Source organism: Peromyscus leucopus, chromosome 14 (assembly GCF_004664715.2).
Source record: "Peromyscus leucopus breed LL Stock chromosome 14, UCI_PerLeu_2.1, whole genome shotgun sequence".
NCBI lineage: Eukaryota > Metazoa > Chordata > Mammalia > Rodentia > Cricetidae > Peromyscus > Peromyscus leucopus.
In genome coordinates, this window is record NC_051075.1 from 87555952 (window position 1) to 87700130 (window position 144179).

The 144179-nt window shown below is 38.3% G+C and overlaps 1 protein-coding gene across 1 annotated transcript; it reads left to right on the forward strand.

Annotated features, from left to right (window-relative positions):
* The first annotated feature begins 30569 nt into the window (after nucleotides 1-30569).
* Fam83b (family with sequence similarity 83 member B) lies at nucleotides 30570-84530 on the forward strand. The gene is given in 5 exon segments (XM_028867459.2): nucleotides 30570-31069; nucleotides 70400-70564; nucleotides 71381-71505; nucleotides 81994-82799; nucleotides 82802-84530. Coding segments are annotated over 5 exon segments (3033 nt in total). The 5' UTR covers nucleotides 30570-30625; the 3' UTR covers nucleotides 84295-84530.
* Nucleotides 84531-144179: the final 59649 nt, after the last annotated feature.

Consider the following 144179-nt stretch of genomic DNA (forward strand, 5'->3'; position numbering starts at 1 on the left):
ATTGGTAATCAGTCAGCCTAAGCCTCAAAATCCAGCAGCAGGTTCATCAAGTACTTGTTTATATGGTTGCAGAACTACCATTTTCCCTCCCTGCAGTGGGTGGGAAAGCTCTGTCTAGACTTGGTCCTCACCTGGTTAGCTAGCCCCTCATTCACTGAGGTTCTCTTACTTTCTGCCCATTCATCACTTGGTACTAAAATAGGTTATAAGTTAATGTTTTTGTTTGAATCTGAGGCATTCCCCCTCTTGAATGACTTTTTCTGAGTACACAAAGTTTTAGCAGGAACAAAAAAGACTATATTGGGAACTGGACTACAGTTCAGTCAGGTTATATTTTGGCAAAGAATCTGGCAAAGGTTTAACTCATGTCCTGATAACTTGGGTAAGGCTGAATTCAAAAGTAACCAACTAATTCTTTTAAAAGAGGAAATGTCAAGGCAGGACAATACTGATGTTATATCATGGTTCTTTTTGAGTGTTCTTATTCACCTCTACAGTGATAGGAAGAGAAAGCAACAAGTGAAACAAGAATTAACTTTTTAAAAGGAAAGGTGTGTGAGCAAGCTTAAAGCTGTGAACAAGTACATAGATGAAACATCTGTTCTTACAAAGGAGATTAGCACCATTAAAAAGATTCTTCCTACTGTCTACTAGGACAATAAGAAAGGTGTCCTGAAGGCAAGATCCATATTTGTTTCCCCAGTTAGGGTTCTCTAGAGGAGCAGCTCTGATAGAATGAATACATACTAAAGATAGGATTATTGGATTAGTTTACACAATACAGTGTAGGTATGTAACAATGGCTGGCTCACATTGGTGATGAGAGCCTAGTAGCTGCTCACTCCTCAAGGATGAAGGCCTTAGAGGTCCCAATCTGGTGGGGAAGGCCTCGAGGGTTCTTGGAGAGCCACTGGTGTTCAGTCCATGTTAGAAGACTGAAGAATGTGCCTTCTGCAATCAGCGAAGGAATGTAGCAGCAGTAACAGCAGAATAGATAAATTCGCAAACAGGGCAGATGAACTTGCCAGTGACAGGTGTAGGAAAGCACACAGAAAAGCAAGGATTTTCCTTCACTGTTGGCTTTATCCGGGCAATCACTCAGAAGCTGCTGTCCACATTTATCCTACTTACATCCAATCAAGATCATCCCTCACACATATGCACAATGCATTTTCAGAACCAGTCAAGTAAACAGCCAAGATTAACCATTAATTACACGTATATTGCAATTTTGCAAATAGTAGAACAATGGTCTCAATACAAAATTCTCATCCACAGAGGAATGTCACACATAAAGCATTAAACACAGCAAAAGAATCAATCATGCCTTTCCACTGATGTGCAGGGTTTTCTGTGAGATAATGTTGAGTGGGGAGGCCATATATTTAGGAAAACATAGGAATAATCCAAAAAGAGAGATTTGATCAAGAGAAAGAGGTGAAATGGGGAAAAGAAAGACTTATATGTATGATTACCTTAAGGAAGGGGGCCTAGAGAAGTAGCTGAACCAAGAAGGCGTTGGTGGGCCTGGATCTCAGAAGTGAAGGAACAAGGTGTAGGACTGGGCCAGACGAGGATGGAAGAGCCGAGGTAAAGCATCACACTGGCAAAATACTGCAATGGATGACAACCCTAACCACAGAGCTATGCTTTACACCCTTCAACTATTTCTTCTTTCATAAGTAAATGCCTGCATGCTATCACTGGGCTAGTCCTGCAAAGCACACAACTTATATTAGGATCTAAGATACTGTGCCTGCCATAAAGGGCAATTCTCAGTCAATTCCAATTTTCTACTTTACTTTCTCTTCTCTTGTCTTGGCTCCTGTACATGCATATAGTTTGGTTTTGTAGTTCCCAACTTCCAGATTTAATGTCTCATTTTGGTTTTAATGTAAATATATTGTAACCTGAATTTACAAAACAATGAAATCTATTGATGACATATTTAACCTATACCTATAATTTTGAAAAGTGCTACATTTTACATGCAATGTCAATAACAGCAATGTATAAAATATTACTTTCGTAACATAAACATTTACATACAGCCATCCCAGAAGACATGATAAGACTATAGATCAGTGGTTCTCAGCTTCCTTCCTAATGTTGTGACTCTTTAATACAGTTGCTTATGTTGTGGTGACCACCAACCATAAAATTATTTTCACTACTACTTCATAACTGCAATTTTGCTACTATTATGAATCATAGTGAAAATATCTGTGCTTTCTGATGGTCTTAGGCAACCCCTCAGAAAGAGTCTTTCAACTGTCTCCAAAGGGGTTGTGACCCACAGGTTGAGAACCACTGTTGTAGATGTTTCATCTGCAAGTGCAGAGGAACTTGATCAGCTTTATTGACTCTGAAGCACGTTTGTTAAGACTGTGATTTACTACAAAATATTGAAAAAATTCTTCACAAATGTCATAAATATGTACAGTGTGATGGAATTGGATTCCTAGAACTCAAAGCACATAAAACTATACTAAAATGTTTAGTATTTTTAGGTAATCCAGGAGCCTGTCATGTAGATAATTATAGATTTGGTTCACTTTCATCATGTCTGACTGTACGACAGAAGACATTAAATAAGTTTCAGCTGTGAAGGGCACATTATAGGGCTTGTAGTTCGCTATCCTCCAAACACCAGAAAATTCTTTAATCATTGGAACATTTTGTAAATACTGTGAGGTGGTATACTGAAGGGCACTAATCAGACTGGAACTGAAAACCTGGGCAGGTTTAAACACACCAGAGAACTTCAGTAATAGTCCCAGTAAACAATGAAATAACTATCAACCTTCACACATTGTTGGCAGAGAGGTCAGAAAAGCAGGAAGTCTTACTCATTTTAAACAGAGTATGGTAGTCAAGCCTGAAACTTAACAATATAGCAACACCTTCCTTCTTAAAGAAAGTAACTGTTGACAGGAGACAGAAAAGGAAAGAGGGCAGGGTGGCATCTTGGACTGAAGACCCACTGAGCAGAAGTGGCAAAAACTCATCTGCTTGGGAGCTGCTCCTCTGCAGACATTCCTAGAGGACACCTTTCCAGAAAAAGCAGTTGCCACTGGTAGCTTGCTACTGCTCTTTATTTTCTTTGTATGTTGCAGTTTCTTTGTATTCTCTTTTAATTATCAGAGGTTTTTAAGACTTTAGCAAGTATTGAGTGACTCTAAGGACAACAGATATGAGCATTGCTGATGCATTTCTGCATAATCAACACAACAGAAGATATTACTGGATGCCTGTTGCTCTGTTACTCTTGTTGGCTGTCATGATTTTTACATAGTGCTGTGTTAAAATACCCTTATGATGACTATTCAAACTTACAACAATGCTAAAAAGCTACTAACTTCCTGGAAGTTACATTTAATATTTTAATGCATATTTAAAGTGGGAATTTTTCAGGTCATTTTAACATAAGAATAATTGATATTCTTAAAAAATCAAATAATTAAAAGAATAAATACTTTATATTAAATGTCTTCCTATGCTCACTCTAAGTACTGTCACTCCATATAATTATGTTATGATGTATTATACCAACAAACTGTGACAAGATTCTGAAAGGGGTTTATCCATATTATGAAAAATGTATGCAACATAATATTTTTTGTGTGTTTGGTCTATCCCAGAGAAAGTAGAAACCATTCACCATTCACAGGAGCTAATGATTTTAGCTATTAAAAATAAATTATCATTGTTTTTTTCTGGTTTTAATTAAGTCATTTTATCCTTTGCCTCTTCTCTAAATTAATTTGTTAATATTACTTAACCTTTTACAGATGCTTGAAGATCAAAAAAAAAAAAAAATTCTCCAGTGCTGCATTATACATCTGAAGATTGGCCAGAGCCCAAACTAAAAAGTGTTTCTCGTTTTTCCTAAAGGAATTTAGTGATGGGGGTGGGGGAAATTAAGAAAGGAAGAAATCCTTAGTCTTTGTATCTATTTAATCCTACTTAATTACATTTTATTCTACACCTCTTTTCAGAAATATTTTGTACCAGTTTTTGGATTTTAAGTGGTAAAGTTGCTCAGACATAAATCAAGAAATCAGACAGGGATTAAATTCCTAGAGGTATCATCTCCTGTTATCTCTACTGTTTTGTTAATCTTTCATCCTTACCACAACCAGAGCCTGGTGTGATGCCTTGCCTATAGAAAATTCTCAATAAATTTGCTGAATCAATAACGCGTAATAACTTTATGAAATGATTTAAATGTAAGAGGTACATGACATGACTGTGACATTGATTTAAATAATTTTCCCAGAAGCCTCCCATGAAGTGTAGTAACACTGTTAAACTGATGTGATGATTCATCCAGCAGTGGATTTTGCCAACACTGGTAGGAACTGTGCTTGCTAATCCCCCCCATTCCTATTGTTAAAGGTGACTTCTTTTTTTACTAATGGCTTTATCTGCCTGCCTACAAGGCCTTGTCAGCATTTGTGTGCAAATAATGATGGATCCCTGGTAAACACATGGAATAGCAATTTATTACACGTGGGAGAAATTCTTAAGGGATTCATGTTTGTTGAAAGCAATATAATTAAAGCAGAAAATGTTATTCAAAACATAATCTCCTTTCTTCGTAGTAAGCTTCTGCTTCCCTCCTCTAGGACACCTCTTTCTTTTATTCTGTCTGTGTTCTGTATGTGTATCTACTACCCCCTGGATTCTTATACTTCGTGCATCTATAATTTCCTCAATTAAAGAATAAGCACTTTAAAGACAGAAAAATCTCAAACACTGCTGTTCATCCTCCCTGTGTGCTTAGTTCAATATAAGAAATCCATGAAGACTTGCTGAATATGATAGTTTCGCTGATTTGTTACTAGACTTCAGACTGAGCTTTATAGATGAGGTAAAACTACATGAAGACTGCCTTGCTTTTATTAGAGGCCTTATCCTGGAAACCCTTTAACCTGGAGCTCAGAGTTCCATGTCATCCTTTGACTTTCTGAGTATAACTTGTAAAACTCTAATTTCAGTTATCTTTGGTGAAAATGGATTAGGAAAGAAAAGAAGGAGAATTCTTTATGTATAGTGTTTACATGCAAAGACATTTAAGGTGGGTCCCGTTCACTTCCTTCTGTTTCTGGTACTTCCTTCCCAGGACATTTTTCTGATTCACTGATTACAGACAGTCCTGACACCTTGAAAACAATATGACACAGGACCGTGCTCGCATCTTATCCTTCTCCTTCCATTCCTGTGCACTTCCGGCCAGGATTTTTGTCTTCACTGAGCACTTAGGGCAGCCTGAAAAGCCATAGCTTCTTTTCCTTCTCCTTTGCTCTTACACCAAATCTGACTCAGTCATTGCGGTTTTCAGCCTCACTGGCTGAACATTGGTCTGTCCCTTTCCCCTTTTACTGTTCCTGTGCTTGGCATGCCTTCCTTACTATAGATGGATATCAATTTTGGTCTCATTTTTTAGAATTTTTCAGGAAGGGAATTAAATGTTAGAATATGCAGATCACCATCAGTAGACACTAGTCCATATTTTTCAGCTTGCAACGGGGAGCCCTCACTACAGGACTCCAAGTTTAACAGTAGTTGCTGCTTATTATGTACTTACCACATACATGAGACCAGGATGTTTTACATATGTGATTGTTAATTCATAATTCTCATCACAGTCTTAGGGAATAGATGGTATTGAGTGTGAAGAAACCATATTTCTAAACTTACCTTCTACATGGCCAAATTTGGTAATGGATTGATATGTTTCAGAAGTTGTTCTTGCTTTCCTGTGTTAACCTTAATTCTGCTTTTTCAGGACCTGGCCATGTGTCTCCTGCATTCTCCAAGGAAGTCTGTTTTACAGCAACTACTCAGTTTAAAAAAGTTATGTCAAGGTCCATCAGTATTCCTTGCCTGCTGTGGTTATTTGAATAAGGATGTCCCCCAGAGGCTTATATATTTGAATGCTTGGTTCCCAGTTAGGGAAGGATTAGGAGATAGGGACTTGTTGGAGGAGATATGTCATACCCATGCCAGGACCTCTCCCTATTCCTTTGCTTACTGCCTGAAGATCAGACATAAGCTCTCAGCTACTGCTCTAGGGCCATGCCTGCCTGCTTTGTTTCCTGCCAAGATGGTCATGAACTCTAACTCTCTGGAATTGTAAGGCCTCAAATTAAATGCTGCCTTTTATAAGTTACCTTGGTCATGTTGTTATGTCATGGCAATAGGAAAGTAGCCAAAACACCTACTTGTAATTTCCGCAGTAGGTGAGGCCAATTTTATACATCCCCTAACCAACTAAGGATGGAAAACACTTGAAATGGAGTCATTAATGGATTCTTTCTACTTGTATTTCCCCGGCTTTTATTTTCTTTTAAGAATTATCACTCTAGCAGGTTTCCTTTGTCCTTGTGATCCTCTTGATCTATGCATGCATGCTTATTTAGCAAAATTAGACTCTGCATTGGCTGATGGCCCCATTTTAATTTCTTTACTCTGCATATTCTTGTATTGAAAATAGGCTGTTCTAGTTATGTTTTCTATTATGTGGTAAACAACTTGACGAAATGAATGTTGGGCAGGATAGGGTTTATTTGGCTTATAGGTTACAGTCCATTATCAGGGGAAGCCAAGGCAGGAACCTGGAAGCAGGAATGAAAGCAGAGACTACAGAAGAATACTACTTATTGGCTTCCTCCTCATATGTTAATCGACTTGTTTGCTCATACAATCCAAGTCCACTTGCCCAGACATGACATCACCCACATGGGGCTGGGCTTTCCTACATCAATCATTAATCAAGAAAATACTCAAAGACATGCCTACTAACAATCTGATGGAGGTACTTTCTCAGTTAAGTTTCCTTTTCCCAGATGAAACTAGCTTATTGTTGACAAAAACAACAACAACAAACAAACCAAGATGTAAGTTATCTGTATCTCTACTAAGATAGTCTCAATGTGTTTCTTCCATACACATATAGCCTTCTCCCCAAACAAATGTAAAAGAAAATTACATCTTAAGGAGTATCTTGGAGCTGGGCATGGGGGCACAGGCTTATAAAAAGCCAATCATTCTTATTCTAGAGCACAGAGGGTAAAAATCAGTATTTCAAGGTCAACCTTGAGAGTTCCATAAGGCTAGTTTGAACTATATGAACCCCTGTCTCAAAACAAACAACAAAGAGTTGGGGAAGGAAAAGAGGAAGAGGAGGAAGGGAAGGAAGAAGGAGGAGGAGGAGAAGGAGAAGAAGGAGAAGAAGAAACCTTGGGGTTGGGAAGTCGCTAAGACCTTGGGTTCAATCCCCACATGAGAATAAAAACTCTGGAGTTATATTTGAAGGCAGTGGATGCATACTTGTCAGTGCAGACGTGACTTGAGTCAAAAGGGGGTGCTATGTCAATAAAGGTCAGACTGCAAAAACACATAATTATATATAAAAAAGAGATTGGCAGGAACAGAAGAAAAACTTCAATCTGTAAAGCAGGATAATTCTCTACATTCTCTTGAAGCAAGGAGGCCGTAGTGGTCAGATGCCACAAACCCTGATCTGTGCTAGAATTCACTCTGACTTTTGGCCTAGGTTGTAATGTCTCATCATTCTAGACTATGTAAGTTTCATCTTCCTGCCTAAACCAGTTCATTAGTCCTGGCCTAACTCAATTACTAACAGTTTAGTATTTTCCATAAGTCATTTAAAGGTTCATTCCATTTTTGTGATAATGCCAGAAGATAAAAGTGTGCCTGTCTTGACCCATTGATCTAGGCTGCATTAGAATATCTCTCTCTCTCTCTCTCTCTCTATATATATATATATATATATATATATATATATAGAGAGAGAGAGAGAGAGAGAGAGAGAATTCTGCCTGCATGTGTGTGTATATGTGTACCACATGCATGCATGCATGCATGGTACATGCAGAAGCCAGAAGAGGGCGCTGGACTCCTTGTACTGGAGTTATAGACGGTTGTGAGTTGTCATGTCGATGCTGGGAATCGAACCTAGGTCTTCTAGAAGAGCAGCCAATGAATGCTTTTATGGACTGAACCACCTCTCCAGCTCCATAGGCTGCAATTTTAACGTTGCCTGTGATGGTTGTATCTTGACGGCTTTGTGATTATACAGGTTACTCTTAATATTCATGGCATTAAATGAGAGGTAAGGGAATAAAAACTGTTTGGGAGGCCACCAGGCAGTGGGACCAGGAACTGTCCCTAGTGCATGAGCTGGCTTTTTGGAGCCTGGGGCCTATGCAGGGACACTTTGCTCAGCCTAGGGGAAGGGAGGAGGGGACTGGACCAGCTTACCAGGCAAAGCTAAATCCCCAGGGGAGTCCTTGCCCTGGAGGAGATGGCATGGGGGGTGGGTTGGGGGGAAGGCGGAGGGGGGAGGAGGGAGGACAGGAGAATCCGTGGCTGATATGTAAAATTAAATTAAATTATAAAACAAAAAATTAAAAAAAAATTGTTTCCTGTTGTTTCAGTTAAAGTCAAAATGCAGTCTTTGCGTCCCCCATTGCTACCTGGAGCGAGCTGCTTGTATAGCTTACCTGCTTGTTTTAAACCCTGTCCTTTCATCTCAAGTAATCAGGACAGTCGAAAACCCATATCCAAATGTTGTTTTTTTTTTTTTTTTTAAATCCTTTCTTTCAACCACAATTTCACCTCTGTGTCTTTTTCAAACCGGCTAGGGGTTTGAACTGCGGGCTGCAGGCTGCGGGCTGTGGGCCAGAGGGGCCCAAGCCTTGTTCCAAGCCTGGGGCTCCAGGGTGCATTCCAGTGTCCAAGAGCCAGGCGGAAAGCACCCTTGTCCGGCTCAAAGGTCCACCTTCTTCCCAGGTGAGCTTGGCTTTTTCCGGGTCCTTGCTCGCAGCGCACAGGTGTCCGGACTTGCTCGAGCGTCCCAGCCCGGCGGGCGAGGAGGGAAAGAAAGGCTGCTGTGTGCAGGGCTGGGATTTTGAGTTCAGACAGGGCGCTCGGGCCGCGCGGGCTGCGTTGTGTGGCGAATCGGGACCTGTTGCAACTCGCCGCCCCCTGGTGACACGCTCGGCACCGCCCGGGAGGTGCGGCCAGCTCCCGCCCGCGCAGGTGCGCCTCCCTCCTCCCGGCTTCCTGGGCGCCACCTTCGCAGCGGCGGCGGTGGCGGTGGCGGCGGCGGCGGCGGCGGCAGCGGTGAGTGGAGTGCGGGGTCCCGACTGGCCTGAAGAGCGCGGGCATGCTCTCCGGGCCTCTTCCTTCTTTATGGACTTGGGCAGAAAGAGTTGGAAAGTTTGGAAAGTGAAGTCTCTGACTTAGTCTGTGCCGCCTAGAGGACAGGCACCGCCCACTGGGATCGCTTGGTGTATTTCCTGCTGGAGAGATGGACCCTTGGAGAGGACTGGGAAGGAAGAGGGTCTGGGGAGAACCTGGCAGGAGGGTGGAAATGGTAGGGCCAGGGGTACCAGGAAACCCAGAGCTAGGCTGCAGAGAGCTCAAGGTCCAAGCAGAAGTTGAAGAGGAAGAGAGTTTTCTAGGATCCACTTTCTGCTGGATGGTAGACCAGTTCTTTTACGATTCCTGTTGGCATGCCTTGGGTCTGTGACCTCACTGAGCTCTCCAGATGATCCTGATACACTGGGAATCTGCTCCTGTAGGTTGTGACCTTAAGAAGAAAGTGTGACTGCAGGAGATGGCTCCTGGAAGGGGTCTCAGAGACTTCAGGCCTGTTCTGTCTGATGGGTTTCCAGTGGTTGAGAGGGGCGGAGAGGGTGTGTTAGTTGCTGGAAGCAAGAGTATGTAAAAAGACAATTAGCGCTTTTTAGGACAGAGACAGGAGGTTATGAGAATGCTGGTGGCATGTTGGCTATGCTTAGTGTGATAAGGTTATAGATTACAAGGTCTCTGATCTAGAAGAGGTGGAGACTAAATAAATACATATCAAGAGACCAGAACACTGACAAGAAGACACGCCGGTTGCAAGCAGTTGAAGCGGGACTATAATTTCCCACATCACATTTTCAGACTCAACCAACTAAAATCATTTCAGGCTACTGGCAGGCACCTCCCTTCTTGCCCTTTCTCATCCCGACAAGCCAAAGAGCCCAAGGACATCTGACTGATGCTGAATCAGTGCTGACAAGCAACAGGGAAAGGAGACAGGTGATGAGAGGCGCTTAGCAGAGAAAGCAGCTTGTAGTTTTCCAGAGTAAAGAAGGAGGGTGATTGCAAGGTGGGGCGGAGATCGTCTGTCTTCTCCTGGCTTCCACTGTTAGTTCCAAGCATGGTAGCTGTCCCCACACCTTCAGATTGCTAATTCCACCCCTTTGCTTTTGGGGCTGGGACATCAAGGGTGTAGACTTCTATTAAGGGTGCTTGGTGCACCCTGCAGAGCCTGCCTGAAGGGATGGGTGGATCTCTTTTTTTTTAAGCCAGGCAGGTGGAGACTGCAGCTGCTCAGAATTTACTGTGGGAAGTAGCTCAGTTGAACAGTTGGTGAAAGGGATTGTATAGATGTGGAGACAGACCACACCCCTGGTGCTGACTCAGTGATGTCTTTTGCGATTATGCTCGAGTTTATTTCATAATTTGCAGAATTCTTGGGGTGGAATAATTAGTTTATATTATTTTTCCTCTTTGTCCCGCTGTTGTATCCCTTACAGTTTATGGTGAGGCTTGTTCTTTGAGAATATTTCTTTTAAAAGACATTGGATAGTGTGTGTGTGTGTGTGTGTGTGTGTGTGTGTGTGTGAGAAGGCATCTCTGGGGAGGTGATTCCTGAATGAACCCAGGTAGTCCAGGCTTGTACCACAAAACTTTTGCTAGCTAAGACATCTCATGGCCCTTGTGAGTATTTTTCCAAGCTGACACTCACCCTGTAGCCTTCTCCTGCTTACACTCCATTCAATTATACTAAATCATAACAAGTTTATAACACGGAGCATTATTTTACATTGACCTACAGAATACTGTGGAGAACCTTTGGTGTCAGTGAAGCAGAGGTGTCCCCAAGTGTCAATCTGGTCATCAGACACCTTTCAAAAAGGGCCTGCTTAGTTTAATTTGACTAATTATTTGCAAAGTGACAAGTTAGCCTTGTCTAGCTGGTTAGGTAAGTGCTTGTTTGCCCCTTTGCAGCTCATAAGATGTTGGTGTCTACAAATGATATCTGTTAAATACAACACCATTGTTAGATGAGAAATGTACTTCTGTTCACCTAAGTTCCACTCTGTGTGAGCTGTGTTTTTGAGCTTGGTTGGTGAATTTATCATTTGCAGATCAAAATCTATCCCTCCTCATCATCAAACATTTGGAAACAGAAAACAAGGCTTAAGGATGCTGTAGATAAAGTTTTGTACAAATATTACTGAAATCCAATGAGAATCAAAGTCAACATTTTTTCCTGAGAAAATACAAGATAACCTTCTTTATGAGATTGGCAGTCTCTGTCTTGAAGTATCCCAGCCCTCATATGTAGGGTACAGTCCCCAGGGAAGAGGGTACTGCCATCCATTGCCAGGCTCATGGCTGTGGTCACCTGAGACAGTAGCTGGGTCTATGGAAGCTCCAGTGGCAGGTGTTATGTGTGGAAGCAGCATGGAGGGAGAAGCTGGGAAGAGGTTGCATTAAGAAATCAGGAAGGTGAACATATATAGAGGGAGACAAAATGGGGTCGAGAAGGAAAAGGATTTTTCAGTGGCTGTGATGCTATGGAAGGTGTATGGGGGCGAAAAATCTTGTGTGTGCATGATCGTATGCTGCATTTTATCTTGCATGTTTCATGTGGAGGATGGGAAAAAGTCAGATATCCCTCCCCCCCTTTTTGTTTTTTGAGACAGTTTCTTTATGTAGTTTTTGTGCCTGTCCTGAATCTCACTCTGTAGACCAGGCTGGGCTTGAACTCACAGAGATCTGCCTGGCTCTGTCTTCCGAGTGCTGGGATTAAAGGCGTGTACCACCACCGCCCAGTGGTATCTTCTCTCTTGATTCCCACCTTAGTTTTTCAGACAAGGTTTCTCACTTAACCTGAAGATCACAAATTGTGCTAGACTGTCTGGCCAGAAAGTTCTAAGGATCCCATCCCCCAGCATGGGGGTTTCAGGCATGCCCCTACACCTGGCTATTACTTTGGTGCTGGGAATCCCAACCCAAGTCCTCTTGCTTGCTTGGTGGCAGGTACTTGACTCTAACCACTGAACAATTTTCCTATCACCAGGTGAAAAGACACTAACAGACAGGATATTCACTGGACATGTCTATGCTGGGGAATTGGTTCATTACATGATCATGGATGATTTGAAGAATATTTTCCTCTGGGGACATCTAATTATTGTGTGATTTTTATTATGTTATATTGTCTCATCGCCCTTAGAAGAGTGGTAAGGTACTCCCTGGGGCACATGATATTTATCATTTGAGCTGCATAGCCTATAATTTTTAGACTGCTCATCCCTGGTGAAAGTGAAGTAGAAATTAATGATCAGCTTCCTTGAACACTGGTGTAGTGTCAAGGGTAGTCTCCAATCCTGGCAGAGATCTATTCTAAAGAGTTTATACAAACATGTTACAGTGATGATGATATCAAGTGTTCTTGTGTGTTCTTCACACTGTCCATTCATAAAAAAAAAATCCATTGTATTCCAAGCAGTCCATTCCCGCTGAGAAAAGGAAGCAAGACACCATTCTTGGGATCAGGACACACCCAGTTGATAGAGCTGAATGTAATGGTAAATACACACAGATGAATGTTTCAGGTCCTGTGGATAGTGTATGGGTTCATTAATCACTCGTTAAACTGAACATTAGCAGATTTGGGTTAGTTATAATTTGGATAGAGTACTTAGTTCTACTGACTTTCAGGTTTCCCATGGTTGTGTAATATTTGTACCATGAGATCACCTTCCTCCCACTGCGCTCTGAAATTCTCTGTGATCCTTTCTCACCGTGAGCACACTAAACCATTGTGAACAGTCTTCGCAAAGTGTCACCAGGAAGCTCATGGTTTCCTCTTTTCCTGTCATATTTTTATTTCAAAAGGTGTTAGCTCTAATTACTGTCTGCTAGTTTCTGTGGTGGTATAACTAGTATTCACTGGGGAAGGAAAGGGAATTTTTGGAGCACCGAAGAGTGGCATCTTCCACCCCAGAGGTTGTGATAGACTCATTCAACCTGGGTTTTTTGTCTGGGCTGTCATCGATGTGCACACTGGAGTAATGATGACTTCAATGTTTAACACCACAGTGCTCTGCATAGTGACTATGCATAGTCTCATCTGACCCCTTTAGCAGCTGCTTCTTGATGTTTTGAAAGAAGTGTGTTTTCCTCAAATAAATAGAATTTCTGAATTGTTTGCTGGGGAAATGTGTAGCGTGGCTCTGTTGCTGTGTTACCTGTGGTTTGTTCTCAGTTGCCACCTTCCCCTTCCCTTCCTCTCCTTCCCTTCCTCCCCTTCCCTTCCCACCCCTCCTCTTCTCACCCCTCTCTTTCCCATCCCTCCCCTTCCCATTTTCCCCTTCTACTGCTCATTAAAAAAAGTCTCTTGTCTTTCTCACTCCTTTTTTCTTGTTCTGTCTCCTCTCCCATGCTTTCCCTATTTCTCCCATTTCTTTTTTCTACCCCATCTGTTATTCTCTCCCCTTGCTCCCTCTGATCTCCTATCTATCTATACATTTCCCTTTTTGTGCCTGCCTGTCTTCTCTATCAGGAAAGTTTCACCTTAATAAACTATAGGTTTCCAAAAATCCATAACAGTGTACAGAAGTCAAACACAGAGCAAATTTTAGAAAGGGGACTTCAGTCCACAGTACCTATAATTTATTATATAAAAAAGACAGCCTCACCTTGAATGTTAAGTAAAATATTAAACAATGTATTTCTAGCATTTTACATATTTACAATGATGATTCCTTTCTTTCACAATAGAAAGTATGCACAATGACCTTCTGACTAGAATTAAGGCTGTGCTTCATTTGGCATAGACAGTCTAAATTGTTTTTAGCTTATGAGGTGAACATCACTAAAATATGGACTTTGGTTTTTCCATTCCCCCCAAACTTAGAAGTTCACCTTATGTTATAATACTCAATTGTGGAAGTAAGACAATGAAAGCAAATGATAGTATAGAAACAACATGAAATGCCGACGGCTCCGTGTGTAGTGAGTTCAAATATTTGGCAATTATATGAAAGACAAAGTATTTGACGTGTCAGTGTTTATGTGAAAAAGTTCAAGCTGTTCAGAGGTCATTTGCTTAGGAGCTATTAGCTGTTGATAGCTGCTGTGGGAGGGAGATTCATTCTTTTTTGAATATGTAACCACTGGTAGATTTTCCATGTTCCAGTGTATGGCTCTGCACCTGTGTACTTATGGACACCACTAACTGGACTTAGTGGATTGTCAAAAACAAAACAAAACAAAAACAAATGAAAGAAAAGAAAAGAAAGGGAGAGGTTGACAGGGTCCGTTTTGAAGAAGATTGGGGGGATTGGAAATGGTGGTGAGGATCAGATCATGTTTCATTTATGAAATTCTCAAGAATGAAGAAAAATTAATGTCTATGTACATTTTATAAGTCTGACAAAGGGCAGTCCATTTGTATCTATCATTCAGCCTTCTTAAAAAAATCACAGTAGTAAGACAATAATGAAGTAAATTCAAGATTTGAATATGTATGTGCAATTTCTATGTCAAGCAGAAAGACAAGTGAGCCATCAGTCCATCCATGGGAAGTGTCATAAGAAGGGCTCTGGTGGAAAGCTCTGTTCTTGCCCCAGTGGGCCAGTTCTTACCCTCTGGGAAATCAGTCACCTTGATTTAAATCCAAAGCCATGACTCAGTTCTACAGTTAATATTGGATCTTCCAACAGCTTGACACTGCATACTTTGTGGAGTAGAGTCACTCTCATTCAGCATGTTAAATCTTGTGTGTCAATGAGCTGCGATTTGCAATGCAAGAGAAAAAAAAAAATGAATGAAACCTTTCCAAGGTCAAGTGGTATAAAATGAAATTCCAAAATGTATGACCAGAGCCTTTGAGCATCCAGATTACCTATGCCACACACACGACATTGTTGTGAAAACAGAACACTTTGAGTGGCCAAAAAAGTAAACATAAAAAGCAAGACTTTAAATATTTCCATAAAGATGCATGCACCTAGGCAAGTTGTACAAAGCAGGCAACAAGGATCCAGAACTAGAGAACGGTGTGGCCATGCTCTCCCCTCCATCACTGTCGGTCTGACCTGGGTCATAAGAATGGATGAAAGTGAAACAGAAGCATCCAGATATATTTTCGAAGTGTGGATGGTTTAAGACCTATGACCTGAGTCTATGAGCACGGGCTTTGTTTCAGCTCTACTTCTTAGTCTCTGGGGTAGCTCTCTTCTTAGTAACTCACAGGCCTTGACATCCAAACCCAACACCAGTTTACATACTTAAAGACAATGGTTTACTGACTGACACCTCTATGTGTGAGTAGACTATAAACAAATGGAAGAAACCAATAAAGTATTGTGAAAACAAGAGGAGGCTGTTTTTCAGATTTCTGCTGAGAGTTTCTTGGGGGTAAAACATAAAATAAAAAACCACTTTGATTCAATTATGGCATAGATGCCTCAGGAAGCTTGATTAGAAGTGAGTCCTGAGGTCAGTGACGAGTAGGGACAGTAGATCCTGGGTGATGTCCCTGTGACAAGCAGGATCATTCTCTCATGTTAAAGTCTTACTGTGGGAGGTTTAATATTAACATTTACACCATTCCTAGCTTCTTAGTTGGACAAAGGTATCCTTGCTGACATAATTTCTACAAAATTATACCTGTCTCAAGCTTCTTTTTAAGAGCCTGAGGTTGAGCTAGGAAAATAGCTCAACAGCAAAGACCTGGCTGATCTTCCAGAGGATGGGGGTTCAGTTTCTAGCATCCACATAACCAGTTCCAGGAGATCCAGTTCCCTCTTCTGTACTCTGCAGGCAACAAACACACATGCTGCACAGACCTACATGCATATGAAACACTCAAGCATGTACATATGAAATTTTAAAATAAGTCGGCAATTGCTTTGTCTGCCCCTGCACATTTTGACATGTAATTTACAGGCTTTCATTTTTTTTCATAGATGAGGTGCACTGCTCTTGCTAAAATTATCTGAAGCATCATTTTGAGAGTTCATGGTAGAGCACATATTTGCTATGCCTCCCTGCTGTGGGATGTTCTGTATGCTAAATGTGTTGCTCTGATTGGTTAATAAATAAAACACTGATTGGCCAGCAGCCAGGCAGGAAGTATAGTGCAGCTGACAGCCTAGACAGTCACCTAATGTTCCTCTGTAAAGTTGGGGCATCTGTCTTCAGCCCACAAGCTTGGAGTCTCTCAGTTACTTCTCTCTGTGTCCTGCAGAACATCTGGCAGTTTCCTCTGCAAAACAGGAACCTGAAGGACCATTTTGCCAAGCAAAGTTCAGTGGTCACCTTCCTATAGGCCCTGCTTGTCCAGTCAATCAAGCAGTCCAGGCAAGAACAATTTCTTGTCCAAATGGCTATTTTTGTCAAGAAAAAGATAAACTCCATATAGAGTGTCTTCAATGCCCATCTTCCTCTCTTAAGTAAATCGGTGCTGCCAGGAGCAGACATGTTTCACTGTCCAGAAAGTCGAAATTTTTTAAAACATTTAAAATGCCATATTCTGTAGGTCTTTGAAGTATTTGAGGATTACCTATCTATCTGAAATATATCTATGTATACATAGAAAAATTAACATGACTATAATAAGTTTACAACCAATGAGAAGACAGAACAGAAAGTCAATAAAAAGACAGATACAGAGGAAGTGGGTTTCTCTCTGACGGGAAGGACGACAGCGGCAGCGAAGGGTAAGAAAGACTGAAAACTCTAGCTATACCTCCCTATATCATGTGTCTCTAAGTGCCAACATGTTCCCCAAACAACCTTTTATTTTAAGTAGACTCAAAAAGTGGGACCTAAGTGCTTACCACACATGTCAGATATTTTAACTTCTTGCCTGTGAGGTTTTGTCTAAATATGTTGTAGGTTTTGTTAAGGTTCTGACATTTGAGGAATGGTAGAGGGTGTTGTGAAGTGAGGATGACAGCCAAGGCGAAACAAGGTGGGAGGCGTGAGGTAGCCTCCCAATTTCTGCTGGACAGCTGCACGGTGAACAGAATTGAAAGTTGTTATGCAAGAGAACAGTCCTTATCTATCTCTGACAGTGTTGCCAGCTCACCTGTAAGTTAGCACACACCCCTCAGAGGCTCTTAGAGAGCTCCTGTACTGGGGAGCCAATGCACATGACAACTGTCTCACACAGCACGTGCTACCTATGAAGTAAAGTGAGGTGATGAGAGTAAGCATGGGACGAAGATGGGTCCCCTTTAGAACAAGTGGTCTAGGAGATCCCTCTAAGCAGATTAGTAGTGGTCACTAAGAAAGCAGTGTAAACCTAAACATTTTAAGCACAGGGAAGAACTGGTGCAAAAAGAGTGATTAACTGGAGTGATAAATAGAAGGACTCTTCATTGGATGTCCAGGAAAGTGCCCACAAGCCAGTAGACATGTGGATGAGGAGTTTAGCAGAACAGACAGCAGCAAAGATTCTCCAGTGGTCCATGGATCTAACAGTGGGTGAGGCTGTTCTGGGGTGAGCAATGAGGTGAGGGGAAAAACAGGTAAGCAGAACTCCTTCATCCAAACATTGGCAACTAGGAGACAGGTACATTTGATGAGCTTTGAGGGAATTCTTAACCTTTTCCAGAACCCAGCATTAGGATATGAGTCAGTGGCTTTCAGAGATCTTCCACACTTGTGGTTATCACTATTTTAAAATCATTTCCCCACACCTCCAATGTCTCAGGGAAAAAGTGTCTTCCCTCCTGTTCTCACCTTTGCCTATTTTCACTTTAGAGAAAGAGACGTGCTTCACAACCCCCAAGCTAGGTTCATAACTGGAGGATTGATTTATTTGACAACTTAAAACATCACTGCACTATTTCCTCAAGTTGCACCATAGTCTTTTTATCCCTTTTTGATAGTGTCAGTGTATTGTGATTGTGTTCAATACCCATGACCCTCTAGTATCAGCCTTGCACCCTGAACACACTCCTTCATACCTAGTACCCCAGTGGCTGCACCATTAGAGACAATAACGATCCCTCCTCTGTCAATTGTCATTTGCTCCTCAGGAAAGGATGGGGCTTAGTGGGCAGCTTCTCTGTCGGTAGTGGAAGACTCATGGGCCCAATCCTATGCAGATATTCATAGCTGCTATGTGTTCACGGTTGACACAGCAATGTCATATCTGGATGATGGCTTTTCATGTCACTCTACCCCATCCTCTGGCTCTTAAATTCTGTCTTCCTTTTGTGCTGTTCACTGGGCCTTAGCATGGGGTGGTGGAGGGGTGAGTATCGATAGAGATAGAATGCTTAACACTGAGCACTCATCAATCTCTGCTTCTTAGCACGTTAACCAGGTTTGAGTTTCTGCATTGACCATCCTCTGCAGAAAGGACTGCTTCAGGCTGAGAGTTGTGTTGTTCTGTGAGTGTAAACATACATATTTAGAAGGTAGCGTAACAGCAAAGCAGCTGGTTCTCTCTGAAAGGATCGTGCCACTGCTGCACCAATAGCATACTTTGCCCAGTGAGAGCACTTGTTTTCTTCAGCTAGGCAAGATCTTGGATGAGTTTTCTGCTCCCCCAGCAGTCTGCATGACATCTTTGGCACCAGGAAAGCTAGCCAGTAGAGGGTTTCCAGCTCTGTTCATCTTCATTTCTCTGTGTCCTCTAACCAGTATGTGGTGTCAAAATAGAGTCTGAACTCCGATACAGTTTCCTCTAGTTTATGATACACCAAACTACGTAATTGTAATTAATTTTAATACTCACTCTTCCTTGTGAAATAAGTTTACACAGAAACAAAACCCATACAAGAAACAAAAAAAAAAAAAAAAAAAATGAGTCATGCTGGCACCTCATTGGAATCACTACTTGTATTGAAAACACAGTTTAGAACCTTCATTATGATTAACTTAAATGTACAACAGCTGCCTACAGAATGACTAATGTAATTAAGAAATGAAAATACAAGACGTCAGGAGAATGCCCCCAAATATGCAATATCTCTATTTTTTTTCTGGCAAGGTTCAGTTGAAACTATTACTTGCCTTTTGAGAGCACCTTATTGATTGCTTTCGAGTGCTCAGTATGTTTTTGTTGTTCTTTTGGAAGCCCTGTGTTTTGTATTGGCACAACACCTCCATGTAATAGAAACAGCCGTGTGCTTGAATCTTGCGAAGTTCTGCATCAATGACTCAATTTTTCAACTAGGCTGCATTATTCTCTAAGGTGTCACACTTGAGTCGCTAAGGTAGTATATCATTATTATAGTATATATATATATCGTTAGCCTAGCATTGAACAGGTATATAGTGAGCATTAAGAATTTGGCTAGACAGACACAATTGTTGCCCTCATAAAGCACAGTGAGGAGGATAGTTGATGTATTGCTGATGTGTGATCTGGGTAGGGAGTGCTGTAGCAACTCTGCCCAGGTCATTTCTTGTTAAGTTCCAATAAAGTGCAGCCTATAGCCTATTCTGTTCTGTTCCTTCTCTCCCTCCCTCCTTCCCTTCCTTCCTTTTATTCCTTGGGGTTGGTATATCCCAACGATACCTTTAGCTTGTGGATCGTCTGTAGTGTTTGCATTTCTGTGTAAGGATTATTAAACAGCTTTATATGGAGAGTTCTGAATCAGAGATTGCCATCAGTGAGATGCATGGGTTAGCAGGGTGGCAAAAATTAAAAATAACTTTTTCAGTGGTGGCGCACGCCTTTAATGCCAGCACTTGGGAGGCAGAGCAGGCGGATCTCTGTGAGTTCGACGCCAGCCTGGGCTACCAAGTGAGTTCCAGGAAAGGCGCAAAGCTACATAGAGAAACCCTGTCTCGAAAAACCAAAATAAATAAATAAATAAATAAATAAATAAATAAATAAATAAATAACTTTTTTAAAATTTATTTTTCTCCATTGCAAATAGTGTATATTCATTAATAAACTTTTTAAATTATAAAAAAAAAATGTGGAAAGAAGTTAAAAAAAAATCTCCGGTACCACTTACAGAAAACCTCCTTTGTTGAGTTCAGTGTGTTGTTGCAAGTCTGTAGTTTTACAACATGGGAGGTAGAAACTGGAGAACCCAGAGTTCAAAGCCAGCCTCTGCTCAATAGCAGACTCTAGATCAGAAGGTTAGCCTCGACTACTTGATATTAACTTTGAGCTAGGAACTCAACAGAGCACATCTCTGTCAGCTTTACAGATAGAAGCAGGCGCCTCGCCAGGAAGATATCTTCTAGTCTGTGGCAGGCTCCCAGGACAAAGGTCCTTCAGGGAAGGAATGCTACTCCCACAGGCCAGGTAGCTTATCTCCTTATCTCCAGCAGCTGGTCCATACTGTTGATTCTGGGATGGGATCTCTGCTGTCACTTGGAGAGGGGTAAACAGTCTACCTGAGTTTCTAAAGCAAACTCCTAATTCTTGGAGAATGACAGGCACTTAGGAACTTAGAGGCCTCGGATATTAAAGGACTAAGGCTCATCCTTGGACTGTCCAGTGAGCACACCTAAGGTGCCTTTCCACCATACCTCCCCCTCATAATATATTCCTTCCCCACAGGGCAAGACACTCCCCACCCACTTCTCCAAATGCCATAGTGTATACTTCCTCCTTTTTCAGAGTGGTCCCAGAAATTCTCCTTCTCCTTCCACATCCTGCCACACTCTCTGGCATGAACTCATCCTTGTTGTCCTAAGGAGCCATCTGGCTCTGTCCTCTATCGTATCTGAGACCTTTCACATAAGACCCTTCCAAACAAACCAAAAACAAAATGAAAATCCACCTTCATTTTGAGAATTATTCATTAGGTTTTTAGAAAACTTACCTTCAATTATAATTATGCTTTTTTTTTTCATACTATTCAGCTCACTTGTTACCTGTGATAGTACCATAGCAAGCTTTTCTGAGTGTTATTTGAAAGGACTTCACACAGCTTCTGGCCTTCCTGCTTTGATTTTGCATTCTGATGCTATAATGTTTAGTTAACATCCATAAACAACCAGGCCGGAAGTGAAACTACACTTCCTCTTTGGGAGGTAGTGACTTGCTAGGGATAGAACTGGGATGAGACATTACCCCAGGGTCTGGGAGCTTCTTTTCCCATTTTCCCTTATCTTGCCCTGTGTATCTCTTCCATTTGGCTGTTCATAAGTTGCATCTTTTGCGATAATCCAGTGTGAAAATTTTCAAGTTGATTTTAAAATACTTATGAAAATGTGAAAGGCCCAGAATGTACTAAACCATCTTGAAGGAGAAAAAAAGTGGAAAGCTTGTATTATTTGACTTGAAGCGATAGCATCCAAAAACTCTGAAACTGACATATAGATCAACAAAGACATCCATGAATGAGAAACAAACAAACTCAGAAATAGATGGTCTTTTATGCAGTATGGGATTTCAACGGGCAGATAAGCATTCCATGCTTTGAAGAGTATAATGGGAAACATGTCTTTTCAATAGTCTTGGAACAAATGAATCCGCATAAGAAAAACAAATGCACTCTTACACTATACACAAAAGTTAACTCAAGATGAAGCATAGACCTAAAATGCGGAAGCTAAGGCCATCGTCTGCTTAGAGGAAGTGTTCCACCCAGACATAAAACCCCATTCTGTGGAGTGCTTCAGAATCCTTTGCCCTTTGATCCACTTTCCTTGTCCTTGATGCCCTTCAGCTCATAAGGATGCCAGACTGGCTTGTGTCATGGACAAAATTATTACATAAGCAACTATTATTTCATTCTCTAACTTGTACTGAAGTATATTGAACAGGTCTTATAAAAAAATCCAATATTTATAAAATTCAAGAGAGTAAAAATCTGAAAAGTGATCATTTGGATTCTTCTGGCTGTAAATATTCTGTGCATTTGTAAAATTTTGGAGGAAGTGATGCCTGCTGGAGGAATGTTTAAGGTCTAGAAGCAAGCAGATGGCTCGGAATCTTATCTGAGGTCATGGGGTTAAGAGGCTGTTGGTCTAGATTACAGGAGTGTTGGAGCAGGACACAGGAGAAGGGATCAGTTGGAGGAGGTATAGCCTGGCCATGGAGCTTCACTGCACAGCACACCCAGACAACAGGGAGGATCCAACTCCCACCGTGAAGCTGGGATTGTGGGAGACATCTAACTGGTCCCTAACAGACCTGAGTTCTCACCCAGCATGAGTGATGGAGGTACTTTGATTCAGTGGCACCTACCAGGTCCCATAGAAAAAAAAAAAGGCCTTAGTAAAGAAGAAAAGTGGAGGGTGCCCATTAAAGTTTTATATAGATTAATTTTCATTTTACAAATATTCACTGTACAAGATGATGAGTTTTGTTATGACATTTTACTTTTTCTGTGTGTGTCTGAGTGTGCATGTGTGATTTGTATATCTTTCTTCACCCACCACCACCACCACCACCACTGCCATCATCATCATCATCATCATCATCATCATCATCATTATCATCACTATTATTATTGACAAGATCTCTTATTTGAAACTCTCCACAGCAGCTAGAAGGGCTTACTGTGAGTCCCAGTGACCTCCTTGCCTTTGTCTTCCCAGGGCTGAGACCACAAGCCAGGCTATCCTGCCCAGCATTTTTTAGCATTGTTTTTAAGACTGAGCTCTGACTGAGCTATCTCCCCAGCCCTGACATTTTGCTTTCTTATTACATGAAATTATTTCTTAGGTTATCACCTAACAGCTTTAAGCAGTATTTCATGGCAGGTAAAAAGGTGAGGAGTTGCGTCTCATTTGATCTTTATCGAAACTCTTTGAGGTTAAAACTGTTAAATTTACCCATTTTTTTCCAGAGGGCCCCTTGAGCCTTCGAGCCTTTGCAACACTGACCTAGGGTCTTAGCAGAAGTCAGACCTAAGCCACTCTATTCACTGTGCCGCCTGTATTTTCTCATCTGGTCCTTAAAATAATTCTGATTCTTTATTTCATATAATTGAGCACTTTCTGCATTAAACATTTTTATTTTTCAACTAGTTCACATTAAATAATGAGCTACACAGCTAGTACAGACCTGTATTTGTGTATCTTCTGAATGTTAATTCGCACCTCTGAATTTACTATACTTGACCTTAAGACTGTTTTATTGGGGCAAATGGGGACTTATATATGTTATGCAAATGTTCTATTACTGAATTGAACTCCACCCCAACTCAGTACTCTTAATGTTTATTATTTTTCCATGTTAGCACCATTTTTTTTAAAAAAAATTTTGAATGTTATTCTGGCACCTAGTTCCAAAGTTGTGTCACTATGTTTATATTTATCCATCCAAATGTTTCCTGCACTTCCTGAAGACAGACAGAGAATGGCGTACTTCAGCATAGCACAATGTATGATGGCATCAGGACAGCCATGTTCCATTCATTGTAGCTGGTAGTACTCAGAGGTTGGTAGATAGACACTCAAGAATAGGCTGGAAATTGGTAAAAGGCTGATTTACCTTACTTCTATTCTAAACTTTGTGTAGAGAAATCCTGTATTCTCTTTACCCAACTGGTTTGTTCATTTATTTATTATTTTATTTGTTTATTTATTTGTTATTATTATTTTATTTTATTTATTTATTTTTGGTTTTTCGAGACAGGGTTTCTCTGTGTACCTTTGGAGACTGTTCTGGCAACTGGTTTATTGCTCTTTCTTTTTGTTTTTTGCTTTTCTAATTTTCAAGACAGGGTTTCTCTGTGTAGCCCTAGCTGTCCTGGAACTTGCTCTGTAGACCAGGCTGGCCTCGAACTCACAGAGATCCACCTGCCTCTGCCTCCTGAGTGCTGGGATTAATGTTGTGCGCCACCACCGCCTGCCTGTTTTATTGTTAATCTTATAAATTACTTTGTGGGAATTCCTCAGTATGGACTTCCAAATAATGTTTATGCTTTAAAGGTATCACTGCTTACTAAAGACTTTCCCCCTAATATCCAAAAATGCTATATTAGACCAGGCATGAAAAATGTATTGAATAACAGCCAATATTAATAAACCCAGAAATGATATTGATGTGAAAGCGATATTGCTATCCCATCTCCCAATTTAAAAAGTGAAGGAAATTAAAAAAAAAAAAAACCAATTAGATGTTGAGTAGCTGGGGTTTGCTTTGGGATTAATAAAGTGAGTCTGAGATGTCCTGGCTTAGCCTTCCCAGGACCTCAAGAAGATAAGGAATCCATTCTATTCATGGGATGTATGCACCCAGCACCTGTGGCAGAGCGGTCCCCTGTCCTGACTAACCTGTGCTTTTGAGCCATTTCATCGTCAGCATAATTAGGAAGCTGCTTTAAAATCATAATAACACTGGATACCAGAAGTACCTATTAACTTACACTTGACAGCTTATTTTAATAAGTTTGAGATTTAATTGCAGCATCTTGAATGTTTTGCCATTCTAAATTTCTAGAATCAAATTTGAAAAGAAACACGATCCTTATAAATAAAACTTTATAGGTAGAAGGGATCTAAGATTTTCTTTTTATTTTCTGTTTTAATATATAATTTATTGAATAACAGACTATTGCTGGTTTTGACCTGACAGAAAGATTGACCCATATGAAATTTCATTCAAACAAAATTTGTACATGGAATTATACAATTATACAATACCAGGAATACCAATATCATATTTTATCTATTACTATAAACTTTCTCTAACTGTAATATGAAAATATTATTCAATATTACACTTAGAAGATGTTCTGTCTTATAAAGTTTTCAAAACTACTCAAGATAACCATTAGTATTAAGTTGTCAGGGACATAAATACTGATGGATTTACATGTATTAGTGGCTTTATATATTGATTCTAAATAAACTTTAACATAAATGATTCTAAATAAAGCTAAATTGTCTTGAGATTGGTTTATGGTTAGAATTTATTCAATAATATGAATGTATGATTTCATCCAACATTTTTAGTCCATACAGATATTTCAATTGCTTAGAATAAACTTGCAGGAGTTAAGACGAAGTCTGTCATTGGTTTTAAATCTACTTCTGTACCAGGGACAGGTTAGTGTGTTCTTGGTTAAAAAGCACATGTGTTCCTGGTTTTTCCCTTTCAGTGACACATCTCACTTGAATTCTCCTTCATGAGAGCTGCACAGTAGAGAGGGGGTAGACCACACTGGCTTCTTTCTTCCTGTGTTTTCTCACACTGTCTTGCTTGTTTAACTGTACAGCGTGTACCCAAGTGCTCCCTTCTAACTCTGAGCTCACACTTTATCGCACTCTTCCTAAACTTGCATTTCCATGAATTGTTTTACTTTTTTCGTCCTATAGATCTTCAAATATTTTACAGCATCTCAGAGCTATAAGATGGAAGTGCACGAATAGCTGCTATTTCTTCCCTTTCTGTCCATGTGCCTCTACAGAATCTTACTAGCATGTGCCTGGTCATTTAGATATCTGTGCTTTTCCTTACCCCAATTTTCTTCATCAGGACTCCCTCCCCACTTGGAAACCCCCACCAGACTGTATACATTTCTTCCCTCAGTCTTCATCAAAGTGCTTCATACACCACAGAAAAAAATAAAGCCTTGAAACATTGAGACATAAAGTCCAATTTCAACATTCGTGTTTTCTGTATTTTTTAATTGAAAATTCATGCATTGTATTCAGATTGTGATTTTCCCTCCCTCATCCTCGCAGATCCTTTCACCTAACCACCCACCCAACTCCAAGCCTTTTGTCTTTTTCTCTTTAGAAAAAAATAAAATAAAATGGGGAGGAACATCATGAAAAAGCACAAGAAACACACACACACACACACACACACACACACACCATAAAAACGCAAAATCAGAAATCATAAAATGCAAGCAAAAGACCAGGAAGATTTTAAAAAAATCCAAAACAAAGTAACATGAGACAAAATGTCTACAAAAAACACTACTGAGTTCATTTTATCTTGGCCTTCTACAACGGGGCATGGGGACTAACCTTAAGTTTGTTTCATATAACTACTAAGATTCCATTGGACAAAACTAAGTTGTTAGCTGGAGATAACATCTTGGTTAGGGATGTAGGATGATGGTCATTTCTACCTCTCAGTGCTGGTACCCTGTCTGTCTTGAACATGTGCAGGCCTTGTGTGTACTGCTACAGTCTCTGTGAGTTCATATGTGTATCAGTCCTCATGTGTCTGGAACACACTGTTTCTTGGTATCTTCCACCCTCTTTAGCTCTTAAAATCTTTCTGCCCCTCTTCTACAAAGTACCCTGAGCCCAGAGAAGGGATTAGATGGAGACATCCATTTCTGGACTGGGTGTTCCAAGGTCTCTCATTCTCTGCATGTAATCCAGCTGTGGGTCTCTGTATTACTACCTATATATTGCAGGAGGAAGCTTCTCTGATGATGGATGAGTGAAGTTTTCTAGAACAACTTATGAAATCTATTTCTATAGCCTTTGTAACAACAGAGTTTATGTTTTGAATTTCTATTTGCTTGCCGTAAATGACTCTTTAAACTTGATATCAAGAGTATTTCTATTTTTGATGCATATACTTTATGGGTATGTTTTCCTAGAATGTATCACTTCACTAGCAGTGAATCTTAATAGTTAGTTCATCTTTTATACCACTTTAAGACTTATTTTTACCACCTCATTATTTCTATGTTAAAAGAATACATGCTTCCTAGCTGTTTTAATCATTATAATAAAGTACTCTTTAGTTTTGTGTTTAGAGTCACACCTAATTAATTTTGTACTCTAATGAAGCTTTCTAAATGTTCAACAAAGCTCTTCAGAATGGAATCCTAAGTCTGTAACTAAACACAGTCTCTCTTTCGTTTCAGCATGCATTTATGGGAGTGATATTACTTTGTTATTCTAAGTTAAAATTTGTTTGTACCTGTTCCCTTCAAAATTATTCCTTGTAAATAGCTCTTCTGATAAACCAGTATTGTTAAAGCCTGTCTGGAGTATAGCTATTCCCAAAGAAGGATATCAAGCATGTTATTATCCCAAGTCTTGTCTGTAATATCAAAACTCATTGTTGGATATTCCACGTGGCTTTTGCACTTTCCCACAGTGGCCTCCCACTTGGCATTTCACATTTAGCTTATTAGATTAACCCCCTAGCATTTCTCTTTCCAGATTAGTTCATAGTGTGGTTTTGTTCCTTTATGACTATCCTTCAATGTGAAGGCTAAAATTATAGTTTTCCTTTGTGGTCATCATCTTTTTAACCTCTGTTGCTTCTCAGTGTACATATAGTCCAGCAATTAATTTTGAACAATTGCCCAATTTTCATATGCATAATAAAAATGAGACATGAATGATGTTTGTAAAGGACTTTATGTAATTTACTTTGCAAATAGGTAATAGGCATCTATAATCTCTAGAGATTCAAAAGTTAAATTTTAAGAGTTAATTAAGACTGCACCTCAAACTGGATTTTTAAAAACATGAACAAGTAGTTATCTACCACTTCGTATAACTAAATGATTGATGGGACTTCTCATTCAATCACCAGATACTTCTTTCTACATGGAGGGGTCAAATTCGAAGACTGCAATGCAGAAACCTTAGGAAACTGTAGTTTAAACATGCATTTATTGTGAAAACAATACTGTATTTCTTTGTTGAGTGCTATTTACCAAAAAGAATGTTAATGAATATTGAAAAAGTAATGAGTTATTGGCATGTTTTGTTGATTTTGTTGTTGCTGTCACAAAATATCTGAATTAGAGCAATGCATAAAGACATGTGTTTAGCTCTCTTTCAGAAGGACAGAGAGTTTGGTGTCAGCTCTCAGGGCAAATGTAAAAAGGGTTAGGGAATGTGTGGAGGGAGCAGGTATGACCAGAGTAGGCTAAACTGCTTTACAGCAACCCATTCTTATGGTAAAGAACTATCCCCATCCCATCCACACCCTCTCATGATCAACTCAGTCTCTAGAGAAAGGCTACTCATTTTTTTCTTGCTTTAATTTGTTTGGTGTTTCTCTATGTAGCCCTAGGTATCCTGGAACTCATTCTGTAGACCAGACTGGCCTTGAACTTAGAGCTCTGACCACCTCTCCCTACTGATTGCTGGAATTAAAGATATTTGATGACACCACCACATGAGAAGTTTACTCATGGTAGTGTTCCTTAGACCTAATCAACCCCGACAAGCCCATCTCTTCAAGGTCCTAACACATTTCATTACTGTCATATTAAATACCAAACTTTCAACACTTGAAACTTTGAAGGGGGCAGGGAACATGTTCAAACTACAGAGAATGTATGAAGAGAAAATGTGGCAACTTTTCAACTTCATACCATTGGCATTTTGTACCATGTACTTTTTATTGTGAGTGCTCATTCTGTGCCTTGCAGCATATGTAGAGGAATCCTTGATCTCTCTTCCCACCAGATGCCAATAGCATCCCTTCCTGCAAATAGTTTAAAAACTCTTCTAGATACTGTTTTCTGGTGCAATTCTCCATTAAATACTTAACTTGAAAGAAATGTGATCAGGAAAAAACAGATACCAACAATAATTGATAAATTTATTAACATTTGCCATGTGTTTCTGGACCATGGCAATAGATGAAACCGATTTTAATGAAGGTGTAAAAGAAACAAATTTTATTTCTCCATGCTATAGCCTTCTTTTTGATGGTTGGAACGAGTTGGTTTCAAGTTATACCCCTGTAGAAGGAATATCTGGACAGTGATCCATCATAATAGCATCTGAGGCAGAGACTCCTTCTATAGAGTAAGGGTCCAGGGATAGTTCTGGTGGGCTAGCCTTGGGTTAAGGCATTACTCAAGCCAAAGGGTCTCCAGGAAGCAGTGAAGAGCATGCCTTATTTTATCCTCACTCCTGCCCACAAGCTGAAGGCTGAGGATTGGATCCAGACCTTGAACATATTATTGGATTGTGTCTCCAGCACCTGCTTCTTTGAAACAGGGCCTCACTGGGGCACCTCACTTGACTTTCGATTCATGATCCTCCTGCTATCCCCTCTTGAGCTCTAGAAATACAGACCTACATAAGCATGGCTAGTCTGTTGTTTAATTTATGATTAACATGTACACTTGTAGGCAGAGTTTCTCTGAACAATTCTGAGCCCAGGTTTAGGGACAGTTTCAGCTCCAGTAAAATGAAGAAGTGAGGCATCCCCCCGCCCCTCTCTCTCAATAGCTAGCTAGCTTTGTAGCTATCTCCTCACAGTGAAAGCCTCTGCAGATGATGGACCTTCTGAGCCTTGCTCATCAACAGACCCTATTGCCTGTTCCCTCACATCTCCTCAGTGTTTGGCAGAGTGGATCTTGAGTGAGTATTGTGAGGAAGGGTAATGACTTCCAGGTTTGCCCCTCACAGATTGGATTTGAACTGGAGTGGGAGGAAGATTGAAAGAGATGAGTTAAGTGTAGAATGTTAAAGTAGGTCAGAACCACTGCCAAAGCTGCTTTGGTCAAATCAGCTTTGTAGTTCTTGTAACCCAGGATGCAGCTGTGTTGTGAGCCCCACAATGGGTATCAGGACTTCAAACAGCTGAGAAGCCCCAAATCTGACTGAGATGCAGCCTGGTGTCTCTTTCCATGAAGCAGGAAACAAGGAGTCAGATGTGGAGCCTCCAGTTACAGCAGGACTGTTTTTACCATTAGTTTGGTGGAACTGCAGAAGTCTCCAGATTTCCACACCTGGCTCCATCAGTCCATCTTATCTGCTCAGCTCAGTCTCACACTCCTAAAAGAAACCTGTTTTCCCACATACCGAGTTTTCCTCTCTGCATCCTGAATACACTCTCATTTCTGCTCTGTTCTTTTGACTGTGTTTTGGCCTTGCCTGGAATGAAAGGATCTTCTGCTGGAGGGTCAGCTTCTTTCTTGTAGTCCTAGCTTCAGCTGCAGCATGCCTCCTGCTCAGGGCTGCACATAGCTCATTTATTATGTACCGATTTCTACTTGCTTTTATTCTTAAACTAGTGAACATGGCATGATTAATTGATGAGCATGAATACTGACTCATTTGACTTTTTGTAATGCATGGCTTATGGCTTCATTTAGAATAATAACTAATAGTTTTATATGTATGTCTCTCTATGTACTTCAACTAAATAGTAAATTCCTGGAAGACACATATTCTGGGCTTTTTATATTTCATCCAGTATATTAATGTATTTGTGTTAATGGCTAGCCAGGCATTAATCCTATTCAAGTACTATTTTTAATGTCAAAACCAGAGTGGCTCACCAAGCCCACTCTGCTCTCAGATTTAAGTTGAGTAGATATTCTGTATCACCAGAGAAGACAGATCCATTATGTCACACGAGACACTGTAATTTGGAATGCCTTGAATTTGTAAGGGAGATCCATTTAACTGACTGTGATAGATGTTGAATTGTGGCTCTATTAATGTCATTTTGGATATAAAGTGTATTAGCTTGCCTCAAACGGTACTTAATGTAAATGTTATCAAAGTGACATATGACATAGATGATCAATATCTATGCATAGAATTCTAACTGACCTTAATTTTCTTATCACACACTTAGGTACCTCTTGCCTCTGCACAGATGAACATTTGAAAGTACCATCGTCAAACATCGGCAACCATGGAAACCTCATCAATGCTTTCCTCACTAAATGATGAGTATAGATCTGACAACTACATTGAGCCACACTACAAGGAGTGGTACCGTGTGGCTGTGGATGCTCTGATTGAACATGGGTTAGAAGCCTACCAAGAATTCCTCGTTAAGGAGCGAGTTTCAGACTTTCTAGCTGAGGAAGAAATTAATTATATTTTGAAAAATGTCCAGAAGTTTGCACAAAATACAGAACGTGGCTCTGATAATTCTTGTGATGGTGGCTCGTCTTCGGGGACTTATTGGCCCAACGTGTCTGATGTGGAGGCTCCAAATCTTGATTTAGGCTGGCCATATGTGATGCCCGGACTCTTAGGGAGTACCCATATAGACCTCCTCTTTCATCCCCCGAGAGCACATCTACTTACAATAAAGGAAACTGTTCGGAAGATGATAAAAGAAGCAAGAAAGGTAGTAGTACATCTATTTTGAAATGAGAAATATGAAATGTGGACAAGTGCAGTGTTGTATATGATGGACATACATGTTAATTTAAAAATCTGTGGGTGTGACTCATGCCTGTTATTTTCAGAAAATGTACCTATAGACATATAGAAAGCTCACACACTCCTCATCTTTTTTAAGGTTCATGTGTGTATGGTGTGTGTGCCTGTGTATGTGCACACCTGTGCCCATGTATGTGGGTGCTCATAAAGACCAAAGAAGGCATCATATGCCCTGGAGCTATAGTTACAGGCTGTTGTGAGCTTCTCAGCATAGGTACTCAGAACTGAACTTGGGTCCTCTGGAAGAGCAACAAATGTTTTTAACTATTCAGCCATCTTCCTAGCCAGTACATTCCTCATATCTGGTGTATATCTGAGAGAGTAGCAGTAGGTCCCCACTAAAGGACCTATTATGAGAAATTACTTTCTCTCATAATAGACCTATGAAGCCTTTTGCCCTTTGAGATGAATGTACATGGCCTGGAATAAGATGATTTTTGACATATTCATGTGTTTAAAGCAATTCAAGTTTTCTTACTCTTTGAAAAATATATATATTGGTGAATCTTTGCTATAGAACTAAAATCAAATTCTTGTTCTCAGAATGATTCATTCTATTATTATATAAACCAGAGTTATACTTAACGGTTTTCTGAATTTTACATTAATGTATAATGTAAAATCAATATTATAACAATTTTTTTCAGCCAAAGTTCTGAAGCACTTAGCAGTTTGGGGCCTTGTACTCTTTATCAAGTACTTATATTGCCTTATAAATCTTATAAAACTTATTTTAGAATTCAGATAAAACTGCAGAAATATCCTTTCAATCAATGAAAATTATTACTAGTTTCTGTGTCTTTCCTGTGTTTGTTCAAATGTGATGATCACCATGGAAGATATTTTTAAGAGTATGACAACATTTCTCAAGTTTAAAAGATCTGGGCTAACCGGGGCATATGTCCATATTCTCAGTAATTAAGAGATAGACTCAGCAGGACCTCAAGGCCATCTTTGGGGCCATCCTGATCTCTATAGTGAATTCTGGACCAGACAGACTTAGCAAAACACTGACTCAAGGTTTTAAAAAAAGTAAAAAAAAAAAAGTGGATAAGAATATGATTTCTCAATTTATAAAGTATCTATTGGGTCCATCCTTGTATAATAGAGAAATTGAGGACAGTAAACAGGCTGAGGAAACTCACAAACATGTCCTAATTTTTTTCTATGTTGACATGACACAAAAGTACTTGAAAAATACAGTTTTATGAAGTGTAAAAAATAAGGACCTCAGAATTCTCAATGGCATTACAGTTCGCAAGACACATAACTAAATACACAAGGGAGACCATCATTCGTAAGCTACTGTTGGATGTTGGCTTTGTGAAAGCAAGGCAACCCCCGAAGCTTTGAATTCAGATAACCTCCCTTGTTAGGAGCGCTGACTCTATTAGCAGTGTTATGTTGACAAAAATGCTTATCCATTTTAATGACTAAGCATTAGCTATCAAGTGAGGACATAGAAGTGGACCAAGCTTTTAGTGAATGAATTAACCCGCTAGTCACGTTTTCTGAACTGATATTACTAGTTTCTTGTGTCTTTCTTGTGTGTGTTTAAATGTGATGATCACCATGGAAGATGTTTTTAAGAGTAGGATGACATTTCTCAAGTTTAAAAGATCTGGGCTACCCTGGGCATGGTGGCACATGTTAAAAACTATCCTTTCTTTTGTGTTGGGAACAAATGATACAGTTACATTTCATAAATCAAGTGAGAATAAAAAAAAATCATAAGAAGAAGTGCCACTTACTAATTTTTGCTAATTTCTATCAGAGGGCATAATATAGCTTGAGTCAAAGTATTAAAAGAAAACTGGTGAGTACATCAGAATGGTTGCATGCACATTGATTGGCCTCCCGTGAGCTGTGAGACTGTAAACATAATGTAGGTAGTAACGTATGTTCTTTGGCTTTAATATATTCTTCTTCTTAATGTAGCACTGTGTATTTAATGAGCCCCTGAAATAATATCTTTATCTGGAAACTCCCACTTGAATTGGGGCTTCCAGAGGAATTAAAAGTCTATACTATAAAACAAGGTTATATTCTGCTTCCTTTCCAAACAATCAAAATGACATTAAACTAAAAAGCATTTCATCATATTATATACATGCTGAGCTAAAGAGAATTATCTGATATTATAGATTATTATATATATTATATAAAATATATCATAAATATTTTTCAGTTGAGTATAAATTACAGAAGATAATATTTATTACTTCAGGAGATCAGATATTCTCATCTCTTCAGATGCAGTGATTATCAAGGTCTAGTTGGCTCCATGCATAAAGGAGACTGTATCAGAGATACTGTATCTCAAGGACTTCAGATGTCCTTTCAGAAGTCACTCCACTTACTTACAGATTTTGAAAGGATTCAATAGTTGGGAAATTTTGTATTATTTCTATTTTTTTAACTCATGGCTAACCCATAACTGGTCAAGGTCTTGTTAAAAATTTCAATATAAGAGCAAATAATCAGCCAGATATAGCATCAGACACACATAACACCCAGATTCCAGATACTGAGGCAGGAGTATTATGAGCTTGAGATCAGCATGGGTTCTGTAGTGTGATGCTGTCTCAAAAGGCCAAGTTAACTAACTATAAAATGAGAGAAAACTACTCTGAAAGTTGGCACATGGATGTTTAAGTATGAATTGTGGTCTTCATGCCTGTCATCTCTACAACAGGAAGTCATGCCCTATTCTTATCCTTTAAAAGTCATGGGAACCTGCTAACCAGTAATAAACTTTGTTTTGGATTTCTTTCAGAGGATTAATTTTCTTTATTAGTAACTCAGTATATTGTCATAATACTGTGTTGGGATGACCTTTTATCTTAATGTTTTTGAATAAGATAGATTTAAGTGGTAGAAACAAATTTCTTGCTTTAGCACTTCTCAGGACAGTCTTGAGCCTTGTAAAATTTTATAGAAATGCAATATTAAATAAATAAGGCTAGGACAAGGGACAGTAGAGCCAGGATGTGATACTGAAGTAAGTTAAATCCATTAGTAACTAAGCTAAGACACTTGGGCAAACAAGTGTAGTTGTTTTGTTTGTTTGTCTGTTTTTACTCTTTGGGGGCCTGCCACCAAGCTCCCAAATAAACACACACATGGAGACTTATTCTTACTTAAGAATGCCAAACCTTAGCTTGGCTTGTTTCTAGCCAGCTTTGCTAACTTAACTTAAATTATCCTGTTTCTTTTCTACCTTTTGCCTCTGGGCTTTTTACCTTTCTTTATTCTATATGCGTTTCTTTCTTATTTCATGGCTGGCTGAGTGGCTGGGTGGCTGGCCCCTAGAGTCCTCCTCTTCTTCTCCTCCTCTGGCTCCTCTCTCTTCCCAGCCTAGATTTCTCCTCCTATTTATTCTCTCTGCCTGGCAGCCTTGCCTATCCCTCTCTCCTGCCTAGCAATTGGTTGTTCAGCTCTTTAGTAGACCAATCAGGTTTTTAGACAGGCAAAAGTAACACAGCTTCACAGAGTTAAACAAATGCAACATAGATGAGTGCAACCCACCTTTGCATCATTAAACAAATATCCCACAGCATAAATGAATGTAACACATGTTAAACTGATATTCCACAACAAATAAGTGCCTGCCTCATTATGAAAAAATCAGACATTCAGGGAAAGAGTGTAAATTCTGTGTGCTGCAGTGTCCAGCAGGTGAGGTCTTTATTGGACACCAAGCTCACCTTCCCATTCTTGGACAAAGAGATGATACTTCCACTGTATCTTATCTTGTCTGTCTTTACTCAGAAGAATGTCTGTGTCTGTGTGTGACTGGGTGTGTGACTCTGTGTATGTGTGTGGAATATATATTTACACTCGTCATTTATGTTGACTTAATTTTTCCGTTTGTTTTGTGCTTGGGATTGAAGCCGATGCCTCACAGGAAACTGAGCATGCACCTTCTGCCATTGAACTATTGACTCCAGCTCCTCAATGTTTTTGAATGTTACTATTGAACTTTTCTTTCTAGCTTGTGATACAGTCTATGAATCACTTTGTTTTTCTAACTAGAATATTACTTTATAGCATTTAATTATCTAGGTTTTAAAAATTTATAAATATCATTTTTTACCAGTTATTGCTTAGTGGTTGTTTTATGGTCCCTCCACTTTATTTTATGTGCTTGCTTATTTTGTCCTCTTCTGAATTTTCACCTTGGAAAAGCCAGCTGTAGCTATTCACATGCATGTTCTCTAAAGTAATGTATTTCAGTTTCCTAAGCTCCTCTTTGTGCTGTTGGCATAGTTACATGTGTATTGTCTTCATATATTCTGATAGTGTCTAGCATGACTTTTCCCAGGCAATTATTAAGATCTCAAGAAGTACTCCCCAAATTATATATGTATATACGCTAATTACTGTGAACTCCTCTTATGCAGCGCTCCTACTGATTACTTCAAGAAGTTCTCTTTGCCTGGAGTATATTTCTTAGTAATTCTGAGGTACACATTCCGAGAGCTGTTACTTTTGATCAAACTGCATCTCAGTGTGTTCAGAATGCTGTTTGCATTTCTGCTCCCTGCTGCATCCTCATGCTAACAGCTTATTTTGTGAGATAAAAAAAATCTTACACCTAGGCATATGGGATCCGGAAGGCTCGTGAGCAGAAGTGTAGTTTGGGTTAGGGTGGAGTCATTCCTGCAGCACCACATCACCGAGGTTCAGGTCTCAGCTCCACCCTGAGTCACTGTTTCTGGGAGTGTTTGTTTGGCCTTGTTAGTTGTTAGCAGTACAGAAGAACATTGCTCATCACTGGGCCCCACAAATGCAGAGGTCAAGGTGAGCAGATGATGGCTGCTTTTCTTGGGAATCAGCTGTTTGTATAAAATTAGTGCTCCATTAGGTAGTTGGTCACCAGGGCTCTGCACTAATTGTGACACCTTTTTAGAATCAATATCTTCACTTACTTTGTAAAAGATATAAAGCAAAATCTTTCTGGTGTATTTTTAAAGTCCACTATCCCTTTCTAAGCCTCTGACAGTTCTCAGCAACTCAAGGTTATTATAATGTATCATTCTCCTGGCTGAGTTAGCGTACGATGTGAGTGTCATTGTGTCACAGAGTTACTCCCCTTTGCATCACTTTGCAAGCATGTCCTGTCTAGCTAAGAGACACTTATGTATTTATCCGCACCTTCATTACACTAGGATCATCTCTCTTTCAATGATCTCAGTCTTTGTTAAGAGTTTCCTTTCTGCCTCATCTCTGTTCCCACTCTCACTGTGAATCCTTTCATTGAGTTTGACTCAAAATTAGTTCCTTCCTGGAAGTTTATTTTCTTCGTCAGATTTAATGACATCATTATTCAGTGGCATTGAACTGAGTATCTTTTACTTGAATGAAGTGTATTCTTTGGTGGCACATATTTATGTTTGAGAATATAAGTGAAAGAAAAATAGGAAAGGAAAAGAGATGTATTTTTTTTTAAGCAGGGTTTCTCCATATATCCCTGACTGTCCTGGAACTTGCTCTGTAGAAGGCTGCCCTTGAACTCAGAGATCCACTTTCATCTGCCTTTAGAATACTGGGATTAAAGGTGTGTGCTAGTACTCCTGCTTGCCACTACATTTTACAGGAACAAATTTTAATCACTTTGCAAAGTTAGATGCTTTCATGATGACAATGATGATGATGATGAGAATCAATAAGGACAAAGTGGAAGGAGCAGGTGGCATTGCACTAGGAAATGAAAGAACATTGACAAAGAAGAGATAACATGTCCTGATTATGGGTATTCCCCTTTAAAACACTATAGATTTGATAAGCTAAAGACCTTTGTGTTCACTGAGGCTTCATACCAAAGGTTACTTTTCAGGCTGGGTGTGGTAGAACCATATGTCTAATGGTAAGTAGAGGCAAAATATTAGCCCCATCTATGTTGTGAGTTCCAGACCAGCAAAGGCTGCACAACTAGACACTAATGCCCAAAACCACAAGAGCAGCAGCAACAAACAAAATGAGCAACAACAGAAATAACTTTGTTGGCTTTCTTCATACTACAGGGGCATGGCTTCCTTTGCCTGCCAGTCTTCTCAGTGAGACAGAGCGGTGCAAGTGTGCAAGGGAGTCTTGGTGGGATGATAAATGTGCAACGTGACCTTCTGTATTATAGGACTCCGCTATTCAGTTTCATCATTCAGCATATACTTTTGTATCAATTATTGGGATCTTTTAAGGAGTCACCCCAAGTGATCTAGAAACATGAGCCTGATTTACCATCAGGCTTGGAAATGACATTTTTCTAAAAATTCAAAGTAGGAAAATTGTGGTACAGCTATGTGTGACAACTCACATTTTTATTCCTAGCACTCAGGATACCGAGGCAAAAATACTGACAGGAACTCAAAGACAGCTTGGTGTACATAGTGAATACCAGGCCATCCAGTGCTATGTAATAAGACCTTTGTTTCAAAGATAAAAAAGTAAAGAAAATAATTTAAAAAATAGAATAAAATGCCATGAAAATAGATATTGGCAAGCTTATTAGTTCTATAAATGTATATATTTAAGATTCATATTTTCTCTTCACTATTCTCAGAATACTTATATCCTCTATGGAAAACACTGAAAATATTAGTAAATGGGATAAGAAAATAAAATTTAGCCAGTTTCCAGGTGAAAAAATTTCTTCCTTGCTAGTTAAATAAGCTAATGTAAAAGCATCAGTATCCCCAAGTATGTGCTTGTGTGTGTGTGTGTGTGTATTTTAATGCCTTTCACATATCTTTAAAGAGAGTGTTCATTTGTTAAGTACTGGATCCATATACATATTGTGAATAATATTAAACAACCACCTCTGCCTCTTTCCGCTTCTGATTTTGCCATTATAAAGTGATAGAACCTCTGTGTAGTGATGCAATAATTTAACAGTATGGAGCACCCTGGGTACGAGTGATAAGGGCTTCCCTGTTGTGTGGAAACTTGAAAATTGCCAGTAATAAGGCTGCTTAGAAGGCCTCTGGCTTTTTATTACAGTGTAGCACTGGCAATTGAGAACAGCATTAGTGATAAGGAGGCCTACTTCATCACTGTTCCCCCACTCATCTCTTACTTATTAGTATCCCTCGCAATAATAGTTCTCAGATGAAAGTCCCCCGGCAGGATTCCTTTAGGAATGAGTTAAGTCTCCTAACTGTGCATAAATGTTTGCTACTAAATCATTACTTGCCTTTTGAATTTTAAAAAGCAGAAAATGTGGTCTCCTTATCTTCTTTCACAAGGCAGGACTTTCCTTTAAGTTTTACTAATTTCCTACTAGTAATCGTTTTGATTTTTGCCTCTTGGATTGGAATGCAAGGAATCTCTTAAACAAGCCAATAACTGTGAAAGAAAAAAGCATTGCCATTTGGCTAAATATCAATCCAATATTCACTACTGAAAAATCCATAATGGAAACCATCAGCGACACAGGAGTCATATTTCAGCTGACAGAAACTCTAAAGCAATTGATAGTAAAATACATGATGCTTCTGTTCTCACAAACAGGCAGAGAGAGGTAGAGAAAGTCCAAAGTCTGAAGTCACCCAGCTGATCAATAATTATAAGTACTCACAGTAGCCAGGCTCTGGACTATTATGCATCACTGTGCTCTGCCTACAGAGCTCATGTATGGCATGTTTATTCCTTTAAAAATGGGAAAAGGCAGCCTTGATCATGGAGTCCTTCGAGAAGACTCACACATGTGGATCTTTTTACTTTTAAATTTTCTATTATTACTGTTATTATTGTTATTATTATTATCATTATTAGATTTGTTTGATTCTGTCTGTATGAGTGTTTTATTTGCATGCACATGTATGCATCAATGCATGCCTAAGAGCAACCATGTGGGTGCTGGGAACTGAACCCAGATCTTTTGCAAGAATTGCACCCTCTCTCCTGCCCTGTCCTCTGGACTTCTGATGGCCATGGTATGGACCATTTTAGGATGGTGCCCAAGACACCATCTGGTGATGGGATCTACCAGAAGACTACAACTTACATGGTTTCATCACTAGCCACTAGTTGTTCATATGGAAGCTTTCGTCTGTGTGTATTTTCCATGCATTTTTTTCCTCTTAGCTGTTGGTGATTTGGCTCAGTCTTCTCACATGCCTGGAATATTATAGTGCCTTTAGGAATTTAGTGTGGAAAACACGAGGGATTTAAGAACTTGACAGTTAAAGTTAAGATAGATCACCCTGTAGATGTAACCAACCGTCTTATTAAATAAGAAACACAGAACCAATGTAAAGAAGAAAGCCAAGAGGTCAGAGCTCAGAGCTAAAACCTTACCCTTCCTCCTGCGGTGGTCCTACCTCTCCGAAAGAGACCTACTTCCTGTGTGTGTCTTTACATAGTCTTTCTGTTCTGCCTTCTCATTGGTTGCAAACCCAAACACATGACTGCCTCGTCACTGCCTGTAAGTACAACCCTCCAGGTCTTAAAGGCGTGTGTTTCCAATGCTGGCTGTATCCTTGAACACACAGAGATCCACCTAGCTCTGTCTACCAAGTGCTGGGATTAAAGGCATGTGCCACCACCGCCACGCTCTTTCTATGGCTCTAATAGCTCTGACCCCTGGGCAACTTCATTAACATACAATTAAAATCACATTTCAGTACAAATAAAATAACACCATATGTCCCCTTTTCTATTTTAATAAAAAGAAAAAAAGCAAAAGGTTATAACTAACAAAAGAAAAACTATATACAAAAGTACAATAACTATATACAATATATACAAGTAATAAATACCTAAACAATGTCTAGTCCATTTGTATTTGCCAAATCAGAGAAAATAATTCCATTATCTATCCTATTTTGGTAAGTCCAAAATGTATCTAATTCACTTTCTATCCTAATTAATCTTCAACTATAACTAACTAACGTTCAACTATAATTAACTAATCTTCAACTCTTTCAGAGACCCAAGAAGGAAATAATGTTAGCTAACAAAAATAAAAACAGGAAGTGCATGCAAGCAACTTCAAAAAAATTTGTGAGTTGACAGAAACAGCCAGCTGCCTGGACAGTCACCTGAGGTTTCTCTGCAGTGTTGGGCATCATCTTCAGCCTATAGGTTTAGCGTATTTGACAGACTCATTTGTGAAGTAGGATGTACACAAGGTCAACAGTTCAACCTCACATTGAGTGAGAGCAGTCCATGTACCAGAAACACCTGAATTCCACTAGTGTCATGTCATGATTCAAAATTTTAAATTTTGGAAATTGTTGACGGTTTTTGAATTCAGCTGTCCATTCTTCTTGGCTGTGTATATATGGCTTCATCTCAGCATCCCCTTCTTCTCCACATCCCTCTATTAAATGCCAGTCTACTATTGAGAGCCGTGAGCTTAGTTACTCTTCAAGAATAACTGTTTCAGCTGCTGTTCCATTGCACATCAGAAGCCATCAGCCCACTGCCTGTTCAGCTGCCTTCGAAGAAAGGGGCACTGTACCTTTTCCAGATTGCGAAGGCCACTTCAGGGATGGTGCCATATTGTCCTGGCCTCAGAAGATGCCTTTTGATAAAGCCATGTCCACACTTGTTTTGGCAAGATTCAGTAGTCCTTTGTTTCGTGTTCTGTCTGTCCATTTTGTCCTGTTGATTTGAGGATGCATTGTTGTCTAGTGGCTAACCTTTCCCACAATGAAAGTTAACTCCATATGCAGTTTCTTCAATGCCCATATTTTCTCTGAAGTAGATTGGTACTGCCAGGAGCCGACATGTCTCAAAAAAGAAAAATTTCTAAGTTATTAAAACATTTTAAATGCAATATTCTGTAGATCTTCAAAGGGTTTGAAGATGACCTGTCTATCTAAAATATATCTGCTCAATTTTTAAAATATATCTAATATGACTACAAGTTCTATTGTAATGTCTAACTACTAACTTTCATTTCTTTATATCCTAATAGTTGGTAGTAATAACATTCAAGGATCAGAAAATTGCATTACATTGTTAAATGAATGGTATAAATACAATTAGAAATATACATATAGCATTTTCTAACAATATCAATTTCAAATTTGTATACAATATAAAACAATCTAATCCAATGTAAAGTATTTAAAACTAGTAATTGTCTTTTTCTTTTCTTTCTTTCTTTCTTTCTTTCTTTCTTTCTTTCTTCTTTTCTTTTTTTTAAAACAAGAACCTTAAATCTAATCTCCTTTGCTTAGCCTTTTTCCTAACCCTTGACAACAACTTGTAAACAACCCCCCTAAACAATTAAACTTATCCCAGACCCAAAACCCATTAAAAAGACCAAAAAACCACCCGCCCCCACCACTTCTTTGGGAATGTGGGCGTCATATTCTTAAAATTGCTTCCTGCTGGGTATGGGCAAAGTTATCTTTATCCTGAAAGAAAAATTTTAGGTTAATTGTCAAATTCTAGGAAAGGTAACTATATCCTTCATTATCCAGCCTGTGTATAATGCCAAAGTTCAGGGTTTATCTCAAGTCCTTATTCAAGTAGTCTTTGAGACTGGATCATCTCAGCTGGTCATCTCAAAATTGCTCTGAGCACCTTGTAGTTCAAAGTTGATCTGTAGATGATGTTTGTCAGCTTAGTGATATTATTATTGTCCACTTGGAATTGTTGTTGTTGTGGGGCTAGTCCTCTGATAAGGACTGGGGTTTTATGATGCTGTCATCAGATAGTGGGCTACATCTATTTTTCCCTATACCACATAAATGTAACCCTTCTGGGCTCTCACTAAAAGCCTAAATGTTTGCCAGGGTCTCCTTTTCCTTAGTATAATCATGACTGCAACTTTCAGCTCCCTAGTGAGTGTCAAAAGTGCTTTTAGGATTTTCACTTTCTCTGTTAGGTCTGGTAGATTTCCTTCTTGCTCACTGCGCTGTGTGGAATCTGATGCAAGCTTTAACTGCCTAGACACTGATTTCATGTGGATTCCCTTTTCTGTGTGGTCAGTACTCTTCAGGCTTTTTTACTTTGGTAATTATGAGCTGATTTTTTTTTTTCCCTGAGACTGAAGGACAGCTCTTGACCACATTAACTGTTAGGCCTCAGTGTCTTGCCCTGAACTAGCAAATGAGAGCTGTGGGAGATGAGACGGGGGCAGAATCTGCCCTTATCCGGATCTTGGTTCCACAACCCTTGGCTTTGACCTTATTTATTTTAAAAGTTGTTTTTTTCTGCCCAGATCAGTTTTTCTATAAGACAGTTGGTCTAATGCAAACCATTGTAGTCTGAACCACATGTGAATTTAATAAAAATGCTTCTATCTTAGGAGTTATTAAAAGGACTTAAAACATGAAAGTAAATTTTCACTAGAAAAATTCACCAGACAATTGTCTAAACTTATGTTAGTACAAAAATGCACATATTGTTCATCTAGGGAATCTTGAAGTTTGAGTTTATTTTACTCTCATGTTGAGTATTTTCAACATTTGTGTAGATGGGAGCTGTTCTGCATTTTGTATTTTCTTTTTATGTTTTTTTTTTTTTTTTTTTTTTTTTTTTTCTGTAAAGACAAGGTCTTGCTGTGTAGCCCTGACTTTCCTGGAATGCGCTCTTAGACCAGGCTGGCCTCGAACTCACAGAGATCTGCCTGCCTCTCTTTGCTGAGTGCTGGGATTAAAGGTGTGTGCTGCTACCACCTAGTTTGCATATACTTTTCTAAATTTTTTTTTAATGTAGGACACATGAGGAAACATATTATTTCAAATGTCTTAATGAAGCTCTGTGAATCAGAATTGCATATGTTATGCTTCTGTGGTTAAGATGGCACTGCTAAGAAGGGGTATTTGGACTTCTGACCTTCAATTTTAGTATCTTAGAAAGCCCACCAAGTCCTTGAAATGCACTGCGAAAGTTTAAGTCTGAGAAACTTAACAGAGTTTGTGCACTTCTGAATCTAAAGATTTATTTATTTATGTTATTTATTTATTAAGTTTTGGCATATGTATGTGTGTGTGGCTGGGTGTATGTATATGTATCATATGTGTGCAGGAGACTGTGGAGGCCAGAAGAGAGTATTGGGCCCCATGGAACTGGGGTGACAGGTGGCTGTTAGCTGCCCTGTGGGTGCGGGTGCTAGGAACCAAACAAACCAAACAGGAGCCATGAGTTCAGTTAACCACCTGGCCATCTCTCCAGCCCCAGGCTTCTGTAGCTAAAGGCTAAATCGTGTTTTCAAGTAACACTATAAAATTAAACAACCATGTGAAATTTAGTACCAGACTGTTCTGATATATATATATATATATTTCACATTAAATCTATTTATGTTAAACATGTTTGCTAAAATGTATATAAACCCATAATTTAAGTAAATGTAAAGATCAAAATGTATATCCATAAATGAAACAAAATACAAGAATCTTATAACGGCATATTAATTATAGTTGTTTTTCAAAATATTTTACTTTTGAAAAATATGTTTGAGGAAGTGCCATGTTAACCTTCTTGGACTATATGTGGATTAATATTTTTCCATTCACGTGTCACATTGAAATTAAAAGTTGTCCATTAGAAGCTAATCTCAATTTCCTCTTTCCAGTCACATTTTAAATATTTATTTCAGCTGCCAACAACCTGATTTTAAAAACTCTGCAGCTCATTCCCAGAATTAAATATTACTTTGTCTGCTGCCTTTCCATAGTTTTGTAAAAGTAGAGCAATTTTGATTCAGTCAGAAGAAGGGTTTTGGGATTTATTTACATAGTTTCTGAGGCATAATCCCTGGAGGTCAAAGCCATAGGTTTCCCTGTGCTTAGTTTCACATTCATGCATATCTCTATAGAATTTTATTTTTTTAGGGTGATATCAAGAAATTAAGGGTCTTAACAATGTAACCTGGTAGGAAATGGCACCCAAGGAGAGCACTCACTAATGACGGTTTTCAGCAATCTTTAAAAGGTGGAGCCCCGCTCTTCCCGCTTCCTGTGGGCTAGGCTTGGTGACTCCTTTCCACTGAGTAGAGCAGGGAGCAGATGAGGTGAGCTTGGGACATAAGGCAGTCTCGTCTACTTCTCTCTTGCATTTCACTCTGGAGGAATCCAGCCGCTACCTCATGAGGTCACCTAGCAGCTTACATAGTGTTCTTGGAATGAGGCGCTGAGGTCACCTACAAACTGCCATGCCAATGAACCATTTTGGAAACTGCACCTCCAACCAACTGCAGAGGACTTGGCCTGGAGCCAGAAGAGCCTCCTAGCACCTACCAGCTTTCCCTTACATTCCTCATCCTCTTTAGCTATGAGATAAAGATGTTACTATTTTAAGTTTTGAGGATAATTTGTTGTGCAATAACAGATAGAAAATACAGTATATTTTCCAAGAAGTCTGGACTTTCCTGGTGAGATAATATAACTCCTGAGAATGATTATTTTTAATCATTGATTTTTCTTAGAATCATAGTCTTTTCATATTGTAGTATTTTGTTAATATACTGAATAATATGCTATATCAATACAATTTTACAACTGTAAACTACCTAATAAATCATGTAAGTACACAAAATTTTAAAAGATTAGCAAAATTTTAGTTATCAACTTGGTATTTTAATGCTTTATATTTTAAGGTATTTACTGATATAAAGGTTTACCATCACATCACACCTAAATTTCTTATTTCTCATTCCAATATGTGTACAACATATACAGATACACTAAAGTACTAATAGTCTTTTAAATTAAACCTACAGTCACAGAAAGTACATTCCTCCACTAGTATTCCACTAAGTACAGTATGATCTGTCTTACATTGTCATTTATATTCATTGCTAAAGGGTTATTTTTTCAATAGGGAAGATTCTTTCAGGACTTCTATTTAACATTGTGTATGATGCTTCAATCATGCATTAATTTGAGTCCTGTAAACACTATTTGTGGCATGGTCTCCACAGTCTTACATGGCTTTCCCAACTGTTCAATATCCGACGTAAGAATAGATGTGTCATGAATTTGTAAGTGTAGCCCCCTCCTCTTTGGACTGTGATCATCTGTTGATTTTATGTAGACTGACAGTCTCAAAGGTAAATTAGGGGAAGAAAATCAGCTTTGTGTAATTTTAACATATGTGCATGGTGTCTGCCAAGAAGTGTATGCACACACATGCCATGCAAGATGTAAAACTAGTCTGTTCAGGTGTCATATTTGAGAGGATTCACTTGAAGTGATTTTAATTAAGAATCTAAGAAATACAACTCTACAGGGGTTTGTCCTCGGCCATCTGGTGTTTAGCTTAATATTTTTGTGGGTTATTTTTCTGGAGTACAATATGAAGCCTGTTCCTTAGGTGTTTTTATTTAATAAATGGCTCAGGAAAGAGGAGCAAGTCCCTAGAAATCAGGATTAAAATAAAATAAATGATTTGTTTGGTCAAAAAGTATTAGAAATGAGCAAGTGCAAACTTGTTATTATACTTTTTAGAAAGAACTTTTAGCTCATACACAGGCATAACACCTAGATTCTGGGTAAGTTTACCTGATTTTGTGTCTTAGCTCTGCTCCTTAGCTTTATCATATATTGGGGGTGATGCTGTAAGCCTCAAAGAGTATTTAAGTTGACTGTTAAAATGTTGTGGGATAGGTGTGTTGCCTGAGAATGGAAAGTAAATCTCCAGTTCCGAAGGTTAGGATTTAATTCAGCTATGGCTGGTGCCTTTGAAAATGCTTCATTGTGGAGACTGTGATGGAGAAGGAAAGTGAGGAAACACAAACAACATCTGTGCTGGGTAGTTTTATGCCAACTTAACACAAGCTAAATTCATCAAAAAGGAGGGAACCTCAATTAACAAAATATCTCCGTAAAATCAGGCTGTGGGCAAGCCTGTAGAGCATTTTCTTAGTTAGTGATTGATAAGGGAGGGCCCAGCCCATGATGGGTGGAGCTACCCCTTGGCTTCTGGTCCTGCGTTCTATAAAAAAGCAGGATGGCAAGCCATGAGGAGCAACCCAGTAAGCAGCACCCCTCGATGACCTGCTTCTCGGTTCCTGCCTTGTTTGAATTCCTGTCCTGACTTTCTTCCATGACGAACTGTGTTGTGGAAGGGTAAACCAAATAAACCCTTTCCTCCCCAAGTTGCTTTGGTCATGGTGTTTCATCAGAGCAATAGAAACCCTACCTAAGATAGCATCTAAACCCTGATAAATCAGAAGGGACATTATAAAGAGGTATTGAAAAAAATTATTACTCCTCAGCCTAGAGAGAATGAAATTGATTAAGCTGAAACAGTTGTGAGCTGAGGACCACAGAGGGATATTCCCGTGATATCTCCAGGTCTCTTCATTTTTACCAAAGTTACATTATTTTCCCTGTGCTTCCTTGAAACATGTACATCTATGTTTATATATGAGTTTTTATACCCTTGGATAGCTGTGCCAGTTTGGCTCTTCCTGTGTTCTACTTTGATGTGTGTAAGTAGTGTGTGCTCAAACAAATCACTCCCTTTTGAAGCCTGAACAGTTACTTATTCTGAAAATAATCACCTGATGTTCATATTTTTACCTTCTGTTTAGTGTGTGTGTGTGTGTGTGTGTGTGTGTGTGTGTGTGTGTGTGTATAATGGCTGTTTCTCTAAGGAAGGCCTTAGAACAATGGTTCTCAACCTGTTGGTTGTGACTCTTTTAGCAAACCTGTATCTCCAAAAATATTTACATTATGATTCACTAATAGTAGCAAAATTACAGTTATGAAATAGTAACGAAAATAATTTATGGTTGGGAGTCACCACATGCGGAATGATATTAAGTGTTGCAGCACTTGGAAGGTTGAGATCCACTGCCCTAGAATATACTGACAGTCCATGCTGAACATCTTACCACTGTCATCTCATTCTAGTACATTTTAATGACTCCTTGGTAGTAGCTTCTAGAAGTTGTGGAAGAGTAGTACACATTTACAAGCACTTTACATTAAATCAGAATGGAAATGGCAAAATATTGTGATACTTGAAATCTCATTTTTATTGTTGTCAGGGAAACTCATGAGGTTTGAGATTACACGTCAATCAAAGTCTTTGGAACTTGTCTAATGAAAATTAGTTTGCTGATTAAACACAACAGAATCATAGCATTTCTAAGTTTTAGAAGTCATAGTGAAATAATAGGAACTCGGAGCAGTATGAAACACATTTGACACAATTCTGACTGTGTTCATCAGGAAGCCACTGTACTATTCCTTATCTGGATCCTTTGTTTTGGGGCTGTTACCACTGCCAGGTCTTTTTATCTGAGACCCATTAGGCAAATCAGTACTTCTCAGCAGAGCTGGGATACTTTCCTGGCTAATCTTCTGTTATACTGGTGTTGCAATAGTCAATGGCCTAACTTAATAGGGGACATACAGATATAACAGATGTATACCCATATACATACTATCTGGATAGTGGTGAATTCACAGATGGAATACAATCTTGGATATCATGATTAGCCACAAGTATTATAATCTCCTTGCTGATTATGAACATCATTATTTCTGTGGTTGTGTGTTCTGGGTACTTTAAATGTTACAAGCAGTGAAGTCCAGGACAGTTATCATATCACTACCTCTGTGTAGATGCAACATACCACTGGTTAGTTTTTATATTTCAGAGGAGTCAGAGAAGGGAATGGCTGGCCTTTGTAGTCATTTAGCATGTGTTTAGAATTGGGACAATGGCCAGGAAGAATCAGGCATTGTCCACTATCTCTGTTCATGTCCAGTAGCTTTTATACATTCGCACTGGAGTGTCCCAGACACCTTAAACTTAATGTATTCTCAACTGAGCTACTTATCTTTACTTTCTAACTAGAGACTGAATTCCTTTTCTCTGTAGGATAATGTTAATACACACAATCAAATTACAAACCTTGAAGTCATTTGTTTAATCTGTTTTCTCCCCTTTATCTTCCCATAACCTCATGTGAAGTTTTCTCAGGACTAATTAATTCTATTACTCACATATGTATAATTGGTTCTGTATTCACTGTCCTTGTCACTGGAGTCGTTAGGGTCCAATCCTGGATCCTAGTACCAAAAAGTAGGCTCAGCTCACTGTCCTCAGTATGCCAATTAAAGAGACACTTTATAGTAAAAATCAGATAAAGGGGATTTATTCAATGTGGCCACACTAGGGAGAGGAATAAATACAGATGCTAATTTTCATCTGTGAAAACTGAGCTCCTTGTTTGTTGGATTTCTTCTACAGAACAATTTCAGGTGTTTTTGATAAGACCTGGTACCAGGGAATGCTCGAGGTGTCATGCTTTGAGCCTTATGTCATCCAAGCACAAAGTGTGGGGACTGTGTCACCAGCTAGCAAAGTGTATCCCACACACACACCTCCAACAGCACCACCAGCACCTACGACTCCAGAGAAATGCATCTTGAATTACCCCACATCTTCAGAATCTAAAACCTGGGGGTAGATCACCAAGGTTGGCACTCAGAGTCCCCATCACAATTTTCTGAGAATCTAATTGATGTTGCTTCAAAGTATTGTCAGCAGAGCTGACAACCCCCCACCCCACCCCCAGGAACAATGGTCTTGAACTCCTGATCTCTATGCTTCTACTTGAATGCTGTATTTTACCTGCTGGCCAGTATTTTAAAGTGTGTTTTTGATTAGATAAAATTTGGAAATAGCCATGGGTCCCATTGTAGCTGCACAGCACAATCATCTGGGGGCTTTTAAAGAATTACTAATGCCCGTACTCATGGCCATGAACATGAGGGGCCTCTTACAAAGTTCTCACGAGAATTTGACGTGGAGCTCAGACTGGGAACCAGGCGTCTCATGCTACTGAACTTCAGTAAGAAAGTGTTGGAGGGAAGGGGTAACTGAAATCCAGGATCCAGGAGGCTCCAGCTGTACTCCTACTACCCTTGAGACAAGAGTTCAGTGGGGTGAACAATAAAGATGCCCCACAGTGAGCACAGGATTGGACAAGGATAGGAGACACACTGTCACATTTTCATATGTCAGATGTAATGCCAGGCATGGCTTGATGCTAGCCATCTTCTTACTGTGTCACTTGTGGTAGAAGGAGCCAATGAACTGCCTGGTGCCAAAATTTCAAATTAATTGTGTACAAAGTAATGATATTTATAATTTCAAAAGCACAGTTCCAACTGCAAAGGGAATAACAGATCATTAATTCTAACACCAAATATGAGAGGTCATGGCCTAGCAAAGCCAATTCAGGTTGCCCCAAATAAAATGTTCCAATATGGTAACAGTTTTGTCAGCTTTGTATAGTAATAGGACAATGAAAGTCATAAAGCAAGGCATTTAAAAATACCTTAATGAGTAGACCAGATAGGCAGGTTATAGAAAAGCAGAAGAGCTCCCATATAGGCCTCAGGTATTATTTGATGACATTCTTAGCTTTTGGATGGTGAAAGCTAGGGATCTATTTGCACATTCCAAATGGGATTTTACCCAATAGAATGAGAATGTCTACACAAGAGGTAGATAACAAATGGGTATTTAGTGAGTTAAATATGGCACAACATAATATTTGTTGCTCACTAGCTGTGAATCTGTAACATTCCAGTTCTCCATAGCTGAAGTTCTAACTAGTCTATCAATCTTCTAAAGCCTTTAACACACATAGATATGCAGCTTTTACAACATATATGAAGACATGAATGTGAAATTACTGCCACAGCACATTTAAATTTACTGAGGGGACTTTCCTTCAGTTATCTTTATCTAAAAAGCACACAGTGGAGCAAGTGAGATAGCTCAGTGATTAACAGCACTTGCTCTTCTTTCAGAGTACCAAGGTTTGGTTCCCAGCCCCCATATCAAGTGTCTCACAACCACCTGTAAATCCAGCTCCAAGGGATTTAATGTCTCTGCCTCTCTGGACACCTGCATGCACATGGTGAACATAAACTCATGCAGACACGTACATATACACACATTAAAAGTGAATAAATCTTTCTTTAAAACAAGAACAAAGAGAATGGAATAGACTGATGAGAGAAGGGGGCACTCCCAGCCTCATCTGACCCTATGCCAGCACATCAGAGTCTCCAGGGGCTCCCTATCAAATTGCTCCATCTCTTTAGCCTCAGCACAAAGATCAGTTGTAATGTGAGCTTTCCCTAATGGGACTTTGCTCTCTCTGAAGATTATGGGGGCAGGGCATAAAAAGATGTTGGTGAAGGACAGTCATTAGTTTATCTTTTATTTTATATTTATCAAGTATAAAATTGCTTTTATACTCAAAATGGAGTTCTTAAAACATAATGTCAGTGCTGATTATTCCATGGATCCTGTTAATCATTGGTGACCAAAGAGTTATAAAGCCCTGCTACAGATTCAAGTATGTCATTGACAAAACATGGGAATACACACTTATACACACACACACACACACACACACACACACACACACACACACATACACACACACACACACACACACACACACACACACATGCACCGATTGCTATTGCTTGCTTTAGGAAGACTTAATAAATTCTTAACAGACTCTGCAGGTCACAGCCAAATATGAGAAACTTTAACTGTTCCCTTAAAGAGGGAAGTGAGTGATGCCGTAACTAAAGGATATGATAGGCATTCCCTTCTCCCAGCCCTGTGCTACTAGTAAGAAAGTTTGTGAGTGTTGAACTGCAAGAACTGTAGCCACATGTGCAGCAAAGTACTTGCTAAGGGTGGTATGCTGAAAATTGAAGGCAATATAGTTGTGTATTCAGACATTAAAAGGCAATCATAGGTCAATATTTGCATTTTTCAATAGAACGTGACAGTTCTTCCACACTGGAAATCTTTGTTGACTTAATGGCAATCTCAGGTATTCTTCACTTGAGGAAGACTTGAGTATCTTTCTATCCTAGCTCAAGTAGGGTTCTTGAATAGTCTGAAAAGACCCTGAGGCTAAAGGTAATAAGTATTTTGAAATATACTTCTATTGGTCCTACTTTCAGGCTATCACCCTTAAATACTGTTACCTTCTTGGAATTTGTGCTCCGTGTGTAGCTTCACTAAAACTAAATCAATGCAGAGAGAAATCTAGTAAACACACCATGTCCATGTAAAAAGTAAGGAAAGTGGTTCTCACTTAACAGTGGTTTTCATGTTTACAAATTTGCCTCTCTACGCACAATTCTCTTTTGCAACAACTTTTTGTCTAATATAATATGGTAAGTAGCATTTAGTCTTATCCCTTCTTATATTAAAGAATTTCCTAATATGTGAATAAAATGTATCATGAATCACATGTTGACAGAAGAAAGCATTTTAAAATGCTGTGGTAACTCAGCATTGTATGATATAGAAATGTAATAGAAAGTAATATGGGGGCTCTTCTTAAAAATAGCCTTGCTTTCTTTATTCGTTCCTGAAAAACTAGAACAGAAAGAAAACAAAGGCAGTTGCTAATTAAAAGTAAACCATTGATATACTAAGCCTTTCCTTGACATGACCTGAGAGACAATGCATATTGAGCATAACAGATGGTTTTTATTAAACCATTTCTATATAGAGAAATAATGCAGGTAATTTTGTACTTTGACAGTTTGATATGTAATGACAGGAATGTTGTTTTATGACTAGTAGACAACTCGAATACATTTCTTTCCTCTAAGTCATTCTTTCCATCTTTTCAAATCTTTAGAAGTCAATTGTCTTCCCATCCTGAATCTCTTTATTTGTGGATAAAACCTACTTTTGATTGTAATCAGTTTGGTTTTATATACCTGAATCACTTTCAGTAGTTGCTTTTAATTTAATCATTAGCAAAGAGATTAAATTTTGGGGGGCTAAATACATTTCCTGTACTTTAGTGACATTGATAATGACATCGGGATCCATGTTGTGAGATTTACCACATGAGATGCTTTCTTATCTGAAGATCCATCAATACAGATTGTCTAGGCGCCACAATAGTCTTCAACTCTGTATTGATTAAAATATTTATGACAGTTCTGCTCAGTGTCTCCTTTCTTTTGGAAGGTGACAGGCATGTCTCTTTGTTTTTAATTTGAGTGTTTTGAGAATTTCATATATAACTATTTACATCATTTCTAACTCTCCCTGACTCCAGCTGCCCTGTCCCTCCCGACTCCGTGTCAAACTCATTTCTTCTCCTATAACTTATCTATATCTACATCATCTATACCTATATCTATAACTGTAAATAGTCCATTTAGTGTTGCTCATCTGTATATGTGTTTGGCCCTGAACACCTGGGGTTGGAGAAGCTATCAGGGAATTTGACCCTGGAGAAGACTGAATCTCCTTCTCTCAGCAGCCTTGATCTCTTCATTTAGGGCTGGGGCATTATGATATTTCCTCATCCATGCTGGCATGTTGACATTGTGCAGGTCTCAGTAGACCATGCTGCTGAGATTTCATGAGTGCAACCCCCTGTCAGTTCTAGATGAGTCTATTTTTTCCCAGGTGTCCTCATCCTCTGGCTCTTACAGTCTGTTTGTCCCCTACCCACCCCCCTCTCTCTCTGGTGTTCCCTGAGCTTTACTTCTGAGATTTCATGTGAGTCTGTATGTTTCATACCAATTTCTAAAAGGTAATGGATAGCTTGGTATTCAGTCTTTTGCTGTTGAGGTGTTATACTCCTTTTTATAGGTTTAATAGCCACATGTATTATTCTTAATCAGTTTTCTCTGGGAGAACTAGTCTTTATTTTATTATTCTGTTAGTGTAAAATATTTTATCATAAGCAATCTAAAATCATTCTAATCAAAAAGTATCAGGAGATTTCTGATCTCAATAGTTCAGAGGCTGGTTCAGAAGAATTGCTGTGAGTCGTCCAAATATCCTTACTGCAGTATAGGGCCAGATCTCAAAAACCAAAAATCAGCAACAAAACAAGAAGACTCACACTAATTTTTTTATTCTTCTTTACTTTTCTACATTACTTTCTACTCTTTTACTTTTTTAATTCCTGTGCCATACTATTTTATTTAACATAATACTTTTCAATAGGATTTTCTCTGAAATTTTCTGTATAGTCACACATACTATTTTCCATGTAGACATTAGAATCATTGCTCCATGTGTCTATACACCAGATATGTCCACATGGGTAGGCTCTACTATCACTCTCAACAATCTCAGAGCCTTCACACCATGAATGCTTCGCACTTATGTGTCATAACTAGAGGAGGGCTCTTTATTATCCTGGGTACTCAGATTGTTTTTGTTTCAATCTGACAAGTCAAGACAGTTTTCTACACACTTTAAGAGACTTTTGACCAACCCTAGTAGTTTAAACTCTGTTTAGATTTTGTTCAATGCCTGATTAAACAATGGGTCAGTTTTTGTTGTTCTTGGGGTTTGTTTGTTTGTTTGTTTGTTCTTAATTTACAACAAAAGGTTATCTCTTCTAAAACACTCTACAAAATATTTTATCTTCACAGGTATTTAGTGACTTAGGAAGCAGTAACTAACCAAGGACATAGGCTAGCATGCAGCCATTTATCCAAAAGTTTACCTTAAAAAAAGGAGGAGTGGATTCGGAGAGGGGGCAGAGGGGAGATGGGGGGAAGGAGTGGGAGGAGAGGAGGGAGGGTAAGCTGCAGCCAGGATGTAAAATAAACAAATTAATTAAATTTTTAAAAAGTCTATCTTAGGAAAAAACCTGTTTAAAACTAGTAAGGACCATCATCTTCCAAGAGTCCTAGGGTACCCTGTAAACTGAATCCATGGGTACTGCCTTCCATTTAGAAGTACTGTTGTCCAAATATTGAGCACTAGTCTAAGATAGATCATTGCTACCCCCAATAATAACGCTGAAGATAAAACACTCCTCTTCATACCTTTCCTGTATCCAGCCTTGAAATGATACACTGTTTGGCAAACTCAGTACATACTTGATCATTTAGCATCCGTTTGACCCGCTCGTGCCTAGGCTGCTCATCACTCTTGTTCTGTGCATCAGTCAAGTCATCTTGATTGTTATAACATTAGACTATGAAAGACTGGGCTCTGTACTGTTACCACTAGAACAAAAAAGCCAAGAATTTTTAAGAACCAGAGTCTGGCTGTAGCTGCACAGCTCTTGTGAAAAACCAAGTTGGCAAAACTAGGATTTGGGGGCAAACAGTAAGAAACATATGGACATGCAAATCAGTGAAGAAATGCAAAGTAAACTATATCCAAAGGATTCCCAGATGCAAAAACAATGGGGTGAAGTTGGGAACCAGCTAGGCAGATATGAAAAGTGGCTGAAAGCACCTGGTAATGACATGCTGTCTCCTCAAGAGTAAAGCCCTTTCTACTCTTCAAAGAGGGAGAGTCAGAGAAAGGGGTGCTGAGGAACCAGGGACTATTTACCTGCTGCAAGGAAAAGTATAACTATTGAGCTGATTAGAACCACTCTTAACTCTTACGATACCTCTCAATAGCTTTCATATCAGCGAGATGCCAGGAACACTCTAATGGAAGCCAATTTGCCTTGCCCATGAAGTCCTCAGTGTGTTTCTGATTGTGCTATACAGACATAAACAGAAACCTAAAACATTTTCAAGATGATATGTATTATGTATGTATACTTAAGGTATACAATGTGAGTTTTTTTAAAGTTGGAAAACATTTTATTACATTTATTCATTTAGTTCGTGCTGATGCATGTGCATGTGTGTAGTGTTTGTGTGTGTGTGTGTGTGTGTGTGTGTGTGTGTGTGTGTGTGTGTATACTCATATATGCATGTCCTAAAGTGTGAGTGTGGAAGCCAACGGGTAACTTGCAGGAGTCAGTTTTCTCCTTCTACCAGGTATATCCTGGGGATTGGATCAGATGGTCAGACTTGGCAGGAAGTACCTTAACCAGCTGAGACATCTTGCCAGCTTCCTGTGTAATATCTTAACACACGTATTGTACAATTATTAAACAAAGTTCGTGTATATATTAGTTGCCTCCTATCCTTATAACATTTTGCACTGAGACTTTTAAACTCTTCTTCATAATTTATAGTATTGTTATAATACATTATGTTAATACAATATATTATATAATGATATAATTAAAATTATTAAAGACTATTGATAAATTAATAAAAATTAAATACTGGTTAAAATTTTTAAAAATATGTTCTAATAATAATACACAATATTATTATTAAGTATAATCACTGTACTGTACAGTCGATCTCAAAAATGTATTGGTCCTATATAATAAGAACTTTAGAGAAGCTCTGTAATGAGTTAAAGGCCAAAACTTACAAGAATGTAAGTAAGCAAGATAGATTTCAGATTACAGTAAAGCTAAAGCAATATCAAGATTTGATATAAGATCACAATCTGTCATCACAAATTATTCTTGCTGTATTATGAACCTTGCTTACTTTATTTATTTGCCTATTTTTTTAAATAATGTCTTATTATGTAGCCTTTCCCTGTCCTTGAACTCAGTATGTAGACCAGGATGGCCTGCGACTCACAGAGATCCACCTTCTTCTGCCCCCTGAATGCTGGCAGTAAAGGTATGTGCCACCACACCTGGCCACTTCTTTTATTTGCACATATAAACATATCATTCATGTATGTAGAGAAACAAATGCCTCTTACTCACTCTGTTTATGTTAGCCATGATCTTTACACTTTCATTTCATAATTAAGTTTTCTAAAAGGTAGCTTTTATATATTCCCATTCCTCTATTGTTTCCCATTTATCCCAATATACCTATATATTCTATATCTCTCTGTATATGTGTGTGTTGTATATATATACTTATTGAAAGCACAGATGACATTCCAGTGAAGAAAATGTTTTGTTTCAACTTGTCATACTACTCTATCTCTATAAAGAATCAAAATTTTATGTAATTGAGATTTAAAAAATTACAACATATACAATGTCTAGTTTACTTAGAAATAGACTAAATATTTATAGTACTAAGAAAATATAAAAGTATCCAAACCTATAGCAGTGACCCCATATGGATAGAATATATGTAGTCAGTTGGGTTGGTGTTTGGGTATTTATTTCATTCTAATTTTATCATCAAAATAAGAAAAATTATTTTTCTTAATTAAAAATATAATTAGTATAGTATAATTTAGTATAGTATGCTCTATAGTTAAATAAGTCAAGCTATTAAGTATTTCTTCAGTTAATAGTGATCTTAAAATATGATGATTTTATAAATAGAGGATATTGATCACAATTATATATAAATACTGCTACTACATTATAACTAAATGACAGCATACAGAAATAGACACTCATGGGAAAAGCTGGATAGTATACAGTCTCTTTTATCTAATGTATATTTGTGAACATTTTTTGCTTAGACCTTCTTTTATGGTTCCTCTGAAATTCATTGGTTTATATTCTAATAGTGCAGTATGTTTAGAAAGATGTAAATCTCAGCAAGTAATATGGAGAGAGTATCCTCTTACTGTGTACTATGGACATCTTTTCTCTGTTGCCCACACTAAATGACAGTTCAGTCTAAAACTCAGCCCCAGAAAAGCAAAATGCAAAAGAAGGTGTATGCTAGAAATATAATCCAGCTTTTAAAAACTGTTACTTTAAAAGAAAGGCATTGGATTTATCTTATATTTTTAATTGAACCAAGTTATTACTATCACTGTGTTATTTAATCAAATGGTATGTAAATTATATTTTAATAGATGACAAGATCTCAATGGTTTGTATATGTTACCATTGGCAAGTAGCGAAATAACCAGAAAGCATTATTAATAATTGGTAAAGTAGAAATGTGTAATGTAAATTATAATGTAAACATATGTTTATCAAAGGGATCTAGACGTATAGGTTGAGAACCACTATCTAGACCCAGCATCTTAGATCCTCTGATATTAAGAGACCTAGGATAATGATAATATTTTCAAAGACAATGTCTTATAAAGATTCTTAAGACATAGAATCATAGAATCAGTTTGATAGCATGTCTGTGGTCAAAGTTGATCTAGTTTATGTATTTGTTCAGTGTGTGATTTTCTTCTATTCCATGCAGGGTTCTAGGCAAACACTATAACTTTTATAACATTTCAGAGAATATATTTTAATTTCCAGAACTCTCAATTTCTAATGCTAATGCTTTTAAATTGGCTTGATTTAAAAAAAAAACAAAGTAAATACTATACTCAATGATTAACATGTTTAGCTTGAATAAATCATTATATGGTATGATTTTTATCAAATGAATGACACAAAATATGACATATAAACCTATGAAAAATTACATGAGCCTAAGACACACAAAGCTAACAGTACTTATTTAAAGCCCTTTTTAGGGAGCTGGGAAGATGGCTTAGTTGGTCAAGTGCTTGCCACACAAACAAGAAGTTATTGAGTTTGGATCTTCAGAGTTGGGAAGCACAGCAAACAGGAAGTGGAGCCGAAGTATAAAACATCAAGCGCCCCCCACCCCTCAGTGACCTACCTCTTCTAGTGAAGTTCCACCCCTAGCTGGGGAATAATTGTCCAAATATAGGAGTTCTTGAGGGAGAGTTCATATTCAAACCACAACAGTGTTAAACCAAGAAGAAAGGCATTCAGATTTTAGCAGATTACAAATGACATTGTAAGAATCCACATATTATTCTGTATATTTATATTACTTAATAATTGATATGTAGGTGAGAAACTGGAGATCTAAAATTCAGAGAGTACATACTGTGTGTTTTCTTTCTAATGAAGGGGGCCAGAGAGATGGCTCTGTGGTTCAGACCACTTGGTAATCTTGAAAAGGCTGAGTTTAGTTCCCAGCAACACATCAGATGGTTCATAATATCATGTAAGTCTAGCACCAGGGGATCTGACACATACATGCAGACACACAGACACAGACACAGCATAGACACACACACACACACAGAGAGAGAGAGAGAGAGAGAGAGAGAGAGAGAGAGAGAGAGAGAGAGAGAGAGAGAGAGATTGCTCTATATAAATAAAACACTGATGGCCAGTGACCAGGCAGGAAGTAGGTTGCCAGGCAGGAAGTAGGTGGGACAAGGAGAGAGGAGAAGTCGGGGAAGCGGAAGGCTGAGGGGGGAGACACTGCAGCCACTGCCAGGACAAGAGCATGTAAAGACTCTGGTAAGCCACCAGCCACGTGGCAAGGTATAGATTTATAAAAATGGGTTAATTTAAGATAAAAGAACAGTTAGCAAGAAGCCTGCCACGGCCATACAGTTTATAAGTGATATGAGCATCTGAGTGATTATTTTATAAGTGGATTGTGGGACTGTGGGGCTTGGGGAACCTGGAGAGAAGCCCTCCAGCAACGAGAGAGAGAGAGAGAGAGAGAGAGAGAGAGAGAGAGAGAGAGAGAGAGAGAGAGAGAGAGAGAGAGAGAGAGAGAACAATTTTATAAATGGAAGGCCTATGTGCCATGAGGACAGCAGTGGGAAGCTGAAGGACAGGGAAGACTGAAGGAGTCAATATTATTGAAGTGCACTGTACACGTGTGTGAAAAATACCATGATGAAACCTACTATTTTATGTGATACATGGTAATAATAAAACTAGTTTTAAAAACCAAGGCTAAGAGCTTTCTCCCTAATCCCAAGTAACTATGAGAACCCCCACCCATCAGGATCATAGGTGGTTGAACCTTAACAGACTCATTTTTCCCAACATTTAATTTCTGTCACTGATGGTACCACTCATCATTTGATTACTCATTCCAGAAATCTGAAAGTGGTCTGAGAGTACATTCACCTCTGAACCCTTGCTGTCCCATAGACTGTCAAGGTTTTAACCATCTAGTTCCTAAATATCACTGCTGCCTATTATGTGCTCACAAGCCCTAGGGAGGTTTCTCTACGCCCATGCCCAGCCTCAGGGTGGGATCTGTATTTCCTACCCACCTTTCTCTGCCTTCTTTGAGATTTTGAAGCCCAGACATCGCTTTCCCTGGGGCTTGTCTTCCTACTGTGGAGAAGTTGTCACATAGGAGTCACCAGCCAGAGAGGAGTCATTTATTTGTTTTTCTTTGCTCTCTTCCTGATAAAGCACTAGAGTTCTCTCTTGCTGCCTCCCTTAATAATACACACGCTTCTGTAGATAGGTTTCTTTTTTTTTTTTTCATAAATGTCTCAACTATGAAAGCTGCCAGGAAAATTTGGATTCCTTCCAGAACTCTGAACAGCACTCTCCTGAACCAATTAGGTTTTTAATGCTCTGTTCTGCGTAATTGTAACAGATTTTGACTCGTCTTCATCTTCATGCTGCAGTCTTTACACTGCTTTGTGGGAAAGTCTTTTCCACACGAGATCATTCCAACAGTTTTTAACGAGAAGAAAATACCCTATAGTGACAAATACATAACATACAGTATTATATAAAATGGTTTTAACCATATGAAAATGAACGCATACCAAAATGAAAGGGAAAAACATCATTCTTTGAGAAATTAGGGTTTTGTTTCTTTCTCTATATATTTTGCTCTTAATAGAATCTACATGCTCAGGAAGGGAGGGAGAGGGAAGGACAGCCTGTATGGTGAATATTAGAAGTATTTTTAATAATATTTTTCATGTCTTAAAAATGTTGCTAAGCACGTGCTGGGCTTCCTAGCATTGAAAGACTTGCCCTATATTGACATATGAGGTTTGCTGTCCATGTTAAAAATAAACAGAAGGCAATCTGACACAGCATGAGGTCAGTAGCAGCAGTGAGATTCTCTCTGAACCTTACAGCCACTTTATGAATGGAGATGGGATCTTTTGCATGCTCATTAATTGTAATTTAGGTTAAAACCAAATTATTGAAAATGATACAGGCCATCAGGTATTTAATTCACCAGAGTTTCCAGGCTCACTATTGCGTTTAATCAGCTCAATAATCCAAGTTAAAGGGTAGATCTCTTACTGCAGTGCCTCGCACTTTAATAATTTGAATCATTTTCCCTCTTCCTTGACTTCTTAACGCTTTCAAGAATATCTGTATATTTTTGTTACACCCTTTGATTTATTTGCCAACACGTCTCAAATAACCCAAATTTCAGGCATATTATAATTGCCTCAAAAATATTCTGCTTGACCAAATCGAGACTCCAATTTGAATTTTGCTAGCTAGAATAGAGAGAGCTTTTAAAGTGCTAGCTGTGCATATGTATGAAAATTGAAATTATTCACCCTTTGGAAATTCACTTAGAGAACAAGTAAGTTCTAAACTTGTACTTTATATGGCTCAAGCAACCAAATTTGACGATTACTGCAAGATGATTTTTATAGGGATTTTCTTCCCCATTATGTCCTCATCATTTGCTCTCTCTTCTTCTTTAATAATCCGCCTCCACTATGCTTATGGCTTAACTGTGAGCTTTTGGTTGTTTATATGGATCGTTTGTTTTCCAATAACATGAATGTAGAATACCAATGAAGGGCAATGCATATAGGCATACAATTTCTGTAATTGCTTTTAATAAAACGATATGATCTAATCTAATGAGAACATTTGGAATGCATGTTCTTATTTCAGTTTTTATTGGTGCAATTTCTACATGTAGAATAACAAGCAAAAACAAAAAAGCCTTTTTAACCACAAACATATTTTATGAACCAGCTGAAGGAAAATAGTTATAGTTTATAATTTTCTCAGTGTGAAAAAATTTAAGAATTGGACAGTGAGATTTTTGGTCTTTTATAATCTTGATGACCTGAGAGTAGAAGCTGTAACAGAGGACAAAATCTGCAACTTTCAGCTCAGAGCATGAGCTGTGCTCTGTGCCTGTGTGCTGTTTGTCTAGAGTGCCTCTCATTAAATATTCAAAATACTGGAGATACTTGAAGTGGTGGTGGTGGGTCAACATTCTAAGTAGCGTGGGTAAACTTGTCCACTCTAGTTTGACGATCTCCTGAAAAATATTCCCCAGACTTCCTAGCTTTGAAGATAGCCTTCCCTCACCACAAGAGCCACACTCTCAAGTTCCAGCTACACATAATTTAAGAAAGCTGATGTTGTGAAAAAATAGTACAAGAGATAATAGAGGAGCCAAGCAAAATACAGAGAAAATTAATTACATGTAAATTGCAATAGTTTGATTGTAATTTTATTATAAAAATGACATGTTCTTTTATAGTTCTATGAATTAATGCCTCACATAACTGTATTCCTAGAGAAGACATGATATGTATTCCCTGCATCTCAACAAAGTTATCAACATTTGGTATTTGCCAAGTATACTTATGTCAAAAGCTAGATATATCTGAGGAAATACAGTTTTATAAATGAATTATTATTTGACCCAATGTAAAGATTTTACACAGAAAGATTTCACAAACTCTAAAATGATTTTTAAACTTTCTGCTTTTAAATATTTTTATCAAAATAACTTATTATCATATTTAAATTAATTCTAATTGTTTCTCATTTTAGTGCCATGTTTATACACATGATTAATGAAATTTTAAATGTTTGTTGTATTCTCCCCTCATTAATCATAATTTAAATAGATTTTTTGGTTCAAATTAAGGGTTTAAAATGATATTCATTACAATATATTCATTTTCTCCATAATAAGTTTCATTTTAAAATATCACTGATGCAATTAACTAACAAGCAATTAAGTAAAGAAATGTTTTTTAATTTTAAAATGAATGGTTTCTAGTCTATAAAAGATATGGTCTGTTTTAGCACATTACCTTATAGACTCTATGCATTCTCTTCAAGTATCATTGAAAAATATAGTTGATGACATTGTTTATCTATTTTTATTCTAAATTTTGATCCCAGATCATGCTATTTATCTATAAAATTAAATAAATTACAATATTATAAAATATTGATGGTAGAGTATATAGATTTGTTCTTTTATTTTTTCTGTAGGTTTGACAAATTTAATAATAAAATTAAAAGCAAAGTTTACAAAGCAATATGTAAATTATATACTGGGGTTCTTAAACTCTGTAGTGGGGTGTTGCTATAGAACATCTATTACCTCAGCCATCTGTATATCTTGAGATATTAAAATATAGTAATGGGCACTGGCTTTGAAGAGCCATTAGTGTGTCATGATTTCCTGGTGATATTGGTGATTCCTTTGGAGTGTGCAAACAAACTCAGCTTTCCCATTATCTTTTATACACTGCTAGGATTTGACAAAATGTGGCCCTCATTCTTTAGTGCAGTACCACTGAAGAGACAGTTTTAGTTCTGTAGTTATTTAGCAACAATCCTTACATTTTAATTCTTAAAATTATTCATCTGTTATAGATAGACACAAACCTGTACATCTTAATGGAGTATTATGTCATGTATACATTGCAATATCAAATCAATTTACTGAACATTTATTACTTCACTAGTCTGAAAGCATTAAAAGTCCCTTCCTCTTGAGAAAGTAAAGCACATAATAATATCTGTAGTCACCCTACCATGCAATAGCGTATCAGCAATCCCAGGCTAAACACAGTTTAGTACCCACTACTGGCTTTCTCTATCCCTTCCTTCCTCTGCATTCTCTAGGCTATGACACCTCCATAACTACCCATTTCTGTGATGCTAACTGTTTTAGATTCTGCATATATTAGCTGCTTTGTTGTAGTTGTTGTTGTGGTTGCTGTTATAAAACACCATGTCCCAAAGCAATTTGTAGAAGGAAGACTTTGTCTTTCTAACTGTTTCCAAAGGAAAGTCTCCAATGACAGTGCAGGCATGGGAGTTGGCACCTAGAACAGTGAGCTAAGACATCACGCTTTGGTCCACACATAGGAAGCAGAGAGCCAGCTATCAGTGGGTTGAGGATCTGGATTTTTAAGGTCCATCCCTAGTGACATACTTCCTCTCGCCAGGCTAACCCCATAACCTCCCCCAACTTGTGCCACCAACTGGGGACCAAGCATCCGAGCATATGGTGGGCATTTCTCAATTAAACCACCACAATGCATATGGGTGAAGCCCTGCAGTGTTTATCACATCCAACCTATCCATGTTTTACAAGTAGTCGGACTTCATCGTTTTTGTGGCTGAATAGTATTCCACTGTATGGATGTACCACATTTTCTTTCTCCATTTATCAATTAGGGAACACTTAATTTGTTCCCATTTCTTGGCTGTTGTAAATAGTGCTGCAATAAACATGGAGGTATAGATTCCTAAGAAACTGATTTAATTTCTTATGGCTATATACTTGGTAGGGGGATTGTTAGATAATGTGGTAGTTCTACTTTTTCACAACCTTTACTAATTTAATATAAGACAATTTTATACACATTCTGGTCACACTCATTCCTTTAACCTCTCTTATCCTTTTCCAACTCAACCCCTAACCCTCAAGTGTCCACCACATCATTCTGTATTTGTTTTAAAAAGATTTGTTTATTTGTTTGTTTGTTTAGTGTGTGTGTGTGTGTGTGTGTGTGTGTGTGTGTGTGTGTGTGTGTAGCCATGCATGTACCACATTGCATATGCGGGCATCAGAGGACAGCTTTCAGAAATTAGTTCTGTGAGTTCTGGGGATTGGACTCGGGCCACTGAGCCATCTCACAATCTCTACTTTCGTGTCTTTGGTTCTGGTTATAGTTTCACTTTGTGAATCACTGAGTCCCATCAGTTGATGAGGTGGAATCTTCTGTGAAGAATATCTATGAATTTTTAAACCTGAATGACCTTGCCTTTGGGAAATATTCTAAAATTTTATTGAAAATCCCATGCATTTGACTGCCAATTTTAATTCAGTTCCCATAATTCAAAGACTTGGTCCTTTCACATAGGGTCTAATTTCTCCTACATTTCCACTCACATATTTTAAACTTTTCACATTGATTAAATGACCCAGTTATTCTCTCTTCTCTTCAAACTCTGATATTTTGTTCTCCACATGATGTGATCTGTTGGTGACACTTTTCATGGAGGTTTTTGTTTCCATATCATTTCAGCGTGGCTTTTCTTCTGAAGTTTCCTTGAGTGAAATCTACTTTCATTGACAATTTTGCATTGACTTCCTTATTTCATTCAGCTGTTGGTTTTTTATTCTCTTGGAGTCCTCCATGAAGTCTTTGTGTTGATTGAACATATTTGCTATGGTTCTTTTGTACTCCTTGAGGGTTCTTTTACGTCACGTCATTTGAGTCCACTCCTATGAGACTGGTGCATTTTGGAGGCTAGGTTTGGTCTTGCTTTTTGTGTTATCTTTGTTTCTTTGCTTCTGCACGAGGACTTTTGTGTCTGGAGTCAGTGTTGCCTGAGTCTTTTTTTTCCCCCTTCCTTCTCTTTCTCACTTCCATCTTCTTTTTAATTCAAGTTTCCCATTTTATTTTTTATATAGGGGTTTGAAGTGTTCAGGCAACATCTAAGGTATGTTGGCCTGAAATGTTGATTTCCTCTGTGGAACTGGTATTTAGGCTTTTAAGGTCCATCATTAGTCTTCCCCCGCCACCCAAGAATCAGCAAGTATCTGCAGTAGCCATGAGTCACATCCATGGATCAACACACCTTGGCCTGAACCTTGCTTTTGCCACCTTGGCTCTCCACACCTAGATGCCCTACCCCAAAGCAACTCCAATTTGACCCACATTCCCACTGCCCCCAGCTAATATTGTGGGTCTTACATACCTGGGTGCATCATCATTACTTAGATAATAGTTTGCTCCCTGCTTCCTCAGCTTCTGCCACTTATGAGTTCCTGTTCAGGTGGGCAATCCAACTTGGATCAAGACTCATCTACTCTTAGCTTCTCTATCTTCTACCAAGTGTTCTAGGTCCCCTGTAGTGGGAATCTTAAAAATTCTTCTTAATAAAAACAAACCTGGAGCCAGGTATTGGGGTGAACGCTGAATGATCAGAAAAACAGAACAAGCCACAGCCAACTTTACCTTGCCAGTTCCTCAGCTGATCCTGTTTCCTCAGACTGGAAGCCTTGGAGTCCTCATGTCTGAATGGATATCAGCTGAACTGCTGCTATAACCCTAAAAGTTTAACCTGCCAAATGCTTCTAGTTTCTGGTCCTCATGCCTTATATACCTTTCTGCTTTCTGCCATCACTCCCTGGGATTAAAGGCTCACTTTCTGGGATTAAAGGTGTGGGTCACCATGCCTGGCTGTTTTCAATGTGGACTCACAGAGATCCAGAGGGTTTTCTGCCTCTGGAATGCTATGATTAAAGGAGTGAGTGTCACCATTTTCTAGCCTCTGTTTCTAGTGGTTGTTCTGTTCTCTGACCCCAGAAAAGTTTATTAGGTGCACAATATTTTGGGGAACACAATACCACCACAGTCCCCACTCACCTGGAAGTGCTTGATAGTTCTATAATTTAGTCCTCTTTAATAAGAAATGCCACACTGTTTTTCATAACAACTATTCTGATTTACCTTCCCACTAAGAGTGTATAGTATGTCGAGGTTTCCTTTCCTCCATATTCTTACTACCACTTGTTATGGTTAATATTTTGGTAGTAGTGATTTTTACTACTATGAGGAAATATCTCATAGTTTTAATATACATTTTTTGATCATTAATAATGTTGAGCAATTTTATACCTATTAGTTATTGATATTTATACCTATTAACTATTTTGTACATATTAATTATTTGTATTAATTTCTGGTAAATAATAGTTCATTCTGTTGCCTACTTTCAGATCAGATTATTTGTATTTCTGCTTTTGAATTTTGGAGTTTCCTACATGTTCTAGATGCCATCCCCTTCTTAGGCATGTAGTTAGAAATATATTCTCCCATATTTTTGTATTATTTCTCCATTTTGACTTCATTTGTTGTACAAAAGTTTTGTGGAGTTCTTTTTATTTTTGATATTGTTTTAATAATACAGTGCCCTTTGCCCATATTTGAAGAGCTTCATTTTAACACATTAAAATAGGAGAGCCAAGTCATATTTAGTATCTTAAAAACTTACTATTCAAAGTTGATTTGAAATTTGGGGTGTTGTCCAAAATCTCTTGCTCATTCTGTGGTTCTGACTTATTTCTGGTGTGCTTTCTTCTGCAAGTACTATATTTTGTGGCTTAATGTTTAAGGATTCTATTCAATTTGACTTGGATTTTGTGACTGGTAAGAGAAGTCTATTTATAGACCACCCCTTTGATGCTCCTAGAACTGGCTTGCACACAGTTGGAGGCATTTTAATTGATTTTTGGTAGGGCAGAATCTGCTTTGGTGTTTCCTCCTCTCCACTTCTGCCCCCTCTAGCCCTTGCCTTTTGACAGAGTTCCCTGTGAGCTTTTGTAAGGCAGACTGTATGATCACATAGTTAGATTATCTTGGTAGAAAATAGAGGTGGATGATATTGAGGTCAGTCCACCCACCCACCCCCCTTCCCACTTTGTCTAAGACTTCTGCTGACACAATTGGTTTGAGATCCCATGCTAAATCTACTTGCCACAAGTTTCAGAAAAAGCCAATTTGGAAGAAGTATGAAGAAATTAGAACATGTGAAATGAGTGAACTTTTGAAATCAAAGAAAGGACTATGGGTCCTTTGCTGTTTCATTTATTCTCTTTCCTCATAATTCATTTTCAAATCCCCCATTAAAGTTATTTTCAAAAGCAAGGATGCTTATTTGTATAGAGCTGGTATAAAAGTTTGCTTAAGTAAAATAAAGGTAAAAGCAAAAATCTCATGTGTATATTAAGTACTTTTGATCCTGTATTATGCAAATAATGTAGGAATTCCTTACTCAGTTTCTCCCGAGTTGCCATACATATGTATCACTTTTGTAAACCACAGCTGTTGCCATGGTGCTTCCTTTCCCTTTACTTCTTCTGTTGACTTTTATTATATATTTTATATCTAGAGTTTTCTCACTTTTTCCAGTTTGTGACAGTTTATCCTTTTGTAAACAATGTACAGTGCATCATGTTACGTTATTAAAGAAAAACAAAGTATGTTTCTTTACATACTCTAGATCATTTGGACTATATACATGAAGTTTGGTTTGCAGTATGTAAACCAATTTTGAATAGTAAGCTCCTGGAATCTCTAGGATAATTTAATTGTCATGTTCAGTATGTGAGAGTGAAGCTACCTGATATATATATATCCTGTTTACATTATTTCAGTCATCATTATCAAGTATAGAAAAGAGTTGCTGCAGCATAGAATTTTAGAATTTAATGCATTTAAGATCTTCTCTAATTTAGTTAATTTATTATAGAGAGAGTCATTTCAGTGACTTTTCCATTTAATTTATGACAAATCTAAGTAGTTGATATACAGTTACAAGCTATTAGTTCTTACTTAAGCTGTTCAAGAATAAGGGCCAGAGACATTTGTTCACCATAGCAGCTTCATTTTCTTTTTTGAAACCCATTAGCTCATAATTTTTGACAGGTCTTTACAGACTTAGAAATATATATCCCTTAAGTCATCATTTTCCTTGATCTCTGTTACTCAGTTCTAAAAAGTTTTCAGTTGTGGTCAATTTTATTCTAAATACTTTTTTTTATAAAATCACAATTAATCTTTTTACCATTACAAATTATTTTATTTCTTCTGCCAGAAAAAAATACACCCCACTGTCTCACTTCAGATGATTACCAGGGAAGTCAGAATCCCTTTAAATGAAGCATCTGGAGAGTGGTGGCGGCCACTAAGTGGCTGCAGAATATTAACCCAAGCTACAGCTGTGTGTTATTAAGTGAATAGGTCCTATGAAAGTGTGTTGCCAGCAGGTTGTACAAGGGAAACCAAATAAGACTCAAAAGAAAATCCTGGCAATCATGGATCATTTTTCTGAAAAAAAAAAAAAAAAAATCAGGCATTTGCCTTCAGCATCATAGTGGACACTTTTCTTTCCAACATACTACCAAGTTTTCATTTCTTAAAAGTTATCACTGATTTGCACTATGTGTATGTAAAGGTTTGAATGAAAAAGGCCCCCATAGCTGAAATGTTTGAATGCTTGCTCCCCAGTTAGTGAAACTGTCTGAGAAGGATTGGGAAGTATAGCCTTGTAAGAGTGGGCATGTCCTTGTTGGAGGAGGTGAGTCACTGAGAGTGGGTTGAATCTTCAAAAAGCAGACAGGACCAGTCTGGCTTTCTCGATGCCTGCTTTCTGTGGATCAGGATGGAAAACTCTCAGATATTGTTCCAGTGCTATGCCTGTCTGCATCCCACCATGATAATCAACCTTCTAAAACATTAAGCATGCCCCCAATTAAACGCTTTCTTTCATAAGAGTCGCCTTGTTCATGATGTCTCTTCATAGTAATAGAACAGTAACTGAGACAGCAGGCTTAGTCTTGGTACACTTATAAAGATGAACATTGTGATATCATTCATGAAGAAAATCTTACAATCTTCCTTGCACATGAATCTGTAGAATAGATATTTTCAGTATGTGTATCACTAGTAAGGCTGCAATTACCACTATTCTCTTTTCAGAATTTGTATTGTATTTCATATCAAATCTAGATATAATATTTCTATACTTCTTTTTGATTAAATGTAGTCATTGTGATAATTTTCTAGAGCACAGTGAGCATGCAGTACGTTCAGGTCAAGTTGAGCATCTATCACTTGTGGTCAATGTTCCATATACCAAGACTAATCCCCATACAGGTCAGTTCATGTTGTGTTGCCTTCTGCAGCACAGTGGAAGCTTTGTAGAGCTCGTGTAACTTCCAAACACTGAGTGACGGGACAGAAAGCAGATGTCTGGGAAGCTGCCAGAGTTGGCTGGCTGCAGATAAGCTTGTTGAAGATGTATAATCTAGTATCTAGATCTTGCCTTCGTCTCTTCTCTGTCACACAAGAAGGACTGGCATTTGTTCTGCTTTTGGTGTGATCGAATCATTCAGCGGCTGAGTGATTTCAATTACCTTTGCAAACAAAACCCTGTGAAATGAGCTTTTGATCATTTTCAAAGTCGAAGATAACTTGTTACATGAGAGGTGCTGGTAAATTAAAATGGCTTCATACATACTGATTAAAAATATTATTTGGGATAGTAATGTTTTTTTTTTATTTCATTTGTTTTCTAGCCAAAGAGTACTGCTACACTATGTCAGAAATATATTTTAGAATTTGTTTTAACATGAATTAAAAAAAAAAAACTTTCTATCATTAATATTCATCAAATCACTTATTAAAGAACAGTAAATTCACACCCATGGATGTGATTTGAAGACATCACATACTTGAGAGTGTGAGAAATACCCTCAAGACAAGTAAGATGATTTTCTCTTGCTTGCTTTCCTCTTCTTCTGGCCCCTCATGGCAGTCCATATAAAGGAAAGCAATGGGAGAAGCCGGAGCAAGAGAGTCTGCTTCCCACAAGCCTGATTGCAGTGTATTTTACAAGGGGTCTCAAGAAGGTCACCATCTCATATAACTTAAGGATGATCCAATGTTCTGCCTAAATGCTGTATAGGGTAAATAAAAATGCTTTCATTCTGCCATGGCTCTTCCTCAAGCTATCCACATGGAGAGCTGCACTTCCTTGAAAGCAAGCACTGTCTCTGCAGTTCCTGCCCTGAGCTGTCACACCACTCCTCAGTGTCAGGAAACCCTGATCCCTTATACCTACTGCTGCATGTCCTTTAAAAATGTCTTTCTACAGGTTAATGCAAGGTTTACAAGGTTAGGGAATTTTACCTTACTGCCTATCACATGATACGTTGTCAGTAAGTATGTTTGGCACTGTAAGTGCTAAGTCAACTAAGCCATTTTCTCTTTCTTAAACATGCTTTCACTCTCAGCACTTCTGGACATCTGCCCTCCACCAGTGAGTAGTCCAGATGCACTCCAGTTTAGAGGCCTGTTTTTTAAGGGTGTTTCTTTCTTAGTCATATTGACCTTGACTGTTGGGTTTATTGTTGTTGATTTTGTTGTTTTTGTTAATTTTTGATGATTCTGTCTGGTAAGCTAATTCCAGGTGCTTAAATATTCTTCACACCTGTTCTTCACACCTCTTTATCTCCTTCATTTCTGCCATCCATCCTTTCCTAGATATTCTTCTGTTCTAGTCTTTTAACATCTTCATTCTTCAACAATGTCTACAATCCCAACTTTGCCTGGATGCCTTCCAAGAAAAATTTAAAAACTCCCTTACAATCTTGGGTTTATAAACAGCTCTGGAGACCATGTTTGGATTTGCCTTTAATTGCAGAAATGACTGAGATGTAGATTTCCATTATCCTAGACTGATTGACTATTTCCAAGTCATAGAACTGCACATATTTTATTTTTATTTGTATTCATTATCATGTACTTTATAAATGACACACATGTTTATACATTTCTAAATGACGTGTTTAATTGCCTTCTATTTTCTTTGATTTCTGCTTAAACTTAGCAGTTTCATAACCTTTACCATGTTTCTAAAACTGTCTCATATTTTTGTCTTTAACAGGTCATTGCTATAGTGATGGACATATTTACTGATGTGGATATTTTCAAAGAAATAGTGGAGGCATCAACTCGAGGGATATCTGTATATATTTTACTTGATGAGTCCAATTTTAATCATTTTCTAACTATGACTGAAAAACAAGGTTGTCAAATTCAACGTCTCAGGGTAAGATTCAATATTTCCTCAAGTACTTTTGCTTACCATTTTCATTTCTATTCAAATTTGAGTCATGGTAAGATAAATTAGCCAGGAAAAAATAAAAGAAGAAGACAAAACAATGAAGAGAGAGTGATGATTAGAAGATTGGAAGACTTGTTTTTTCCTGGAATGTGCTTCTTGACGGAGGATGCCTGGGCACTCTTTGGAGTTAGCTGTCACCAGGAATAGTTAGTGATTCTGTTTCACATATACAGCTTTGAAACCTCTGGCAACGGTCCTGCAATTTGATATGTGTTGCTTTGTCAAAGCATTTGAATTAGTGTTTTCAGTTATATTTGACTTATGAAAAGATTTTCATGCTATTATAATCAGAAAGTATCTCTCACAGTGAAATCTAATATCATTTGTGAAACAATTCTGTGTAAACAGAAAACATGTCCTTTTAAGCTATGTTAAAAGTATTTTGAAATGGTTCTTTTCTTGAGTATTTAATTTTAGAGAAATGCTTGCAAATGCTTGCAATTTTCTTTAATGAATTTTTATGTGTTTTCAAAGTTTGTTTCAAACAAGTGTTTTGGGGCCGGACAATGGTGGCACATGCCTTTAATCCTAGCACTTGGGGAACAGGGGCAAGTGGAGCTCTGAGAATTCAAGGCCAGCTTCGTCTACAAAATGAATTCCAGAACAGCCAGAACTGTTACACAGAGAAACACTGTCTTGAAAAAAAAAATATTTTTGATGTGTTTACATTGCTATTTATTTACTTTTCAAAACACCTCACTTCTAGATATAATTTTACTTTATATTTACATATAATTGTAGAACATTCGAGTACGGACAGTAAAAGGCCAAGATTATCTTTCGAAAACAGGAGCAAAATTCCATGGGAAAATGGAACAGAAATTTTTGTTAGTTGACTGCCAGAAAGTGATGTACGGTTCTTACAGGTAAGAATATTGCATTTATCTTATGCATTTCCATCCATTCAAATAAGTTATTACTTTGAGATTTTAGCAGAATCAACTTAGCTGTATCTTAAAAATAAGAAGAAAAGAGGCCGGAGGGGTGCTCAGCACTTATTACTCCTACAGAGGACCTGAGTTTGGTTCCAAGCACCTGCCTTGTAAAGGCTCACAATCACCATTAACTCCAGCCCTAGAGGTGATCTAAGCCCTCTTCTGGCCTTTTCTAGAACTGCACTCAAAATTATAAACCCACATACAGATGCATACACATAATTAGAATTATTTTTAATTTTTATTTAAAAGTTTTCTTTTCTATTTTACATACCAACCACAGTTCCCCTTCCCTCCCTTCCTCCTGCTCACTCCCCACCTTCTCCCTACCCCACCCCCATCCACTCCTCAGAGAGGTTAAGACCTCCCATGGAGAGTCCACAAAGTCTGGCATATCAAGTTGAGGCAGGACCAACCCCTTCCCCCCTGTATCAAGGCTGAGCAAGGTATCCCTCCATAGGGAATGGGCTCCAAAAAGTCAGTTCATGCACTAGGGATAAATCCTTGTCCCACTGCCAGTGACCCAACATGCTGTCACCCACATTAAGAAGGCCTAGTTCTGTCCCATGCAGGTTCCCCAGCTGTCAGTCCAGAGTCAGTGAGCTCAAACTAGCTCGGGTTAGCTGTCTCTGTGGGTTTCCCCATCATGATCTTGACCCCTTCGCTCATATAATCCCTCCTCTGTCTCTTTGACTAGACTCCAGGAACTCCACCCAGTGCTTGGCTATGGATCTCTGCATCTTCTTACATCAGTTACTGCATGAAAGTTCTATGATGACAATTAGGGTAGTCATCGATCTGATTACAGGGGAAGGCCAGTTCAGGGACCCTCTCCACTATTGCTATGAGTCTTAGCCAGGGTCATCCTTGTGGGTTCCTGGGAATTTCTCTAGCACCAGGTTTTCTCCTAACCCCATAATGGCCCACTCTGTCAAGATATCTTTTTCCCTGCTCTCCCTCTCTGTCCCTCCCCTACTTCGACCATCCTGTTCCCTCAAGTTCTCTTGCCACCTCCCCTTATCTATCCCCCCATGCCCCCAGTATACTCAGGAGATCTTACCTATTTTTTAAAAAATCCTTTTTAAAATTTGAAAAATGATTCAGAATCTATAGCATGGAGATTTGGAGACTTGGGCTTTGCTAACTTCCCTATGGTCCTCAGGCTACTCACATGACTATGGGTGATCCTGTAACCTGGCTTCCTATTCATCAAAACAGTAAGGGAGTTCCCCAAGATTTAAGGTGCTTCGCAACCCTAAAAAAAACAAAAGTGGATTAAGTCCTACAAAGGCAATGTGTAATGTGAATCGAGAAACAATCACTTCAGCCAGTTTGGGTAGCATATGCCTGTAATCTCAGCATGCAGGAGGATTGCCACAAGTTCAGTGCCAGCCTGGTCTATGTGGTGAGTTTGAGTTTAGCTAGGGCTATAGCCAGATCCTGTCTCAAAGACCAAAACAAGGGCTGGAGTGATTACTTAGCCCATAGAGGTGTTTATTTCCAATCCTAATGCTTTGAGTTTGATCCGTAATACTCCCATGATAGAACCAATGCTAACAAGTTATCCACTGACATCCACATACACACTGTGGCACATGCACACACACACACACACACACACACACACACACACACACACACACGCATGCACACATACACATGCACAAAATAATCAATGAATAAAATATAAATATCAGACACCCATAGAAACAAAACAATGTAAAAAACAAGTTATTCAAAAGAAAAAAAAAAATAGAAGTTGTTTAGCACTTTGAAGAGTCCACCAGGAAATGTACCTGTATACTGATGGTCAGTATCTGAGAAAACCAGAACTGCAATCATATCTAGGTCAGGCTGATCTGGAGTGTAGACATTGCCTTGTAATTGCTCAGTAATGTCCAGTAAGGCATTATTCCTGAATGTGACACATAGTGTATTGATATAAACGGGCAAATAAAAACACCAACAAATACTTCTAAGCCCAGGTCACCGAGTTACTGTAGACCTACCATAGAAGACATTGGCATGACTCCAGTGAGCTGTGGCAGTGAACAGGTCAGAATAGCAGAGGCTTCACCCTTTGACAAATTTAAACATCCATGAAGAAATAACATCTTGAAGTCTTGAGCAAGTGGCTTTGTTTATGTAAAATTAGAATGATCGTGGAACACACTACATGGCATTTCTGTGCAATTTCACCTCCCAAACAATAATATTAGCTATTATTTCAGGACTTTCTGCTTGTGTCTGCTGTAGGCTCAGGGAGGTCCCCCTCCTTTAAAGCCATTTGGCATTCCAAATGAAAACTTGTAAAGACCAGAAATTACAACTAGTACTTGAAATTAATGAGTCATTTTAAGGTCTCATTATATATGTATATATTTGTTCGGACACCCTTAGTTTTAACGAGTTTTTAATTAAGCTTTTAATTAAGATTGAGTTTACTTTACTTATACATGGTGTCTCTTACTTGAGTGCATCCCAGTTGCTCTTTCTGTTTTCACCCTTTGACTTGAGGTTTAACAATATTTTCAATTCTGGATTTACCTCTCTGCTTCTGCCACTAGGATTTGATAGTTAAATGTCATGACGACTGGAGCTGAGCTACTTAGGTTGATACGTGTTGGTTTTTAACAGAGTTCTTACTCTGGGAGGAAAAGTCATGAAACACGACAGAATCCACTAACAAGAGTTTCTTTAAGATGAGGAGAGAGGGATAGATGTCCACAGGCCTGTAGAAAAACACATGTGTGAAGGGAGCCAAGGAATCATGGTGCCGGCTTATAAAGGCTGAGCTGTGCCTGTGTACACAGGCCCACGTGGCTAGTCCATGCATGTGCATAGATCACATGGTCATGCTGCACACTTTGCACAATCACGTAGGACATTTGACCCGGAAATGACCAGGTGGAAATGACTAAGTGTCCTGCTGGGCATGCACGACAGGCAATGAAGAAAGAAAGAAAGAAAGAAAGAAAGAAAGAAAGAAAGAAAGAAAGAAAGAAAGAAAGAAAGAAAGAAAGAAAGAAAGAAAGAAAGAAAGAAAGCAGGGAGGGAGGGAGGGAGGGAGGGAAGAAAATTAATTTAACAAAAAAAAAAGAAAAGAATAACCAAAACCAAATAAATAAATAAGCTAAGCCAGATCTAGAAAGTCTCTCTAACCCCAGGCCATGGGGAGGAGTGGAGGAGAATATTCTAAGAGCAGAGAATATTATGGTTTATCTGACCTTCTTTCTAGTAACTCCATTCTCTGTGTTATTTCAAGATCATTTTAAATACACGTCTTTTAAAAATCGTTAGTTGTAAGCCATTGTCACTTTTTTTTTTTTTTACTTTCCTGTGTCATTTGTTGTCCAGGGAACTGTTACACAGTGCACTCAAGTGTATGTTGTGCATGGAATGTTTCCTGTCTGTACCCTCACCTTGCCTTAAATCATTCCTCACCTTCCAGTTCATTTCCTTAAGTGATTTTTTTAATTTCTTTTACTTGTTGAGATTATAACAAAATTACATCATTTTCCCCTTCCCTTTCCTCCCTCCAAACCTGCCAATATACCCTTTCTTGGTCCCTTTCAAATTCATGGGCTCTTTAAAAAAAATCAGTTGTTATTGCATACACACATATGCGCACACACACACACACACACACACACACACACACACACACACACATTCCTAACTACATAAATACAACCTGCTCAGTCAGTCTATGTAATGTTATTTGTATATGTGTTTTCTGAGCTGAAATTGAACAACCAAATGCTGTGCTCTTCCCTGGGGAAGGATGTTCTCCTGCTCTCTCTCAGCATTCCTTAGTTTCCTGTAATACTTTGTATAGGGTTGAAGCCTCATGGTTTTCCCTTATCCACTTCAGCATGTCTATTGATGACCTTGTTCTCCTCCTGCTGAACCAAGCTCAGGTACCCCAGGTGAGCAGTAAGGGTGTTTAACTGTTAAGCCATCACTCCTGTCATCCTTGGCTGAGTTTCATATTGTAAAAAATATTTCAAAAGTTCTTGTATAATAGTTATAAACCACTTTTGTCAAAATCTGTTTCCTTCTTCAGTCGGGAGGTGGTGGTGCACGCCTTTAATTCCAGCACTTGGGAGGCAGAGACAGGCGGATCTCTGTGAGTTTGAGGCCAGCCTGGTCAAAAGAGTGAGTTCCAGGAAAGGCTCCAAAGTCACAGAGAAACCCTGTCTCAACAAAAAGGAGCTTGAGTTCTGTATACTATAGCATCTCATTTCCCCATTTTCCTTGTGGACACCCTTGTATTTGTTTTCCTGTTTTCTTCCGTCTGCTTCTATTTCCTCTTCTCCTTTCCTTTTCTTTCCTTAGTTCTTTTTAGACAAAGTATTCCTTGATTGCCCAGGCTGCCTATGAACTAGCTATGTAGTCTGGTTGTTCTTAAATTCCCAAATTTCTAGCTCTTGCCAGGCCAATATTGAGATTACAGGTGTATACCACCACACTCAGCTGAAAATGTGTTCTTTAATTAATACCCACACCATAGAAGGCGTTGGGTTATAAAGTCCCATTATTTGTAGAGATGCCTAGAATCTGCAGTCTTCACAGCCACATGTCTATAACAGCTCACACAAAGATGGCTTGTCAGGAAAACACAAGCATTTAATATATAAAACACACGTATTTTACAGTCAATGAGTATAAATAATACTTTGAATTTGGTATCCCCACATGAAATTGTAAGGGACATTTTCGGAGATATTTATAAGTTATTTTAAATAAGTTCGACTCAAAGAACTTCTTGTTTGTTATAGACAGGGCCCCTAAATTGAGACCCTACTGCCTTTGTCTGCTGATTGCTGGGGTTACAGATGTGAGCCTCTAAGTCGCACTGAAAAAGAATTATTGTAATATCCTGCTTTTTAAATATTAGGACCTCTAAAAAATTTGCAAGACTTTCCCTAAAGTTGGTGTCTCCACGGTGCCATTTTTAATCAGGCTTGAGGATGGTCACATTTGAGATGCATGCTGCAACCAACATACTCTCACTTCTTGACCCAGTGACCTTTACTGCCTTTCCTTCTTAACCCCTGGCCAGGAACCCAGCTGCTCAAGTCAGTTTTGGTATGTGAATTAATAGCTCCACTCAAAGGTTCATGACTGATGCATGATGTCCTGTTAGGAGTAGAGAAAGTGTTTTTAACCCAAGTAAATCTAGTTGTGTGTTTTTAAAATGTAAATGATATTAAAGACACACATTCTGAAGTGTACTTGCTATTTTCCCCCTTTAGTTGCCCTTGGTCTTGGCCTTCAGATATACTTTTCATGACTAGCTCTTCTGATACTGATTCCAATATCTTTAATAATCTTATTAGGCTGATTTTTCCAATTCATGAATTTGTCACCATCTCTTCTTGTTTTATTGTGACTTAGGTATATTTCCCGCCCACCTGTGTCCACTTTCCTTTCTTATCCGGATTCTTCCAGTAGAGTACTATCACAAATTTCTGCTTCACAAGAAATCCAAGTTTACGTTATAGAAACTGGGTCAAAACTGCACATTGCTGAAGTATTTCCTTTTCCGTCACAAAATTAATAGGCATTTTATTTTGCTTCATGTGTGTGCACATGTGTTAGCAAGTTAAGTGCAGCTGCATTTGTAAGTCCAAGGAGGACTACCTCAGATATCTTTCTTCTAGTGCCTTCCATTTGTGTGGTTTTTGTGTGTGTGTGTGTGTGTGTGTGTGTGTGATTTATGCACACATCTATGTGGAGAACAAAGATCAATCTCAGATTCCATTCCATTGGGCTGGGAGTCAGCCTGTTTCTCACCTCCCCAGGACTTTCCAAAAGGCTTGGGTTGTTTGTTTGCTTGTATTTTTTTCTTGCTTCCTTGTTTTTCCCATTCATCGCCTTCTCTCCTACTTACTGCTCTTGCTTTACAGCTGACTGCACGGTTTTCAGCACGTGAGTGACTTTTCCTAATGCTCAGTTACTGACGACAATGTGTTATGTGCAATCTAGGCTGGCAGGGCCTACGTCAGGAGCACAAGCTCGGGTCCCAGGACGGTCCACATTCCTGGTGCTCTGACCCATGTTTGCCTAACTCCCATTTTCCCTTGTTTTTCTTTCTCAACACTGAGAAGAATGTACGTTCTGTTTTGCTAGACATTCTAAATGTTTCTGTTATGTCCTGTTGTTCTCTAATGTTTTTCAACTCTCTGTTTATAAATCCATTATTGAAAGCAGCTACTGTTTATTATATTTTGATTGTTCTCTTTCATAATTTACTTAATATACTTCAAAGATCTGATGCATAAATAAAATTTTATTATGAATGGTATTTACTCATTAATTATGAATGAGTATTATTGTGATTTTAAACACCATCTTCTCTCTAAAGTAAATTGACCCTTTTATCATCGTATGATGTCTGTCTTTCATAACATCTCAGACTTCAAAGTCTGTTGTCTCTGATATCATGATGCCTCTTGTCCTTATCTTAGTCATCCTCTTCAAGACACTGCTTTTCTTGGTCCTCCGTTTTCAACTCCTGTCTGTCCTTAGATCTGAAGGGAGTCTTGAAGACAGCCAGTGTTTGGGGCTGGAATTTTTATCCATTCATTTGATTTATGTCTTTTGGTTGGAGAGTCAGAAATGATTCTTAACAAGAAAGTTACCTTTGCCGTTGCTGTGTTCAGAACAAGCTGGAACTCTTTCCCCTGACTGTTTTTTTTCTTTTTGTTGACATCTTTGTACGGATGTGTCTTGATTCTCTTCTTTCTTTTCTCATGTCCTACAGCTTTTTTTTTTTTTTTTAACTTTGTTTCATTTTGAGACAGGATTTCAATGTGTAATCTAGCCTAACCTGGAGTTCATGGAACTCCTGCCCCAGCCTCCCAAGTACTAAGATCTTAAGCATGACCTACCACCTGAAATTGAGTGTGTATCATAAGATTCAAGGCTTAAATTCTATTAGTTCATTATTATTGCCATTCAACTTATACAAACATCCTCTGATACAGTTCCTACTTCACCATTAGTTTGGATCTTTTTTTTTAAATGTGTTGGGGTATTTTTCCCAGTCTGTGGCCTTTCTTGTTATAATTGATATCTTTTAAACAGCGTATAAAGAAGAAAAAGAAACCAATGTGTACAATAACAGATTTAATGAAACTTATATTCTTTCTGACAATATAAACATTTCTGACTCTTAATTTTTTTACTTTGATAATAATACATTTAATTTATCACTTCTTATTAAATTTTTAATGTATCTTCAGTGTACCATACCCAAAGATATAGATCTCAACAAGCTATATGGGGTCCCTGTGATAAATTTTATGATTGGGGACAAAAAGAAAAAAATGTGATTGAACATCTTAAGCAAAGGGTAAGCTATGCAGAAGGAACCAGAGAAACAAGCTGGGTGTTGTGGCCCTTGCTCTTAACCCTAGTGTTCTAGAGGATGAGTCGAGAATATCCCCTAGGCCAGCCTGGGATAAAAGCGTATGAGAGCTTTCTTTTAGACCAGGTGAGGATTTGCATGTTATTTTAAGTAAATTAGAAAATCCTATATTGGAATGTGATATCTATATCAGTTAACAAATAAGGAAATGAAGAAGCAAAGATTGAGATTAGCTTATGACACTTTGACTTGGGTGATGTAGAATTGTGAGGGTTTTTGGAATTCACTGATTCCAAAAACATCAGAATCTGTTTATTTCTATTAGTTCTGGGAGCCAGAATATTTAGAGGTGATTCCTTGCTTTGTGTGGACCACTGAAAGGATGCTTGAAAGAGTGATTTAAGTAAGATTGAGGTAGAAAGTGCCTTGTATGGGTGGAATGCCTAAAGCTGTAGTTGAAACGCTGTCTCAAGTAAGAATGAAATGATGGCAGGTCTGGGAAGGATGGGATGGGATGAAGATTCACCAACTGGACACAGTAGTCTGGCAAGGCTGGTTAATGTTGCAAGCAGACACTGGACATAGAGTCTTCACATGCAGAGGAGCTTAGTACTAACAGTACAGATCTGTAGCTTTTGCCTTGTAGATGACACAAGTTACCTAAAGTGACAGAGAAGCATAGGAATCCCTCCCAAATCCTGCAGATGCCATATAGGTCATTCAGATTCACCTTTGAAAAACTCAACTGAATATCTTACTGTAACCTGCAATTCATTACAGCATTCCAAAGGAAACTTTTTCCAGTTGTCTTACATTATCAATTTCCTAAACTCAGTTCTTGGGGGTTATTTTATTTTATAACCTATAGGGTTGTACTTTATTCTCATGTTCTCCTCTTTATAGTAAATTCGATCCCTGATCTGTCAAGTGTGTGCTATAAGCAACCACTAGGAAAATGATCCCCAAACATTTCTTTCTCTTATAATTTATCTGAATTTGGGGACAAATCCTAAACAACAAACTTTCTGCTTAGCTTTCAACTTACCTACACACCTCACAAGTCCCTCATATCACTTCTTTATACCAGATAAGTATAATCTGGGGCGTGTGTGTGTGTGTGTGTGTGTGTGTGTGTGTGTGTGTGTGTCTATGACTAAACAGTGGCAGTTCCTGCTTTTCACTATGTTTCTTCCAAACAAACTGCCTGCTCCTATCTTTTTACTCCCACTTTTTCTGGGGAACTCAGCATACCTGCTATTTTAACATTTATTCATTGCTTACTGTTCCCAACATTGCTTTATTCACAGCTTCAGTTTCACTGAAAAAGAAAAATTTATTTTTAGTTTTCTACTTCTGATTTCGAGTTAAGAAAATTTCTCTTTCTTTCCTTTTTTCTTTCTTTCTTTCCTTCCTTCTTTCTTTCTTTCTTTCTTTCTTTCTTTCTTTCTTCCTTCTTTCTTTCCTTCCTTCCTTCCTTTCTTTCTTTTTTTCTGAGACAAGGTTTCTCTGTGTAGCCCTTGGATGTCCTGGAACTTACTCTATAGACTACGTTGGCCTCAAACTCAGACATGTGCCTGCCTCTCCCTCCTGAGTGCTGAGATGAAGGGTGTGCACCACCCCTGCTTGGCTTCCCCAGAAAGTTTCTTTAACTCTTGATTTCCATTTCATTTCTCTTTAAGTCATCCTGCTGGCTCACACATTCACATGAAGAGTACCTAGTAAATATTATTCTCATACCATGAGTTCATGGGCAGTAGCATGCAAATTCAAGCATACAGAATGACAAATCTCCAAAGTATAAAGTATCATTTGTGATATTTTATTAATTTTTAATTTATTTTAATAATTTTATAAACATTCAAGAAATGTTTGTTTGTGTTTGTTTTCCCTATATAAATATTGCATATATAATATTACATTTGTTCAGTATAGAGCATTTGTCTCACTTTGTTTTTCAATGAACTCCAGTATGTCATATATAGACTTTGATATAGAGAATATCAACAATTTATTTTTCAATTGTTAAATTGTGACTCTTTCTATTTAATTTAGGTGTTCAAAGGCCAAATTCAAAAATTGATATGAAATTTCAAGATTTTCCTCACTTCAAAAACTATGTAGGATTGAAAGTTGTATAAAATACGTGAAATCATTATAAACCTTAATTTTTTAGAAGTGTATGCTATATTCAGAAATCCTGATTGGCATTTTTTTTTTTTTTTTTTTTTTTTTTTTTTTTTGGTTTTTCGAGACAGGGTTTCTCTGTGTAGCTTTGCCTTTCTAATCATTGGTAGAGGCTGTCGAACTCACAGAGATACTGCTCTGCTCGATGTGGATTAAAGGGTGCGCAATGGCGATTGCATTTTAAATGGCATGTTTTATGAGGGACATTGTAATCCTGTGTGGATTGAGTACGGTGAAGTCTGCCCATCAATAGCCGAGGCAATTTCTCTGTTTATACCTCTCTACATCCCAGATTGCATAGAATAACTCACAGAGTAAGAGTTGAAAGGAACTGAGGCTCAAACTCCATGCATTAGCGCAGACATTTTGCACATTATGACATGTTAGGGCATTGCCACGGTGATGCCATCCATGTCTTCAATGTAAACAAGAGGGAAGTAGAGCCGGCATCATGTGGACACGGCTGTGCAGAGGCCACTCAAGTCTCTAGTGTTTCACTCTAATCCTGGCTTTTCCCACACCCTGTTGGTTTGGAATTTGCGAATTATAATGGTCTTTAACTCCATAACATCTTGGTAGATGTAGATACAAAATATACAACCACTTTTCTTTCAGCTTTTGGAAAATAGTATAAAAATTTTTGAATGGACTTAAAACCAGAAGTCAAGTTGCCTTGTTACTTAAGAAGATGTACATGTATTTATTATTGGTATGTAATAAAAAATATTTTAAGTTATGCTTACTAAGAAAAACAAGAACAAGTATTTTCTGTCATTTTTAAAATGACATTTACAGTAGAACTGTATGGCACCATTAATCTTTGACCAAAATTAAGTTTCTTGTTTTTCTTCTGTTTTCAGCTACATGTGGTTATTTGAAAAAGCTCATCTCAGCATGGTTCAGATAATCACAGGACACCTTGTAGAGTTATTTGACGAAGAATTCCGAACGCTCTATGCCAGGTCCTGTGTCCCAAGTTCTTTTGCTCAGGAAGAATCAGCCAGGGTGAAGCCCGGCAAACCTCTGTGGGAGAATGGCGTTTACCAGCGCTCCATTTCTTCATTAGCTTCTGTTTCCAGCCAAAGAAACCTTTTCAGTAGACAAGACCAAATGCACACACTAGACTCTAGTTACTTCAAAGGCAGAGGGATGTATACCCTAAACGAACATGACAAACATAGCATGAGAAATCACGGGTACAAGCCCCATTTTGTTCCAAACTTCAATGGTCCAAATGCAATCCGTCAGTTTCAACCCGGGCAGATCAATGAAAACTGGAAAAGGCATAGTTACGCTGGTGAACAGCCGGAAACAACTCCATACCTGCTGCTCAACAGAGCTCTGAATCGAACTCATAATGCTCCTGGACACTGGAGAAGACCTTCAGACAGTCTCAGTGTGGCCTCCTCATTACGGGGAGGCCAGGCGAGCCAGAAAAACATCCCTGCTCAGAGTTTTGCCGATCGGCTCGCCCAGAGAAAAACAACAAATCTTGCCGAAAGGAATTCAAATGTGCGGAGGTCATTTAATGGAACAGATAATCACATCCGCTCTTTACAGCAGCGGATGCCAACCCTGGAGAATACCACAAAGTCTTTCCTACGAAGCTGGAGAATTGACTCCTACTTAAGTGATAATTCAGACGCCCCACCTGACTCAAATGGGTCCACCTGGGTGACAGATTTGAGGGCTATGATAATCCCGAGAACGTGAAAGCCAATGCACTCTACGCTCATTCGAGGCTTCGTTCCTCATTTGTGTTTAAACCAACTTTACCTGAACAAAAAGAAGTCAACAGCTGTACAACTGGCTCCTCAAATTCCACCATCATCGGCTCTCAAGGAAGCGATACACCTAGGGAGGTCCCAGATAACTCCACAAATGCACAGCCCTTGACAGAAAAACCCTTGCCTGACTCAATTCCCAAGCTCCCAGCACAGTCAGAGGTACCAAAAATACACAGCTTGCAGATTCCCGAAAAACAACCAGCAATCATGAACCAAATAACCAATGGCCGAGCAGAATTAAACAACTGTATATATACAAATCTGTGTGTAAATAAGCAGACAGAGAACATAAAAAACCAGCAAAGCGAGAATCTGCTCAAAAGGCGAAGTTTCCCATCCTTTGACCACTCAAAAGTCAATTTGGATCATGGAAATAGCAAGAATTATGTGTATAGTACCCTTACCAGAAATCGAATTAGACAACCAGAAAAACCCAAAGAGGATGTGCTGAAGAGTTCTAAAAGCATGCACAATGTGACCCACAGTTCAGATGAGGAAGAGGAGGCCATCAAGAGAGCCCCTCCAAGTAGCTCAGCCACCAAATCTATTTCCATTGCTGCTTTGCTTGAGGTGAACAAAGAGGAACCTAGCAAAGACCTCTCTTCCAAGAAGGAAGTTAAAGGCTCCCCAAGTTTTTTGAAAAAGGGGTCTCAGAAGTTAAGGTCCTTACTTAGCCTCACTCCAGAAAAGAGAGAAAACCTATCTAAGAACAAGGCACCTGCGTTTTACAGAATGTGTAGTAGTTCTGATACTTTGGTTTCTGAGGGTGAAGAGAATCAGAAGCCCAAAAAATCCGAGCCCAGGGTTGATTCATCTCCTAGAAGAAAACGTTCCTCCTCATCAAATTCTCAAGGCAGCATCCACAAGAGCAAGGAGAACATAGCAGTTAGCTCATCTCCAGGGATAAATTCCCAAGCAGAGGAATGTAGGAGAATAGCTCCTTCTCCTACTCCTGTTGAAAGGAGGCTTTCAGAGAGAGCGGGAGATGCCTCTGCCCCAAGATTTAACACCGAGCAGATCCAATACCGTGATTCGAAAGAGATCAACGCGGTCCTTGCCCCTCAAAGACGGCCAACCTCTTCTCCAGTGCTAAAGTCCAATGAGCTCCTGAGATCTCATTCAACCAACCAGCGAGTTTACAGTCGATTTGAGCCATTTTGTAAGATTGAGAGCTCTATTCAGCCAGCGAGCAGCATGACAAATACACATGTCAATCGCCCAGAAGTCAAATCCACAACTATGGGCAGTAGTTACGGCAGGTCCAGCCCGATGCTGAATTACAAGACTGGTGCTTACAATTCATACGCCACCAATGAAAACAAGTTCCGAGGATTCATGCAAAAGTTTGGAAACTTCATACACAAAAACAAGTGACATTACATTCATTTCAAATTGCAATTGAAATATAAAATGAATGTGACTGTAAATATTTATCCAAAGGACACTGCCCGGATTTTTGTGCCATGCCAAGAGCATTCTGCATTGGAACTGGGGAAATGTGTAGTAGTGTACAGAACAGTTCATCTTTTGTGGTAAAAATTAGTTGTACTTGGTTAGCCTACAAAGGACTATCCCAGTAAACACATTAAAAGGTTGTTTTTAAATGACAATAGCTTTAAAAAAGGAAGATGGGATTATTGTTTTCTATCTCCTAAAAATTATAAGTGTTTAATTAGAAGAAACTTCAGGGAAAAGACTACATTTTGATTTTTGATTTTTCATTCCAAGTCTTCATTTAAAAAGACTTCCTATTACTTACCACTGGTGCTGTGTGATATACTTTTACTTTTTTTTTTTTTCATATTTTCAGAAATATAAGAAAACAGAACAAAGCTTCTTGTTGATAAATCCTGTAGAATAATGGTGTACTTTATTGTTTTACTATCTTTCCTATGCAGCATTGCACACAAAAACATGTCCTTTGTATTATGGAGGCCAGCATGTTTTATTGAACCCGAAGTGTCTTTGCACTGACATACATCAGCCTTAAGCATCAGCCTTGTGTAGTACACACACACACACACACACACACACACACACACACACACACACACAGGCTTTATTTTCTGACTTTTAGGAACTAAACATTGTTCTGCTTTGCACTTTTTTTTCCATCGGCTGTCTATTTTTTATAGTCATGCCTTAATTAAAATTTAAAGTAAGTGAACACAGTAGGGAATGTCCCCCCCTCTAACTATAAAACCTTCTCAAACTGTAAGATTCCGCTGAATCTAATGCTAGATTGACAAGCCAAATGCAGAAATGCTTTGAAAATTGTGGACTTGATTTTATTTTACTTCTTTTTACATTTTATTTTATTTAAAAATTCTCTTTCATTTTACACACCAACCACAGTTCCCCACCTTCCCCTTCTCCTGCTCTCCTCCACCTCCCCCCACCCTACCCCATCCACTCCTCATAGTGGGTAATTGTTCACTTTTTTAAAGTTTTGGTTAATATGGTGTGGTGACACACTCTTCCATGAGGATTAGATGTGGCAGTGAGAACCAGGGCTAGTCTTTCATTACCTTATAGCCAGGCTGGATGGAAAATTTTCCATAACTTAGCTTGAGGGCTATATTTAGGTCATAAGATACCATTTGCCATTCTTAAAAGAGCAAAAAGCTCTCTGATTATTGCAGAAACATTAACATGGATTTGTTTTATGCACAACATGTAGAATTCAAGAATCAAAAGATAGTGTGGGAGGAATGTTTTAATTTTTTGAGACAGTTTCTCTGTGAAACAATCCTGACAGTCCTAGAACTTGCTTTGTAGGCAAAGCTGGCCTCAAACTCACAGAGATCTGTCTATCTACTTCTGCCTCCCAGGTCCTAGGATTAAAGGCATGTGCCACCACCTCCCGGCTTCAAATATCTCATTTTATATTTTCAAGATTGCTACACAGAACACTGTATTATTATCTTTTTAAATACAATATTCAGTTGATACTATCAAATATCAATGTCTATGTTGTTGAAATAATTTGCCTTAGAAGAATCCTGACAGGAGAGACTATGGAATAGAACACCTAGGATTTCCTGAGCATATAACTATAACCAGGCCTTAAAAACATGTTCCATCACATGGTTATGATAACATTGCCACTGTTATTTATAAATTATTGAGATTTCAGTTGAGATATGAGACTTAGAGATAATGTTCCTAGTCACATAACTAATGGCTGTAATTAGAACATTTCTGTATGACATTCTATCCCAATTGGTTCAATACCTGCCCTATCGGAATTGAAGAAAGCATTTACTTCCTAACTAGGAATCAAACCAGGAAAAGTTTAATTGAATTTCACCAGACCACAGGGCACCCTGGGATTAAAAGCTTATAGTAGGTAAAGTTAGGAGAGGAAGAGGAGAATCAGTTCTGAAGGACTTTGGCAGGGCCAGTTTTAATTGCTTTGTGCCATTTTGTTCTCCTGGTTGGCCTCTGACAGTGAGAGCAAAGGAGAGGAACCAGAGTGAATTGTAACATTTGGGCTTTGGGGAAGAAAAGACTGCAGGGGAGGGAGGGAGGGGGAGGAGCCTGATATTAGATATTTACAATAATCTTAGGAAGAACATCCATTTAAATAAAACTACAGTTCATGAAGTTAATGTACTTTACAAGGTGTGTAGGGCACTGCAGCCTGTAGACTGGATGTCAACACAGAGCTCATGTTCCAGTGCAGCATCCTGTGCCTGGTCAGCATCCTGTGCCTGGCCGCTCCTTGTCTGCTTGGGTTTGAGAGCCTGCTTTGGAAGTGTTAATAATCATCTCACTCTTTTGCTCCTTCTCTCACTGTAAACTGTGCAAATATGCCAGGGTCTAAAGAGGAATGATAGTTTATGAATAAGAATTCAGAATAGATGCTCAGTTTCACACCATTGCAAAAGTAGCTCTATAACCTCCCATCATAATTGAGGAAATTACCAAGTTTTGCGATTCTAGTCTGATTCTGTCAGAAATGGAAGTGTGATGACCTTGAAACTATCCATACTAATAATAATATAAAAATAGAATGTTGAGAACAACCTTTTTCTCGTTATGAGAAAGAAGCCAATTCATAGAAACTGTCTTCAAAACAAGCTTTTAGAATACATATTTCCTTATAATCAGACCAGAGTTTCACATGCAAGAGTTCAGTGACACCTAATACTGCAGCTCCCATAATTTCTGAAAATACAGTTAGATTGTAGAAACATCTTTTTAAATTGTCACTGAGCTCTTTCCTCTATGGGAATAGGGAGTGGGGGTGTGTGTGTGCTTTATTCCATCTGCCTAATGGGTAATTTAGGCTTTTGCATGGCAGATTTATTCTCCTTAGTCTTTTTTCTTTGATTATCTCCCATCTAATATCTTCCTCTGAAAGTACCCTTATGTCTAAAGTTTCCCAAATTGTTTTCACTGATAAACTCCCCACAATTAAGACTGAGAAAACACGTAATACATTAAAAAAAAAAAATTAGCCATTGTTACAGCTTTCACTAAATATTGCCCACATTTGGTAGATATAATTTCAAACAATGTATTTTTCTCTTTTACTTCCCATATTAATATTGATGGAAAGATGTTACTTAAATGTATTTTGCTATTGAACTTTGGCAATACACTTCTCTCTCTACATAAGGATTTAGTTTCTAAGCAGAAACACAAGGAACTGAGTATATTCCTAAGGGATTCTAGGCAGGTGGTATGATAGCGCAGGAGATGTATATCCTAATATGCTTATATCCTTCTGCTCTGATGGCATAGCCAGGCCCTGCCATGGTGTGTTAAGCATGGGTACATGCTGTCAGTCTTCGCTTGTGAATAAATACAGACAAGGGCTGAATTTTGGTTGTGTTCGGTTTCACTTTACTCAAGAACTATCTTTGTGCCACTATTTCTCAGATATTTTTGGTTTACAGATACCTGTTGGCTCTTAATGTGCCTTTAGCTAAGGGGTTTAAAGTAGAATCATTGCTTTATATTAACTAGACTCATGATTAATGTGGGATTATGTTAAAAATTTACAATTTCAGTTTGGTTCTGGTACATCTGTAAAAAGTGATGAAATTATAAACAAATCAACTTATTAAATTTTATATACAAAGACTATTACAAAGAAATATTATTCCAAATTAAATTTTTGATTAATAAATGAATATTAAATAATTTTGTACAAATAATATATTGTTGAGTTTTTTATCATTATACTCTAGATTTCTTTATTCAAGTGTTCTCTTTAGACATTATAGTCAGGGATTTAGATAATATATTAAAAATATTTCTTAGTGGACAAGGAGATGGATCAGTAGATAAAGCACTTACTGCACAAAAAAGTGAGGGGCAGTTTAGGTCCCCATTACCCACATGAGTCAGAAAGGTGTAGTGGCATGCCTGTAATCCCAATACAGGAAGAAAGAAAACCTAGGAGGGTTCCTTGGGCAAGCTGGCTAGCTAGACTTGTGAGATTGATGAGCTCTAGACTCAAAGAAAGGCTCAAAGAAAGGTAAATGAAGCTGAGAGTGATCTACGAGACACGGTGTCAACTTCTGACCTCTACAGGCACATGCATACATCATTCCATGTGCATAATACACATCTACAGACATGAACTCACTCGTACACATGCAAAACAACAATATTTACCTCGACTTTAAAATCTCTAAAATGCATGATAAATACATCTCTCATATAACACTTTATCCATAATGGGTACACAGTAACAGTACTCTTCACTTTACATGTTCAGTTGGTCAGCAATGGACCCTGTACATGTGCACTATTGAACATGCAGCTAAAAGTCCTATTGTCTAATATTTACAATATACTTTTTCTATAGATAGATGTTTCTGTACACCAAAGCGAGTGTGTACAGTTACCCACTCAGTACTGCAAGATGCTGTACAGATTTATATCCTGGGTGCTATAGGCCATGCCAGGAGTCTAAGTTCACTAAGACAATCTCACAGTAATGAAATACCCTAAATGCATTGCTAGCATGTATCTCCATGACTACGAGATGCATGATTCATCCTCTCTATTTCCATTTCTACTGGAAGAGTTACTTTAAGTAATTTTTACTGTAAATTCATAGAATTTTTAAAAGCAATTTTTGTAATTTACGTACATTGTTAACATTTGGCTTTGGATAAAATATTCTACCGCTGTATTTGTATTATAGCATTAAACAGCCTAAAATCTGAAAAACTGCTTAAAACTCAAAATTCCATAGGTGGAAAAAATGACACATCAGATTACAAAACACTTGAAGTCTATGTATTATAAGTAAAAGTTGTGCCCTGTTAAAGGCAAATGTTATTTGTAGTTACTAAAGTACAATTATAAAGACAAATTACTAATAAATGCTAAGATCTGAACAATTCCCATTCACTTAGGAGCACAAACACACTGGCTTTAGCTTGGGATCCACGTCAAGGATATTTCAAACAGTCTGAATTGCTTTGAAGAGTCTAACCAAGGCCGTCTGAAAGCATCTGTAGATCAAAGGTTTTGTGGTTGGGTTGGTGTTCATTTTTCTTTTTTGGTAGCATGCTAAGTACCTTCCCATACAAAAGACATTAGAACATAAGGGGGAAGGATCTGTGCTGGCACTAGCTCATCCTTTCCATGTTCAATGAGTTTTGTGGGTGTTGTCTTCAGCAATGGGGACTTGCTGTCAGTTCATGGAGAGCAACCTATTGTCTTGCCAACAGCCTGGGTTGTTTGGAGATTTCCATGGGGCCTCTTTGGCAAACAACTCAATTGGATGTAACCCAGTCCTGGTACTGGAAGCTTCATGTGGTAACTAGATGGTCAGTTGGAACTCCATCTCCTTCATTATTTGGAGACTTCATTAGGATCACTTTCATATATTTTAGGAAGTTTTCATTGCACTAGGTTTCCACACCACCCTTCAATGCCCCTCCACTCTAGCAGCTTCTCCCTGCATTTCCTTCCTCAACCCCATCTCCTCTCCCTCCCCCACCTGATTCTTCCTTTCCCATCCTTTTCACCCCAGTCCACCCATTAACTCTATTCTATTTTCTCCCCCCAAGGAGATCCATGTGTTCCCAACACCACCACCAAGTCCTTCCTCTATACCTAACCTCTCTGGATCTACAGGTTGTAGCTTGATTATCATTTATTCTACTGTACTCAAAGATCAGTGCCTTGTTCAGCCATCATCAGAGAAGCTTCCTGCTGTAGCAGATGGGAACAAATAGAGACCCACATCTAGACATTACAACACACACACACACACACACACACACACACACACACACACACACACACGGGGAGACCTTAGAATGACTCTAAATGAGATGTCTCCATCAAATCTCTTCCTTCATAGCTCAGGGGATATCATGGAAGAAGAGTCAGAATGAGTGTAGGCACCAGAGGGCATGGAGGACACCAGGAGAAGAAGGCCCTCTAAATCAACTGAGCAAAGCTCATATGAACTCACAGAGACTGGAGAATCTAGCACAAGGCCAACATGGGTCTGCTCCAGGCCCTCTGTGTACATATCGTAGCCTTCAACTTAGTATTTTTATGAGACTCCTAAGTGTGTAAACAAGTGGGTCTCTGATTCTTGTGCCTTTTCTTGTGGCTCTTTTCCTTCCATTAGTTTGCCTTGTCTGACTTTATTGTGATGGTTTTGTCTTATATTTCATTTTGTTAAAAAATAAATATTTGTTTAAATTTTTTTCTTATGAAAAATTTTTATTCATTTTACAAACCAATCAAAGATCCCCCTCTTCCCTCCTGCCCCTCCAACTTCCCCTTTCCAAACCACACCCCATTCCCTCCTACAAGAAGGTAAGGCCTCCCATGGGGAGGTACATTTAGTTGAGGCAGGTCCAAGCACCTCCCCCTGCACCAAGGCTATGCAAGGTGTCCCATCATAGGTAGTGGGCTCCAAAAAGCCAGCTCATGCACCAGGGATGGCTTCTGATCCTACGCCAGGGGGCCCCCCAAGCAGATCAAGCTACACAACCGTCTCACTATGCAGAGGGCCTAATCCAGTCCCATGCAAGTTCCACAGCTGTTGATCAGAATGCTCAATTACACTGCAAGGACACATGCTCAACTATGTTCAAAGCATCATTATTTGTAATAGCCATAACCAGGAAACAGGCTAGTTGCCCCTTAAATGAAGAATGGATTTTTAAAAAATGTGGTACATATACGCAATGGAGTACTACTCAGCAATGAAAAACAGTGGCATTATGAATTTGCAGACAAATGAATGAAACCAGAAAACATCATCTTGAGTGAGGTCACTCAGATTCAGGACAAACATGGTATGTACTCACTAGTAAGTAAATACTAGGTGTAAAGCAAAGGAAAATCAGACTGCAACCCACATATTCAGAAAAGCTAGCTAGCAAGGAGGACCCTAAGATGGATGCATGGGAGAGGAAATAGATGAGATCTACTTGTTTAAATTTTTAAAAATGTTTTTGTTTGAGATACAAGTCATATGAAAGCAGAAGACTGACACTGGCTGGAATATAGTAACCCACAGGCAGATCTGTCTGTATTCTTTGAGGCACGGATAGGAATCAATCTATCAGGCACAGAGACACAGTTCATTTCCTCTTATTGAAATTCTAAACATTAGTTTGAGATTGGTAAGTTTTATTAATTTTTAAAGAATCTGCTAAGTTATTTTTAAATTACCTCTATTTCATGTCATGGACTTATAAAAATGTTTGGGAATCTGATGGAACACCAACTTCAAAATGTCATACTTCTGTTAAGTTAATGCAATACCTCTTTTTTTTTTTTTTTTTTTTTTTTGGTTTTTCGAGACAGGGTTTCTCTGTGTAGCTTTGCGCCTTTCCTGGAACTCGCTTTGGAGACCAGGCTGGCCTCGAACTCACAGAGATCCGCCTGCCTCTGCCTCCCGAGTGCTGGGATTAAAGGCGTGCAATACCTCTTTTTAAAGCATGACAGCTATTATAGTATGCAATACTATTAGTTACAAATACTTACACATTTGGCTTCATATTGACTCTTTCAAATCATTGTAAGGCATCCTCTAAAATTAACCAATCTCTAATCATACAGAGTCACTTATAAGTCAGGTTTTGCAAGCTTGCCCAGTAAATCTCTTTTCTGACCTAGACATTATCTTGCTTATGTGTTCCTATGTCAGTGTAATAAACTGAGGATTTAATTCAATATTCACATTATTAAATTTTCACTTGGCTGGGTGGCGGTGGCTCACACCTTTAATTCCATCACTTGGGAGGCAGAGACAGGTGGATTTCTGTGAGTTCAAGGCCAGCCAGGTCTACAGAGCGAGATCCAGGACAGGCACCAAAACTACACAGAGAAACCCTGTCTCGAAAAACAAAAACAAAAATTTTTTTTTTACTCATGTATTAAACAGTATTTTCCACATTATAGAATTTAGTATTCAAGAATCTTACAACATTTTAGTGGAAATAGTGCAAACACATAGGAATGATACAAAAAGGGAGAAATTATAACAATGCACATGCTTACATATTTAATTTTCATACCTCTTGATTATTAAATGAAATAATGTATATGAATACCTATTGCATCACTCTAAATCTATAAAGTTTGTCTCTATCAGGAACTTAACAGAATGTGTTTTTTTCAATATTTTATTCTTTGACTCATTCAGTTAATTTAGGTTTGAGGTTCCCACTGAATTGAAAGCAAATGACAATGAGTGGCTGATGATGAGTGCATGGTATTCAACATTATTATTAATCTGAATATCAAAAAATATTGTTTGCAGTTGACACTCTTCCAGAGGGCCTAATTTGTGCCATAGAAAATAAGATATTGTTGGTAAATAAAACTACTTAGAAATGCAGTATATCATTCAATTAAAAGTTAAGAAAAGTCTGCACAATAAAATCCAAGGAATGAATTTGGATATCCAGAGAACCCACAGAAGCCAAAGTTTCTCTTTAGTCACAAAGTTACATACTAAGAATGTGAAAATAGGATGACCATCAAAATAAGCACAACTGTAGATGAATGTACCCAGGACAGAGGATACACTCATATTTATGGTAAGGTAAAAATTTATTTAAATTATACAACTTATTTATTTGAGCCACATTTTTTCAAAAATAGTGTTCTGTTCAAATATATAAACTTGGGAAAAATATAATGTTATGTATTGTCCTTCATAGGTCATACCTTGTTTTTTGTCTCTTTAGACCAATTTCAGAAAACTTATCTCAGGTTACTTTATGACAAGGGCCATATAGCCACTTTAGAGCAACACCAAAGTGATTTTTTAAAGACTAGGAGCTTTTGAAACCATTAGTATTTAATATAGATTATAGACAATTGATTTTGTAGGCATTTGACAGGTCAGAGACTAATATATGAATTATCCTATTGTATAAAAATAATGTTTGAAAATAAACCTGAAACAATGTACACTTTTCATTGTTAGCAGGCTTTGAAAAAAAAGGAGAGAATGGAATGAAAAAATCTGAGCCCTCACAAATTAACTACCTTTTAACCCATTGATGAAACTGTCTTGCTGGAGAGTCTTTTGTACTCTAAAATTTCATGTTCCCTGGAAACAATTTTAGGGGTAACATCTGTTTTTATTATGTGTCTCTAAACTCTAAGGACTTTCTCCCAATGAATATATCTTTGTGTTATCAAAATTAAAAAAAATGTTTATTTTGTTAGTTTATGATCACTATCCACAGTGTGCGTAAAAGAGATGTTTCTAAAATTACATGCAGGAATTGACTTGACTTAAGCTAGGAGAAATTTCTAAATAGTTTTTGACTGAGAATATAGAATAACAATACTGTCAGCTTTGAGACTAAAATCAATTTTTCTTCCCACAGCAAAAGAGTACATAGAAACAAATGTATCTTTCAAATGTCTTTAAATGTTATTTATTTACTTTTTGTATATGGGTGTTTTACCTGTATGTCTGCCTGTGCATCACATGCATGCCTGGTAACTACAGAGGTTAGATGAGGGTTTGGATCCCCTGGGGCTGAAGTCACAGATGGTTGTGAGCTTCTGTGTGTATGTACTAGAATTGAACCTAAGTCTTCTGGAGAAGCAGCCAGTGCTCTTAACCACTGAGCCATCTCTCCAGCCCTCTTCCAGATCTTTAGGTCTTTGCACAACTGTGTGTGTCTTTGGCACATTGCTGCTCAAGGATTTCTCACCTTTGCTGCAGCATCATGATGCCAGTTTCCAGGAATAATTGTTTCCCACAGTGCATAGAATTCACTCATTTGTTCACAGGCATTAAATGTCTGTTATTGGGTAGACAGAAAGTATACTCAGCTCCTTCCCTCCAGGAGTCAAACAACTAGTAGGCCATGTGAACAGTCACAGTGAAGGTACCATGTTTAGGGAAGACACAAGAGAGTAGGCACTCAAGTATGGAATATAAGAATAAGTATATTCTTATACAATGAAGATTGGGGTTTGCTTTTAGCATTTACAGGAGTGCAAAAAAGAAGGAAGAAATTGTTAGAAAAGAGGTTTCAGGGCAAATAATGAAGGACATTTTGGCAGAAGCCAGAGTTTACACTCATCTTGAAAGCCCCCAGGAGTCTTTGACAGATTTTATGAATGGAATGATCTTCAAAATTGGGGAGGTAAACTAAATCTCAGGAAGTGATACTTAATGACAAATGAGAAAGAATTGCAGAGATTTAGGATCTACTAGGAAGCTGGTGTGGTATTGCAGTTTACCAAGGCCTTTTTAATGGGTAATGAAACAGTATATTTACATTATAACGTGACTGTGAATGAGAGCCATAACTATTGCAGAATTGGGATAAAATTGATATGGATAACTATATTTGTCTATCATTTTACATATATTGACACATAATAATTGTGAATATTTATTGTGATGTTTTAATTTGTATCAATATCGCATAATGACCAGAGTGAATATAGTTGACAGCAATGATCATGTATTGTACATCATCTTGTTGAAGAAGAGGTTAATGTCAGCTAATTCAAAGACTATCAGCTTTGAAAACTGCATAATGTTTCAATTCATATAGGGCACATAGAGAGTGAGGTGAGGTGTGTGCCTTTGAAGGTGACAAAGGTATCAATATATCTTGGAGTTTCAGTAACCAGGTGGGGGTCCGAAGCTTGGGTGAAAAGTAAGACAGGCATGGAAGTAATCCGTACTGAAGCGTGTGAATGAAGTAGGTAATTACACCCACCAAGTGTCCATGGAGAAAAAGAAGGTGAAAAGAAAAGAAGTGAAAAGTTGAGAACAAAGAGAAGAGCAAACGGCAGATTTTCCAGTCTTGTGTTTTCCACTTGCATACGTATGAGAAATGAATCTTCTCTGGTTGCTTTGCATGGTGAAAGCTTATACTCAAAGGTGCAATGATTTCAAAGACGATCTTCCTGCCTAGCATTGTTCTCTGATGATGTTACATATTTCACATCAGAGTCGGGCTTGCAAAAGGTACCTGTAGCAGAATTAGGTAGAATGATCTAGAATGTAGACCTAGAACAAAAATGGCTCCTGATATATTCTGGATATAGTATAGTTACTCAGCTTGAGATAATAGGGAGACAGAACTTAGAGCAGTGGAAGTATATCAGGAGGCCATAAGAAATGATCCAAGTCAGAATTCAACATTTGAAAGTTCCAACAACAACAAAAAAATGAGTCCGCAAAACTGACAAGTGGCTCCATGTGAGTGACCTGCTGAGTTTAATCACAACAGTAGGCTCAGAGGTGTGCCTTAGAACAGGAGCCACTCTGTGCCTCCTGCGATCCCCTGATTAGAATGTGTATGACACACTGGCACCCATTCCCTTGCTCCTATCAAAGGTAGAATGGAGAAACTAAGAATCAGAAGCAAGTGATTCTTCCTTCCTGCCCTTCTTTGCTTCACTGTCCTCTCCACTCCAACCCTTACAAACCTCTTGCTTTCTTGGCCTACCCGGTTACTCAGTCTCTGACTTGACTCACTTGCTTAATAATTATTCCACTCTTATAAAGTGTAGGAAGTAGCCAGAGGCACATGCTTGAGTGGACATTTGATCCATTGTGGAAATTAAAAGAAATATGAGAAAAAAAAATCTTTTCCAGAAACAAACTTACTCTCACAACTTGATAAAGTATATCAAGCCCAGACAGTGGATGTGACCTACAGGGTAGAACACAATATGGCGCTCTGCACTGTGGACTTGAGATTGCCTTGGGCGTATCTTACTATGATCAAGATCACTTTCAGACAGACACCAAAATAAGACTGAAACAGAATTTACTGAAGTGTAGATGTAGGACAAACATGATACTGTGTAAATTACTCTCTAACTTAGCTGAAGGAACAAAATTAACTCAGAGAAACCAGTATTATTTGGAAAATGTATCTCTCTTCATCTCGATAACTGTCTGCTCTCTGGTTGCCTGGCAGATTTGCCAAATTTCTCCATTAGTGTGGAGGGCTTGGTGAGTCCAGAGGCTCTAGAGCTTAGGCATACATCTAAAATTGCTTGGAGGCATATTAAAGCATAGATTTCCACATCTCAGATCCCATTCTCAGCCAGGAAGTCTGTTGGGAAGTCCAACAATTTGTGTTTCTAGTAAGTCGCTGAATGGTGCTCTCAGGTAGCCTCGACATTTCAGTTTGAGAGCTACTAAGTACCAAATCATTTAGTGATGCTAAGAAAATTAGCCTTAATAATTCCAGGAAAGGATGCATTACTATAGTAAATGTTGAAATCATAGCATTTAACTGGAATAGATTTCACAAAGACAAAATAAAATGTGCTTCTTTGAAGTAAATCACTCCTTTTTCAATATCCTATATTGTCTGTGCTTACATGCACTTACTACGTATGATATAAGCTTTCTTTGACTTAATAAGAGGTGATGTTCTCATCACCTCTCTCTTTCTGATCTCTCTCTTCTTGACTTCCTCCCTCACTTCTAACAATGTCTAATTAAGTAGTTCATACTCCTGCCAAAATACTTTTAAAGTTGAATCATCATTCACTAGATCAATTGACTGTGGTTCTAAACATGGTTATTAACCACCAGCTCTGTTCAGGCCTGATTTATCACCATAAATTAGAATAGAGAATCATATTTACCTATCTATATCACCAAAATTAATTTGACACACTTAAGATATAAAATATAGATATGACTCCCAGCACAATGTCCTGGATATAATAAATGTTTAATAAATATTAGAAATGAAGAAAAATAATAGTGTGCTCATATGCCACAGATCCATCTGGACAGATGGGTTCAGACTGGGCATCCCTCATGTTCCTTTGTTCTTTACAGGCCTATCCATTCTACCTTTCTCTAAAGTCCCCTTTTTCTTATATATTTTCCTCAAATCAATATATAAGTGATCAAACAAGATTTCCTTCCTATTTCATATTTATCTTCTCTTTGTTTTCATGAAGGATAGATGCAAATCAGAGATAAAAATGGAATGAGTTTGAATTTAACACTCATGCAAACACAAATTCATTTATTCTGTCAGAGAAAAAATTGCATTGTCCTCTGTATTATATATTTCTACCATTAGATGTTTCATTAGATTCAAATAAATCCATTTTCATTTATCACATATATAAATGAATGAAGTTTTATTTGTTATGATTCGGTACCTGCCTTAAAAAGTTTAGAGGAACACAAATATGGATAGATAACTGATATCATAGAAGAAGCATATGTTATAAAACACAAAGAACACTGAGATGAGAAGACATAATCAGATGAGCATCCTACTTTAATTATGTTTAGAGGATTGCTTAGTTTTGAAGTGAATTTTTTCCAGATAGTAAGTTGAAAATACTCAAAAGCAAAAAACTATTTAGGAATATCTGGTTTACTTCCAATTTTAAGGAAATAATTTACCTTATAAATTTACTTTCTTCACTGGAGATGAATATTAGTTAAATTAAGCAAGTTCTCCCAGGGTGAGTTATTTGCCCACACCATCATGCCACAAAAATAGAAATGTTGTAACCCATTGTAATAGTAATTGCAAATGAAGTCTTTGAAGTGGATAGCAATGAAGTAAATGAATATGATCCATTTTTTTAGTCTTGTGATCCTAACATCAATGACAATTTATTGCATATGTTAATAAGTTATGAGTTTGCTAGTTCATAAGTCAACATAAAATCACAATACTAATTCGTAGCTTGCTCCTATACCCTAGTCTATGTATCTTGACATAAATGTAAAAGCATATCCTGGGACAACAGCACTCTCACACTAGAGAGGGAAAAAAAGACTGTACAGCTGTACAGCTGTTTTAAACTATTATATTTGAATTTAAAAGTCAGCAAAGGGAAATAAAAAACACATTACATAGCCATTTAATAGTAAACCTGAAAATGAATATCAGGTGTAAAAATTATTGCTCTGAAAGCTTGATTCTGACAATGTAATAATTTCAGTCATTTAATGGACCAAATTTTTCTGCCACAATTTCTGGCTGCAGAAACTAGGAATAATTTTTTTTCTTACTAGCGATTAACTGAATGTATAATTTTGAATAATCATTTGTAATTATTTCTTGGACATAGTCCCTATACCTTTCATCCAATTCTAGCATATGGTCTGTGCTTTTGAAGTTAGATTAGAAATGGACGTTCATAATACGGGAGTTGGCAACTGTTCCACTTGGAACAGGATCAGAATTCCCCTGTGCCACACAGATGTCAGCTAAACAAAACACTGTCCTAAAGTCAACAACACACCATTCTACAGAAGTGCTAGGCGTCACCTTTCCCAAATCTTTCTGCAGTAGTCAAGACAGAAAACATGACCTGCAAACCACTGAAACGATTTACTTTCCAGTTTTTATCTGCATAGATTTCATAACAAAATTGTAAAATCAATTCACAATTGTTAAAATATGATCATAATACATGATAATTTGACTTGGATGTTATATTTTTCCAACTATTTGGGTGTAGCCTTGGGTAGGTTTAAGAAATAGCTGAACTATGACATCATCTATAATGCCAGTCAATGTTTTCAGATTCAAAATCTCTTCAGTTTGTAGTTCAGAGTCTGCAGAAGCTATTCAAGTTTCACAGAAAAAAAATCAACCATCAATAATATATGAACAAACTTGGCTATGTCCTAAGAAATTCTATTTATCCTACAATTCGACATTCATATAACTTTTACTTCTTTCTGGTCTTGTAACCTCTTAACCTATCAATACAGTGAAGTCTTTTAATCATCGAAAACCTTCCCTGATGTGTTTCTCTCTAGCTTTTATCCTTTCTGTGATTTGCTCATTCAAATTTGCCCAAGTAACATCTATATTAGCTAAGTTTCACAATGGCAATCACTCCAGAAGGTAGGAAATCTGCTGCTGTAAAGACCAGCTTTCCACAGCTCAGGAACAGAAGGGGAGGTGCAGAGTTGGCCAACTAATCACTCAATTGACTTTTTTATCTGAGGGAGTAAAACTAAATTTTCTGGGGCTGGTGAAAAAGGGAAAAGCATACGTGTGTGTGTGTGTGTGTGTGTGTGTGTGTGTGTGTGTGTGTGTGTTTGCAGCAATACTAGGAAAAAGTCAATCACTATTATTGTAACAATAACAAGTAACAACAACACTGCCCAGTAAGGGGCTAGAAGCCCTCTTAGAGTTTTCATACAACTCATAGATTAAGAGGGACATGGTGATTGTGAGGGCAGTAAGCAGAGCTATGCTCAATAACAGCATGAGGTCCTCAGGACACCGAGTACTGGGCTCTGCCTCTCCAAAGTTCACTTGGGGGGGAGGGGTTGCTGACCCCCAGCCATGTGTAATCAGTTCCAGTGCTGCCTGTTGGTCCCCTTGCATGGCTCCCATTAGAAGTCTCCCTTCAAGGACTAAACAGAGGCCCAGAGTCAACATCCAAGGGCTAAGCAGCAAGCTTTTAAAATTCTACCGCATTTCTCTGTAGGATTTGATATTTGAGTCACACTATATATGTCTCTTCAATAAAGCTCCAAAATAGAAAAGAGTAATGTGAATTTCAAATAAACAGGTTGGCATGTGTATTCTAAGGGTTTTAGTTGTGTGAAACACAATTTTCTGCTTAACTAAAGAGGGAAGAAATTACCACTCCTGTGTATGAGTATATATTTCAGATTTAAATAACTCTTAACCATTTTTTTCTAAATTCCTAGATTTCTGATATGCATGACTCTATTTCATTAACATGCCTCACTGCCTCTCCTCACTGACAGTAGGATTAGAATTTCTGGGATCATTCTGGAAAGCATTCCCAGTGATTCAATTCAGAGAGCCAAACAGAGCTCCAGCCCTCCCCAAGCAGAGTTCTCTGCCCACCCGACTGATGGACCTCTCAGCTCTCTGACACCTCAGGCTGAGATAAGGAGGATCATAAATTTGAAACGTCCTGGCATTTGGGCTTCTCCCATAATAATGTTCTTTAAATATTGTAAATCAAGCACTAACTATGAAATGATTGTTAATTAAAGTTATAAGGATGAATGAACTGCCTTGGTAAGGAAGAAGTGCAGAAAATAGGCTTCTGCCCAGTAGATGGAGAAGTAGATATGAACTAGTGCACAATATTAAAGAAAATGGCTAGATATTCTGAAAGGGCAAGGCAGAGGGAGCTAAAATCCTTATACATACTATTTCATAAACCATGTTTGAAATACATCACCTTCTGCCGGTGGCATATGGTTAGAGATTGATTTCTCAGTGTGTCAGTGACTGTGTGGTGTAGCCTGCAGAACATCAAAGTCAATGGAATTCTCATATGTTATCTAACTGGATTATTTAGTTTTCTCTGTCTCTCTCTACATACAGGGAGAAAAGAACAAAACATAACAACAAAGAGAGAAATGATAAGACCCAGTTTGAAAGTTCTCCCCCTAAAATGTATTGAAACAGATATACCAGGGAAATTTACAGTATAAACTTTTTTTGAATCAAGAAAAACAATTTATTCATGTCTTATTCTTGACTTATTTTATAAGAAGGTACTTTTACCAAGTCTCTGTGCTGTTATTATTATTTTGGGGGTGTTTTTGTTTTGTTTTGTTATGAGACCACTACTTCTTTTCAAGATTTGTTGGTTTTCATATATCCAAGTTGACTGGATTCCTAAAACTGCCATTTTAGAGTAAAAACATGGAGAAATGAAACATGGCACCCAAACAAGGTCTTAGTTGTACATTTTTATTAAATATATTAGTGTCATTCTAATTCACTAGCCTTAGTTTACCAAATGCTGTTAAAAAATAAAAATAAAAAAAAACTGTAACAGTCCCAGCATTCAAGCTCTTCTGAGGTCTACTAAAGGGCCAGAAAGTGCAACCAGAGATCTTGTCCAGGTAATTCATCTTGTCATTTTCATTCCTCTGATAGCTGTAACTAAGAGGGAATGCTTTTGACTCAGGGCTTTAGGGGTTTGGATTCATGGTCATCTTGTTTCATCTCTGTGGGCCTATGACAAGGCAGAAGACCAAGGATACACATCTCTTGGTGGATAGGAGGCAGTGAGCAAAAGAAAGTAAGGACAAGCTGTCTAGGACATTCCCTAATGGCTGACTGTCACCTAGGCCCACCTTCTATAGTCAAAACACCTCCAAGTAGTCTGCTACCTAATAAACTCATCAATAGGTTATCAACATTGAAAATTGTGCCCTTGTATCCAATCATTACTTAATAACAGCATTTGCTGATAAATAGCGTGCTAAATATAAGCCTTGGGGGGGGGCATTTTATATATAAAACAAAGCCAACATATACTTTCAAATCATTCTGTGCTTCATAATGGTTCTGTGCTCCCTAATACAGCTTGAGGCTGTATTAGACCCTCCTTTTTGCTGTGAACAAGGAAACTCCACCCAAAGCAAAGCATTTACAAGAAACGACTTAGCTGTATAGCCAGTCCCTTTGTGTCTCAGGATTTGGGTTTCAGAATTCCAGCAATCACACTTAAAGATACCCAACTTAGTGTGTTGTGCATGCAGAGTGTCAAGGGTTACTCACATCTAGACACTCAAGTGCAAGAACCATCCGAGCATCTTTGTGACAAATGCATTCGGAATTAGTTCTGAGCAGAAACTTTCACAAGGATTTAATTTACCAGGGATCAAATATGTTAACCTTGAAAATGGAGTATAAAATGTACAGAATGGGAATTGACTCTGACTGGGGCTTGGCACAGACTTGGATTTCCAGTGTTTAACAAGACATCCTGCTTGCCAGGTTTGTAGCAGAAAATCTGCACTGGTGGGAAATACAGGTCTTGATGAGTGCAGGAGAGGAGGAGTACCATGGTGTGCCATGATCCTGACACTTCATACACTGTGAAAAGGGCTTCCAGCCATGCTCTCTTAGCACCTTCTCAGAGCAGTTGCTTGTCCTAACACATTTCATAGTTACTGTGAATGAGGAGATGATAACATCTTCAGACACACAATAATGGAACGTCCCTAGCCAGGGAAATGGCTCCTTTGAAGTTGTGAAAGTCTAGGTGACTCTGAATACTAGCACTGTCCTTTGCCTTCAGGACTTGGATTCCTCCATGGCGTCCTATTGGCTAACCTTCTCCCAGGTTACCAAAACAGAGAAAATGACAATGGCAACACAAAGGAGCAGCAATGTTCTGTCCTATCTTATGAAAAAGAACGGGGCTTGACTCCAAATAGACTCGGTCTGATCCTAGCACTTGCTATTATTATGAAATTGGAATAAAACATACTGTGCCCTATCGAGTAGAGACTAAATGAACTATTGTATGTGTGAAAGACAGCACAGTGCTCAGCTACATGCTCTCCATCTCCTCGGGTTGTAGTCCTAGAGAAAATGGTCAAGCTGAGCTGGTGACGAGCACTGCAGTTCTCTCATGGCTTCTCTTTGGCAAGAACACAGTTGGAGCAGATTTGACATTACCACTAAAGAAATTTGGCACATGCACCAGAGATAGATCTTTTTCCCACTGTTGGGGCCCCCTCAAACAGACCAAGCTACACAACTGTCTCACCCATGCAGAGGGCCCAGTCCAGTCCCATGCAGGCTCCACAGCTGTTGGTCTAAAGTGTGTGAGTACCCACTACCTTGGGTCCGTTGTCTCTGTAAGTTTCCCCATCATAGTCTTGTTGTCCCTTGCTCATAGAATCCCTCTTCCCTCTCTTTGACTGGACTTCCTGAGCTTGGCCTGGTACTTGGCCATGGCTCTCTGCATCTGTTTCTATCAGTTACTGGATGAAGGCTCTATGATGACAGGGCATTCATGCCCCTTGCCTATGGTGGGACACCTTGCACAGCCTGGGTGCACAAGGAGGGGCTTGGACCTGCCTCAGCTGAATGCGACTCCATTCTTATAGCTAGAGCCTAAGACATTTACTAGATATGGCCAGATATGCCATCTCTTGATGTCTCATCTAAGATTGTATAGGGATAATAATCATTCCCATTTTGTAGATTCGCACAGGTCATTAAAATAAACCCAATTAAAAAGGCTTGGAATAGTTTCTGGCTTAAATGAAAAGATCAATAAATGGCAGCTAACATTTCAGCCGAATCTCATTTTGTGGCTTTTGTCCAACAACCTATGAAAGCAGGAGCTGATTTCTCATTCTTTGAATGTTGACAATGCTGGTAAATTTTCCATTATAGGATTCTAAGTATTAAATATGAGAGGGAAAGAGAAACAGTAGGATTAAGTTAGAGCTGTGTGGAAAGAAAGGGGAAGATGCTCAGTAACAAGCAGCCTGAAGGCAGCTCCACCATTATCCAAGAAAGCGCCCACTGAAGTCTGCACAGTAGGACTTCATGAGGTGAGGCCCCTTTCTAGGTGGTTACTTTCCCAAGGCCCCACAGATACAAGCCCACACTCGGATGTCTATGGGTCATTGTGTCAATAAGTTAGTCAGAACCATAACTCACACCGCCCTGTTCGCTTACTCCCTGGGTGAGAAGGAAGGAGGGGGTGGGTGGTACTCAGTCTGCCAGGCACCTCTTGTCTGTAAAGAGCATAATAAGGATTGGAAGCCTTGCAAGCACCTTGTAAGGAGAAAAGAATGTAATTTTGTGTTCCTGGGACAAAAACTATTTTGTAAATTCAAGGCAGCCTTGTATCTCACTTCCTTCCCGACTCTTTGTGAAAACTGAAATTGAAATAGGGAAAGAACAAGGAGTTCCCTGCCTCACGCTCCATTTAGAGGAAGTCATAGTTAATAATTTACATTTTGTTGAAAATTGTCTGTCTGAATGCGTAGTTAATGGTAAAAAGAAAGACAAATTGTTTTGACATTATTGCATGAAATACACATAGTGGCACTACTAAAGAAAAAGCAAATATCTTATGTCTGAGGATGAGGTCCATATTGTTTGTTTGGATGCCTTTTTACTATATCATGTAACCAGCAATTAAATGCATTTTATTATAACAACTATCAAAGCTATGCTTTTAACAGGTATATATCTTCTAACAAATATACACTGGCTATCTATTTTCTCTAGTAAATTAAAAATTACAGAAAGACATAAATTTTATATTTTAATAGTACAAATATACAGTCAACCGCACATTATTCTATTGGGGAAGCATACTTAAACCATTTTACTCACTGGGCATTTTTCTATTCCAAAAAGCAATTCAATTTCCAAAGACAGAGATAATTGTTTCCTTGGAATACAGAAAAATTTTTAAATTATCTTTTATTATTTTTTTTTGGTAATTTCTTCCTGTACCTAGTTTGTTTTTGATTGTTATAACTAAGTACCTAAATATCAATCAGGGAAACTATATTGCACAAGGATACTTTCTAAATTAAATAAATTTATGATTCTCAAAACTGTGGTATGACTTCACAGAGAGAGAGAGAAAGACATTGACAGACAGGCAGACAGACAGACAGGGCAAGCACGTCTCATACAAAACGTTCAAGAGAAGCTTTCTCATCTCCTGCCCAGTGCGATCTCTTAGCAAACACATTTTTTTCTTTCCTTTTATAATTTGTTTGGCAGTGAAGCATTATCTGCCTTTCTTGCATAGAAAATCAGTTTGATGACAAAGTTGGTCATATCTTTACTTTGTTTCTTACTGAGATCCCTGCAGACTTTGCATTGTTTTATGAAGTTTTTCAAGAGTTGAGATAGAATTATAAATCAGGCCAAATTTTCCAAGAGGCAAATCAGTTGTTTCCACAAATAATGGCAAAACCTTTCACATAAAACAATTGTTCTATTGCATGTGAATCTTTAAAATTAAATTTACTATTTATGAAATCTTCTCTTTAAAGCCATACAGGTATAAGAATAAAGAGAAATCAAAATGGTCTAGGTAGAAATGACTGTACTTTGAATGAGGAGGATGTGAGAAGACTGTGTCGAATTCTTGTATCAGTTGAAAATGAAGAACCTTCTCATAACCCTCAAAGTTTATCTCCATAAATACTATACCCTGGGAGGCTTTAACAAGGCATAGTTTTTTGTTTGTTTGTTTGTTTGTTTGTTTTGTTGTTGTTTTGTTTTGTTGGTTTTTGTCAATGACCTCAGTACACTGCTCTCAGTGGGCTCAGATTGACTTAGACTTCCAGGCAGAATCCCAACACTGTTCAGGGGGCAGAGTGTTGGAAGGAAATGTCACATTACAGCAAGAATTTGATATGCTCAGGTTGCCAAACTGCCACTTACTCTACCCTTACTCATCAAAACATAGAGGTTTCTGTGACCCCTTTAAGCCTCAGTTTCTACTTTAAACTCATTCCCCTTCTAGACTCAGTATTGACACCACTTGCCTGTGATGCTATGTCCTCTAGAAACCAGTGCCACGAGTGACAGACAAGTTAAATCGAGTAAATGCCCAGCCTGGGTACAGACATAGTACATTTCAACATTGTCATTTGATTTCTGGTTTGCAGTTGCTACATCAGGTCCCATCGGCAATGGGACACAGAAAGCTTGGGTTCCTGTCTTTTTGTTCTTAGCAAGCATCAGCTAAACCAGAGACAGCAATCAGTTTGATGACAAAGTTGGTCATATCTTTACTTTGTTTCTTACTGAGATCCCTGCAGACTTTGCTATGTCCACCTCAGTTAAAGATGTGTCTCTTTCATTACACAGGGATTTTTACAATAATCTTGTCAAGTACCTGGCTTTTATGTTCTTACTCTTTCTGCGGGAACCATGAAAGAGACACAAATTGATCTCAAACCTATTGCTAAAGCTGGCTTCACCTTATAGCTCTCCTTAACTGCTACAGCAAAGGAGGACTGGCAGATCAGACAAGGAAAGAAAAAAAAAAAAAACCTTTAAATCCCTAAAACCTATTTTCCACATGAAGAGACTTTTATCCAGAGGGCTCTTTAAAGAGCATTTAGACACCTCTGATAAAGCAGTGAGACACAGCACAGGGATCAGAGAAAATGGAAAAGGGGCAGGACCAGACTCTTAATAACAGTGATATAGCTTAAGACAAGTCTGTGGTTAAAAGATCCAGTACAACTTGGAACAGCAATCCTCTTTGCAGAAAATTAAGGGTGACTCCATTCTTATAGCTAGAGCATAAGACATGGGGGAACATGCCAGAAAATTTGGAATATAGACCTGCCAAAGGCATGTATTAATGTCTTTAATTCCTATGGTTCTAAGTAAGATAAAACTCTTACTGGTACTGCCTCCACTTCTGGCCTGCTCCAGGATTCGTCTACTGCCTATCAGTTCTGAGCACAGGGATCCTGGTGCTCTCACAGGAACTGAAGGGAAACAATGAGTATCTATCTTTGCAGCTGTCTCATTGCCAAAGCTGGCCTGTGGGAGAGTGAATGAACTCTTTCCAAAGTATAGATGCTTCCTGACTTCTTCATTTGCCAGACCTTGTGATTTTCCACTGGCTTCTTTCCCTTCCTTCCTTCCTTCCTTCCTTCCTTCCTTCCTTCCTTATTTCCTTTTTCCTTCCATCCTCTCTCCCTCCCTCCCTCCCTCCCTCCCCCTCCCTCTCCCTCCTTCTCTCCCTCCTTCCTTCTTTCCCTCCCTTCTCCTTCCTTCTTTCCTTTCTTTTCTTCTCTCTCTTCCTCTTTATTTGTTCCTACTTTTTAATACTGAAATTGAACTTAGGCCATTCTACATGTTGGGCAAGCACTCTGTCACCAATGTGTACCCCTAACTCAGTCTTCTGCTGGCTTTCAATCACGGCTCCTACAGTTTACATCTGATAAATAGAGTGACCTTATGATGCTCATAATAAAAATATAATGCAATCAGCAAACATACACTGTTTTAAAAAAGAGATTAGAAGAGAAGAAGTGTAGACTTAACTATCATCCTTTGTTTAAAATGTTGCACAAGTCTTGAATGGGGTACTAAGAGACAAGTTCTTCAGTGTAACCACAGATCAAATTTTGTTAACTTTCCATCCTATGACAAGGGAAGGTAATCACAGGGCAAGGGCCTCAGAGTCCATTGAGATTTTATTATAAGAATGTCCCATAACTAATATTTTTACTCACAGCTCCTAGCATTTTAGGTCTCTGCTGTGCTTACTTCACATTTTTCTAAGTCTTACTAACATCATTTAAGCAGAGTCCCCTAAGAAGATACCAAAGCTGTCATTGATGCAGTGGCTTATGATGTCGAGATGTTCAGGGGCCAGAAAGGAAGCTGGCTTTAGCTTACAGGTGAGTGTAGCTGAAGCTTTCCTGTGTCTGCCTGGCTCCTATGGCCTTGCTGTCCCCCAGCCGCTCAGACCCAAGTAAACACACAGAGGTTTATATTAATTAAAACTGCTCGGCCATTAGCTCAGGCTTCCTACTGACTAGCTCTTACACTTAAACTCAACCCATTTCTGTTAATCTATATGTTGCCACGTGTTCTTTACCTGTGTGCCATTACATGCTGCTTCCTGAATTGTGGACTGGCCTCTCCTGACTCAGCCTTCCTCTTCCCAGAATTCTCCTTGTCTGCTTATTCCACCTATACTTCCTGCCTGGCTACTGGCCAATCAGCGTTTTATTAAACTAGTGTACAAAGCATTATCCCACATCATGTGAGTGGAGAACAATGAGGTCAGGAGGGAAGCAAGTCCCATCACATCAGGGCCCAAGGACTTTCATCTTGCTAACTCTCTGGCAGTCCAGATGACAGAGTATTAGAATCTTGTCCTGATTTCAGGTTTGGTCCCTCAACTATTTACTGTAAATAAACCCTCTATTTCCCCAACTTTGAGAAATAGCTTTGGCACAGCTGTCTTTCTGTACAGTTTTATTTGCATGAGTGTATAAAAGAGTATCAGAAACTATAAGTCAATGTGAAAGAGAATATCATTTACCAACAACCACAAGTGTTTCCTACATAAACATTATTAAAAATGAATGATGCCATTGCAATGGTCTGACAGAAATGAAGGTATTCTAAAGAGACACTTTATATCTCTCAATCAGACTATCAGACTATTCAAATGATGTACCCCAAAGAAATGAGAATTACCCCAAAAGTCTCCTGCTGGGAAAGAGAAATAGCACCAGTCAGATGGGGAACTTGTCTCCTGGAAAGAGATTGCAAACAGTTCTAACAACTTTTCAGACCACCTTGTAAGATGAGACTGAAACCTAGATAATGTTTGGTCAGTGGTGGATGGGACCACAGTATGACCAGGACCACTTAGATGAGCGAAACTTGACCCACTATTTAAATTTTGATCTCACTTTGGGACCCTGAAGACACACTTGAAGGATCTGCTAGGTCTCTCTGTCTCTCTTCATAATAATGGTCATGGAATATTATTTTTTCTACTTTCTATTTTTAATTGACTTATTTAGGAGAGTATCCAGACCCAACTTGAGGCATAGATTGTGACCCTCATATTCAATAACACTATCATAAATATAAAAATGCAAATGATAGAGTTCTTGTTCTTAACGTGATAATAATCTGTTTAAACAAATTAAATAACACTATATAAATGATCTATAAACTACAAGAAAGTATTACTATTAAAAGCATAACCTCTATGCTGCATTTAGTCACAGGAAGTGAAAACAGCATTTATTTTCTTACATTTATTTCAAAGGACAAGTAAGTCAATAAATGCTTCTTGCCCAGGTTTAGACTTGTTTCCTATGGAGTTCATTTGTATGTCTGTAGCCTCTCACTCCACTCCTACAGCTCACACACCATGGGCTGGCAGAACAGACATAGCAAGCATCTGTCTCACAGTGATAACAACTAGACCTGTCTACTGTGAGCATGGGCTAGATGCACAGTGCCCACTCCAGACAGTGTCTTGAGGAATCCTGTTCCCAGTGTATGAGGCATGTCCAGTCATCAAGGGATGTCAAGGCAGAGATTCAAGGCAAGAATCTAGAGGCAGGAACCATGAGGAATGTTTTTTGCTGGTTCACTCACTGCTTGTGCAGGCTCCTACTTGGCTAGCTTTCTTATATAACCTAGGACCACCTGCCCAGGAAATGGTACCACTGGGCCCTTCTACATCAATTAAGAAAAGACAATCTCTCACAGACATGCCGATAGACCATGCTGATAAAGAGTTATTCAATTAGCACTAAAAATAAAATAAAATAAAATAAAATAAAAAGGTGGTTCTAAGCTTCGTCAAGTTGACAGTTAATTCTATCCAAGACAATGATTTCATACCATGCTGATAATTGTCTAACTATGAATTTCAGAGACCTTTCGGGATATCCATTTTATTTGAGTTGTATTTAGATCTAAGATTTTTTTTCAATAATAAATCTTTATTTCAGTGAAAATAAAATAGCATCAAAATCCTAATATAGTCTCGGCTTGGATATAAGAATAGACTTATTTTAAAAGAGGAAACTTTACTCATAGATATTCTATTTAGAAGAGTAGTAAGGCTTACAAATGCAAGACACAGTTCTGTGATTTGAGACTGGCTTGAATAAAGTTCACAATGTCATAGTAGGTCATTCTGCTGCAGCCTGAGAGTAAATGGCCAGAAAAAAAAGAGGGAAAAAAAATCACTGTTCCTAAAGAAAACAGAATTTTTTTTTTATCAGCATAGTGCCATAGAGTCATGCAGGGGTAGTAGCTCAGTCTGTTTGTTCTAGAGGATAATTTTTTGGAATTAGTTCCTACTGGTGGGTTCACAGAGCATGGAGCATGTCAAGCAGTTTGTACATACTGAATGTGTAAACAAACTAGAGTATATTACTATGAAATTTAACAGTAAAAGTAGCACTAAAGAACATTCATAACATATAGCAGAATGCCATTTTTTATAAGGGTCAAGGGTTTCCAGAAGAGGAGGAGGATATATAATCATTTATTGCACCTAAGTTTTCCACTTACTGATTTTCAAAATTAAATTAAGAAATCACACTGAAGATTAAATCTGTAACTTACTTAATGAAGTAATGGCTGGCATCTCTAGCTGTTTAGTTCATCTTACCAATTTCCAAGAACACTTATGCTGCCATATTTACTATATAATTTTATTCCTTATATATTAAAGGCAAAATTTGGAAAGAATACAAGGAAGCTGACTCTGCTTCCATGCTACTCGTTTGTGCTTTGCAAGTATTACTATTGATTCCAAGAAGGTTAATCTGAGATACATACCACAATATTAAACTAGAGGGAGGGACTGAGAGGATCACAAGGCATATGATCCAACCGTGCACTCCTACAGCTTCTCCAGGATCCAAAATCTGATCTACAGTTGCCTCCATTGTACCAGAATTCCAGTTTTGCTCTCTCTGTGTTAAATGAGATAGTTAGTTACTTCTTGTCTGTGATAGGATTACTGGGGATGTTGAAAAGTAGCTTCCAGGCTGCCACTACTGTTCAAATTCAAAATATTACTGTGCATTAATTAACCCTACTCTGGAACAAAGTCTTTTCTATAAGGGAATTTCCAGTGAGTTAAGAACGTATCTTTAAGCAATGACATATAAATGCAGTGCATTTTGACAACTGATAGAATTAAGAGAGATGTTTGAAATCATCAGTATCATTGAAGACAGGTTGTATCTGTGTCATCAGAATTTGGTAGTCAAGAATATTTTAAATTTTGGTCTCTCAAGAACATATGGTGAAAACTCTAGTCCCTAGTACCACTTAATGTGACCTTATTAAAATTTGGCATTTCAAGAAACTTTTTCATGAAACAAAACAAAACAATAACAAGACAAGTGAAGGAAGGTTGGGTATGTAGCTCAGCAGTAGAGCACTTATGTAGCATATGTAAGTACTTAAGTCAAATCCCAATGCCACAAAATAAACTTATTTGTAACACTAGCTAACACAGAAACACTGTACATATTAATATTGTAACATGCATAAAATATAATATTCAAATCATAATTCAGATATATATCTTCCCTTCATTTGCCATTTCTTCATTATAACTCTGTTAGAATCCTTTCTTCTCTTCTCCTTCTCTTCTATTTTTTATTTCTTCTTTTTTTTTTTACTGTATGGCACACTACTGTCATCTACGGTTACCCTGCTGTACTATGACACACCAGCACCTCTCATTCCAACCCAACTGTAATGCATAACATTACATCAACCTTTGATCACCCCCTTCCTCATCCTAGTTCTCATAATGAGGTTATTACAAATTCCTATCAACTGTTTTTAGATTCTACAAATGAGATCAAGCAAGTCTTATCTTTCTACATGTGACATACACCCTTTAACATAATGATGACTAATTCCAACCATCGGTCATGAATAAGATGATGTTCATTGTTATCCATGAATAATAGCCAAATGTTTACACACTTTTTCCCCCATTATTCAGTTGATGAACACTTAAGTTGCTTCTATTACTTGGCTAATATGAATAGTGCTTTAGTGAACACAGGAGCACAGATATCTCTTCACCACACTGATTTTATTTACTTAGACATATAACCATACTGAAGATTGATAAATCACATGGCAATATTACTTTCAATGCATGTTTTTTGAGCTCTAGGCATTTTTCTACATACCAGCATTTCTTCCAAACTCCTGGTCTCCAATGTTCTCCTTGCCTTAGTATCTACCAGTTAGAATAGCAAGCATATATCACCATAACTAACCTTAATTGTATGAGGCTATTTTCATATTCTTTTCCATAATGGATTTATTGCTTTACAAACCCAACAACAATATTTAAGAATTTCCCTTTCTCCACATCTTTTTCAGTACTTACCTTTCTTCTCCTTGACAATGCTACTCTTCATGGAGGATTTGGTGTACCATGATAACTCTTATTTGCATTTAACTGATGATTGGTGATGCTGAACACGTTGTCTTATACCATTTGGCCATTTGAATGACTTCTTTGAAAAATATGTTTTGATATTTTACACATTTTAAATCATATACTTAGGAATAGTATTTATTGTTGAGTTTTTACAATGGATATATATATTATTATGCAGCTTGTAAGTTTTGTGTATATCATACAAATGTTATAGATATCAACTCACTTTCAGATATATAGTTCATAAACATTTTTTCTAATTTATAGGTTATCTCTGATCTCTGTTGATTGTATCCTTTGATATGCCGAAGTATTTTAGATTGATGTAATTCTTTTTTTTTTTTTTTTTTGCATTTGTTTCCTGTACTGTGAGGCCTTATTCACCTATTATTGCCTATTCCAGCATAACACAGCATTTATGCTATGTTCTGTTGTAGTAATTTCTGAGTTTCAGATCTCATATCTTTATCTTTAACATATTTGAGTGGACATATTTAAAGATGAGACTCCAGCTTTACTCTACAATGCATCCAATTTCCTCATCACAGTCTATGAAAAGACATTTGTAAGCTTATGAGGTTCACAGATGAGTCAGACTGGTGACTACTTTTCTCCTCTGGTAGTGTGCATAGCACCTTACAGTGCTCTGAAAGCTAGCCAGTAGTGATGAATATTCCGGAAAGTACCGACTTCATTTTCCATGTTCTGTGACTCAGTTTCTTAGTTACTCTTCTATTGCTGTGAAGAGACATCATGACCACGGCAATTGTTATGAAAGAATACATTTAATTAGAATTTTGTTTGCAATTTTAGAAGATTATTCCATGATCATTATGGCAGGAAGCAGATAGGTGTGGTATGGGAACAATAGCTGAGAGCTTTACGTCCTGATGACAGATAGCAGGAAGAGAAAGAAACACTGGGCCTGGCATGGGATTTTGAAAACTCAAAGCCCTTTCCCAGGGTCACACCTCCTCCAAGAAGGCCACATTCCTCATACCTCCTCATACCCTCCCAAACAATTCCACCAACTGGGATACATATGGGCCTATGGGTATATGTAGTGTCTGTCCTCAGCAGCTATGTCTTACCATCGAATCTTGGGAATAACCACAGAAATGGCAATGACCAGTAATGTTTGAGGGTCTACTAGACTTTACTGACAAACAATTCCAAAAGAGGTAACCCACTGAGCTACTGAGCTTTTTATTTGTTAGCCTGTGGTGTCTAGTAGGGATATTGTTGTTCCATTACAGGGCACTCCACCTTTACAGAAAATTATATCATTGTAGATATATAGATTTGATTTAAGGCTCTTTATTTGTTCTTTTAACCTATGCATATATATTCATGCAAACACCTAAACTTCGTACAGTATGTTGAAGTTAGGGAGCACATAGGCTTCTACTTCATTCTTTTTTTCTCAAAATCTATGGCACACAGCAACATGGGATTTCTTGTAGGTCCATATAGGTTTTAGAGTTGTCTTTCTGGTTCCCAAAGGCTTATTGATAGAGGAGTTATTTAATCTGTCAGTTTATTTGCATAATGTAGATATTTTAATGAAACTTATTCTTCTGATCCATCAGCATGGAATGTTTTTTCATTGTGTCCTCTTTATTTCATCAATCTTTATTCATTGGGTTAAATTTGTTTCTAGCATTATTTTTATTTTCATATTTTGTAAATGAAACTGCTTTCTTCCTTTGGGGTTGTAATAGGAGTACAGCAACATTATGGATTTTGTGTGTTTATTTTTTACCCTATTGGCTAGTTGTAAATTGCTTTCATTTATCATAAATTCTGTTTTTAGTTAACTTGTTCAGCATTTTTATCATTGAGCAATGTTGAACACTATCAAGTTCTTTTGATACTGGTACTTAGAAAATCATGTGGGGCTTTGCTTTTTAATCTGTTTATGTGGGGTAACATGTTTATTAATTTATGCATATCAAACTGTCTTTGTATTGCTGGGATGATTCTTTGGAATGTGCTGTTGGATTTGGTTTGCTAATATTTTACTGTAGATTTTTGCAATTCACTGGGGATATCAGCTTGTATGTTCTTTTTATGTCTTTGTCTAGTTTTGGTATAAGTGCATCATGGTATATATTTATTTCCCTTTTAGTTATTATTTTACTTAAGGAGGGTGATATTAGTTCTTCCTTCAATGTTTAGCAGAACTTAGCAGTGAAACAATCCAGTCCTGGGATTTTTTTTTTTTTTTTTTTGAGGTGGGAGACATTCATTACTGATTCAATCTCATTAGTCATGATTAGCCAGCTCATCATTGTGGATCTGTTCAGGTGTTCTCTTTGTTCTTAGCTCAGTCTTCATAAGTTGTATATGTCTAGCAAGTTGTCCACTTTTTCTAAGTCATCAAAATTATTGCTATGCAATAGTTCCTCTCATTTCTGTGTGGCCAGTTGTGATGTCTCCCTTTTGATATAAATTTCCCCCTCAGTTAATCCAGTTAAAGTTTTGTCTATTTTTTAAATTATTTTTATTTTATATGTATTGGTGTTTTTCCTGGATGGATGTCTATAAACCACATGTAAACCTTGTGCCTGTGGAGGCCCAAAGAGGGCATTAGATCTCCTGGAGTTTCAGTTAGCCAATGGTTGTGAGATATCTGTAAGAGTGCTGGGAACTGAATCCTAGTCTACTACAAGTACAGCCAATGCTCTAACTGCTGAACCATCTTCCCAGACCAGGTTTGTCTAATTTATATATATATATATATATATATATATTATATATATATATATATATTTTTTTTTTTTTTTTTTTTTTTTTTTTTGGTTTTTCAAGACAGGGTTTCTCTGTGTAGCTTTGTGCCTTTCCTGGGACTCACTTGGTAGCCCAGGCTGGCCTCGAACTCACAGAGATCCGCCTGGCTCTGCCTCCCGAGTGCTGGGATTAAAGGCGTGCGCCACCAACGCCCGGCTGTCTAATTTATATTTTTAAACAAATTTTTAAACAAATGTTCCTTGTACCCTTGATCTTTCAGATTTAATGTCTATCATCTCTTTCATTTATATATGATCTGATACTTACTATTTTCTTCTGTAAATTCATTTTGAAATTTGTTTGTGTTAATTTTCTAGTTTCTTGAAATGTGGTTCTGTTTATTGAGATTGTTTCACTTTTTGATATAGGTGTTGATTCTCTCTTTTTAAAATTTGCCAGCCAGTTTCCCCTCTCACCTCTCCTCTCAGTTCCTCCTTGCTGAGTCCCCTCTGTTCCCACCCACCAATCCACTCCTCCCATTTCTGTTCAGGACATATCAAGTTGCAGTAAGATTAAGCACCTCCCCATGTATTAAGGCTGGGCAAGGCAACCATTGTGAGGAATAGGGTCCTAAAAGCCCATATAAGAGTCAGAGACTGTTAGGAGTCCCAAAAGAAGACCAAGCCACACGACTGTAACATATACAGAAGGCCTAGGTCAGTCCATGCTGGCTCCCTGGTTTTCAGATTCAGAGACTTTGAGTACCTATGAGCCCAGGTTAGTTGATTCTGTGGGTTTTCTTATAGTGTCCTTGACTCCTCTGGTTCCTACAATCCTTTCTCCTCTCTCTTCATGAGGATTCCTCAAGCTCGGCCTGTTGCTTGGCTTTTCTGCATCTGTTTCCATCAGTTGCTGGATGAAGCCTCACGATAACAGTTTGACTAGGCACCAATCTCTGAGGATCGCAGAATATTGTTAAGCCTCATTACATCGACATACTTTTTTTTCCCTTCCAATTGTGTTTGGTTCTATCCTAGGTCTCTGGCTCATCCAGTCTCTGGGTCCTGGTGCTCCAGACAGTGTCAAGGCTGGGCTTACTTTCCTGGCATGGATTTTAGCCTAGAACAGTCGTTGGTTGGCCACTCCTTTGATTCTTTTAAATTTACCTTGTAGACTGCTTTTACTGCATAGTATTGGTCTTAGTATGTTTCAAGAAACTCAATTTTCTTCATTTTTCTTTCTTCATTGTTTTTATTATCATTTTATTATTTTGTGTATATGAGTGTTTTGTTCACATGTGTGTCTTTCCATTACATGTTTGAAGTAGCTGGCCTTGAGGCCCAGAACAGGGCACTGGATCCCTTGGGCATGGAGTTACAGACAGTTGAGTTGTCATATGATTTCTGGGAATTGAATCCAGGTCCTCTGGGAGAGCAGCCGGTGCTCTTAACCACTGAGCCATTTCTCCATCATTTAATTTAGTTTTAATTAAATTAATTGACACGTACTTTTATATTTTCTAAATCACTTTTTGTTGTTGTTTGCTAGTTTTATTGCATTGTGGTTAGAAATGATAGTCATCCAACGTTATTTCAGTTCTTTAATGCTTGTTGACAATATTCTTGGTGTCTGTCACACCTCTTGTGGAGAGTCTTTATAAGCTAAGAATATACATTAGGATAGGGTAGTATGGACATGTTTATTAGGACTATTTGACTTAGGAAATATTTTAATTTCCCTGTATCAGTGTTGATTTTTCTCTTTGTATAATCTGTCTGTTTCTAAAATTTTAGTATTAAAAGCACCTATTATTTTTGTGCTTTCTCATCTACCTCTCCACCTAGATCTATCAGTTACTCAGATATGAAGTATATACACATTTGGAATTACTTCCTTTTACACAGTTGGTCCCTTATCATTTCATAATGATGTTTTTGTCTCTTTTTACATTTTATGATTTCATGTCCATTGTATATGAGCTAATGATGGCTATTTCTGCTTTCTTTTTTATTCAATTTGTATAAAATCCTTATCCCGTCCTTCTCCTTGGAAGTGTTTTTCCTGGGAGGTGAGGTAAATCTCCTTTAAGTACTATATACTTGTATAAATTTTAATTCATTGAAGTACTTTATATCTTTTTATTGGAAAATTAATCAGATTTACACAGAATTAAAATTACACAGAAGAAAAGGCTTTACTGCAAACACACTTTCCATATTTGATAGTTTCATTGAAGTTTGTGTTTTAATTAAATATGATTTAATAAGTATACTTTAGATTCACTTGCTAAAATATTATTACTTTTAAAAATAATGTTTTTTTTGTTTGGAGGAACATCTTGGGGGAAGGAAAAGAATATGATCAAATATACTCTATGAAAAAATGTACTGAAGTTTGCTTTTGTTCTTTTATTCTCTTTTTTACTCTTGTCCTTTGTGATGAAGTAATGTACTCTAGCAATATATTTGATTCCTTGTTTATTAAGTTAGGTTTGCTATTATCAAGTTGCTATTATCAAGCATGAGGACTACAAAAACATATTTATATTATAATAAGCTACCTTGAAATGATGGTAGTCTAATATGATCATAAAAGAAAGGAGGATGAAAAAAGCCTTTCTGCACACCAATAACAAAAATATTGAGAAAGAGATTTGGATACCTACCTAGTCACAATAGTATCAAAGAAAAGAACATATCTTAGCATAATCCTAACCAAAGAGATGAGGGACCTCTACAATAAAAACTTTATATCTGAAGAAAGTGATTGAGAACAATACTAGAAAATGGAAAGGCCTCCTATGCTCATGAATTGGTAGACTTAATATCATGTAAAAGACCATTCTACCAAAAGCTATTTACAAGTCCAATGAAATCACAATCAAAATATCCACAGCATTCTTTCCCAGAAACGGAAATAAATAAATTCTAAAATTTTTCTGGAGCCACAAAAGACTTCAGATGGCCAAAACTATACTGAAGAAAAAGACAATGTTGGAAGAATTACAATTCCAGATTTCAAGATATATTATTGAACTCTTCTAATAAGAACAGTATTGTATTGGCACAAAAACAGATTGTCAACCAAAGGAACAGAAACTACTGACATCTGATATGTGAGTGTTAGGTTTCAAAGCTAAGGCAAATGTCTGAGATGCCTATTTAACACACCAAAGTGAACCTGGCTGCCAAGCTCTCCCTGCAATCCCTCAGTTCCTACCTGTTACATGTCACTCCTGGCTAGCATAGCTCTCTCCTTACCCTGAGTTTTCCAGCCCAGGGGTTGGGCTGCCCTTTCCACAGCTGCCCTTTCCTATATAATCCAACCATTTTGGTTATCTGGTCTTTTCATCTACTCTTTTGGGCCTCCTGGTTCCCTTCTCTTCCCTCACCTTTCTCCTCTCCCCTCCCCTCATATGGCATGGCTCAGTCTGGTCCTATCCACTCTGGACTCTCCTAGATGTCTCTGCCTCTGGCTATGCTCTCCCACAAATCTATAATAAACTTTCTCCTAGACCATACTTAGGAACAGTCATGTCCATTCTTTGCTGGGAAAACTGGGTGTTCATATACAGAAGAATAAAACTTGACTCTTATCTATCACCTTGCATACAAATAACTCCACATGGACCAAAGACCTAAATGCAAAATCTGAAACTGCTAGAAGGAAACATAGCAAAACAATACTGAGCAAAAAGACAAATGCTGGAGGGATTACCATTCCAGTTTGCAAGATAACCTCTGAGAGATGCAGATTAGCAAAGGGCTTTCTCAAGAGCACCCCATTTGCTTAGAAATCAGCCAAGTATTGATGAGCGGGACCTCATAAAACTAAAAAACTTCTATACAACTAAGGAAACAATTAATTGAGTGAAGAAGAATCCCACAGAGTGGGAAAGAATCTTTGCCAGCTACACCATCTGACAGAGGACTGATATCCACAAAATACGAAGAAGTCATAGTCAAGAAAACAGTCCAACTAAAAATTGGACCTAAGTAAAACCTGAACAATTCAACAGCAGTTGACACCCTAATGCAAATGGAAGAAATCTTCTGGGGCTCCACACCAAAATGAAGGGCTACAAGGAATTATCAACTTAAAAGAAAGGGAGAATTAGTCTTCTCCAGGGATGAGACCCTGATTCATTATCTAATACCAAGTGGTCAGCTCTAGAGACATACATGCAGGCAACACTGGCTGGCCTCAGTAGATTGTATTTCTAAGTTGATTAGCCTATATGTGTATGTAAAAACACTGGTTAAAGAAAAGGAGGCTATGAATTGGGGCAGGAGTAGATGGAAATGTTAGAAGAGAGGACATGAAAGGAAGAAATGAGAACCCCATATTTAAATTAAATAAAAATATATTGTAGAAAAAAAGTTTAAGTTTTTTTTCTCATCCCTTAAACTTGTCCTTTGTGATTACATAACTAATCTAGCAGTGTCTTTGGATTCCTTGTTTAGTAAATTAGATTTGCTTATGATCAGATTTCACTTTGTGGGACACAGGAGGCTTACAAAATGCATCTTTTTACAAGCTACTCTGAAATGATAGCAGTCTAATGTGATCATAAAAATAAGAAGAGAAGGCCGGGCGGTGGTGGCGCACGCCTTTAATCCCAGCACTTGGGAGGCAGAGCCAGGCAGATCTCTGTGAGTTCGAGGCCAGCCTGGGCTACCAAGTGAGTTCCAGGAAAAGGCGCAAAGCTACACAGAGAAACCCTGTCTCGAAAAACCAAAAAAAAAAAAAAAAAAAAAAAAAAAAAAAAAAAAAAAATAAGAAGAGAAGACAGTGGGAAAGTTGCAGGAAAGTTCTGGACTTGGACTCTATTCCTTCTGATGCTTTGAATCCTTGTTCTTTCCATTTACATTTTTCCACACTTATTTCTCTGATAACATGCTTCTATTCTATTTTCTTGTTTTCATACCAAAGAGCTGAGTAGTTTACACACCACAGTTACAGTATTAGAACACTGTGAACTTGTATAGCTATCATTATCAATTTATGCCATCCAGTGGTTTTTCTACTATTCATTAACCTCTTCTTTCTGTCTCATCAATTTGCCTTGGCATTTCTTTTAGGTCATGTCTGTATATAATGTGGGAAATGTCTTGTATACATGATTGCATTAAATCTGCCTGAAGAACGTTTATCATCTTATTTATCCTTTCTTTAGGTTTGGAAATTCTCTATTATTTCTTTGAACAAGTCTTGTACACCTTGGCCGTTTTCAAATTTCTCTTTAAGCACATCAACTCAAGTTATTACTTTTCTATTGCTGTGATAAAACGCCATGATCAAAGCAACTTACAGAAGGAAGAGATCATTTGGACTTGTGGTTCCAGAGAATGAGAGTCCATCACCACCCCAGCAGGGAAGTGTGGCTGTAAAGAAGTATGGTGGCAGGACTTAGAAGCTGAGAGCTGAGGGCTTATATTTTGAACCACAAACAAGAGACATAGGAAATTGGGAATGGTGTGAGCTTTTGAAATCTCAAAACTCACTCCTAGTGACACATTTCCTCCAGCAAACCCCGCACTTCCTCAGCCTCCAGTGAGTGCCAGATGGGGACCAAGTATTGCAATGCAGCAAGGATGGAACCATGACTTTCAAACCACCACACCACTCCTTTGGTACGATACCAAGGCCTCACAAACTTGCTTCCTCTTCTTCCTTGTTCCTCTTTTCTTCTCCAACTACATATTTTAACCTCCTAATTGTTTCTTCTCTTTAGCCTACTCTGTTATTTCCTGCTTTCTGTTGTATTTTCACTTTCTCTTAGTATACATTTTAGTTATAGAATTTCCTTGAGTTTTTTAAATTGCTTACATCTCTTTGCTAATTTCCTGGAAAATAAAGCCATTTCTTTGTGTTTTCTTAAAGTTCCTTGAGTTTTGTTGTTGGTGTTTTTAGCAAATATTTTAAACTTTCCATACTAATTATTATCTGGCCAGTACTGGCTCTTGGTAAGATATGGAGAGTTGATGAGCTCATGTTTTCCCAAGTGCTAAGTTTGATGGCATCCTATATCATCCGTACCCTGGAGGACTGAAATCAAGACCAGCAGAGCGCTGTGGCAGGACTACTACCTGTAGCTGTAGAGAGTTCACGCTTCACAGATGATGTAATGCAGGCTAAAACAGAAGTCTGGTAGACTGGGGCTGTGCTGCCTCTTAGTATCTAGTCTGTTCCAGAGGCTCTGCAGTTGGCTGGAGAATGAAGACCATCATAAACTTCCCACGTTTGGGTTTTATTTCTACAGCAGGAAATTAGAGGTGAAAGCTCTGTGCACACTGTCCTGTTCTCCCGTCAGTAGATGGCGGCCTGCTGCATGCTTGCATGCATGAAGTTGAGGTAGGTTCCGTGAAAGCAGTCCTTTGACCACATTTGCCCCTGCTGAGCTGCAACAGACCTCAGCACCATTGCTTTAGTGACCTGCACACCAGGGTTCACGCTGCAATGGGCTCTATCCACATGTCCTAAGGATTCTTGACTGACTACATACTCGACATAATTCTCCATTATTATGTCACAGACACATTTTCCTTAGCACACAAAATTGCCCATATCTATAGTACACTCTATGAATTATAATAAACATATACATTGTGCAGTGTTCAAGTCAGAATAAGCACTTATTTGTGGTGAAACGGTCATATTCTTTTTTCTCTTTTGTCCACACTGCCCGCCCCACACACAAGTCAAATTCTTTTCTTACTATTTTCTTGAAATATACAGCACATAGTCATTATTTAAGTCATACTACAGTGGAATAGACTTCTAGAACTTCTCCTATGTAACTAGCAACAGTGTATTTTTTTCTTAAACCTAGAACAGAACTAGAAATAGAAAATCCATCCTTTCAGTGGACCCGAAATGAGTCACCGGAAGGTGGCAGCCAGCGGAATTGGATTAAAGGAGGAAATCACAGCTCAAGAGCTGTGTACGAGAACACTTCTGATGAAAAGCTTAAGGTGGTGTGGGGAACAGACGAAGGGGTAGTTCCAAATTTAGATGTAATTCATGTGCTAAAGAGGAAGGGCTGAGGTATCAGCCAGTGCAAGACTGAAAGGTGGGGCTGTTCAGAGACCTTCTCTCCCTTCTTCACCTTTAGACACGTCCTCATGGTCAGGCATGAGCGGTGACATTAAACATGTGGGCCAGAGAGGCTGGAAGCATCCAGAATGATATGGAAAATTATATGATTATCAATCCTTCCTACAGCCTGTTACATCTGTATCCAGTAAAATGAAGGTAGAAGGACATGCCTCCAGGCACAAGACCTCAGGAAAACATGACTGAGCATCCATCAATGTTGTGTACACCTGAGGGAGGAGCAATAAGAAAGTACAAAGAAAGCCTGGTTAGTGGCACACACTTTTAATCCCAGCACTCGGGAGGCAGAGATACATGGATCTCTATGAGTTCAAGGCCAGCCTGGTCTACATAGTAATAATATCCAGGACAATCAGGGCTACATAGTGAGATTCTGTCAGAGAGAGAGAGAGAGAGAGAGAGAGAGAGAGAGAGAGAGAGAGAGAGAGGAGAGGAGGGAGGGAGGGAGGGAGGAGGGAGGGAGGATGGAAGGAAGGAAAGAAGGAAGGAAGGAAGGAAGGAAGGAAGTTAGGAAGGAAGGAAGGAAGTAGGAAGGAAGGAAGGAAGGAAGGAAGGAAGGAAGGAAGGAAGGAAGGAAGGAAGAAAGGAAGGAAGGAGAAAACAACTTTGAAAGTGGAAAATAGGAAAAGTAAGTAGCATCAGATCAAAACAAGAGAACAAATAAATTCAAAACACTCAAGAACTTTGAAAGCACTGAAACATGTGCATGTAAGTAAAATTCAACAGATGGAGCGGAATCAAGGGGGTGGGGTTCACATGATGAATACATAACTAGAGAAGATCATATTTTAAAATATCCTTTAAATTTAACCACAAATGAATGGAAATGGCAGCGTAAAGATGAGGATGATACAGACACTCTAACACCTTTCAAAACAGAAAAGGAAGAAATAATGATTTCTGCCTGCATTGAAGACAGACACACATTCATCAGGTTAACTGGATATTTATCACATTGTAACAGTAGTTAATGCAACAACTCACCGCAAGGTGGGCTGTGCTCGCCTTTCAGAGTATGCCACACACAATGAAAAGCATTGTGGGTTTCCGGATGAAAGAAAGCCTCCAGAAGCTCTAGAAGCCAAGAATTACCTTGAAATAAGAATTTCAGCTGAAACCTTTGAATGAAATGGGGCAGTACCTTTGAAACTCTATTAAAATGATCACAAGTTACTGTTTTCTAAACCCAAGTATGAAGTCTGTGTAAAACATTTTTAGTAATTTAGTGCTAAAAAAGCCTTTGTTTCAAATACTTAATTAAAAAGTCTTATAGAATAGTGTGAAATGCATTCCAAAGATGGACATGGAAAATCAGAATTAATGAATGAAGAAACTATCTGTTGTTGGATTAGACCAGAAAACGTATGTTAGTTCAGCTTGAAGATTAACAAAAATACCAGAAGGGTTTCACCACATTTCAACTGAAAAGAAAAAAATGGCACACATAAAAATTTAAACATGAATTTTGTTTGATTTAAACTGTAGATTAGAAGAAAAATATGTGCCATTTGTGACTACTACATTGAAAAGATGTTGAAAGCTTTATGATGCAGGAGTATCAGAGGACTTGTATACTACTGAAAGTTGGCAAGACTTTCTGGCTAGCAAGCTATATCAAGAGTTCAGAATTCAATCTTTAAATCTAGTATATTAATATATTCATAGAATTGTCTAGATGTCAGCAACAAAAACATGTGCATGATCTTAAGTATGGATACATATATAGTTGATTATTATTAATGATATATTCTACTAAGCACTGTAATATGTAGCAATTACTGGTCATTTCTCACATCATAAAATATAGTTAAGTTCTTGTGTGTTGTCATAATATCTTCATCAACCCGTATCTTTGTTTGCTAACAACTGGGTAAAACAAGCCATTTTCACAGGTGTTGAAAATTGCTCTTGTGTATAACACTCTATCTCTTTTACCATTGGAACTCATTTTTAACAGTCTGGGCACCAGCTGAACATTTTCAGTGCCATCTTGCATTTTGACACATGTAACTGGTGAAAGGTCAGGGAAAAAGAAAAACAGACGAGAGAAGCCCTTAAAAGACTACAGGCTTCATTTGAAAGAAGAAAAAACAAAAACATCTTCAGGAGCAGGGGAGGATTGCTGTGGATATTGTTCTATATAAATAAAACACTGATGGCCAGTGACCAGGCAGGAAGTAGGTGGCCAGGCAGGAAGTAGATGGGACAAGGAGAGAGGAGAATTCTGGGAAGTGGAAGGCTGAGGGGGAGACACTGCAGCCACAACCAGGACAAGCAGTATGTAAAGACTCTGGTAAGCCACCAGCCACGTGGCAAGGTATAGATTTATAAAAATGGGTTAATTTAAGATAAAAGAACAGTTAGCAAGAAGCCTGCCACGGCCATACAGTTTATAAGTGATAAAGCGTCTGAGTGATTATTTTATAAGTGGATTGTGGGACTGCGGGCCTTGGGGAACCTGGAGAGAAGCCCTCCAGCAACAGAGGATGTGGGAGGGTTTGGTCTCATTGGAATCAGAGTCTACTGTCCACGTGCAATCTGCCATAGTCACAGGGCAGGGAAGGGAGGAAGTGGAAGAGTTTCCCTTTGGTTGACCTTTGCTAGGAGTGACCAAGAATGGTGAGTAATGAGATGGAAATCAGATGACAGATAAACATCTCTTATGGCCAGCCATTACCAGTGTCTGCCTGCACCCAGGCAGGGACAAGAATGCAGGAAAACAAGGGACTTTAGTCCTGGAATGCTGTGGTTTGGAGACAATGTGGGACCCTTTCTTTCCTAATGGCATGGCCATGGCTGGAAACTAGCCTATCTGGCAGGTAAGAACACAGTCTAAAGAGACACCTGTGCTCTCCTCTTTGGTTATCTGACTTTAAGGAATGGACCCTAATAAATCAGAATTTTTGCCAGGAATCTCCTTGCTGGGAGAAACAGTAGGGAAAGCCTTGGAGCAGCCAGAAGGGGAAACTTGTCTCCTGGAAAAATTAGACAACTTGTCAGATGATCTTGTAGGTGGAAACTTGGAGCTGAGACTTCGGTGGGCAGGGGGCCACACCTGTCACTTACTTTCTATTTGGTCCTTACCCTTACGTCAAGCTTGAGGTCACTAATCTCTCTTTGTCCTTTTCCCAATGTGACCACTTGGAATAAATCTCCTTTATTCTGCTTTTCACTATTAATTTGGCTACTCCACTTGGCTTATTGAAGAGGACTGGCTAGTCGTAGCTTCATGAGGTATGGGATGTGAACCCATATGTATAATAACAACATGTGAGCCAGCCAGCACTGAGGACTGTGTAACATTTTGCTGACTTTAGAAGACATGGCCATAAATATCTTTGGCTTCCGGATTTACATCAATGCTAAGCATTTTGGTTTTTTGAAAAGAAATTATTATCTCATGAATTCACGTATGAATCACTTCCCATCATTTCCAGTTTCATCATGAGCTATTGATGTTAATCTAGTAACTGCAGTAGCACCCCACATACACACTAACCAGTCTCTTTATTGCCTCATCTGTGTTTCCGGTCTGTTACACTGAGCACAGTGCCAGGAGCATCATAACTCACAGACTACCAGGGGCTATCCAAGCTCCTTACTCCTTAAGGGACAGCACAGCCTATTTTGCTTAGGAACTACAAAAGCACTTCAGCATAATGTGTGTTACTGGAAGTAGGGGTTACAGCCTGTCCTGCAAAATTAGCTCATTGCTACATTAACAAAATGTATGTACATTTTAAATGGGCCAAAGCAAAAGTACCTCTACACAGGTCAAGTCTAAAATTAATCTTAATGGTACATTTATATTTGCCTAAAAATAAGAGTTCAAAATTTTTCCAAACATTTAAAATGTATTTTTAAAAACTGATTTTATTTAAAAGAAATATTCAATTTGCCTCAGCATCAGTTTCAAAAATTAGCATTTAAAAGGACTGGACCCAAATCACTAAGAAGTAAACTCAAAACTACTATTTTAGCTACAATTTTAGGTAATTCTGCCTGCGGTGGAGCCCAATAAAACCATGCCCTCCATATTAAAATTGTATCTAAACGTTAGCATTTTAACTAGCTTCAAAAACAAACAAACAAACAAAAAAGCAGTCATGGAACCAATTGCTCTAAGTAGTCCCCAAATTATAAACAAATCACACACATTTCAAAAGAGCCATGCCAATTATAATTTGTAGTACACAATGCATGCAATGCATTTTAAAAGGAAGAAATGCAAAAATAGGATGTCCAGAGCTTCCTTACTCAGTTATAGATTCCCCAGAGGCAGTGAATGGGGTTTGACCCATAGCTGTCTTTGACATCAGTATAAAATACAAGAACACGACACTTCTGCCTGGTGGGTAGCAAAGCAATGAAGAATTAATAGGCTTTTGGTTATATACATTGCAGAAGAAATCTCAAAATTCTTGTTTCTTTATCTCAAATGTTTCAATAAAGCCATAATGACTCAAAAGAGCTCCAAATCTTTTGTGTCACATGGCTTATATCCCAAATAGTTCAAGAGAATGTCACATTTGTTCAAACAGCCTTCCAAATTGAGAAGGTCTGTCCTAGAAACATCATTATTGTTAGATTATAAGTACTCCATTTTTTCCTTAATATTTATTGAACTATGCATGCGGGTGTTTCATATGCATTTATGCCTGTGCACAGTATTTGTGCATGGTCCACAGAGGCCAGAAGAGGGTGTCAAATTCCCTGAAACCAGAGTTACAGATGATTGTGAGCTGCTTATGTGGGTGCTGGGAATCAAACCTGTGTCCTCTGCGAGAGTAGTCAGTGCTCTCAACTACTGGGCCGTTTTTCTTTCTCCGGGCCTTTCCATTTAAGACATTGGTTTCTCTGGAATGTCAGACCTCATAGCCTGAGGAAATCAGGCCACAGTCTTCACTAAAACTGACAGGCTTCCTGTGGGAGGGCTTAAAACGGACAGGTCTATGCAGGGAAAAAGCAAACCTCAGACAATGGAGGCCTAACTCTGCCTCTGGAGGAAGAAATGAAAGAGCAACAGCCCCCCATCTCTGCAGTCCCTAACGCTGACTTACGGTGGGGTCCCCAGGACCTCTGAGGGCGTCCTCTCCTCTGCGGCTGCAGCCCTGTGCTGTCCACTTTACCAATAATAGTCCAAAGGGTTCAGCGGAAGAACCTAAAGCACAAAGAACGCCACATGGTTCAAAAGAACCTCAAGTCACCCAAAAGAGCCTCAGAGTAAATAAGAAACCAAAGGCCATGGTACATATATTGGAGATAAACTTTCCAAGGGTCAGACATTTTCAGGAACCCAAAGCAAAGTGCAAATAATTCATTTTTCTGCTTCACCGAGTAGGGTAAAAAGCATTAGATTCCAGCTGGAGTGGAAACGTAGGAAACGGTCTCTGCAGTAAAATGACTTCAGAACCGGCTTTGCTCAGAACTTTGCTCTTTCCTTTCCATCCATGTTTGACTCGCTGTGGTAGAAGAACACCTACAACGTACCTTTTGTTCTTTTCGTCCCTTCATGGATGCCATAAATACAAATCGACTGCCTTGATTTCTCGGTGCTGCTCTTCTTGAAACTCACATTCTAGGAAAAAAACATCTGATTGGTTTGATTAGGAAGTATAGCTCTCCTCAGGTCAGGTAAGGGCTGGATATCTGGGCTGACAGTGCTGGCAACATAGGCCCAAAAAGGATAGGACAATCGGGTTGCTGGTGCTGAAATAAGGTATCACGGATCTGAAGAATCTGTGTGCTACCACGTCTAGATCAACTCTTCAAATTAATGCCAATGAAAGAGCCATGCATTTAAACTCATACCAAAATCACACGCACGCGTATTTAAGTTTCATGCATCTGACATTGATGTCATGACTTGAAAACACATACATAAATAGATCTAGTTTTGGCAACTGCATAGTAAATTACTACAGAGAGGACATTTAATACTTTTATATATTCTTTCATGGTTTCCAGAGCCTGAAGTCATGGGGTGGCTTGACTTGATCTACTTTTCAGGGTGTCATAGGTCTATAGTTAAGTACTTAGCTGGGTTACATCTTACTGGTCCTCTTCCAAGTGCATGTGACTGTTATCAGAATTCAGAGTGTGGGCGTTTTCCTGACTAAAAGAACGAGAGAACTCTGACTTTTTGCTGACTATCTCCTGGGGTTTGCTGTCTGCTCCAGAGGACACTGCAGTTCGTTCCCACACAGCCCCATCTCCACAGAGCAGCACACTTCCTCAGGACCTGAAGAGGAATGTCTCCTGTCAAGTCAGATGAAGGCCTTTGCTTAGAAGCTCACAGATCTCATCATACCTATCCATAATAATGTTTGGCGAACTCAAGGAACACTCAGTACATTTTACAAATATCTATGCCAATAATTTAAAATAATGAAATTATGGCACTGTAGTTTGCTCTTTTTGCCTTAATGGTAGCATCAACTCGCAATTTTGCCCATACTCAAGGGAGATATTAACACCAGGCATAATACCAAGGGCTGAGATAACTAAGGACATCTTTTATTTCCGCCTACCACTTGCAAGAGTATTTATTATTGAAAAATAAAATTCAATACATAATGTTAAACTTAAGGCCAAAGAACAACACAGACTATTAAGACAGTGTATTTATTACAGAATAAACTAAATAAACCCATGATCTTTCCAAATTGTGTGATTAAAAGTAGCTTTACTTTTCTATTGGAAGCTTATTGTAGAGTCCATATTTTCTGTAGTTTGAAAGGGAAAATTTTATAGTCTTTTTTTCCCCTTTTATTTTATTTTACAATACCATTCAATTCTACATATCAGCCACAGATTCCCTTGTTCTCCCCCCTTCTGCCCCCCTTCCCTTCCCCCCAGCCCACCTCCCATTCCCCCCTCCTCCAGGGCAAAGCCTTCCCCGAGGACTGAGATCGACCTGGTAGACTCAGTCCAGGCAGGTCCAGTCCCCTCCTCCCAGACTGAGCCAAGCGACCCTGCATAAGCCCCAGGTTTCAAACAGCCAACTCATGCAATGAGCAGAGGACCCGGTACCACTGCCTAGATGCCTCCCAAACAGATCAAGCCAATCAACTGTCTCACCTATTCAGAGGGCCTGATCCAGTTGGAGGCCCCTCAGCCATTGGTTCATAGTTCATGTGTTTCCATTCGTTTGGCTATTTGTCCCTGCACTTTATCCAACCCTGGTTTCAACAATTTTCGTTCATATAAACCCTCCTTTTTCTCACTAATTAGACTCCTGGAGCTCCACCCGGAGCCTAGCTGTGGATCTCTGCATCCAGATCCCTCAGTCGTTGGATGGAGTTTCTGGCACGACTATTAGGGTGTTTGGCCATCCAATCACCAGAGTAGGTCAGTTCCGGCTGTCTCTCGACCATTGCCAGCAGTCTATTGTGGGGGTATCTTTGTGGATTTCTGTGGGCCTCTCTAGCACTTTGCTTCTTCCTTTTCTCATGTGGTCTTCATTTACCATGGTCTCCTATTCCTTGTTCTCCCTCTCTGTTCTTGATCCAGCTGGGATCTCCTGCTCCCACAGGCTCTCTTTCCCTCAACCCTCACCCTTCATTACTCCCACTCATGTCCAGGTTGTTCATGTAGATCTCAGCCATTTCTCCATCATTGGGTGATCCTTGTGTCTTTCTTGGGTCCTGTTTTCCAGGTAGCCTCCCTGGTGATGTGAGTAGCAGTCCAGTCATCTTTGTTCCACCTCTAGTATCCTCCTATGAGTGAGTACATACCATATTTGTCTTTCTGAGTCTGGGTTACCTCACTCAGGATGATTTTTTTCTAGATCCATCCATTTTCCTGCAAACCTCATGATGTCATTGTTTTTCTCTGCTGAGTAGTATTCCATTGTGTATATGTGCCACAATTTATTTATATATTCTTCAGTTGAAGGGCATCTAGGTTGTTTCCAGGTTTTGGCTATTACAAACAATGCTGATATGAACATAGCTGAGCAAGTGCTCTTATGGTATGACTGAGCATTTCTTGGGTATATGCCCAAGAGTGGTATAGCTGGATCTTGGGGAAGATTGATTCCCAATTTTCTAGGAAAGCACCATATTGATTTCCAAAGTGGTTGTACAAGCTTGCATTCCCACCAACAGTGGAGGAGAGTTCCCATTATCTTGTTTATGATCATAGATAAGGCCAGTGGATTGAATTTTAATGCAGATATGCAATTTAGGAATTGCATCAATGACCAGGATGACTTACACACATTCAATTTAGGTTTCCTCATGGAACAAGGACTCTCTGTTTCCACTGCTTGGTAGCCTGCCTGCTCTATGGAAAGCCTCACTGTGTAGGGAACTGTAGCTAGAGTTTTTCTCTCTGGGTCTCGCTAAGCCCTAGCAGTCCCTTAGCCCAGTTATAAAATAAACATACAGACGCTTATATTATTTAAACTGCTTGGCCATTAGCTCAGGCCTACCATTGTCTAGCTCTTACTCTTATACTCAGCCCATTTCTATTAATCTATACTTTGCCACATGGCTCGTGGCTTACCGGTATCTTAATATCTTCTCATGGTAGTGGCTGGCAGTTCTTCCCTGCCTCAGCCTTCCACTTCCCAGAATTCTCCTCTCTGCTTGTCCTGCCTATGCTTCCTGCCTGGCTACTGGCCAATCAGTGTTTTATTTGTTAACCAATCAGAGCAACACAATTAACATACAGAACATCCCACAGCAGGGAACAAACTTTTCATGTCCTGGGCACATGAGTGAGGCTTCCTTTATTTTGTGTGGGAAGGGTTCATTCTGATTCTTCAGGGTATCTACAGCAATTTGTTGGTGAAATATGGCTGATGATTGGATCTTTGTTAATGTAAAACATGAGTTCAATAAGTCATACCAAAGCAATTAAAATAGAACTTGTTAAATTATTTATTTTTAAAATAGTGAGCTGATGTTTTAACTTGCTTTGTTTTTTTTTAAATTAAGCTTTTTAATTTAAATAGAAATATAGGTTAAAATCTTCTCCTGTTAAATTGTTTTAATTGAGTGCCAGACAAACATGTTAGAAGACATCCCATCAATTTTAAAGGGGAAGGAGTGTAAATACTGTCTTCCTATGCTGGAGATCAAATTCAGGGCATCACACATGGTACACATGTACCCTAACACTGACCTAAACCCTGTTTGCTTGTTTATTAAGATAGAGGGTATTATATCCAAAAAAGTTATACTCCATGAGTGTTTTTCTAGGATTCTGCAATACACTGTTTTAAGGTCATCTGATTTTACAATGCTCTACAATACCTGAGTATCTACTACTGGCAGGTTAACTTAGGAATTCATTAATTACCTCATAAGTGGCATATTGTAAGACATTGTTATGCTACTAGTTCAGTTTAACAGCCATGTTTTCAAGAGCACCATGAGCCAAAATTTCAGGAAATCTGGTTTGAAAGGTTCAAGGAAAGAATGATTAAGACTGTTTTCAGTACATCTGGAGTCTGGAGTCTGGAGTCTGGCAAATCTTAACCAGTTCCTTAAATGGCAAAATGAGAACACAGAGGTAGCAGGTAGAAGGCATCCTTGGAGTAGGTACTGATGAAAATGATGTCAGACCCATTTTTTTTTCTGGGATTATTATACCCAGAAGCCTTGTTGTTGGTTTACTGCATCATTGAAAGGATAGGGGCAATGCTCCTAAAGTCTACATCAGGCAAGGATGCTAGTGCCTGTCAATCAAGCCTCTTCCTTTGATTAGGACTCCCACAACACACTTTTTCATAACATATGCGAGTGTGTGTGTGTGTTGTGTGTGTGTGTGTGTGTATGCCCACAAATGTCATGGTGGGTGTGTATGTGGAAGTCAGAGGTCAACTCTTAGAATTGGTTATTCTCTTCCACCTTGCTGTTGAGGCATGGGCTCTCTTGCTGATTTTGTTAGTATGTTGTGTACTCCAAAAAAGCTGCTTATCAAGTTTCTCACTGATCTTCCTGACTCTGTCACCCATCTTTTGGCTAGGAGTGTCAGAATTGAAGAAACCTGCCACTGCATCTGGCATTATTTTGTGAGTACTGGGGATCAAACTTGCAGGTGCACAGGCTTGCACAGCAAGCATGTTTATCCACTGAACAATCTTCCCAGCTTCCCCTGATGTGAGTGTTAAGGAAAATCCTGACCAGGGAAATTATCAAGTTAATTCTCAAGCTGGAGTACAGGGGCACAAAATTTGGAAGACATTTCCTAGATACAAATGGTGTAAGAAACAACATAATCTGTCACTAAGTTCTTAATAGGAAACACCCAGTAGGTCTGGTAAGCTCCATTCTTCTCCAGAGCACAGGACCAGAGAAGACTAGCAAGATGGAGGCCTAGTGGACCGATTTTAATTTAAAAACAAAACAAAACAAAACAAAACAACAAGGTATTCTCATTTAAAATGCATGGGTCTGGGGAGGATCTATCAACATCTCAAAGTTCCAAGTAAACTTTGAGTATATATATTTTCCTGGTAAAAGTGTCCTTTCTTTCTTTTCTGAGCTATAGAAAAGGGCTGTCAGTCAGTTTCTGGCTAGGATGCAAGGCCACCATATATGTGCAGAAACACGGAGCGTGTGACAGGTCTCAAGGCTGCCACTGAAACACAGAACATAGGTGGACAAGTGAGCACTTAGTACCCATGCTCTTCCTCTCAACTACACTTTACATCTTTCTAGATCAAGATCCTGGTGGCAGGAGAAGGGTGAGGTGTGTTAGGGAGGGGGTGGGGAGTGCTCACATCTATAATCCTATCACTTGGGAGGCTGAGCAGGAATACTGCTGTGGGTTTAAGTGTGTCCCTGGACTGGTCCATTGCTGTAAGAGTTATGGATGAATGAAGGGGATTATGCATGGTTGGGTTATTCACCCACCAACATAAAGCATCAAGATAGGAGATGTGGCCAAGAATGATGACTCCTCCCTCCTTGGAATGTGTCAATCTCAGGGACAATGGTGGCCAATGTAGAAAACAATGCAGCTTTTCCTTGGAATCGGGCTGGGACAGAGTGCCTGCAATGCTCATAACCTCCTGTCATTCTCCCTACAACTTGCTTCTAGTTTTTGAAGGCAGGAAATCTTCTCTGAAGATACTTGATACATGTAGATTTTAAAAGGCAGGATTCCAATGCACCATGTTTTCACATACTCAGGGTCGAGGTCAGATATACTAGCTGATAGATTCATTCTCTCCAGCAACCAGCCAAGCCCATCTCCTTGAGGAATCCCACTGTATTCTTGATAGAATGACAGCCCACAGCAGGTGAGAGGGGCACAGGACTGAAAAGATCTCCTGGAAGCACTCCCCCCCCCAAGGCAGTTTCATGGATGTGGTCAGGAGAACGATGGCAAATATCTCCATGTGCTCCTCAGTCACTGTGCTGTCTGTCAGAGAGATGGTCCTCTTCTGATCCTTGGCTTGTCCATGGTTCAACATGAGTTCCCTGACAAACCTCAGGTTTGGGAATCCCCAAGTCCAGTCATGGTCATATCAAGCTTCACTGAATGCAGCATTTTTACACTTTCGGGGTGACTTTGACCAAGAAGCCACTAAGTGGCTTCTGCCATTGAAGCTTTGCAATAATCTTCTGTACCAGTCAGCTCGCTGCACCAGTCCTTTCCAGGCCTACAGCATAGGCCTAGGAAGCTTATCAGGCACTTCCAATAGAGCAGCTTTCACCTCTGGAACCTGGGCTTGCACTGTCTGTGGCTCCTGTCTCCAGGAATTGTGTGTGAATGACTCCAGTTATTTAAAACTGAGTTCTTTCCCTTTCCACTCCCTCCTTGACAAAAGCACCTGCTTGATCAAGGTGGCCTTGAGAGCTTGAGAAGCCTTCCTCTGTCTCAGGAGATTTTCTGGAATCAGGCATCATTCCCCACCTCTTCTTTTGCCTAATTTCTGGTGCTGTATTTTTATTCTAAAAGTCATCATTTGTTTTATAAAAGAAGATTTGTACAAAAGGACATGCTATAGAAAGATTTAAAGGGCCTTTAGAGAAAACAATATACCTGCTACATATTGTAAATCAATTTATAAAGCAAATTCTCTGAGAGTTTATTTATTGTATTTGAACTGTTTTGGTTCTTGGTTTTGAAATAATATTATGCAACTGCATATTAAGCATTTGTAAGTAAAGTTATAAAATATTTGAGCAACCATTTTCTTTCACTTAAATGAGAAAAAATAACATGTTTAAACATGGGTTAACAGAAATGATTTGTTCTTTATTACTGGCTTCTGAGGCTTATTTATTCAGAGAGACTTGTTGCACTTCCTGTGCTTAGATGTCAAAGACTAGAATGAAAAACATTAGCATGATGCTGTAGGAAGCTTATCACAGCTTTATTCAAGTGGCAACCTTGGAAGCAACAAGGATGTGATGCAGTAGGTGAATAACAAAACCACGGTGCAACTAGATGACAAAAATCTATTCTGTGATAAAAGGATGGACATTTCACTCAGGAAAGGCAATGCAGAAGCATAAGATGCACACTGCTAAGTCAAAGAACTTCTCCTAAGAAGGCTGTGTCCAGGGGATCCCACCACATGACATTCTGGGAAAGACAGTGTTGATGCCTAGAAAACTATGGCTGTCTAGACCTCAGCTGAAGGTAAGTGGGAGTTGAAGAAAGCACAGAAGTTTTGAGGGGAGTAGACCTCCTACTCTCTAAGATATGGATAAAAGAATTCATCCATTCCTCCGAGGATACTGATGCTGTCCTTGAATCTCAAGAAGGAGGTCTTCAGATTCCACAACCCACCCAAACTACTCCTCCTTCCTTCAAGTGATCTTAGTGTGCTACAGTAGTAATGGATGTGTGCTACAAGTTTGTCAAGAACAGGAAGTGCATAATAATTAAAATATGGATTCCAATATACAGTAACAACAAAAGGCTCATTATTTGTGACAATTTGCAACACTAATATAAGGTGTTTAGAAGAATTTAAGAGAGAAATATTGAAGGAACATGTATAAGAGAACTATTTGCTCATTTTTTTTTCTGTAAATCTGAAACTGCTCAAAAAAATGCGAAGCTAGAATCAGTTGATTTATGGCACTATTCATTGGGATTTTTCAAAAAAATTAATGAAGAATTATTCAAGTGATATAATTAAATCAGCATTAAACACCTTTATTACACATGTACAGATTATTTTGTACACAGCATTTATATCTTATGTTAGTATTTCATAATAGTCAATGAAATAGATTTCTTAAATATTCTGGGTACATGATTGACAATCCCATTATCCTTAAAAATAAATTCTCACAAATGCTCCTTTCATATGCTGAAGACTCTAAGACCATTAAACAAATGAGAGAAACAACGAGAGAGGTGTTTAAGTTGTACTAAAAAGTACAGCCAGAAAGAAAATCCACTCTTTCTCCAGTTGCTGGCATGCACTGTTCCCTTGTGAAAAGCAAGCCATTAAAATACTAGAGTTATATTTAGACACAACTTTGCAGTAAAAGTACTCATCTGCTCCACAGAATATTGATTCTGTCCTTGAATTACATGAATGAGGTATTCTTCTTCCACAATGCACCATGCATGTCCTCCAAATACTTTTAATACACATAATTTATCTCTTAATTAAGCTCTTCCTTGACACAAATATGTTCATCATAACTGGGAGCTCATTTAAGAATACAGAAATATAAATATCTGATGGTGTCTACATACTACAGGTTATCTCAGGGAGTATTTATGCTCAAGGTCTCTGAATCATTACATTGGAGCCTGAGAATGCTTTCCCTCTTATTCATTCTGAGCCTGATACACAAAGAAATATGTGCTGGACTACAGGCATTAAGAGTAACCAGTACTCTCAGAGTGAAACCAATTCAGATTAAATTCCACTCTGCTAATTTTCTATTTATCTGTCTTGGCTTTTGGATAAAACATGCAACCGTTTTGAGCTCATCTATTTCTTTATCTATAAATGAGGATAATGCAATTCAATTCTTGGAGTGGAAATATGATAGTATTAAAATGTAAGTTTCACCAAGGCTATGGCCTTTTCCCATTTTATTAATGGCTATAGTCTTAGGGCCTAAATATGATTCATGTATGTTTGATATTGGATGCACACGTTCACATTTGTATGTGGATAAACTTAATGAATTAAATTGCTAATAGTCATTCAGACAGGAAAACAAAAACACTCAAATACTATAACTTTTAATGTGTTTCCACAAGGATGATGCTATTTTTTTTGCAAGGAAGAATTGAGATAAGATGTCGTATTGCTTGCTAGAATATGGCATACAGAGAATTCAAACCCACCCAGACAGATTTGAATGTCCACATGCAAAATCTCAGTTATGTTGCAGTACCAAAGCATGCTGAAATGGTATTGGAGAAATGGTTGTGCTTATTGTAACAGAGCCGTTGAAAGTAGAATTCCTTTTATCCCTCTGACTATTATTTCCATTGAGTTTTTTTTTTCCATTTCAGAAATATTTTCAAAGATCGGTTTGTAAAGATGCTTGCCTACAAGTCTGACAACCTCATCTTCATTCCCAGGATCCACATGGTAGGAGGAGAGAACTTACTCCTGGAAACTGACCACTGACTTCCATCCAGGCAATCCCTCAACACAACAACTAAATAAAATGTAATGAAATATTTAGTAAAGAATAAAATTATTTTCTGTAATATGTTAGAAACAAAGCAATGCATTTTATTATCATTGTACTTTGTTCTTGTTTATGCCCTTATTGCTACCCTCCTTTGGTGACATCCTTCCTCACTCCAAAAAATGTCATTTCTAATTCTGTGTCACATATATTCCATTGCCCTCTTTCCCCCAATTCCCTTCCCTTAAGATTTGCTTCATTCATTGTCCATTGTCTACTTTCATGCCCTGCATATACATAAATGCATACACATATGAGCACACATATACACATATGTGTATATATCTATACACATATACATTCTGTGTATATAAAAATATTATACATGTGAAAGAAAATGCACAACATTTAACTTCGTGAGTTTAACATACTTCAGTTAACATTATTCTCTTTAGTCCCATCTATTTTCTGCAACATTCATTATTTCAAGGTTCTTTATGGCTAAATAGAATTCCATTGTGTGTATCTTCTTCATTTTTTTATATAGTAATCTGTTCACAGGTAGAATTGTGTGGAATTAAAAACCTATTGCATAACAAAGACTCTGTAGAATGAATAGACAGCCTACAGAATGGGAAGAAATATTTGCCAGATACCAATGAGACAGGTGATTAATAACTCGACTCTCTAAAGATCTCCAAAAGTTAAATATAAAAGTGACATTTCTGAGACAATGCTGTGCCCACCCTCTACAAAGCCAGTGACAGTACTTCAAAGACTCAGATGTTAAGTCCTGCTTTAAATGGCACTTCTGGTTTGTGCACTTGTATATTCTATTTCACTTTCTCATAATGGCAAACTAAGTAATGTTCTGAGTCATATAAGCATAACACTTGGAAAAGAGACCAACTCAGAAAGATTTAATGGACCTGTATATACTAGTGAATTAAAAAAAACATAAGTTGTAAAATAAAATGCCATGATTATAAATTTTCAAATATGAAAGCACATTATACTTTGCACCCAACATAAATACGTGTATACAATGATTATATTGTCCGTAATTTTCTTCTACTGGACCAAGTCCCAAAGATTTCCTTTCCTGATAAGCTAATCTGATCCTACATTTTACTGTTGAATTTGCAGTGATTCTCACCCCACCTGCCAACAATGGCTTTCAAAGTTCATTAGCTAATAAAGAAAAATAAATATATAAAGATATATTAACATAAATTTAAAATAAAAAATACTGTTTACAGGTTGCCTCTATAAAAAGTACTGCACTCAAGCCCATGTTCTAGAAAGAGACAGAAAACAGAAGGTCCTGGTATATAGACAGGGCTAAAGAGAGAACCATTTGCAGGTCACACATGAGGACAAGTACAGTGATCACCTGGTTCCTTTCTTCCTTCTCCCAGACCCTGGACTGTTCCTATAATACTCTATGCATAGAATTTAGTCCCCAGCATTCCTTGTAGCTAAACATGACCATGCAATCAGGTGGTTTAACTACAGATTATTAATAAAAATGATTTTTGCAGTTTCTCCTTTAACTAATTAACAGATGCATGTACCTGCTCATTGTCTTATTTTCATCTTTTGGGTCAGGATGCAGAAGTGAAGCTGTAGTGGATATGCTATTAAATGGTTTAGCACCTTAGGAATGATAGTTCAGTGCACTGGACAGCACCTTGGTCTTTGCAAGACTTCATGGAGTAGCTGCTTACCCTCTTGGAAATGTTTCTTTCTGAACTTGTGTTTTTGAAAGCAAAAGTAACTCCTCCTGTGTGACTCATGAAACACTAAGGCTTGTCAGCAGCTCACAACATTTTACAATTAACATAGTCCTTAATATGTGGCTAATGGTATAATTTACCACTATCTACTGCAATAAAAATGTGAATTTATTGAGAATACTCTTCATGTTTGACTTTGTATCATTTGTATTGAACACAATATTTTATTTGCACCTCAAAACAACATCATTGAGTGTATGTACAAACTATTCTGAGACCAAGCTGAACATTTTCTTAAGCAAATTATTCTCTTTCATGGATCAGGAAGTAGGAAATCTAAACTAGAAATTTAGCCTCAAAGCCCCTGCAAAATCTTACAAACTTTCAGTCAAATACCTATAGCACTCTCAATCATTTTTTTCAAGTGATTCATTATGATGTGAGCTTTTTACCCCCTAGCTGCATACGATATCAATGAAATTCTGCTGAAACTAATGCTGAAAGGGGGCTACTTCTATAACTTTTTGTATCATTTATTTACAAAGCTCGTATTACTCTGGAAAGTCATTTAATATACTAGTCTACCATAACAACACTCATAGCCCATTACATTGATATCACTCCTGGTCCAATGAAGCAGGGACGCGAGATGTGCAGAGGAACCAATAATTAATGCTACTCAAAGTCCAATCAAAGAATCACAGGGCAGGGAATTTAGGTATTCTGGAGTAAAACAAAATACTTAGGGAGGAAGGAAATTTCCTTACTCATTTGTTTTCAATTGACATTTAAAATAACCACACTTATGGAGGACAGTAAGATATTTCAACACATGAGCTCACTGGGTAAGCTTATGGAACTTGAGATGATTTGTAAAGAATATTAAATCTGAAGCATCTCAAGTGGAAAGGAAGCAGACTGAGCATGATTTGGAGCTATGACAGTCTGATATACTATAGAATTTCCCAGAAACCAACTTAATGGGAGTGGAGATTGTGCCGAGAGAAGCACAATAAAGAGCAATCAATACAGGCTGCAGCTTACAGGCACCACCAGGATGTCAATACAGAGCAAAGCACTTGATTTTCAAAAGGTCTCAAGGAAGGGTGGCATAAGGATTACATGACCAAATTGGTATTTTAGAAAGACTGATCTGATGTATGCTTTGTGATCAGGGAAAACAGGAAAAAAGAGCTCAGCTATTGGAATAGCCCTGAAATGAGATGGACACACTGTGCTACTGATTGTAGGTGGGATGAAAACGGAAATTTAAACAGGTATTTCTTTCTGCACTATCAAGAAAGACTCTACCAGACTTGAAGATAATAAGAAAAACAACCTTGCAATGCCATCTTCGGATCAGGATTTGTTAATTCTGTTTCAAGATCACAAGTGTCTGGGTAGCTATCATTGCTTGCCATAATTATTCAATATTCTCATTCTTTTTGTCAAGTATTAGTTGACACATAAACAATAATCTCAGAATCTGGACATTCACTGTGTGACACTGAATCCTGTCATTGTAATAGTCTGATTGATCAGCATGACTAAATAAATAAATATACAATGTCATACAAGAGTTAAGTGAATGTTAACATGGACAATAGAACCAGATGCAAGGACTGAACAAAGGACGCTGAAACAGTAGACCAGCAGAGGATAATGCAATTCTAAAATGCAGGTAAGCAATGCTCAGCAAACATTCTGTTCTGTTGAGATCAGCAGATAGAAGCGTGCTGAAAGCAAATGAGAATATTGACACCTATGAGCTCATAATATCAGGAGGGCAAAGACCTGTAGGAAACCAAAGAAATCACAAAACACACAAAATATTAAGGTAGCATAAACTGGAGGTTCTTTTTCCAGACACCTGTATAGAAAGTTTGCCAATCCTTTATTGTGGTGGACACTATGATCTGTTCATGGTCATTTACTGCACATGTCTTTTTTGAGTAAATGCTTTACACAAAATTCTGTTTAGTAACATATAGAGACAGGAATGGTGGTAAGCACATGAAATCCTACTTGGAAAACTGAAGGAGGAGTATATGTGTTCCAGGACATTCTGGGCAATTTAGTAGAGACCCTTTCTCAGAACTTGGGTGATATGAGATAAAAATGAATGCAGTTATAGCTCAGGAGAGAGATGCTCAGCCAGCATGCAAAAGGCCCATTGGTTCAATTCTTAGCAAATAAAAACAAAATAACAAAATACAGATTATTTTCATTTAACGTATTTATTTCTGGTTTTTAAAAGGTATAGCTTAATAACGCATCTGGTCTTATAATTGAGACAAGTCCAATTGAAATTAGCAGGTAGCCATTTGATCACTATCCTGTGGTGAAACAGAAACTATTTCATAAAAATTTTTATGAAAAACTGCACTGAGCAGACCCATAGAGACCTAAGGTGCTCAGAAACTACTTCAGCTCAATTATCACGAAGCAACTAGTCTTACGTGTGACTATGAAAAGAGAAAAGAGATTATCTGCTATTTTGTTGAGTCTCCTCTAGGATATAACATTTCCACCCAAGTTACTCAATTGATTTGATGCTTCATTCTCAGAAAGCATAAATTATTCAAGGCATACTTTGCAAGAACGTCAAAGATGAAAGCTAAGGCTGTGCTTTGCATGTAGAAAGGATAGAGGGTGTTACATATTTTTTTACCTGTCACTATAAGTAAGACTTCTGCCCCATTGTCTTAGTCATCCTGGGCAGCTATAGGAAAAGATTGTGGGTTGGGGTGCTAAAACTCAGATCTCTTTCTTACAATACTGAAGACTAAAATTTTCCAGGTGAAAGTGTGGGCAGACTCAGTTTTTAGTGAAGGACACTTGCTTCCTGGTTGCAGAGAGTCACTTTCTTGCTGTGTGCCTCCAGGGTCTTCCCTTAATGTTTGTGGAGATGGGTCACTCTGTCGATGTTTGGTCTTGTCTTTGTTTCCTTTGAAAGGCATTGCTGGGATCATAAGGGAGGGCTGTCGTTGATCTAAGTTAATTTTCTCCCCAAAGCAACAATTTCAAATAACACTATACTGGGGACTTAAATTTGGAGTATGTTAATCTTCCCCAATTTTTTCAACTTTTCCGATTCATTATTTCCATCACTGTTTTTTTCTATACACCAATCTTATATCATGCCAAAATCTTGAATAAAATGTTGAGATACAAGTTGTGACTTTATTTTAAATTCAAAGCTTTGGTTCTAATTTTTAACTACAAATAGTCCTTCCATTCTCCCTGCTTCTCATTATTGTTTGTTTAAAGAGACTTAACATAATAACTTAGAGGAAACTATCTCCATTTCTTTCTGAAGGAAAGTCCCCCAGATGGAAATGCACTAGCACCCTTTGCACAGTTGTGAAGGAAACTTTTAATAAGTTAAAACACATTTATCCTTAAATTTTCCCTTTAAAGTTTTAGTGTAAAACTGTTGTGGATCTCCTTATGAAATCATTATGGAAAAGTCGGTCTCATACACATTCCTTACAGCCAACCACTTAGACCACAATACTGCTCAAGTACTACAATCTGGCACTATTTGTTTGTGGGTTCTTTCAGTACAAGAATCCAGTTAGCTGGAGCCATCCCTGCCAGAAGGACAGACAGCTTACTGGACCACATAGAGTGGATACAGGCCTCCATTGATCTCACCTCTAAGCTATGCACTCAATATGTGTTCTCAAAGTTTCCCAGAAAAGAATGGCCTCCAGCTGCCCATAGTAGGAATGTACTTGCTAATTCAGTTTCTTTGCCTCCCTATATTACAGGAATATCTTCTAAATTAACTGCTCCCACCAAAATCTAAGTTCAGTATTCCAAGCCTGGCAAAATTCACACTAAAAGAGGGTGTGGTCATGTCTCATCTCTATCTAGTATTTGCAGGAATGATAGTATAGTAACTTCCTACGGTATTAAAAATAAAATTTCAAAATAAGAAAATTGTTTTCTGTTAAACTGTGAAGAAGCAGTGCTATCCATTACCTATAATTGTCAAATTTGAAAACACAAAGTAAAAGAAACACGTTTTCACTTAAGTGACTTCTAGAAATTCTTTCATTCTGTTGACAACTTGTTTTCATTCAGCTGATTTCTTCTCATTTAAAATACACATTCAACCTAAGAAAAGTGACAATGTCCAAGTGAAAATGGACACAAGCTACTTCCCTTAAAGAGCCTATAGAGAAGTTAGAAGACATGTACAGGTGAACAAAATTAGTCAGCACTGCCTATTAGGCCGAGCATTTGAGAACATTACAATAACATAAAATATAATAGGAATATGAAAAATCTGCATAATTGGCCTTCTCTCAGGATCAGTCTTCTCAACATTGGGTCCCCTGGTTCCAATTGCCATTGAATTTTTACTGTCTCCTAATTCATTTCTCTATGCTTGACTACTCTTCTCCATTCTAGAGACATGTCTCTAGTTTATTATTTTAATTTTTAGCAGTCATGTCAAATTTGTTATGGTTACATTGAAATTCTTGTTTTTACTCTCTCTCTAAATCATCGTATTCTCTAATCATTTTTCCACATGTTGAAGAACATAAGTGTTATTAAATCTGGCTGCTAGCCACATCCAACTTATGTTGCTAATGGCCTAGTCTGTCTTCAATGTTCTCTGACAATATAAGTCTGCATTATTTCTCCCTTGGGGTCATTATTCATCCATCCTTGCTTCCATATAAGACATTCTCTACTTAGCAGCTAGAATCATCTTTCTAAATGAGAAATTAGGTCATATTTCTTTCCCTTTGAAAAATATGTGTGTAACAACAATAATCAAAATAAAGGAGAACCTCAACTTGAGAGAGCAGGCTATGGTAAGGGTTGGGGTACCTGGAAGGGGCTGGGGAAAGAAAGGGGCGAATGATGTAATTCTAGTTCAATTAAAAATATTTAAAAATTAAAAATAAAAACTCCTTTATTGACTCTTAGTGCAATTAATACAAAAATCTCATGGTCATGACTTCTGACTTAAGTCCCACCTTCAGCTACAGTTTTCCCCATGTGCCATGTTCCAGTCAGAAGGGCCTCTGGGCCTAGTAATGGGTTTAATCATGGCAAATTTCCTCTTTTGTAATTGATATCTGCAATAGGTTTCGCTGTACCTATACACATTGACTTGTTTTTGTTATTTAATTCTTATCTTAAAAGTTCCTTCTTCATTGAGGCTTCCTCACCACCGAATAAAAAACAGTCATTGGATACTCTTCATGGCCATGGATTTTGTTGATCCATTAAATATCAATTCTAATGTCACTAGGGACTTTAAGGTGATACTGGGAATGGGATTCTCTAGAGTTGTAACACTAACAAATGCAAAGTAGGCACACAGTGAATACACAGAAGGAACACATTAGTAGAAAAATAAAATAAATGTAATTCCTGAGAATGAAGTGTGAGTGTGTGTGTGTGTGTGTGTGTGTGTGTGTGTGCGCGCGCGCGCGCGCGCGCATGTGCTCCTCTGTGTGTGTAATCTTCAGAAATACTAATGGATGTAAAAACAAAAAGCAAGACAGTTGTGAGCTAATTAGTCAGTTATAGCTTCTCAAAGAATCTGTGTAACACAGGTGTGTCCTTGGATGAGAAACGCAATTCAGGAAGCCAACCCAAACTGCAAACGCTTATCTGGAGATAAGCAGATGTGCCATGGGAATGCTGAAGGACAAACAATACTAGAACATGGAGGGGGTCAGTGGCCACTTCTGTTCTAACCACTCTACAATTTAAAACAATAGATTCACAATAAGACAGATTCAGATAAAATAAACCCTAAACAGTTTAATATATATATATGTATATATATATATAAATGTACATAGACTTAAAAAATAAATATAAACAATTATATAAAAATTTTAAAAAATAAAATGTTTTTTTAAAAAAAAAAAGAAATATCTTGAAAAAGTTTACT